The 144,179-nt window shown below is 36.5% G+C and overlaps 6 protein-coding genes and 1 long non-coding RNA gene across 10 annotated transcripts in view; 2 read left to right on the plus strand and 5 right to left on the minus strand.

Moving 5' to 3' along the window:
• Positions 1-9,465: 9,465 nt before the first annotated feature.
• On the minus strand, positions 9,466-24,072 carry LOC117338405 (kelch-like protein 24). The gene is made up of 2 exons (XM_033899757.1): positions 23,312-24,072; positions 9,466-16,736 (listed from the first exon to the last, which is right to left on the minus strand). Exons 1-2 carry the CDS (start codon positions 23,336-23,338, stop codon positions 14,895-14,897), a joined length of 1,869 nt encoding a protein of 622 aa, XP_033755648.1. The 5' UTR covers positions 23,339-24,072; the 3' UTR covers positions 9,466-14,894.
• Positions 24,073-29,682: 5,610 nt separating this feature from the next.
• Positions 29,683-33,659, minus strand: LOC117338406 (TAR DNA-binding protein 43-like). 2 transcript variants are annotated; one of them, XM_033899759.1, is made up of 4 exons: positions 33,256-33,659; positions 32,483-32,652; positions 32,100-32,237; positions 29,683-31,415 (listed from the first exon to the last, which is right to left on the minus strand). In XM_033899759.1, exons 1-4 carry the CDS (start codon positions 33,629-33,631, stop codon positions 30,645-30,647), a joined length of 1,455 nt encoding a protein of 484 aa, XP_033755650.1. In that variant the 5' UTR covers positions 33,632-33,659; the 3' UTR covers positions 29,683-30,644. The 2 variants fall into 2 exon arrangements, with proteins under 2 accessions (XP_033755650.1, XP_033755649.1); XM_033899758.1 differs by having other exon boundaries at positions 32,088-32,237; positions 33,256-33,658.
• A 4,459-nt stretch (positions 33,660-38,118) lies between these two features.
• On the minus strand, positions 38,119-46,167 carry LOC117338407 (coactosin-like protein). The gene is made up of 4 exons (XM_033899761.1): positions 46,009-46,167; positions 45,302-45,384; positions 40,842-40,999; positions 38,119-39,883 (listed from the first exon to the last, which is right to left on the minus strand). The coding sequence occupies exons 1-4, from the start codon at positions 46,071-46,073 to the stop codon at positions 39,776-39,778; spliced, it is 414 nt and encodes a 137-aa protein (XP_033755652.1). The 5' UTR covers positions 46,074-46,167; the 3' UTR covers positions 38,119-39,775.
• A 1,373-nt stretch (positions 46,168-47,540) lies between these two features.
• Positions 47,541-75,624, minus strand: LOC117338556. The gene is made up of 9 exons (XM_033899915.1): positions 75,359-75,624; positions 72,504-72,717; positions 71,215-71,346; positions 69,290-69,416; positions 67,690-67,744; positions 63,371-63,584; positions 61,435-61,566; positions 49,502-49,628; positions 47,541-47,660 (listed from the first exon to the last, which is right to left on the minus strand). Exons 1-9 carry the CDS (start codon positions 75,395-75,397, stop codon positions 47,603-47,605), a joined length of 1,098 nt encoding a protein of 365 aa, XP_033755806.1. The 5' UTR covers positions 75,398-75,624; the 3' UTR covers positions 47,541-47,602.
• Positions 75,625-81,049: 5,425 nt separating this feature from the next.
• Positions 81,050-99,736, minus strand: LOC117338408. 3 transcript variants are annotated; one of them, XM_033899762.1, is made up of 3 exons: positions 99,584-99,736; positions 83,696-84,902; positions 81,050-82,530 (listed from the first exon to the last, which is right to left on the minus strand). In XM_033899762.1, exons 1-3 carry the CDS (start codon positions 99,626-99,628, stop codon positions 81,680-81,682), a joined length of 2,103 nt encoding a protein of 700 aa, XP_033755653.1. In that variant the 5' UTR covers positions 99,629-99,736; the 3' UTR covers positions 81,050-81,679. The 3 variants fall into 3 exon arrangements, with proteins under 3 accessions (XP_033755653.1, XP_033755655.1, XP_033755654.1); XM_033899764.1 differs by lacking the exon at positions 99,584-99,736 and adding an exon at positions 98,932-99,052; XM_033899763.1 differs by lacking the exon at positions 99,584-99,736 and adding an exon at positions 87,711-87,811.
• A 64-nt stretch (positions 99,737-99,800) lies between these two features.
• Positions 99,801-101,702, plus strand: LOC117338409. The gene is made up of 2 exons (XR_004535005.1): positions 99,801-100,023; positions 101,508-101,702. It is a non-coding gene; the product is annotated as an uncharacterized LOC117338409 (long non-coding RNA).
• A 7,527-nt stretch (positions 101,703-109,229) lies between these two features.
• The window catches only part of LOC117338100 (protein fantom-like), a 38,613-nt gene continuing 3,663 nt past the window's right edge, over positions 109,230-144,179 (plus strand). Inside the window, 37 exon segments of the mRNA XM_033899299.1 lie at positions 109,230-109,323; positions 109,980-110,124; positions 110,376-110,517; positions 110,792-110,865; positions 111,207-111,304; positions 111,977-112,054; positions 112,288-112,370; positions 112,861-112,938; positions 114,079-114,151; positions 114,400-114,470; positions 115,381-115,486; positions 115,607-115,753; positions 118,251-118,324; positions 118,503-118,642; positions 118,760-118,866; positions 119,434-119,551; positions 119,731-119,849; positions 120,211-120,312; positions 120,680-120,751; positions 121,031-121,108; positions 121,446-121,561; positions 121,802-121,871; positions 126,628-126,757; positions 127,562-127,659; positions 127,865-128,024; positions 128,321-128,475; positions 129,058-129,267; positions 129,544-129,738; positions 129,741-129,749; positions 130,085-130,217; positions 130,679-130,711; positions 132,127-132,300; positions 134,298-134,351; positions 142,640-142,668; positions 143,012-143,057; positions 143,382-143,575; positions 144,005-144,179. The exon segment at positions 144,005-144,179 is cut by the window's right edge and continues 15 nt beyond it. Of these exon segments, the coding sequence (XP_033755190.1) occupies positions 110,070-110,124; positions 110,376-110,517; positions 110,792-110,865; positions 111,207-111,304; positions 111,977-112,054; positions 112,288-112,370; positions 112,861-112,938; positions 114,079-114,151; positions 114,400-114,470; positions 115,381-115,486; positions 115,607-115,753; positions 118,251-118,324; positions 118,503-118,642; positions 118,760-118,866; positions 119,434-119,551; positions 119,731-119,849; positions 120,211-120,312; positions 120,680-120,751; positions 121,031-121,108; positions 121,446-121,561; positions 121,802-121,871; positions 126,628-126,757; positions 127,562-127,659; positions 127,865-128,024; positions 128,321-128,475; positions 129,058-129,267; positions 129,544-129,738; positions 129,741-129,749; positions 130,085-130,217; positions 130,679-130,711; positions 132,127-132,300; positions 134,298-134,351; positions 142,640-142,668; positions 143,012-143,057; positions 143,382-143,575; positions 144,005-144,179 (3,796 nt within the window). The 5' untranslated portion in view covers positions 109,230-109,323; positions 109,980-110,069.

Here is a 144,179-nt window from a genome sequence, read left to right on the forward strand (position 1 = left end):
TGATCTGTAGTTCTGCATATTGCATCTTAGGACCAATAGGAAAACAACATGGCCGACAGGCAGCCATCTTGTATTTTGACAATTGAAGTTTGTTATCGCTATTTTACAGAAGGTACTGAAGGGATCTTTCTCAAATTTCATATGTAGGTTCCCCTTGGTCCCTGGTGTTGCATTTTGGGACCAATCCAAAAACAACAGACAGCCATTATTGCTAAATCTTAAATTTTATATATAGGTTCCCCTTGTTTGAAAAGTACTAGAGGGCTGTTTCTGAATTTACACAGATTAGTAAGACTTAGAGGAAGGGAAAAGTAGAGAAAAGATCAATCTGACATGGAACCTATAAAGATCATTCAATGGTGGGCGCCAAGATCCCTCTGGTTTGATTAACAATTTTGTAAAGAATATTCCAAGCATGAAAATATTTCCAAACTTTGATATAGTAAATTGATCCATTTTTTTAGATTTATATTTACAAATACTATGCTGAACCTATACTCGATCTTATTACACTACAAATGCCTGCTATAGTAAGTTAACTAGACTATAATCCTTCGTAACCAGCCGACTTAGAAAAATTGTCACATGTAGCCCAGTATCATCATCAATAAAATCCGTGCTAGCTATTGATACAGATCTTTATAGCATCAAAGAAAATCAGCAAATTTGAATTTTTTTTCTTGTAAATTTTTAAAGAACAGTCATTATACCTTTAAAGACTGGAAATGGTCATTGTAGTACTTGGGCATGTTACATTGTATATGGATCTATACTCATCCAATTTTATATCAATTTAAGGTGTTTGCTTTTTTAATTATCCTTTTTTATAATAAAGATATATAGGCATCAGTTTACTCTATGAGTATTGACATAAAGTATTAAATATAAATGTATCGATCTAGTCTGGCATGATTGATGTTAGGAGGAATACAGGTAAGACTAGAACTGTATCTATATTGTCCTGTTCTATTGTGTATATAACATTGATATATTGTATATAGGCATAAGTATCATATTAAAATAAATTAGTGAAAATCAGTCTGGTTGTCTGTTCATTAGTCCACAGTAGTCTTACAGGTGGTACATTGTATATGTAGGATAAGAGACCAGGGCCCAGTTGTTCAAAAGGTGATTAGCTTAATCACTTGATTAGTGAAAATTTCATTTCTCATTTGTAGCAAAACTTTCGAGTATATCGTCTTTAAATTATGCCAGTTGGAAGAGAATTAAGAATTACAGAATTTTATTAAGTTTTGTCAAGTTCTGCCAGAAATTATTATATCGGGATTTGAAAAATGTTGTTAAAACATGATTAGCCTAATCACCTTTTGAACAACTAGGCCCCGGTTTTCTGTTTAATTAGTCCACCAGTGGTATCTATAGGATAAGAGACTTTTCTGTCATTTCCCCTAGAAAGCAATCGACTTACAAATACAATTTGGAACATTAAAAGTATTGTCGGTTAAATGTCTGTAACAAAGTTACATGTACTAAAGGGTGTACCATCGGAGATTAGTGATCTGTTACATAATTTTCTATTGTACAGTCAGATTATTGAGTGCAAGAGTCTTTACTTTTACATCAGTAACAAACAAAATACAGCAATAACAAGAGGCTCAGTGGGCCTGTATATTACCCCCGTTATTCAGCTTGTCAGTTGAAAACTATTGCATGATAATATATCTAGTTCTCATCATTAGCTGGTACATGTCAAATATCATAACCCTGGGATTTTTAGCCCACCATCATCAGATGGTGGGCTATTCAAATCGCCCTGCGTCCGTGGTCCGTCGTCCGTCCGTCCCTCCGTCCGTCCCTCCGTCCGTCCCTCCGTCCGTCCGTCCGTCCGTCCCTCCGTCCGTAAACAATTCTTGTTATCGCTAATCCTTAGAAAGTACTGAAGGGATCTTTCTCGAATTTCATATGTAGGTTCCCCTTGGTGTCTAGTTATGCATATTGCATTTTGAGACCAATCGGAAAACAACATGGCCGACAGGCAGCCATCTTGGATTTTGACAATTGAAGTTTGTTATCGCTATTTCTCAGAAAGTACTGAAGGGATCTTTCTCAAATTTCTTATGTATGTTTCCCTTGGTGCCTAGTTATGCATATTGCATTTTGAGACCAATCGGAAAACAACATGGCCGACAGGCAGCCATCTTGGATTTTGACAATTGAAGTTTGTTATCGCTATTTCTCAAAAAGTACTGAAGAGATCTTTCTGAAATTTCATATGTAGGTTTCCCTTGGTGCCTAGTTATGCATATTGCATTTTGAGACCAATCGGAAAACAACATGGCCGACAGGCAGCCATCTTGGATTTTGACAATTGAAGTTTGTTATCGCTATTTCTCAAAAAGTACTGAAGGGATCTTTCTGAAATTTCATATGTAGGTTCCCCTTGATAGCTTGTTATGCATATTGCATTTTGAGACCAATCGGAAAACAACATGGCCGACAGGCAGCCATCTTGGATTTTGACAATTGAAGATTGTTATCGCTATTTCTCAGAAAGTACTGAAGGGATCTTTCTGAAATTTCATATGTATGTTCCCCTTGGTGTCTAGTTATGCATATTGCATTTTGAGACCAATCAAAAAACAACATGGCCGAGAGGCAGCCATCTTGGATTTTGACAATTGAAGTTTGTTATCACTATTTCTCAGAAAGTAATGAAGGGATCTTTCTGAAATTTCATATGTATGTTTCCCTTGGTGCCTAGTTATGCATATTGCATTTGGAGACCAATCAGAAAACAACTTGGCCGACAGGCAGCCATCTTGGATTTTGACAATTGAAGTTTGTTATCGCTATTTCTCAAAAAGTACTGAAGGGATCTTTCTGAAATTTCATATGTATGTTCCCCTTGGTGCCTAGTTATGCATATTGCATTTTGAGACCAATCGGAAAACAACATGGCCGACAGGCAGCCATCTTGGATTTTGACAATTGAAGTTTGTTATCGCTATTTCTCAGAATGTACTGAATGGATCTTTCTGAAATTTCATATGTAGGTTTCTCTTGGTGCCTAGTTATGCATATTGCGTTTTGAGACCAATCAGAAAACAGCATGGTCGACAGGAAGCCATCTTGGATTTTGACAATTGAAGTTTGTTATCACTATTTCTGAGAAAGTACTGAATGGATCTTTCTGAAATTTCATATGTAAGTTTCCCTTGGTGCCTAGTTATGCATGTTGCATTTTGAGACCAATCTGAAAATAATGGCCGACAGGCAGCCATCTTGGATTTTGACAATTGAAGTTTGTTATCGCTTTTTCTGAGAAAGTACTGAAGGGATCTTTCTCAAATTTCAAATAAGTAGGTTCCCCTTGGTCCCTTGTATTGCATTTTTCGACCAGTCTGTCCTGAAAACAACCTGGCAAACAAACAGCCATTATCGTTAAATCTCAAATTTCTTATATAGCTAGGATTCCCTTGTTTGAAAAGTACTGGAGGGATGTCTCAATTTGCACAGATTAGTAAAATGAAGGGAAAAGTAGAGAAAAGATCAATCTGACATGGAACCTATGAAGATCATTCAATGGTGGGCGCCAAGATCCCTCTGGGATCTCTTGTAATGTTCAGACATTAAAATCCCAGGGTTATGATATTTGACATGTACCAGCTAATGATGAGAACTAGATATTTATCCACTGCAAGCTCAAAGATTAATTTGAAGTTTCAAAGAGCTTAACACATTTGAACCCAGTAATCTTGAAATTAGGTCAAGGTCAGTCTTTTGAACATACTTGGTAGACCTGCATCCCAGCATGCTACTGGCCTAGTATGACCTGGCTGATCCTCTTGATTATTGAAAAGATTAAAGACGGTCAACAGACAGATGAGGCACCACTTGAGACTCACTGCATACTTTTGAGCTGGTGATTTAAAAATAAAAACATGATAACCAAGTTGTACTACATCTCTTTATTGTAAGCTCAACAAAACATCAACAATGTAACAACAATAAGTCTAACTTCAACAAACATTGAGTTTACTTGCCAAAAAAATCTACAAAATCTGGCCCTCAGCATAGTACAAAGCTATACTTCCCAAAACAATTTTACAATATCTGGCTTTCAGCAACACTGTTATCCAGTAAAACCTTAGTCTTGCAGTCTTTCCCTTAGCCTAGCGTATATAAATATTGCCCTCGGCCTTGTAACATCTTGCCCTCTCAGTATCACTGTGTGTTATAGTAGACTTGCCCTCTTCCTAGTAAACATCTTGCCCTCTCAGTATTACTGTGTTATAGTGTAGATATTGCCCTCAGCCAGGTATCAATCTTGCCCTTGCAGAAGTACATGTATATATGTATCTTGCCTTAGCCTACATCTCGCTTACAAGACTATACAGCCTACAGGAATAGTATTTGAGGGAAAAAAAATCTCAATTTCAGCTATTTATCTACAAAACTGATCAAGAGAGTTTCAATTTCTAAAAAGCAGCAATGTAAAAATGAGGCAACAAAATACTATGATTATAAGTTGACCTAGATAAAATATTTTGAAAGAATGTCTATATGCATCCAGTCATTTCAAAATATTTATTGATCAAATTAAACATACACTGCATTTGTACCTCACAGTTACAGCCCTTAACCATTAAATCTAATAATTTCATTTAAAACATTGTAGCTCCAGACACAAGTCAGCAATCATCTGATCGCATTCATTAAAACATTGTAGTTCTAGACACATCAGCTATATGTAACACATTCTAAATCTTCTATTGTTAACTAACTTCATATTTAGTGTCAAATGTTATATCTACAATATTTTCTATGCACATTGCTAATGTCCATTGAGGATTTGATTAAGAAAGTTTTCAAATGCATCAAAAACAAAGTTAATTTGTGAAATTTTTGTCCTTGGATTTGAACCCAGGAACCCCAAACTGTAAATGGGTGCTCTTATGGAATTTGAAAGGGAAAGCAAATACATATAAATGTAACAGTACATGTATTGGGGAAGGGGCCCTGTCTGATTAACTACTGTCATCGTCACTGTTACCAGGAGAGTAAAGAACCCTTTTATATGACAGTGATAAGACCCTTTTATATGACAGTGATAAGACCCTTTTATATGACAGTGATAAGACCCGTTTATATGACAGTGATAAGACCCTTTTATATGACAGTGATAAGACCCTTTTATACGACAGTGATAAGACCCTTTTATATGACAGTGATAAGACCCTTTTATATGACAGTGATAAGACCCTTTTATATGACAGTGATACAGTTTAAGACCCTTTTAGGAACAAATGAACAATAGCAGTACTACAGGTAAATACAATGTCAGTGTGTTCAGAAGGAGTGGCTACTAAAATACAGAAAACACATTGTAGTTATCACAACAACAACGATCACTACAAGTTAACTTCTATCACAATTAATATACATCATCATAAGTTAAAGATACATTAAAATACATAACTTAATTAAAGTTAATAATTAATTAATTAATTAATTACTTAATATGGACATCACTTGATTAAAACTACATCAACATCACATGTTATCCCATTGATTAGCACTACACACATTTATTTTACACAGATAGACTAAGCCCTAGTTTCATCAACATTCCCAACGGAAATCTCTTGATCCGACATTTCCATAGGAAAGCATTTTTGCATTTAAAGAGAAAAATCTTAATTAGAGAACGTTCCTTTAATTTTCTAATGCTTTCCTATGAAAATTTCATGTTTAGAGATATCAAGTTTAGAGATCTCCTTCAGTTAATTAGGAGCGTTGATGAAATTTGAGAAAGGATTATGATTAATCCTATACACTTATCACAGATCTGTATCTTGTCATGACCAGAGAAGAATTAGAGTTTTATGTACAAATTGAGGAATTCACCAATTATACGGATATATGAGGTGTGAAATCTGAATTTCATATCTTTATTTATTATACTTAAAATAAAATTATGCATAAGCAGTGTTCTTATTAAGATACATATGTTATAATAATATCTTTTATTTTTACAAGGTTACATATTAAGACATGGTCTATAGTTTACGATTACACCCTGAAGTATTGTCAGTATGTCATACACATAAAATATGTCAATACGAGGTATTGAACGTAAATTGCAGATTCATTAAGGAGTCCTGATCTGATCGTGTATGAGAAAGAAGAATGAACAGTAATGGTCACAATGAGACGTGAAATTTTGGGTAAAAAACACTATGTGGCTTAAAATAAATGTTAGGATGGAGTAGTTATGTCTGTAAGAAACAATAAGCACAAGAAGATGAGGAATTTGGAATGAATGAGGTGGGGTATGAGATAGAATTAGGGGACAGGGAGAGATTGTGGTCAGGGTTAGGCTACATAACATGGAGTTAGGGGACAGGGAGAGATTGTGGTCAGGGTTAGGCTACATAACATGGAGTTAGGGGACAGGGAGAGATTGTGGTCAGGGTTAGGCTACATAACATGGAGTTAGGGGACAGGGAGAGATTGTGGTCAGGGTTAGGCTACATAACATGGAGTTAGGGGACAGGGAGAGATTGTGGTCAGGGTTAGGCTACATAACATGGAGTTAGGGGACAGGGAGAGATTGTGGTCAGGGTAGGAGGTGGAGTTAGGGGACAGGGAGAGATTGTGGGGAGGGTTAGGCTACATAACATGGAGTTAGGGGACAGGGAGAGATTGTGGTGAGGGTTAGGCTACATAACATGGAGTTAGGGGACAGGGAGAGATTGTGGGGAGGGTTAGGCTACATAACATGGAGTTAGGGGACAGGGGGAGATTGTGGTCAGGGTTAGGCTACATAACATGGAGTTAGGGGACAGGGAGAGATTGTGGTCAGGGTTAGGCTACATAACATGGAGTTAGGGGACAGGGAGAGATTGTGGTCAGGGTTAGGCTACATAACATGGAGTTAGGGGACAGGGAGAGATTGTGGTCAGGGTTAGGCTACATAACATGGAGTTAGGGGACAGGGAGAGATTGTGGTCAGGGTTAGGCTACATAACATGGAGTTAGGGGACAGGGAGAGATTGTGGTGAGGGTTAGGCTACATAACATGGAGTTAGGGGACAGGGAGAGATTGTGGGCAGGGTTAGGCTACATAACATGGAGTTAGGGGACAGGGAGAGATTGTGGTCAGGGTTAGGCTACATAACATGGAGTTAGGGGACAGGGGGAGATTGTGGTCAGGGTTAGGCTACATAACATGGAGTTAGGGGACAGGGAGAGATTGTGGTCAGGGTTAGGCTACATAACATGGAGTTAGGCGACATGGAGAGATTGTGGTGAGGGTTAGGCTACATAACATGGAGTTAGGGGACAGGGAGAGATTGTGGGGAGGGTTAGGCTACATAACATGGAGTTAGGGGACAGGGAGAGATTGTGGTCAGGGTTAGGCTACATAACATGGAGTTAGGGGACAGGGAGAGATTGTGGTCAGGGTTAGGCTACATAACATGGAGTTAGGGGACAGGGAGAGATTGTGGTCAGGGTAGGAGGTGGAGTTAGGGGACAGGGAGAGATTGTGGGGAGGGTTAGGCTACATAACATGGAGTTAGGGGACAGGGAGAGATTGTGGTCAGGGTTAGGCTACATAACATGGAGTTAGGGGACAGGGAGAGATTGTGGTGAGGGTTAGGCTACATAACATGGAGTAAGGGGACAGGGAGAGATTGTGGTGAGGGTTAGGCTACATAACATGGAGTTAGGGGACAGGGAGAGATTGTGGGGAGGGTTAGGCTACATAACATGGAGTTAGGGGACAGGGGGAGATTGTGGTCAGGGTTAGGCTACATAACATGGAGTTAGGGGACAGGGAGAGATTGTGGTCAGGGTTAGGCTACATAACATGGAGTTAGGGGACAGGGAGAGATTGTGGTCAGGGTTAGGCTACATAACATGGAGTTAGGGGACAGGGAGAGATTGTGGTCAGGGTTAGGCTACATAACATGGAGTTAGGGGACAGGGAGAGATTGTGGTCAGGGTTAGGCTACATAACATGGAGTTAGGGGACAGGGAGAGATTGTGGTCAGGGTTAGGCTACATAACATGGAGTTAGGGGACAGGGAGAGATTGTAGTCAGAGTTAGGCTACATAACATGGAGTTAGGGGACAGGGAGAGATTGTGGTGAGGGTTAGGCTACATAACATGGAGTTAGGGGACAGGGAGAGATTGTGGGCAGGGTTAGGCTACATAACATGGAGTTAGGGGACAGGGAGAGATTGTGGTCAGGGTTAGGCTACATAACATGGAGTTAGGGGACAGGGGGAGATTGTGGTCAGGGTTAGGCTACATAACATGGAGTTAGGGGACAGGGAGAGATTGTGGTCAGGGTTAGGCTACATAACATGGAGTTAGGGGACATGGAGAGATTGTGGTGAGGGTTAGGCTACATAACATGGAGTTAGGGGACAGGGAGAGATTGTGGGGAGGGTTAGGCTACATAACATGGAGTAAGGGGACAGGGAGAGATTGTGGGGAGGGTTAGGCTACATAACATGGAGTTAGGGGACAGGGAGAGATTGTGGTCAGGGTTAGGCTACATAACATGGAGTTAGGGGACATGGAGAGATTGTGGTGAGGGTTAGGCTACATAACATGGAGTTAGGGGACAGGGAGAGATTGTGGGGAGGGTTAGGCTACATAACATGGAGTTAGGGGACAGGGAGAGATTGTGGTCAGAGTTAGGCTACATAACATGGAGTTAGGGGACAGGGAGAGATTGTGGTCAGGGTTAGGCTACATTACATGGAGTTAGGGGACAGGGAGAGATTGTGGGGAGGGTTAGGCTACATAACATGGAGTAAGGGGACAGGGAGAGATTGTGGTGAGGGTTAGGCTACATAACATGGAGTTAGGGGACAGGGAGAGATTGTGGGGAGGGTTAGGCTACATAACATGGAGTTAGGGGACAGGGAGAGATTGTGGTCAGGGTTAGGCTACATAACATGGAGTTAGGGGACAGGGAGAGATTGTGGTCAGGGTTAGGCTACATAACATGGAGTTAGGGGACAGGGAGAGATTGTGGGGAGGGTTAGGCTACATAACATGGAGTAAGGGGACAGGGAGAGATTGTGGTGAGGGTTAGGCTACATAACATGGAGTTAGGGGACAGGGAGAGATTGTGGGGAGGGTTAGGCTACATAACATGGAGTTAGGGGACAGGGAGAGATTGTGGGCAGGGTTAGGCTACATAACATGGAGTTAGGGGACAGGGAGAGATTGTGGTCAGGGTTAGGCTACATAACATGGAGTTAGGGGACAGGGGGAGATTGTGGTCAGGGTTAGGCTACATAACATGGAGTTAGGGGACAGGGAGAGATTGTGGTCAGGGTTAGGCTACATAACATGGAGTTAGGGGACATGGAGAGATTGTGGTGAGGGTTAGGCTACATAACATGGAGTTAGGGGACAGGGAGAGATTGTGGGGAGGGTTAGGCTACATAACATGGAGTAAGGGGACAGGGAGAGATTGTGGGGAGGGTTAGGCTACATAACATGGAGTAAGGGGACAGGGAGAGATTGTGGTCAGGGTTAGGCTACATAACATGGAGTAAGGGGACAGGGAGAGATTGTGGGCAGGGTTAGGCTACATAACATGGAGTAAGGGGACAGGGAGAGATTGTGGTGAGGGTTAGGCTACATAACATGGAGTTAGGGGACAGGGAGAGATTGTGGGGAGGGTTAGGCTACATAACATGGAGTTAGGGGACAGGGAGAGATTGTGGTCAGGGTTAGGCTACATAACATGGAGTTAGGGGACAGGGAGAGATTGTGGTCAGGGTTAGGCTACATAACATGGAGTTAGGGGACAGGGAGAGATTGTGGGGAGGGTTAGGCTACATAACATGGAGTAAGGGGACAGGGAGAGATTGTGGGGAGGGTTAGGCTACATAACATGGAGTTAGGGGACAGGGAGAGATTGTGGTCAGGGTTAGGCTACATAACATGGAGTTAGGGGACAGGGAGAGATTGTGGTCAGGGTTAGGCTACATTACATGGAGTTAGGGGACAGGGAGAGATTGTGGGGAGGGTTAGGCTACATAACATGGAGTTAGGGGACAGGGAGAGATTGTGGGGAGGGTTAGGCTACATAACATGGAGTTAGGGGACAGGGAGAGATTGTGGGGAGGGTTAGGCTACATAACATGGAGTAAGGGGACAGGGAGAGATTGTGGTCAGGGTTAGGCTACATAACATGGAGTTAGGGGACAGGGAGAGATTGTAGTCAGAGTTAGGCTACATAACATGGAGTTAGGGGACAGGGAGAGATTGTGGTCAGGGTTAGGCTACATAACATGGAGTTAGGGGACAGGGAGAGATTGTGGTCAGGGTTAGGCTACATAACATGGAGTTAGGGGACAGGGAGGGATTGTGGTGAGGGTTAGGCTACATAACATGGAGTTAGGGGACAGGGAGAGATTGTGGTCAGGGTTAGGCTACATAACATGGAGTTAGGGGACAGGGAGAGATTGTGGGGAGGGTTAGGCTACATAACATGGAGTTAGGGGACAGGGAGAGATTGTAGTCAGAGTTAGGCTACATAACATGGAGTTAGGGGACAGGGAGAGATTGTGGTCAGGGTTAGGCTACATAACATGGAGTTAGGGGACAGGGAGAGATTGTGGTCAGGGTTAGGCTACATAACATGGAGTTAGGGGACAGGGAGGGATTGTGGTGAGGGTTAGGCTACATAACATGGAGTTAGGGGACAGGGAGAGATTGTGGTCAGGGTTAGGCTACATAACATGGAGTTAGGGGACAGGGAGAGATTGTGGTCAGGGTTAGGCTACATAACATGGAGTTAGGGGACAGGGAGAGATTGTAGTCAGAGTTAGGCTACATAACATGGAGTTAGGGGACAGGGAGAGATTGTGGTCAGGGTTAGGCTACATAACATGGAGTTAGGGGACAGGGAGAGATTGTGGTGAGGGTTAGGCTACATAACATGGAGTTAGGGGACAGGGAGAGATTGTGGTCAGGGTTAGGCTACATAACATGGAGTTAGGGGACAGGGAGAGATTGTGGTCAGGGTTAGGCTACATAACATGGAGTTAGGGGACAGGGAGAGATTGTGGTCAGGGTTAGGCTACATAACATGGAGTTAGGGGACAGGGAGAGATTGTGGTCAGGGTTAGGCTACATAACATGGAGTTAGGGGACAGGGAGAGATTGTGGTCAGGGTTAGGCTACATAACATAGCAGGTTTTGTAGAAGGTTGAGATACAGTACTCTAGTTAACTGTAGGTGACCTGACCAGGTACTACACCTTGGAGGCCCTCCAGCCACATATAAATTCTGTGTTATCTGTCACAGAGTCACCACCTGTATGACTGGACTAGTCTTTACGTCAGGTCTGTGAAACACAATCTGTGCTTGCTGTTCAGATTAAGACGGAAAACAAATCTACAATTTAATACACTGCATGACATCTTTCCCTGTCTAAATTTAAATAAACTTTTACCATGATCATAATGTATACAATTTTAGAAACTAAACTACCAGGCTTTAATACTATCTCCTGTTTTAATGCACATGTACTAGCCTCTACCTGATACCAATAAATGTATCCTAATGTACAAATCTATACTACCTTTGCATAATTTATAAGTTATAAAAAAAGACTCAAATACTTAGGTTGTTAATTGGAAAAATGTCAAAATGACTGATATAGCCTAAAGGCTTATCAGATATAAAAACAGTAATTATACACACTAAAATCTTCTATTGGCACAAAGTTGTGATAAGTTAGTCCTGTTACCGACAGTCTCTTATACAGGTAAAACAGAAAATCTGTTACCGACAGTCCCTTATACAGGTAATACAGAAAATCTGTTACCGACAGTCCCTTATACAGGTAAAACAGAAAATCTGTTACTGACAGTCCCTTATACAGGTAATACAGAAAATCTGTTACTGACAGTCCCTTATACAGGTAATACAGACAATCTGTTACCGACAGTCCCTTATACAGGTAATACAGAAAATCTGTTACTGACAGTCCCTTATACAGGTAATACAGACAATCTGTTACCGACAGTCCCTTATACAGGTAATACAGAAAATCTGTTACCGACAGTCCCTTATACAGGTAATACAGACAATCTGTTACCGACAGTCCCTTATACAGGTAATACAGAAAATCTGTTACCGACAGTCCCTTATACAGGTAATACAGAAAATCTGTTACCGACAGTCCCTTATACAGGTAATATAGAAAATCTGTTACCGACAGTCTCTTATACAGGTAATACAGAAAATCTGTTACCGACAGTCCCTTATACAGGTAATATAGAAAATCTGTTACCGACAGTCCCTTATACAGGTAATACAGAAAATCTGTTACTGACAGCCCCTTATACAGGTAATACAGAAAATCTAACAACTTGTTCAGCTGTATATGTTATTCTAGTGTACATGTTAGGTCTACAAAATCCTGAAAAAGTCATACAAAGACCTATTAATTATTTTGTAGATCATATATTAACGTTGCATATTGTTTGATAATTCCTTCTTAAAACATTCATGACATTGAATGAATTATAAGCCCAGGGGTCCAACAATTTTTACTCAAAGAGATAAACTTTTTACATGCAATGAAATCCTAAAATGGTTATTATTACCATTTGTCACTGAATTGCAATAGACAGAATTTGGACTGGTTTTCACAAACCATGGGCTTATTGGTGGAAAATATGGTACAATTATGTATACATGTAATTAGGTTCTGACTAACACAGTTATTGTACGTATGAGTTGACATCACTGCGACAAGTGATGACACAATTACACATTTACCTTGTACACTGAAATTGCACAGCCTTAAAAAGTTAAAGTTTATCTACATCATCAGTATGGTGGGATAATACTTTCATTTTATGTAATTTTATATACATAATTTTTGTGTAAACTTAACAATAGACCATAAATAAAAATACCACATAAAACTATTGTCATGTATACATTAGAAATACACTGTACAGGTAAATATGCAAATTAACATCCTTTACAGAAATACAGAAATACGAATGATCAGTTTGGGAGATGAAAGTTGTATTAGTGTTGCGCTGATAATCGAAAATAAGTAAAAAAAAAAAAAAAAAAAAAAAAAAGGAAAAAGAAAAGAAAACTAATCATCAATGACCATTTTCAATAGGCAATTAATCCTAAATTTCTGAAAGTGTTTGTAAATCTTCGGCTTTGCATATTTTTGTAATGTTACCAAACCAAGATCTTTAATATTTTACAGATCAATATGTTTTCAAGTAATCAAGGAAATTGAATACATGTATATTAACATGTACAACTGTAACATGTTAAATGCTTTGTTTGTGTTCAATATTAAAAATATTGATAACAAAGGCTAAGACGTGTAATAAATGTTTTGAGATGTAAATATATTTTCTACAAAAGGGTAATTCTGTGCTAAATTTAGAAAACCAATAATATAAATATAATTATAATCAATCGATTTTGAGTTTCCGATTATCGATTCTGAAAGTAAAACTGGTTCCCATCACTACCTTGTATAATACTCTAGATCTACACATCTGTAGATAGGTTGAGGACATCCACTAGCATCTAATTTGATTTGTGACTCTACAACTCCTTTACCTTCATCACTGTAGCTATAGGAGACAAGACAATAAGATCTATGGAAGTCTATGGAAGTCACATATCACTAATTCGTCCCATCAGGATATAAACATGTATACCTATCTTTAATTACCTGTATCAGTATTGTCGTACATGAGGATGATGGCGTCAACTTTGTATACATTGTAGATTAGACAATAACAAAGAACAACACATGACTACCTGGTATGGAAAACAGGGCACTTAAAGAAATGATAAATCTTGGTCCCTGTGATCTTGATTGAAATGGCAATCTAATTCATCTCCAGAGTTGCAAATAATCTTCTTAATATATATTGATATACACTGTACATCACAGAAGCATACAAGACGTTAGACATTTGAATATTATACAGATAATATGAACGTCACAAAATATAGACATGGATATTCAAATATTATACAGACAATATTAACGTCACAAAATATACACAGCTCACAACAATGCAAACAAGACATCAGACAATAACATTTTATAAAACAAATTATGCAAATATCAGAACAAATATCTTTATAGAACACCATTTTAGGCCAAGAGACCAAATAATTTGCAGAAACTTGTATGATGTATGTCCAGTGATCATGATGTACCATAAAACTTTGGGAGATTCTTGGACAAACTGTCTAAATACATTTATTATAGTGACTTTATATTAATTAATTACACAGCCACTCTAATGACAATGGAATGTAACATTTAAATGGTGGCAGTGACCACATTACCCTGCATACATCATACACAGTATAATACCATAAGGATGCTTTATATTATAAATATCAAATAACAATACAGAAAATATAAATAGTTTAAAATGTGTATTCTTGGAAACTTTTGCCTCAGGGAATTTTCACCCTATGAGTATGACATAAAATTATGTTTTTATGTTTTTGACCAATTAACCATATGTGAAGTATTTCAGTAGGTAGAAGTGGAACTTTTTCTCTTCTGATTCTGTGAAAATAGCAAATTAACAAAGGCAAAAGTTTCCCAGTATACAGTATAACTTTGTAAGATCTGATGAACAGAAGCTTACATGTGACCAGACCAAGTTTTATGCATAGGAATGAATATGATTTAGCAAGTGTCAACTTCATTAATATGTAATTAATTAGATATTAACATATAATCATTGTAAATTATTACAGATTTCATTGCACTGCAATCTCTTAAAATTGAACAAAACAAAGTTATTCAATATGACTAACACCATGTTATAAAATAACAAGCTACATTTCCTTGACAAAGATGCACTATATATTCTATCACATTTGTCTAAACACATATCTCATTGTTGAGATAGTCACGACGTATCACAGTCTTGACACACCCAAAACACCAGCGAGCAGACGGCATCTCTAGATTTTCCATTGACTCGATTTCCAGAATTTTCTTACTCAGGTCGATCACCTTGACGTTCTTCAAGATATTATTGTCGGGTGTCTTGCCTCCCACTAGTAAAATCTTGCCTCTGTACTGAATGACTTCAAAGTGATGTTGGCTGAAGTTTGGAAGTCGAAACCTGAGTTTGCCCAAAGTCTGAATAGAAGCTTCTGAAGAAGTAGAAGAGCATGGTTCAGTATCAGAAACACTTGTATCGGAGTTGGAAGAATCCAGCCGGCCACGAGGAGATGATGCATGAAGAAGATTATTCATGTGTGTTGGGTCCTTGAACTGAAGTACTCGTCCATCTGGAGCCAACACGTACACATTTGTATCCAAGGACACAGTCCGAGTCAGTCTACAGGTGAAGGGGAGGTCACCGATGATGGTACATGTCCTCATTCGGGAGTCAAAGCACTGGACAGAGTTAGAGTCTTTGTCCGACTCTGTGATGCCACCGAATACAAACACCTTCTCTCCAATGACTGAGGCAGAGGTAGACCTCACACCTAGGACTAAGTCACCAGCATTGGTCCACTTCTCTGTCTGAAGACTGAACTCTTCGATACTTGTAATTGCTGGAGCACGTCCATCCCGGCCTCCGATCACAAAGATAGAGTCAGTGACTGCTACCATGACATGGCCACAGCGGCCATTACACAGAGAGGCACACACTTCCCACTGATTTTTGTGTGTTTTGTACTCTGCCATACCCTGGAGTTTCAGCCATCCTCCAGATATAAACAACCTGTCTGCATACGTGCAGGCAGCAAACTCATAACCAGGGTCATATGGGAGAGAGGGAAGATAGAACCATTTGTGCTGCTGAAAACTGAAACACAGAACTTCCTTAGTGGTTTGGTAGCGAGGTGTTGTAGATAGAAGCCCTCCTATCACCACCAACACATCATCCTTTGACCCGTTCTGTCGACAGCTCGCCTGAGGTGATGTGAAGTCTTGGCGACGAGAAACACATGTGTGGTACCTCAGTGCATCTAACAGAGATCGCATACATCTGGAATCAGTCTTGATATAGGGATTTTTGTCCATGAGATTAAAGAGGTAGTCGCTGGAGACTAGGGGGAGGTGTAGACTTGCCAAGATCTCATGCAGCTTCTCCTGCCTGGCCTCTGTACTGTGGTCAATCCACTGCATAGCCACATCACACACAAACTCCTCACTGGGGGAGTTTAGGTCATCACTACTGATGATACTGACAAGTTCATCTGCATCTAGATTAGGAAAATCTTCTGTTGTAGATATCACCGGGAAATTTTCTAAAATGGTTATCCACACTTTGTCTGCTAGTTTCATCCTGTTGTGTGCTTTAGCAATCTTCCATATTCCTATACAATTTTCATAGGATGCTTGGGCAAGTAGAAACTCCTCACAACGCTCTTGTAGACACGGAATCTGCATCAGAGAAGCTGCTTGGAAAACTTTTTCTACATTAAGTTCACAAACAACATTTTCACCAGTGTATATGTACTGTAAGACACTATCAAAGATGTCCTGGTCTATGTCATGTAGTGTCACAAGGTTGTCCAGGTTCTCACGCATGTCATGTGAAAACATAGCCTCGAAGTAGGGCGAAACAGCACCGAGGACGACTTTGTGGCACAGGAAGCGTCGCTCTCCGACCTCCACTGTCACGTCCGAGTGCTGACCACTTGCTAGCATGGCCTCCATGCCAGAAGATAAGATGGACAGGTATTTCAGTTTGCCTTCCATTACCTGTAAAAGGATAAAAGTCATCTTGTTAGCTTGGTCTAGTGATAAACATGTATAGAATGTACATTATGATCAACATAATTAAGAATAATTATTAAGTTAAAATTATGTGAAATACTTTTGAAAATACACTGATGATGACAATGAGGGTTCAACAGATATATAGTATATGATAAGAGTGTAAGTCGGGATATACATGGATGTCTATATAACCTAGGGAGGATGAGGATGAGGAAAATTTAAAACGCCTATGCCAAACACCCCCCCCCCCCCCCCCCCCCCCCCCCCCCCCCCCCCATCGAAAATCTTATCCCCGAAAGATTGCAAAATTTGCTATAATCATTTCATTTTCCGAAATTTTGGCCCCCAGACCCCTTGCCAAAGTATGTATGTACTTACACTGGCTATATGGGAACAAGGTAACAAACCACACTCCAACTGTAGAGATAGTCACATGGATACAAATACCAACAATGACCCAAAATGGCAACTAACGAGAGATTTTAAATAAACTAAAAAGTATTTTTCAACACATAAGTACATTTAAAATCAAAATTGACAGACAAATAATCTATTGAGTTATATAAATGCACTGCAGACTCTTCAATAAAACTCTTTCATCTATTTTATCACCATGCAAAGTCAATTAGCAACACCTCATGCTATTGAATATCTATGTCAATTTGTTGGGTGTCACTCCGTTTCATAGACCATGACTGGACACATTTCGTTGAAATAGTGATATTCAGTCAAGCTTGTCTAAAAGTCTGATCATTAAACACAGTGTAAGCAATCATTTGGTTTGGTCTGATTTGTTTAATGTCCTATCAACAGCTTAGGTCATCTAAGGACAGCCTCCTGTGCGTGCAATATATGCATGTGTGTGGTGGTTGCGTATGTATGTTTTGGGAGGCTGCGGTATGTTTGTGTGAAGCCTCCTTCAGGCTTGTGATAGTCAGGAACTTTTGCCGATTTATAGTGCTACTTCACCGAGGCATACTGCCGAAGACACCCAGCAGGACACCTCATCCGGTCACATTTTACTGACAATGGGTGAACCAGTCGTCCCACTCCTAATATGCTGAGTGCCAATGCAAGTATAGGAGTAGAAACTTTTTTAAAGGCTCTGGTATGTCTCGGCCAGGGGACACTTCTGAACCCAAATCCAAATCCTTAAGCTTCATCACAGGGGCGAATGCTCAACTCGAGGCCAAAAGTGAGGCATTGTCAAGGGAGACATTAGGTAAAAGAGAGTTGTTCAGAAAGAAGAGAAAAGATCAGATCCAAAATTTAGTCGCCCCTTACGATCACGCAATGGGGGCAGCAGGTACAATTCTGACGCCCTATAGCTACCTGCAGGGCAAGTAAGCAAACAAATCAACTGACATTTTCCCTTTAACATAAATCAGCCACAACTAATATCTGTGGTATATATAGATCTGCGTCATACAGTAGATCTGTGTCATACAGTAGATCTGTGTCATACAGTAGATCTGTGTCATATAGTAGATCTGTGTCATACAGTAGATCTGTGTCATACAGTATATATCTGTGTCATACAGTAGATCTGTGTTATACATGTGTCATACAGTAGATCTGTCATACAGTAGATATTTCATACAGTATATATCTGTGTCATACAGTAGATCTGTGTCATACAGTATATATCTGTGTCACACAGTAGATCTGTGTCATACAGATCTGTGTCATACAGTAGATCTGTGTCATACAGTATATATCTGTGTCATACAGTAGATCTGTCATACAGTAGATCTGTGTCATACATTACAGTATATATATGTGTCATACAGTAGATCTGTCATACAGTAGATCTGTGTCATACAGTAGATCTGTGTCATACAGTAGATATCTGTGTCATACAGTAGATATCTGCGTCATACAGTAGATCTGTGTCATACAGTATATATCTGTGTCATACAGTAGATATGTGTCATACAGTAGATCTGTGTCATACAGTATATATCTGTGTCATACAGGAGATGTGTCATACAGCTGTATATCTGTGTCATACAGTAGATATCTGTCATACAGTAGATCTGTGTCATACAGTACTAGTATATATGTGTCATACAGTATATATCTGTGTCATACAGTAAATCTGTGTCATACAGTAGATCTGTGTCATACAGTATATATGTCATACAGTAGATCTGTGTCATACAGTATATATCTGTGTCATACAGTAGATATCTGTGTCACACAGTAGATCTGTCATACAGTAGATCTGTGTCATACAGTAGATCTGTGTCATACAGTATATCTGTGTCATACAGTATATATGTGTCATACAGTAGATCTGTGTCACACAGTATATATCTGTGTCATACAGTAGATATCTGTGTCACACAGTAGATCTGTCATACAGTATATATCTGTGTCATACAGTAGATGTGTCATACAGTAGATCTGTCATACAGTAGATCTGTGTTATACAGTAGATCTGTGTCATACAGTAGATATCTGTGTCATACAGTATATATATCTGTGTTATACAGTAGATCTGTGTCATACAGTATATATCTGTGTCATACAGTATATATCTGTGTTATACAGTAGATCTGTCATACAGTATATATCTGTGTCATGCACACAGTATATATCTGTGTCATGCACACAGTATATATCTGTGTCATACAGTATATATCTGTGTCATACAGTAGATATCTGTGTCATACAGTAGATATCTGTGTCATACAGTAGATCTGTCACACAGTATATATCTGTCATACAGTAGATATGTGTCATACAGTAAATCTGTGTCATACAGTAGATCTGTCATACAGTAGATATCTGTGTCATACAGTTTATATCCGTGTCATACAGTAGATCTGTGTAATACAGTAGATATCTGTGTCATACAGTAGATATCTGTGTCATACAGTAGATCTGTGTCATACAGTAGATATATGTGTCATACAGTATATATCTGTGTCATACAGTATATCTGTCATACAGTAGATATGTGTCATACAGTAGATCTGTGTCATACAGTAGATATGTGTCATACAGTAGATCTGTGTCATACAGTAGATCTGTGTCATACAGTATATATCTGTCATACAGTAGTATATCTGTGTCATACAGTAGATCTGTCATACAGTAGACCTGTGTCATACAGTAGATATATGTGTCATACAGTAGATATGTGTCATACAGTAGATATCTGTGTCATACAGTAGATCTGTGTCATACAGTACTAGTATATATCTGTGTCATACAGTAGATATCAGTGTCATACAGTAGATCTGTGTCATACAGTACTAGTATATATCTGTGTCATACAGTAGATATGTGTCATACAGTAGACCTGTGTCATACAGTAGATATCTGTGTCATACAGTAGATCTGTGTCATACAGTAAATATCTGTGTCATACAGTAGATCTGTGTCATACAGTAGATATCTGTGTCATACAGTAAATCTGTATCAAAAAGTAGATCTATTTCATGGAGTTTATCGGTGTCAAAAATCAACAGATTTATATATGGCCTATAATGAATCATTAACAGTGTGATGTAAATAATTTCTATAAAGTTACCCGAGTCATGAACATTATATCCTTTCCAAAACTTCATTGTAATTAAGGGGATATAACTTTGGTTAAAAATCAGTCTGCAACCTCAAAAATTGAGACTTTGTAATTGTTGTATTTAAAGTAGTTTCACCAAATATGTGATTGTAGATTGTGTGAAGTCTGCAGAGAGACAGATACAATGTATCGTCTTCAATAACAGGTTCAGAAAAACTCATGAAAATGCTGTCTGATGGATGAAAACCTGGTGAAATATTGCAAAAGCTGTCGGTTTTGATGTCCAGATTTATTAAGAGCCCAGGTCGCATTCTGCACATTGTACTTGTATTCAGCCATCATAATTTACCATTAAATCCTGTATTAAGATTGGTCACCATTCATCAGTTACACCGACATCAGGCATACCATGCATACTCAAGTGCCTCAATTTTGTCTGCATAAATTATGCAGCAGCAGTTTTGCTATTACTTTACTATTATTTTTTGGGGGAAAAAATCAGATGATCTCATGACTTATGTTCTGATTTGCATGCATGCTGCCTTCAAATTGTGCGGAGTCTCACAATTTGAACATTAATTACAAACAAACTACGCAGTAGCAGTTTTACTACAATAAATGTATATTATTTTTTTTTTTAAATCAAATAATCATGTGACCGACGTTCTGATTTGTGCACCTCACGATGACATGAAACTAAAAGCAAATTACTTGGTATACATAATATATAGTCATGGGTGAAATTCACTTCTACATGGTTGTTCTTTATATATCTATTACTTTAGATGAAATATTTATTAATTTCAGCCATATTTTATGTCCATTAAAAGCGGGTTTTATGGCAGTATCCGTATCGGTAAGGACATATACATAGACAATGAATCTTTCAATATAGATCATGATAAATCATGAATACTCTGAGTCTTCATTAATTAATCATATTTTATCTTCTCCAATTTAAAATTATATTTATTAATCATTATATATAGGACAGCTTGAACCAGAATCAATTTCAATTTGAGGTGATTGAGTATATGGTGTAATTACAAGTAACAAATTATATCCTGACCGTGCTTGGGCTCGAACCAATGTAGCAACACTAAACGAAGATGGACTCCAACAGGTTCACACAAATTTCCACCAGCCAGAGCTAGTATGGAAAACAACACTCTACGTATACTTTCATCTTTATCCTCAGACAACCCCAGTTCTTTACAATACTCCCAATGATGCCCTCCTCGAGTGTCTCAGCTTTGCATTTGGTTAGACACAAAGACACATACAACAGCACCAGATTTGAAATAGTGAAGCTTATGAGTAACAAAAAATATCCAATCTTCATTGGGACTTGAAGTAGTGACCTATCACTGTAAGTTTACATGTACATATGGAAGATGACCTATATGCACTATCAGTATCACCACTAGGCTAAAAGGACATTCCTATTGTCTCTTAACATTTTAAATCTGATCTCCCATTTATTCATTGGTATCATTTAAACATTCCCCGATTAAAAGTTATTCAATGAACAGAAAGAACAGCTAGATGTGACAATTGCATCCACATTTATCTCGCCACCAGTATATCTATATTGGCTGATCGAAATCTCAATAGTCATAAATAAATACAAAATTGTAGATTGTATATAATACTGGTATACTCTATTTTATAGGAAGACTAATGAAAAATATTCTGCCCACATGGGGCTCGAATTAGTGACCTCTCACTCTCTTCAGGTTGGAGAAAACTGCCATTTTCAGCTATATAGCTGATTTCAGCTACTCTAGCTAAACATAGCTACTAGCGATAGCTGGATTCGGCTACTTCAAAACAATTTACCTGTTGACGTGTCAAATACACAAAGTCGCACGTGCACCGCAAAATGATCCGGCAGCCACCCTACCAGACACAGTATTTAAACAACTTTCATGAATATGAATAAAATTTTTTAAAAAAACCGACATCGTTATGTTCGTGAAAGTTGTTTAAATACTGTGTCTGGTAGGGTGGCATACCCGATCATTTTGCGGCGCACATGCGACTTTGTGTATTTGACACGTCAACAGAAATCAGCTATATAGCTGAAAATGGCAGATTTCCCCAACCTGCTGTTAGCATGCATGTGCACCCTACCATTAGGTTAAAGGTAAATTTCTGCTAGTGTGAACTAGGGACATATGCATACTGAGTATGACTATGTCCCCATCTGATTTTGTACTATATATACTAGGTGACCTCATTATTATATACTATATCCATTTTTACACTACTCCCTCATTCAAAAAGTTTTTAACTCCAAAGACAACTGCAAGTAAGTCTTACTGAGGCACCAAACTACATGTATACCAAAAATATGTAATATATGAAAAATATCTTGCCAATGTCCAGGCTCAAACTAGTGACCTCTCACTACTGATGCAGAAATCCTACCACTAGTATAGGTTAAAGGGAAATTCCTGCAAGTCTGTCCAGCTAGTAGGCCAGTAAGATGACCTATAATATATTTTACATTATAGGCCTTCAGAACTCGAGGTAATTCATTTAAAGTTTGGCAAGCTCTGATCATGTACACTAATATTTGACAAGCTAAGCACACAGGCCTATATGTTATGTAATACCGCTGCTCTTTTGCGTTACTTGAGCGTGTATCAGAGCATTGATCAGATTAAATTGAACCCATGTTTTTCATTGAACCTAATTTGTTTTGTGAACTACCCTCACCTGCTGGTCATGGATCAGTAACCACCCCACGGCGCATAAAGTACGCTATATAGTTCCAAGTTGTTTAATATTTTGGCTACAAGATATGTGTTATTTACAGTTAACGTGTTTTGCACCTTACCCGAGATATTGATAACAGAGGTTCGTAAGTGATCAGGCAAATATATATATTTATTATAATCACAAAAGATTGCGCAACAAAAACACTTAAATCACAGGTCAGTCAGCTGTTCGTTCTTTGTCGTCGTCAACAAATTCAATGAGTACAGACCTGGGTTATATTTTTCTCCACTACGTCGTTACCTACCTGTACGTTTGATCGTTGAGGTTCCATCCATACAAATACTCCGCCTATAGCTGGCTGTCACAATCCAAGTCTTTTATGTCATCTCGCGGATTTCAATTAAATTTTAATGAGGAAGGAACTCCGCACATTTCCGTACGTTTCCAAAACATCACCAGTGTCTAACAAACGCTTGAATAAGATATACTACAACAAAACACAGCAGAGATCATGACTAAGTCTACTGTGGCGGGAAAAATAACTTGAAACCGTTGACATAATATTTACGGAGTGCCGTTTTACTTTTTTATTCCAATTTAGTGGTATCACTTAGTCCTTTTAGTGATGTCAGATAATCATTAGGGATATCACCTATTTAAATGTTGACTTGCGGCAGGTTTTAATTGTACATAGTGATATACAGGGTCGCTGGTTCGATCCCCGGTGGAGGCACACTACTCTTTCCTGTTACAGACTAAAAGCTCACTAGATGGAAGTAAAAAGTAAAGCGGTGCCCATAGGCCTACAATATATCTCATTGTCATTCAATAACCTGACAGCTAAGTTTGATTTGTATCCAACAAGGCATTTCAAATACATCAATACGATGTTTTAGGAAACTACAAAATACATCAAGTCCGCGCTAACAGGCATGTAAAAGCTGTTAATGCGGCCACTATCACTTAATTAGCTGACGGAGCATGCTTCTTTAGCTCAGGAGGTAGAGCTGTGGCTTATCACTGCGCCGGAGACCCGGGTTCGATTCTTGTCTGGGCACTCGACAGTAATGTGGTTTTCCTGTTCTTTCACAGACACATTAATTTATAATGCACAGCGTAAAATAAAATGAAGGAAAAGAAATAATAGGTAAGGTCCTTTCTGGAGAAATTATATTTATAGTCTGTATATTGTGTAGATTTCTACGCAAATCTATACATGCAGTATCTACCTATACTATCTATCAGACTGCCTTAGTATGAAAGGCCGTTTGTTATGTCAAAAACGAGATCAACTGACGCGCTTTAGGACTTTTAACGCGTTAATGATAGTTTGTCCTCTACACTTCCAACCAAATCCTTCAAAAACTAGGTAGTTAGACCACATCTTATTTGGTTTCATATGCAATTTTGAAATTGAAAAGTTAAAACGTGGCACTTTAATTGCCTGCAAGGAAGATGACTGAACTTAACATGCTCCATGTTTTCTCATTCATTATATATCTGCTCCCCCACTCCCTCTTCTTTTCTCAAATATTAAATGATGTAAACATTTAAATGTTGTTGTATTCGTTCTTTTCCTATGGTGACAGCACCTAAGAAACGAATATTCAAGGACCAGGAGAAGGATAATCAAGGCACAGGATGTGATGGACAATTGTACAAGCAGTGAGCTTAGAATAGCGATCAGTAATAACTTCTGTCGTCGGCGTAAAGATCACATACATTTTGTGATAATATGCTTATCAAAACCTACCTGTTTGTCTTTCCATAGATTGAATATACACCGGGTGATACCGGAAGTTACGAATCCGACGGGGAGTATCTACCCGAAGGGGGTAAGGACATGGCTGGGGTATGTTTTATAGTGATACATGGCATTTTAACATACTCTCTGAAATATGATGATGCCCACGGAATTCTACGCTACTCCTTTATACATATCAGAAATTCGTTAATCTCATAACCTTGCCGTGTTTGATTGATGCTCAATATTATGCAGCTGCTCTACTGTCAAACGACGAATTTGCTATGATTTTTGTCAAAAATACCCAATAATCGCGATCAAAACACGATGGACAGAGTTTTGGTATTAAACATTGACTACAATAAACTATTAGTAATCAACAATTTGTTTGGATTACAGCTATAAAGTACCTTAATTGGCTAATTATAATGACACGAAAAAATTCCGACGGGGAAAATCTCTCTCCAATATCTGAATCCGACGGGGAATATCAGTACACAAAGTCGCGACTATGTGATACTTAAGCATTGAGCTTCTTTCATTTGGAAGTTAAGGGCTGATGAATGCCAACTGCACAAAGGCAGCAAGAAGCGCTAGCGCACTTCATTAAATTTGCCTTTGCCGGAAAGATGGCATCGCCCGATTCCTCCGAAAATGCGTTATTGCAATTTTTGTACTCAAATTGAAAACGAATATCATTTCCTTATGGAATGTCTCTTATACTCAGAAATTAGGTCATTTTTTTTTTTTTTGTATAGGAAATATTATGTTAGACCTAATGTGTTTAAATTTATATATGTTATGACATCAGAGAACTGTACAAGCATTCAAAACCTGGCCATGTATATTTACAAAGCAAATGAAATACTGTTTAAGAGACATATGAAATTACGTGTACCGGTTTATTATCATTCGCTTACTTTATGGTAATACTGTTTTTCATGTTTTAACATTCCTCGTAAATACTGCGACGAAATGTTTCATTTATCAGTGTATCAGTGTTATTGGCTGAAATCGTATGCAAGTAGTATTATATCTATAACTGTTCCTACTGAGTATTAATCCTAGTCATTGTTTAGCCTATCAATAACAAAGGATTCATTGGCAGCAGGTCATATGATAGTACTTTTTTACGACCAGCTGGGATGGGGAACCCAGTCCGTCTCCGAGGCGAAGGTTATCTTTTATCAAATTAATTAATAACAGCTTGTTATTCAATTAATTTGCAACAGTTATGTTTGAAGAATTTAAGTAATATTTTTATTGTACCCGCATATACAATATTGTCTAATAACTGGGCTACTGTAATTATGTATAGCTATTCCTCAACCGACTTACTTCAAATGATTCATATAAAAAGAAATGAAGGGTCAAATCAAGGTATTGTAATTGGCGTTTGCTCGACATTCATAGTTTTCACAGGTCTTTGAATCCAGCATCAGTTCGCTTTGATATTTTGCACATAAAAAAAAAAGATTTTCAAATTCAGGCTATTCCCAATACCTTGTCAAATAAGTATTTTACAATGCTGCAACTTGCAGGTGATTACATTATTGTACTAGTCTATTATCTTATCATTTGTTAGAATCGCGTCACTTGATAAATATACTTTTGGGTGATAATGAATAATCTTGTACATTATAAATAAAATTAGCGCATTATTGTTAAACTAATAAAATTACTTGGTATTTTTTTTTTTACAATATTTAGTCCAGATTTGTTAATTATCATGCAAACCACAACGACTCGATACCCTTGATACGACCTTGTAGAATGGAGTGCACACCCGGGTTTGTTTATTTGATACATTGTTGAATGGAGTTCACACCCGGGTTTGTTTATTTGAAACATTGTTGAATGGAGTTCACACCCGGGTTTGTTTATTTGATACATTGTTGAATGGAGTTCACACCCGGGTTTGTTTGATACATTACAACCTAGTAGACTGGAGTCGAGAGCCGGATAGAATTAATCGTTACAACCTACCGGGTTTGAGGTCACCCCTACGTGTTTATTTGATACAACCTAGCTGGGTTATGTCGACACCTGGTTGGGTTTTTGGGTTTTATTGATAGAACTTAGAGGATTTCATTTAGACATCCGTTGGTTTTGATTTAACTTATCGAGCTAGAAAAGACACTCGGATGGCTTTCATAGATCCTAAGTGGGCGGAGGCTACACCAGGATGGGTTTAATCGATACAACCCATTTCCACGTGTCGAAACGCCAGTGGGTTCGTTTGATACAACCTAGTGGACAGAAGTCGACACCCTAATGGGTTTAATCGAAATAACATACGTGTTGATTCTATTTAACAACATGACGTCATGGCAGCGTAGTCTTCCACTTGATGCATTATATATTAGGTTTAAAGAGGAAGCCATGATGAGTTCTATGGATACAATAAAGTGGATGTTAAGACTACACCTACATAGTATTTACTGCATAAATGTTGGCGACTAGTAGATTAAATTTCGGACAATTTGTAGGTTCACCATTAATATGGTATTGCCGTTACGATGGGTAACTGGGTTTATTTTGTAACCAAGTTTCCTATTTGAATTGAATATGGCTAAATTGCTCAAGAGTTGAAGAAAACGCCTTTAACTGGTTAAGTGATACGCTGTGATGAGTTTAGCTTATAAAACAAAGTTTAAACCATCAGTATAGCATGTTGTTAACAAGTTAATGACGACAAAGGTAGGTTTCTATCTTGTCGGCACCGGTTTTCCATGAAATATGTGATCTATGAGAGCGGTTTTACCATCTATTCCCATTCAGCGATATCGTCCTGTCCAAGTTTGAAGTGATATCACCAAAAGGGAATAGTAATACTGCGCCAAATACATGTCAGACTGACGACAACTGACAAATTCGTCCTAATGTCGACACGTTTACATGTCTATAATGAAATGAAGTCGACAGTCAATAATCTGGTACTGTCGACACCACCAGGTCAACATAAAGAATTTTTGTTTTCATCACTGGTGGTGAACCATCTGTGTTAATTGTTTCAATTTTACACTTTAGTCCAACGTCAGAAGTAATAAGACACCATTTCAATGTCGAAGTCGTTACTTGAGTTGACAACACGCACTCGATGTCAAGAGGTTTATGGTCAGTGCAATAGGGTCAAGAATCTGAATAGAGTTGAGGCATCAGTCAGAATTCTTCATTTTAATGTCTTTTGACAGAAAGATGTCTCGTTTTGGAATGCTAGTCCGAGTTTCCTCTGGCCCCGACAACAGACTTGCACATGTCTCGTCAGGGCCAGAGGTAAATTGGGATAACATTCCAACAATATCAATCGGTCAAAAGTCTGTTTCAATGCAGTCATTGTTGTCAGATATATGTAGACATTTCTACGTACATATGCAATTAAAAGAATCCGTCTTAATGTCTAGTCTTTGTTGCGAATTATAGTGTCGCTTATCTCAGTTCAAATGTCAACACTCCGGCACATAAATACCCCTCCCTCGCCTCAATCACTCAAAATTAACCCCAACCCAGTAACACAAACATTCGTTCAGCGTCACCGTCTGCTCACAATTTCAAAAAAAACTCAGCAACCACTGTTTCAACAATGTCGATTTGACACATAATTCAGAAGCCTGCACCCTCAGATTCCACTTCGCCAGCTAATTCTTTACAGACTCGAGAGCTCATTTTCAACGTCAACACACCGCGTAGTTTGTATGTCGACATCACAAAATAGTTCAACTGACAACATAATGGTAAATCTCTCTCAGCTCGCTGTTAGTACCGTCTGTTTCAGAGTAAACATGCCTTGTTTCAATACTCCTCTCACGGGTTCAAGAAATCATTCTTTGTTCATTAATACCTCTACTATAATATATATGCTGTTTACACTCGCTCAATAGTAGCGTTGTTACCTGCACACATTACTTTTACCAATATTTAAGGTATATGCATCCTCTCGACCAGTTTTGGGACATTTCGTGACAGGAACGGATAATTACTGCCCAATCACGCAGGTATACCTTCATCACTCGATTGAACAAAACGACAGATGGCCGTATGCATCACCTACTAACGTCAACATGCACAATAAACTTAACCTCGCATCTCAACCCATGCTTATTTGTTTTAAACCGAGTTCGCATTGCTTTTGATTTCACCTTCAAGAATTCATATCATTGTTCTGCCAGCAGTTAAATATTACCAACATTTTCATTCATCTGTGGTCTCGCGATCAGTACCAAGGGGGACAACTCCCAATATAAAGCTTTGATATAAGAAATCGGTCTTCCGTCCACAAGGGGCCAGGACTTTAGTTTACAATACAATCGGTTCCCTTCAACCTAGGTTGCTCTAAACCAAATTTGGTTTTAATGTTATATGGTTATTTATTTATTTTTTTAAAGATTTACCTCTACTTCCTATTCTCCCCAATGACCTTCCATTTTTGCCATCATCTAAACCAGTATACATACTGCTGGACAACATAATACATTATACCAACCAAGTTGGACAAGAAGTATTATAAAGAGAGGACAGACGGAATTCCTTATACCTATCATTTTTGACATGAGGTATTATAAAGAGACTACAGATGGACGACAATGCTGTGTCACAACGTAAACTTAGTACTTACTAGTCCGTTTGACCAGACGAGTTAAAATATTTCACACCGATAAGTACTCTCCTTTGCAGGTACTAAGTTATCATCATCTCTTTTCTAAAATAGTCTATAATCACTAATCAGGTGTACTCATCCTTTCCTGCTACCATGGTACATCAGGTATAAAATCACCCGTTCTCGCTGCAGCAGGTACATACCAAGACTTGTCTTATGTCTCTTCTCTCTTGAGCAGATCATACACCATCTTATGAGCAGGTACACTCTGATAGCATACTGACGAGACCCGATCTCTCCCAGTAGTGAAAGTACACACAACAAAACACATCTCATTACTCACCAACAAGGTATAATATATCCACATGCATACAACATACATGTACGATCACAAGACTCACAACAGGAACTACGACTAAAAATACACTTTTGTAAAATTATTCTTTCCTGCCACAAAAAGTTTTCAGTCTCTGCTCTTCTCGCGAAATAGTCATTCGGATTCTTTCCTCACTTCAAAATCCAATCTCTTGTATAAAGATTAACAGTAATTTCAAACATACTGCACAAAACAATACTAAAATAAAATGCACAAATTTTGTACATTTAAAAAGCAAAAAACTGTTCTATGGCCAGTCTATCACCCTTCCTTGAAACTGGCTCATACTATTGTTTACACACAAGGAAAGATAAGCGTCTGTTGCAGACAATAATTGATAAAACATACGACTCCACTCCATCAGCTCAGAAAAGTTCTTGTACCACATGCTGTTGGTCACGTCTCTCTCTCAAGGTTCTCAAGTCATCCTCTTTTCAATGCGGCTCAGCTCTCTCTGTAGATTAATCCTGTGCAAATATTTCTTTCTCTATGCTCACAAATTGCTGATTGAGGTTATCACCCGTACCCTCTCAACCCAAAATACCCACAAGCTCTCGACCCCAAAATGATATCATGATCCTTCAGCTCTCAAACTAGAAATGAAAATAGTCACTCGAACACTCAATTCAACAAAGAAAAAGCATTCTCAATGCTTCCCCTCATGCTCATGATCACAGGAATCTTTACCTAAGATTGTTGGGAAATAATTGCCTCATGTGATATGAATTTGATTCTTTTTCAACATATTTCCCAGAAATGTAAAAATTAGGAATTTTGGACAGGTACTTATGAAATGAATAGAATGAAGATGGAATCTGTAATGATGACAATAGTGTGAGTATTGTGAACCCCCACCCCAATCTAAACAGTATCAATCCTAACCCCCCCCCCCCCCCACCCTTTTCATTGTTATTGCCCCGTTAGTTCCACCTGTTTTGCCCACTCCAGTTGCTGCTGTAACCCCCGCTGTTTCCACCACTGCCACCACCACTGCTGCTGGCAGAGCCACTCCCACTGTTTCCACCTTCAAACTGTGATCCTGATCCTCCTCCTCCAGACCCAGACCCTGCTCCCCAGCTGCTAAATGACCTCTGGTTATTTCCACTGTCAGGACGTGGCGTATTATTAAAGGGCTGCCCCATTGATGGCTCTGCGTTCCCACTATTATTCTGTCCTCCCATCCCCAGTGGTCCCCAGCCCCCTTGTCCACTCAACACTGCCTGCGCAGCTGCCATCATATTTAGGAAATTCATGCCCATGTTGTCGTTTCCTTCGCCACCTCCAGGATTTCCTTGTGGTCGGTTGCCTCTCTGACCCCATCCTTGGCCTCCTCCACCTCCCTGGGGCATCCCCATTCCCATACCCATACCTCCCATACCCATTTGACCCCGCCCAAAGTCATTGCCACGGAAACCTCCCTGACGATCCCCACCCATCTTGCTGTTGGTCTTTGGTGCAGCGCTGCTTAAGTGGACACTACAACCACAGATGATGTGGTCTTCTCCACAGAGACTCTGAGCCACCAGTGCATCCTGGAAAGTCACAAAGGCAAAAGATCGGAAGGGTCGTGGGATGAAAACATCGGTTACTTCGCCAAACTTTGAGAAATATGTCCTCAAGTCATCCACTGTGATCTTTTCTGAGCAACGAGCAACAAATATTTTACTGTTCAAAGCCCTCTGTGCAGTTTCCTGTAAATATAACAAAAGACATTTCAGAAATCTTTTAATTAGCGAACTACCCATACTCTGATCAGAATCATTATCTCCAAATTTACAACCATTGATGTAGTAAAATAATAACTTTATTTAGTTTTTTAAGTGCTAATTGAGTTCCTCATGCAAACATACAATCACAAACTTTTAAAAGACAACACAATAGCACTATAAAGTCATTGCCTCTGTGTGTACAGACTGCAAAATAAAATGGACAACTGTAGTAAATACACAAAATTATAAGAGACATCAGTATAATCATGTTTACTTCCTTTGGTTAACACCAGGGGTGTACAACTTCATCTATTGTGGAGCACTAATCCAGCGAAGATTTTGAAAAAAATGTATTTCTAAACATATCTTTCTTTGCAAGGAGACGTAAATTTTAATAAGCCCATTTAAATCTATAAGCTCCAATTGTTGGACTAGTGGTGAATGTGTATACTCCTGGAAAGTTAAAACTAGGCCCCAGTTACATGAACCTTTTTGGATTTACAGAGGAAGGAAACTGTTAAGGAACATTTCCAATTAACATTTTGCCTTTCAAAGAAAAACACTTTTAGCCAAAGAATTTCCAAATTTGACATTATTCTTAAATATCAAGTAAATGAACATTCAATTAACTGGGGCGAGATAATCTCTTCTTACACTAGCACTGACGTTGGAGTTAGGGATGTTGACATCACACCATCGACCCATGATCATGTGGCGCTGCTGTAAACACTTCAACTGGTCCTTGTAGCCACTAAAGCGGATGAATCCAAACCCTTTGGAATTCCCTTTGGCATCACGTTTCACCTGAAATAAAGCAAGGTTATCAATGATTATTCAACTCACCTCTACCTTAAACCATGAGAATAAATTTAGCAGTTTGTATGGTCTTCACTTTAGGTGAATGATTAATAAAAAGAAGTCTACAGAAAACAACATGCAAAAGTTCTAATAAATCGTGAATTTCACAACTGGCTTATTGAAATTTATTGAGCTTTGTATAATTTGTTATCAGAGCAAATGGATTGTCAGCAAAATACGGCATTAAGTACCTGGGCAAGAACAACTTCACCAATATTGTCAGTAAAGTATGCTTTGACATCTTCCTCGGTCGCTTTCCATGGCAGGCCAAGAACAATCAGGTCACTACAGACGTTTCTGGTCTCCATTCGCTTTGTCTTTATGACCGGGTTTTCCATGTCATCTCCCTTTCTTTTGTTATCTGTATTGAACATAACATAAGATAATATTAGGATTACAAATGTTTTGATTTTGTTGTGGATAGTGTATATTTAAAAACTCCTAAGTTTTGATCATCAAATTACAGTGAAAGAATGCATGCATAGCATTATAGGTCTTTCATTGATTGTGCTCCCCTTTGCAGCAATATGAAGCTAATTCAATTTCCTACCAGTGCAGAGACTGCCCTATTACCAATAAGTAACTAAAGTATAGAATAGGAATACAACATTCAAAATACACGACAGACTCTATTTTTATTTTGTCTAGAAACTTACTACTATGCGAATTTCTATTAAATGAGTTATTGTTTATATGGAAGCCACTTTTACGCGTCCATTTTGTATAACACTAGGACGACCCGGTGCAATTTTTACAATGATTTTGCTGAAAATCTCATTGAAATTTTGACTTATATTTTATTGGAAGAAGAAGAAATGCTCCCATTAGATTAATGACCGGTTTAACCCGAACTAAAAGGTAAATAATTTGTCAATACAGACTTGTGCATACAGTACATTTACTACACAAGTCCTTCCCGACGACCCCTTCCCGAAACATCATAATAATAACATTTTCCACCTACCACCCAAGCTTTGAATATGATGAATTTGATTTTCCGTCTCTTGAATTTCTGACTGGGACGAGTTTGGCCTTGGGAAGACAACAATATATGTATCGTTTCCCCATGCCGAGTCTGGTGGGTGAAGCTTTCCATCAATCAGACGGACTCCACGGAAATTGCCTGTGGCCGGATTCCTGAATTTGAGACCGCATGCTCCAGGAAATTGAGCCGCTAGTGTTGATAAAAGCAGTGTTCCGTCTTCCTCACTAGGTATCTCAACAGCTTCATCGGTTTCATTTTCTGATACGCTGATGTAATCGCTCATTGCAGTAGTATCTTCCATTTTGAAGCAAAATTCGTCAGTAGCGTCGGGTACGGTAACAATGGCGTCGGACATTTATTCTTGTAAAGAAACACGCCAATGACGCCGATGTGATGTAGTCAGCGCCACCTATACTATTGGGGGCCGTCTCAAACGTGTAAAACGATACGCCTCAAGAGTCGAGTCTACATACGAATTTTCTGACGATCACTAGTTCTACGTAGATAAGGCAGCTTGAAAGGCGATATTAACATCAGAACCCTTCGGATTAGTCTACATTATGAATAAAATTGTAACAGCGAATAGTCCGTGATGTAAAATAACCGCTTCTTCTGATTAGAATACTGATATAAAACGACCTTTGACGACCCTTTGAAGTACAATTTTTCAAATAATGGATATATGCAACAATGCAGAAGGTACTTATATGAAAAAAGCTATAAAGACTTACCCACACAAATACTTTTATGCAGGTAAACAATAATAAAGGACATATAGTCTGTGTTACAAGATACAAGAAGCTTTATACCACGCCGAAAGCACATGGACAATACATCAAATACACAGAAAACATCAGAAAATTATCTTTGAGAAACAAAGACTGACATACAAATGTATCACAGTGTTAAGAAATGACACAAGTGAATTTCTCAGACACAGTTACTAGAGGTAAAGTTAAAACACTATCAGAGCAAAAGTGTAATATACATGTACATAAATGTATATACTAATATAGCAAAAGGTAAAAAAAAAACATCCAGATTATACACCATTACAGTGTGAGTTAAAAAGAAACTTACTGGAGAAACTATGAAAATTATAAAAAAAAAAACAAAAAAAAAACATGGTAAAATAGTAAAGAGTTTTAGTAAAGCATAAAAATATTAAACAGCGTTCATAACAAAGCAACATAGCAACAAAAAATGGGAAGCACTACATGCGAATCTGAGGGCGTTAGGTCGATTTAGTCCACAAAGACGCCGTGTTAAAATGTGTATACTTTTTCGATATTAAAAAAGTCATTGTTATGGAGAACACATTGGGTTGTAACTGATAAACAGATGGTTGTAGTTCTTCTAAAAGTATCGATATATCTAAAACCACGGACAGGAATCCATCCGAAAACTTACCAGATTGGCTAATCAGGGGATTTTCAGTTTTCACCTGTAGTATCAAAAATTTTCGGTTGTTTTTCGAAAATACTGAAATTTTAGAGGTTGCTAAAACTTGCTGTACTGACAAAGCGGGACAGGCGAGACACTTAATCACATTCAATTCCTGTTAAATCTAGCCTATGACTTTTACACGAAAATTTTCTCTATGCATTTAAAATTTCTAGCAACATGAAAAATTACATTTTCATAGTCAATTCATAATATTATGTTATGTATCTTACTGCGTATTTTATGTTATAACTTTATGTAACAAATGTCATAACCGCATATTTTGTTTGTTTTCAATAAGGGCCTGAGGGGCGGGACCCAATAGAGGAAACAGAGGTTAATCATTAAAATCGCTCCTTGTCCCGAACCACTGACTTGATTTTGATAAAATTGGTGTGGAGCAGGGGAGATCCAATAGGGAAAATATAGAAAAGTAAAAAATAATATACAAATACAATTCCTCTTCTTATGACAGGATTTAGTCAACATTGATTTGAATCATTGTTGGGAGGTGCAGCTCAAAAAGTAGGGAAATATTTGTCAATATAACTGATATGAGAGTATTTTGTCATGGTTATGGAATTATCCAGGTGGTCGATACAGGACCTCTGGTCCTCTTGTTGACGATGGACGTAATACATCATCCTGGTGTTAAGACAGCGCCAAATCGATGACCCATTCCTTCGTGTTCTCTGCTGTTTATCATTATCAAAACATGTACCAGCAGTAAGATTTAAAATGACCTTTAGGATGTTTACGGTAAAACGTTTTGGTCAACATTAAGATCTTTATTATGATATCTATAATTATTTACTATTTCTGTCTACGCTACGAAGACAGACGTAACCTGTCGTCATTTTGATTATGTGACTTCCATCGGATTTGACCTAGATTTGCATGCCGGGTGTCGTCGTGACCTAGATTTGCATGTCGGATGTTGTCCTCACCTAGATTTGCATGCCGGATGTCGTCGTGACCTAGATTTGTATGGCGGGTGTCGTCGTGACCTAGATTTGTATGGTGGGTGTCGTCGTGACCTAGATTTGTATGACGGGTGTCGTCGTGACCTTGATTAGCATGTCGGATGTCGTCGTGACCTAGATTTGTATGGCGGGTGTCGTCGTGACCTAGATTTGTATGGCGGGTGTCGTCGTGACCTAGATTTGTATGACGGGTGTCGTCGTGACCTAGATTTGTATGACGGATGTCGTCAATGAAGCAGCTAGAAGACGCTCCCCCTTCCAGAACACATGGGGTCGTATTCATCAAACCGTACTCATGCTCAAATATACATTTTATGCTCAGATTTAAATACTTTTGATTATAAAACTGAGATTTGATTTAATATTTTTTAAGGATTTGAAGGAATTTCCGAAAGACTTCAGGTGAGATATCATTGTTGATGTTTAGGTTTAATTTTAAACTGTTTTTTTCCTTTTCATGATTTAAACGAGTTTAAAGAAAGTTGGTTTGAACACAGAATTCATGTTTGAACACGAGAATGATTTTTTTTCAAAGGTCTCTATCCAGATCTGTATTACGTTCATATGTTGCCATGGTTTTGTCGATGTTGAGTTAAATACTACAGATTTCGGCTCCGTCTACATGTCGCTATTCTTTGTTGTTTAACAAAGTGAAAACTGAGGGAATATATTGTCGGTAGTATAAACAGTGTTACACATTTAGTTTAAAACTGCTTGTGGTTGATTCATATCTATATAAAGTTTTATAAAGATGTTTAAAGTTTTAGCCATGGGAAATTTCACACTGAGATTTGTTCACCTTTTATTTGGCATTGATCTGGACGTCAGGATCATGTTGAAAAAATCTTAAGAACTATATTCCCTGCGGATGATACCGATATGTTTCGAATGCCACACACAAATTTTAAAGGTTTGAAATATTGTACTGTTAATGCGCTAATTTGCACTTTTGAATGGCCAATGTTGGCGTCATAGCAACCTCTTTTCAGTGCTCTGCGCACCTCATGCGGATGATACATGTTATATTTCTGTATAGCAATCATTCTTTCGAGTCAGAATGTCCCAGGTTAAATCTAGTTTTGTTTTGAAAATCATTCTCTATATTTCCTCTGTTAGACCATGTCCCTATTGTCCTGCAGGTAGGGCATAACAACCTGCTGCCCCCATTGAATGATATACGACTTTTTGGGTCTTATCTATTCTCTGTTTTAATTTCCTTTCCCTAATGTCTATCTTGTCTTGTCTGCCTTGTTTTGGTCTTTAGTTGAGTTTTTACGCCTGTGAGGGAAACTTTGTGTTCTGTCCATTGGCCGAGACATTCTACTCGTGCATATTTAACGATCGTCATTTTGGGAGTGGGAAGGCTGGTTTGTCCACAGGGGCATGTCTAGTCCTTTATCATATATAAGTATTTCTGGCTATTTTTTTTAATAAAAGACTAGACATGCCCCTGTGGTTTGTCTGTTGTCAGTATGAAACCGTGAAGGGCGTCCTGTTGGATGTACCCTAGATGCTGATAGGCCGTTAGCACTGCCAACACAGCCCAAACCCGCCCCAAATGAATCAGAACTACTGTTTATACCATTTGATTCCTTTTGGCCCTGTCATTTTGCCAAAAGGAGCTCCACATCCTCCATTTTTCAGATTTTATTTTCACTCAGTCACGTGTTTTATGCAAGAGGTCATATGATTACACGTCAATAACTACGACCAGAGAAATAAAGATAAACTAAAAATAGATGTACATATTATACACATGACCATATATGATGTTAGTATACTTGTATCATTACCGGGCTCGTAAACTACAAATCTTCGCGTCAATTCTTACAAAGGAACATATTGTACTTCTAATCTCCTATTTCCGCGTTACACTGCAGTCATAATCTTTCCTCCTTTCCACAGTAAGTGGCGTGTGAGAGGCTTTGAATCTTCATATCTTTATGAATAGTGTTCGTCACCGAAAATGTCTTTGTAGAATGAAGTATAAATCAGGATGTTCTCGTCAAGGTTACCCCCCCCCCCCCCCCCCCCCCCCCCCCTTCATTCTACTTCCCCAGCTGGCATTATCCCTCTACTGCCTCGTGAAAGGAGCACATAGTCCGGTCATATGATAATGAATCTTCTTCGTCCAGCAATTTTTTTTGTCGACCGATGTGACCAGTTGCGTATCTAACGCATTCTACCACATTTCAGGAGCAAAACGGCTTTAATTCCATTGCTTGTGCCTTATTGAGCTGTTCGCGTCCCAGACATTCAGTATTTTGGTTGTAAAAACAAGACAAGAGATTGAAGGAAGGCGGGGTATTCATGTCATTAAACACCAATTTAAGCCATTGAGGCTTCTGTATCCTCACAAAGCCAGCGAATAAAATTGTTTAAAAATACGAATGTGAGATAAAGATAACAATGCTAATTGTTTATTTATTTTTTATTAACATTTATTTAACACGAAACAAACATTGAGATATTAGTTGTCGCACGTCACTACTCCACGAACTGTCCGTTTTAGATGTCGTTACAGATATGTTTGTCTCGGCCTTCATCCCCCTCCAACAATGGCATGACTCTGGATTTCTCCTTTACTATCATCTTTATTAAATGTGTTAACTGTCGTGACATTATAGTATAAAACTTTTTTTATAAAAAATATAAGTTATTCGAACATATAGGAGGTTTTACTTTAAGAAGAAAAAAAAGAAATATGAAGTAAATGATGAATACAGAAAAAATGTTTTGTGATTGAAAATCTCCAATGACTGAGAGAGGCTACATGCTATTGAACCTTTTGTCAATTACTACAATGCAAATATAACATACTTGATTAAAGAATGAAATACAATAAACTCACCAAAGCAGAGCGAGACCGATTGACTAGACAATATGAGATCGGACATGAACTGGTTTACACATGCTAGAGACAGTAAGATAGATACATACATCTATATACCGGTATCGCAGATTGTCTATTTTTATCAGATGGATCCAGGAGAGATCTACACATTTGAACTTCGTTGTATCATTTATCTCTGAATCTGAAGTCCTTTTTCTAACATCACCTTATAGAATCAGGGCTTTCACACAAAATGGTGTATTCTAGATATTTGTTTGAAGTCATGTGGAGAGAAAGATGCGAATGGCATCAACGCTACAGATTAATATATTAATTTGGGATTAGTGGCGAAGTATGATATAGTAAAGTACTCATTTATAATCGAGGAATATGGTACAAATTCACATGGTAAGCACGTGCCAATGATTGTAGGATTGGGTTTGTGTGTACCTGTGGTAACCAACACATAATGGAAATGCTGCCAGAACCAGTAGTACCAGTCTGAAATGTATATTATATACAATATTTTGCCTGTAAACATGATATGTGAATGCAATCCATGTTTTTAGCCGCTCCATTAATACATTAGGCGTTTTTTTTATTGTGGTTTGTATTGATTTCGTCACTTATTACTCTTTGACTTGATCCTGGCCCCAGTTTTCATCAATATTCCTCAACTTAATTTTAATAATCAAAAAACATTATTGGGTTTGATAAAAAAAATAATCTTATTTTAGGAATTTTCCCTAATTCTGCAATGCTTTCCCCTGGAAAATATTAGGTTAAGGAATATTTGCGATTAGGAAAATGGAGCCTGGAGTGTCAACCAACCGTGACAGGACCAAGTCCGTTAAGACCCAGAAAGTAACTTTGACAGCCATTCTGTATTGGTGTCACCTCGTTTGAAAGCACGGTTCAAGAAGCCCCTGATGCTATCAAGCAATGCCAATGTAGTATTGTAATATCATAAATCATGTTAAAAACATGCCTCTTTATATTGAACACTTTAGAGAGCAGATAATGTTAGTGTAGTTACAGCGAGGCACCATATCCCCGCTGAACAACAAAGATCACTAATAGATATATAATTCATTAAAATGTTTGAGACCAATTGCAAAAGTTGAACATTTCATCAAACATATAAATAAAGTGTCTATAAATAGTGTGGCAACTTGTCCTTTAAATGGAATGTTATCTAACTTTGGAATGATAATTAAATAAAAATGTTTATTAAGCATCTTTAACATCCAGTGCCATAGTTAGCGCCTCCCGCCTTTATAACTTCCTCCCTGATCTTTTCCACCTTCAGGTCGGATTTGTCGTTGGCCAGTATTTCTATAGCGAAACTCTGTAAAATACGAAAACATATTAAAAGCTCAGCAACAGCAGCGCAACAGAGATGAAATGCGTGTATACTTTTGGGATTTTATATCATTTTTGATCAATTAATTTATTCTCACCGCTCACCATTCATTGATGTTTTGGATAAAGAATACTGGTAATGATGGAGGGATTTATTGTGAGTTTGAAGTGACCATAGTCTCGAATCACTGTAATGTACTAAAAATAATCACCATCCGGTTTACATTTTCAGAACGTCATATCACATGAATTGACCTAGATTTAAACGATGGGTGAAGCGGAAGTCGCTCCTCTTTCCGGAACACTTCTCTATATTCAAATTTATATTTTGATAACTGTTTCCCCTCTTTTTTTATTGACTTTAAGTCAAAATAGTGGTTTTGTTGTCGCGTCATTTTTGTTTTGTTATATTGATCTGTTGAATACTTGAAAATATAAATCCTATGGTAATTAAGTTAGTGGGCTGACCTTCACCTTGGATATTTGTAAATACATGTATAGAAAATAAAATAATTAAGTTAGTGGGTTGGCCTTCACCTTGGATATTCGTAAATGTATAGAAAATGAAATAATTAAGTTAGTGGGCTGACCTTCACCTTGGATATTTGTAAATACATGTATAGAAAATAAAATAATTAAGTTAGTGGGATGGCCTTCACCTTGGATACTTGTAAATGCATGTATAGAAAATGAAATAATTAAGTTAGTGGGTTGGCCTTCACCTTGGATATTTGTAAATACATGTATAGAAAATGAAATAATTAAGTTAGTGGGCTGACCTTCACCTTGGATATTTGTAAATATAGAGACTATGATAATTAAGTTAGTGGGTTGGCCCTCACCTTGGCTACTTGTAGATATAGAGACTATGATAATTAAGTAAGTGGGTTGGCCCTCACATTGGCTACTTGAAGATATAAAGATTATACTAGACTGACCCTTACCTGGAATACTTCTTTTACTTGAGCCTTGTCCGTGCCGACCTTTGCCCTCTTCAGAGGCCCAACGTTTGACCCTATAAAGGTGACTAGAGCGAACTTCTTTCGTTTGCTCATTTCGTCTCCGGTCTCAATTCTGAGAAAGGCAAATCCTCTCTCGTCATCTGTAATAGAAGGTAATGTTCAGTTAAAATCAACACTAATCGTGGTACGTGAAAATTAATTAATTAAAGTAGCCCCACCTCCTACCCACAAACACACTACTCCCCATTAAAGTAGCCCCACCTCCTACCCACAAACACACTACTCCCCATTAAAGTAGCTCCACCTCCTACCCACAAACACACTACTCCCCATTAAAGTAGCCCCACCACCTACCCACAAACACACTACTCCCCATTAAAGTAGCCCCACCTCCTACCCACAAACACACTACTCCCCATTAAAGTAGCCCCACCTCCTACCCACAAACACACTACTCCCCATTAAAGTAGCCCCACCACCTACCCACAAACACACTACTCCCCATTAAAGTAGCCCCACCTCCTACCCACAAACACACTACTCCCCATTAAAGTAGCCCCACCTCCTACCCATACATACACTACTCCCCATTAAAGTAGCCCTACCTCCTACCCATACATACACTACTCCCCATTAAAGTAGCCCCACCTCCTACCCACAAACACACTACTCCCCATTAAAGTAGCCCTACCTCCTACCCATAAATACACTACTCCCCATTAAAGTAGCCCTACCTCCTACCCATAAACACACTACTCCCCATTAAAGTAGCCCCACCTCCTACCCACAAACACACTACTCCCCATTAAAGTAGCCCCACCTCCTACCCACAAACACACTACTCCTCATTAAAGTAGCCCCACCTCCTACCCACAAACACACTACTCCCCATTAAAGTAGCCCCACCTCCTACCCACAAACACACTACTCCCCATTAAAGTAGCCCTACCTCCTACCCACAAACACACTACTCCCCATTAAAGTAGCCCCACCTCCTACCCACAAACACACTACTCCCCATTAAAGTAGCCCCACCTCCTACCCACAAACACACTACTCCCCATTAAAGTAGCCCCACCCCCTACCCACAAACACACTACTCCCCATTAAAGTAGCCCCACCTCCTACCAATAAACACACTACTCCCCATTAAACCCTACCTCCTACCCACAAACACACTACTACCCATTAAAGTAGCCCCACCTCCTACCCACAAACACACTACTCCCCATTAAAGTAGTCCCACCTCCTACCCACAAACACACTACTCCCCATTAAAGTAGCCCCACCTCCTACCCACAAACACACTACTCCCCATTAAAGTAGCCCTACCTCCTACCCATACATACACTACTCCCCCATTAAAGTAGTCCCACCTCCTACCCACAAACACACTACTCCCCATTAAAGTAGCCCCACCTCCTACCCATACATCCAGGGATAACGTTAACTAAGTTCGAATGCTTGGAATTTCGAGGATGTTCAATTCGCGGAAGTTTGGAGATATAAAATAGTCTACCTACGATCTGTTCTATATATTTATTTCATCTAAGCCAAAATCGATTTTAATCGTGACTTGGCGAAATTGCCTTCTTTAAGTTTTTGAATTAGAATCCATTTCCTTTTAAAAGATTTTATATCTGACCCCATTCAATCACGTTTAAGGTCATTCGATTAAGGTTATGAAGAGGCAAAAGTTATCCGTAGACTTTGTAATGGAGGTCAGACTAATTTCCATGGTTGAGCAACAATTTATAGTCACCAATAATCAATTCTTCTCACTAAAAAAACTAGCTTGAAATAAAAATAACTTATCTTTATGAAATGTACAAATATACAAACTTTCCTAATGAAAAAAAAGTTAGCTAAACTATACAAAATCGACAATTCGTTCTACTTAAGGAGTTAACAGTCCCAATTTCCGGTCTTTGAAGGAGTTACTCCTAGCGATTTCCGGTCTGGCAAGTGTTTGGCAAATGTTTGTGCGCAGAGATAAAAACTTGCGGAAGTCAGCACTAATTCATTTGGGTGAATGTAGTAAATATAAAATGGGAAAGCAATGACCATAATTTGACCAAAGCCATCCTAAAATTATCTTACTTATATTTCCCTACTATTATTTGGTCGATTACGTTGATAACCGACAGTTCTCGGACTCATTTACTGCAAATTAACTCAAGTAAGTGTGCCGAATCAGCAAAATAAAAGGCACAAAACACTACATATGTAAATAATACATTTATGAATGCTACATATTATATGAAGATTACAACCTGTCGATATGGCAAGCCAAGTGGTCACTTGTTCATACTGTTAATCAAAAATTTAATCCAATCATGTATCTTATTTATATAAGATATATATTTTATGAAATGTATCATTGTAGAATATTTCGTAAATGATCTCATAAACTTTAAACATTATAACTATTTTCTGATCAAATGAATATGTAAAATAACTTTAAATATCTTAAATCATTCAACATTATCATCGTTGCTCCATGAATGAATGACTTGCCATACGTCCGACCTAAATGCATACGTAAGTGCACAATTAGACTCTTTATACGGAACGCTGCTGGTGAAATTACATATTGATTGACTTTATCTGGAATTTATATTTATAAATTGATATTTAGACATGCCCTGAACACGTGTTATTTATACATGTAATATACTACTGATAGACATTTCATATATTTTTTGTAATTTTCCGTCAGCAAGGTGTCACGATTTCATATGACTAAGTGAAACATTCAATGCATTCTTGACGTCCAATGCATATTTTTCTGTTTGATAAAACAGTACATGTATGTAAATGAGCATCACCACACCTCTGCTCACAAACTGACAACATGAACATCACAGAGTGTACACAACGCACTATACATCATTCGTCAACATTACACCGATATTGTCATTTATCATCGCAGGTACTTTTTCTTTCCTTTCTATTTATTTTTTTACGCTAAGCTTTAATATTCTCTTCACCTGACCTTACCCCATTAACTCCAGCTAATTAATATGTTGTCTCTTAGACTCACGAAACCATACAGTTGCCAATGTTTCTTTCCTTTATCTATTATTTCTGATTAAAAAAAACCCAATCCTTTTTAACAGAAGAACAAGAGAATACCCGAAATCCACATACACTGTATCTTAAACAGTTATTTCTGTTGGACTGATGGGATTTTTGAAATAAGTCATGGTAAATGAAAAATCCTCTGATAATTAAATTTTGTTAACAAGTGTTCACTAAACCATATATCCGTTCCATATAGTGTTCAATAGTGAGGATCACTTTTATACGTGTGTATACCCGTTCAAAGGTAATTGCATCCAGATGTCATAGGTCAAAGATTAGAGTGGATATCGATTTTGATTGAGGAAGGGGGCCGTCACGAAAGACAATTAAATACAGGGCGAGACATGATCCTTACCGAGCAGTTTAAAGCTAATGTGCTGACGTCATCAAACGCTGTTAGGTATTACTAAGCTCAATAAAATTTCAAAACCACCCTCTAAACGACCCCTCATTGGTGACCCCGGGGTCACCGTAACGTATGTCTTCCTGTCTGCTTCAGTCCATTTCCTAATAAGGCTATCATTACGTATACATGCGTGTGTAGTAAACTGCACTTTAACGACACGGGATGCTATTCGGGTCTCGTGACTTGGGGTCAAGGTTATTACGTACATCAATTACAGAGGAAGATTTACTACAATAGCTAATACACTGTTCTGTATTGGAGAGCAGTATATGTGTCGAATGCGGACATATTTCATTCAAAACGGAGTGTATGATACCATGGGGACTTGGCAGGAATTCCCAACCCACGCTCTATACATGTATCTATTATAGTATGTCTGATTCCTGCGATTGCGGAAATATAATATCATCATGCACATCCTTTAGTGAAAAAGTCCTTAGAGAATTTAAAAAAATTAATTTAGATTGTAAGTTTTAAAATTAAAATGGAATGAGTTTGATGTCCGTATTTCCTTTAGTAACGGGTTTAGAGAGATACAATTACAGTTTATTTTAAAGGGACTATATTACCTTGGATTTCAACTCCAAAACTCGTTTTTGTCAATCATGATTTCTTACCCAAATGTCACACACGGCTTATTTAATATGATTCTCTGGTTCACCAACACAATAAAATGATATGCCAGAGTGATATGGAATTGATATCGAACGACACTGATTACGATTGATAGTATTATTTATAATAGATTGTATTATCTATGGAATGAATTATATCGATAATCTGTGTGAGGTGTACCTACATGGCTAATTGAGTTAACAAGTTTAATAGGAAGCGATGACTGCAGCACATTGATACTTCAACTGTACAGTCTTCTAATCACACTCAAGTATTACATTTAAAATCTCCCAAAGATTTATCATTCAAAATGGTAAGATATTTCTTAAAGTATTACCTGAAAATTTGTTTAAGAATTCGCCATAATCCTCCCCAGATGAATCAACGACGATTTGGTTTCCTTCATACTTTAGAACTGTCCTGTGGATTATCAACGAATGATGGAGATATAAAGTACACAGGTCATATCACATTACATCGTGAATAAATTAATTAACATAAAATGGCTAATTAACGTGCTAATAAACATAATGAAATAATACAAACTTATATTACATAAACATATTGAAACAGAAGATACATAAAACAATTACGTCAATGTAACGAGGTCACTTAACACAAGAGTGAATTTTAATATGAGCCCAAGGGGTAAGTATAGAATCGATTACAAATAGATCGAAATATTTCCATACAGTAAATTGAATAACAGTTGTTTATTATACCGATTAAAAATAAAAATAAAAATAAAAACAATAAATACGATTTATACTACATTGTCAGTCATTAACACAATTAGAAAGTAGGGCAATTAGAAACTTTAAAGTTAATTATAGAACGAAAAAAAATATTTTCAGTTACACTGAAAAGGAACAGTAAGGCATTCTTAAAACAAATTAAAGATTTCGGATAATTGAAACGGGAAGAACAAAATCACACAAGGAAATTCGATGTGTTTTCGCAACCGGAAACACAGCAGACGCCTCAATGTAAACCTGGCGTAATGTTAGAAATGTAAATTTAGTAAGAAATATCAATGTAGCTCACCAATTTGTCTCGCTTTTGTCATTTCGTACATCATTGTACACGTCATATGCAGCTGATTTATCCATTTGTGAGGTTTTTAGGGTTGTAATTTTTTTTCTTCCTATCGATATTTTACACGTCCACTCGACTCTGATGGGCGTTCCTCAATGGCAGTTACAACGAAGTACGGTGACATTAAATTTTACATGTCTTAAGAGGGGCCATCTCAAAACGCAATGATTTGAACGTATATCGGGTGTAGCATTGTTGAGTGGCTTGTCAGGTGAAGCTATTTTGAGATATTTACTTGTGGCGAAATTGTCTTATATACTATATATAGCTAGCTTTATCATTTCAACATTATTTAGTAGTCAATCAAATTAATTGGGTGTTGAAATGTTGCATACGTTTTGAGCCTAAATCTATATATAGTTCATATTATCAGACACAAGAAAACAAGAAGATAAAGAAAGTAATAATTACCTCCATCTTAATTAAGCATTTGTTATAACTGTTTTAAAACAAGCGTTCCGAGTGGTTCAGACATGTTACCGTTACATAACACAAATTATTATATGACTGGCGCTGATTCTCAATCATGATTGGCCGAGCCAAGTCATGTGAAGAGTCCGTGAACGTGTTACAAACCTCGGTCTATAAATAAATAAACAATAATAATAATAAAAAAAGTCTAGACCGCGATCTATAATTTAATCTTGTTTGTAACAGGCATTTTCATTGGCTTAGAAATTTGTCATCAGTCCATAACGTAAAAAAATGACGTCGCCGTTTATTACGTCCTTTTTTATTGGCGAACGGAGCAGCGTAATGATTTGTAAGAGAAAAGAGTCAATAAAGTGAATTTTTCAGGGTATAGATTAAACAACAAGGAGTAACTTGGATATAGTTTGCTGTTTTTGTATGAGGAATATTTTTTTTAATGTTATTCAGTTAAAACAAAAAACCGGAGTGTACTCTTATCATAAAGCGCTTATTTAGTGTACGCTCCTTTTGTGTGTGTGTGTTATACCTAGATAACATAAAAATGTATTCAAGTTAATCCTTAAAAAAATAAAAGTGCTACACATAGCTAACTGAAAATAGGAATAGGGGATATCCATTAATCAGTAGCCAATCAAAGCGCGGGTGATGACGTAATGTTTACATGACGACAGAGTCGTACGCTTTGCAACTTTTGATCAGGGAGAAATCGATCGAATTCTTAGTGATAAAGACTCAAGAAATACCGAAAAATCAACGGAAACTGTTGCACGCATTTCCCGCTCATACAGTATTTACTTTAAATTTAATAGGTATTTTGTTATTAGTCTAGCACTATTATAAATGCACCGTGATATGCAATATAGTAGCCCGAGTTTCCTCTGGCCCTGACACACCAGGGCCAGAGGAAACTTGGCCTAGCAATTTAGTTGCCTAAGCATTGACAGCACAGAAATAACACAATAATGTCTATTAATGTTAACAAAATAATCATCCATGGCCAGGCTCTCCTACTGTGGTATGTTACCTAGGCTATAGTGAACGACGAAGTGTTAACCAATCAAATGCTTTATTTCAGAATTTTTCAGTGTTTTGACAAATTGCGTGTGATGTATCAAGTGGAGGATTCACCCTCCACATACTCGCACACCTGGAAATCAAATATCCGATCTCTGTAAATATAAAGAAAACATTTCATTTACTAAGTTATGAACATTAATTAACACATCGGTACATGTAATCTGAGATGTAAACATGCCAGTTTGGTTAGCATGTTAACTTCATAAGGGATTCTTTACATGATATGCATTTTCATATAAATATGCTATTAATGTAATGTATACAAAATGCAGAAGTAAGCAAAAAATGGGCCTTTCGGAAAAAATATTTTATGGCAACTCCTTTATAAATTCTGTAATAAGACTTTGTAATCAGTATAAGTAACTTTATAATCAGTATAAGTAACTTTATAATCAGTATAAGTAACTTTGTAATCAGTATTAGTAACTTTATAATCAGTATAAGTAACTTTGTAATCAGTATAAGTAACTTTATAATCAGTATAAGTAACTTTGTAATCAGTATAAGTAACTTTATAATCAGTATAAGTAACCTTGTAATCAGTATAAGTAACTTTGTAATCAGTATAAGTAACTTTGTAATCAGTATAAGTAAATTTGTCGTCAGTATAAGTAACTTTGTAATCAGTATAAGTAACTTTGTAATCAGTATAAGTAACTTTATAATCAGTATAAGTAACTTTGTCGTCAGTATAAGTAACTTTGTAATCAGTATAAGTAACTTTGTAATCAGTATAAGTAACTTTGTAATCAGTATAAGTAACTTTGTAATCAGTATCAGTAACTTTATAATCAGTATAAGTAACCTTGTAATCAGTATAAGTAACTTTGTAATCAGTATAAGTAACTTTGTAATCAGTATAAGTAACTTTGTAATCAGTATAAGTAACTTTATAATCAGTATAAGTAACTTTGTCATCTGTATAAGTAACTTTATAATCAGTATAAGTAACTTTGTAATCAGTATAAGTAACTTTGTAATCAGTATAAGTAACTTTGTAATCAGTATAAGTAACTTTGTCGTCAGTATAAGTAACTTTGTAATCAGTATAAGTAACTTTATAATCAGTATAAGTAACTTTGTCGTCAGTATAAGTAACTTTGTAATCAGTATAAGTACTTTAATAGTAACTTTGTAATCGGTATCAGTAACTTTGTAATCAGTATAAGTAACTTTGTAATCAGTATAAGTAACTTTGTTATCCGTATAAGTTAATTTATAATCAGTATAAGTAACTTTATAATCAGTATAAGTAACTTTATAATCAGTATAAGTAACTTTGTAATCAGTATAAGTAACTTTATAATCAGTATAAGTAACTTTGTAATCAGTATAAGTTATATGTACTTTATAATCAGTATAAGTAACTTTGTAATCAGTATAAGTAACTTTGTTATCAGTATAAGTAACTTTGTAATCAGTATAACTGATGCAAACAAACACTGTATCGATAATACTGTAAATCAGCTGTCGATTTATAACTCATATTATTAAGTTCTAAATTTTTTAATCTATTTGTTGATTTTTTCTACTCTAAATAGTTTGAAACTGATAACAATAGGCGAAATGAGCGGGAAATGTTGAATTGGATATGACTTTACTATATGTATTCAATAAATAGGTTTTGCTGACAGGGGCTCGATCGGTATCGGAATACCGAGACGTTGGTACAAAAGATGAACACCAGTTTTAAAATGCAGGTATTATTAACTGATGTATATACGGGTATCATTAATCGATAATTTTTCAATTAACGTAAATAAACATGAAACCGAATCTCTGTGATATTTTGTTTTCTACACGACTGGGAAATAATTCTATCACCCACTGTATGATATTTACCATCCTATACAAAAGTTTGATTTCACATCAATGACGTGACATCTTGTTAGAAATGATGCCAGGAGAATTGTCAGAATAGTGTCATACATACTCATGGCCGTTGTCATGGATACTGATCCATCCCCGGATGTTTTTGTTGTCTTGGTTTGAAGTATAGGTTAAAGCATCGTCATAATGATTCAGAAATCCAGTGTCTTCACAGTGTTGTCTTATGCGACCTGATAAATCAATACCATGCTGAAGTAATATTACCCCAATTTAATAATTGTAAGTAGAGAATAAGTCCGAATGATTCTGACTATATATTCATACTGACATCCGCTTCCTACAGTATCTTATATAGGGGTAGATAGTAATGTCAGAATCATTCGGGCTAGTAGAGTGGAGGGCTCACAATATCTACCACTCCCCCCCCCCCCCCCCCCCCCATCACCATTTCGCTCCTGTCAATTTTACTTGCGAAGAGTGATTTAGATATAATTTTATAACCCCATGTGTTTTATGACGATAATTATTTAACACTGATAATGCAGCTAGAGACTTGAAATTATTGAAAATAATAATTTTCGTGATAATTTGAGGGAACCACTTCCAGACATATTTTATTGCCAAACAGTAAAAGAATAGGGTACAGCATACATGTGCATCCCCATTGATAAGGCACTTCACTTAACAACAAGGGTATCGCTCTGAACACTCTTCACCATTACAACGTTTACTTTGTATAACTCTTTTAAAGGGAAAGGCCATTTCACTTTTGTACGAATCTAGTGGATCTAGTGAAAACTTGTATTGAGAATATTAAGCTGCAATACTATTATTATGTTATTGTTTACCTGTTTATAACATAAACTCTCTTATTAATACTCATGGTAGTTAATTACAATTTTCAATAAATGACAAGCTATTTTTAGAAACGTTATTAACGGAAGTTAGGAGTGAGGCAATACATATTGTATCTCATGCATCATTTAGGGATAAGACAATATATCATGCACCATTAAGGGATAAGACAATATCTCATGCATCATTTAGGGATAAGACAATATCTCATGCACCATTTAGGGGTAAGACAAAATCTCATGCATCATTTAGGGATAAGACAATATCTCATGCATCATTAATTAAGGGATAAGATATTATTTCATGCATCATTAAGGGTTAAGACATTATATCTCACGCATCATTTAGGGGTACGACAATATATCGTGTATCATTTAGGGGTAAGACAATATATCGTGTATCATTTAGGGATAAGACAATATATCCTGCATCATTTACGGGTACGACAATATATCGTGTATCATTTAGGGGTAAGACAATATATCGTGTATCATTTAGGGGTACGACAATATATCATGCATCATTTAGGGGTACGACAAAATATCGTATATCATTTAGGGATAAGACAATATATCATGCATCATTTAGGGGTACGACAATATATCGTGTATCATTTAGGGGTAAGGCAATATATCGTGTATCATTTAGGGGTACGACAATATATCGTGTATCATTTAGGGGTACGACAATATATCGTGTATCATTTAGGGGTACGACAATATATCGTGTATCATTTAGGGGTAAGACAATATATCGTGTATCATTTAGGGGTACGACAATATATCGTGTATCATTTAGGGGTACGACAATATATCGTGTATCATTTAGGGATAAGACAATATATCATGCATCATTTAGGGGTAAAACAATATATCGTGTATCATTTAGGGGTACGACAATATATCGTGTATCATTTAGGGGTACGACAATATATCGTGTATCATTTAGGGATAAGACAATATATCATGCATCATTTAGGGGTAAAACAATATATCGTGTATCATTTAGGGGTAAGACAATATATCGTGTATCATTTAGGGATAAGACAATATATCCTGCATCATTTACGGGTACGACAATATATCGTGTATCATTTAGGGGTACGACAATATATCGTGTATCATTTAGGGGTACGACAATATATCGTGTATCATTTAGGGGTACGAAAATATATCATGCATCATTTAGGGGTAAGACAATATATCATGCATCATTTAGGGATAAGACAATATATCGTGCATCATTTAGGGGTAAGACAATATATCGTGCATCATTTAGGGGTACGACAATATATCGTACATCATTTAAGGGTAAGACAATATATCGTGTATCATTTAGGGATAAGACAATATATCATGTATTATTTAGAGGTACGACAATATCTCTTCATTTAGGGGTTAAGACAATATATCATGCATATTTTATGTTTATGTCGTGTGAAAAGCATAACGGACAAAATGGGTGGAAGAGGGGGAAAATCTATTTTTAATGTAAAAAATAGAAATGTTTCTTCAAAAATTACACCTAAAATTCAAAAGGAGATTGATGATATCATGCATGACCACACTGTACATGTAATGTAATACGCGAATAAGTAATATATAAAGCGACTGAAAAAATACTGTGTATACATCCTCAGGAGTATATTTTCTGGACTTTTTTTTCTCGGTTTCTTGGTATTTTAATGTTAAACGAAGACAAAAAATATAATATAATCCCTACTGTAAGTTAGACTATTTTTTTTGGAACGTCACAGTTAATGCAAATAAATTGGGTTTTTTCTACCAAATTTATTGTGCTAGTTTTAAGTAAAGTTAATTGCGATTGAAAAATAAAAAAAAGTAAGATAATTTTGAGCAATGTGTTGATGTTGCGGTTTTGAGTAATGTGTTATGCGGTTATCAGATGATCACAAACTGCGCTTTCAAATTGTATTAATCGAAATAAAAAGATTCCATGCTAAATAAAGTCTATATAGAAAATTAAGAAATACAAAAATGTATAGGAAAAAATAAATAAAAGCAACTACCAGTAGCTGATTGGTGTTGTTCATTAACTTCTCTTTTTTGCTTAGGTATCAACACGCAATCTTTGTTTGCGATCCTCTTCAAAGCCAGAAATGAACACAACAACAACTCCCAACGCTGTGATGTAATATTTTGCGTTTATAAAATGAAAGCATGATTCATATCTGAATATTAATTGCAATTTTTGCATTTTTAGACCAATCATAGAGCGTATTGATAACCCAGTTGATTAATCTTTATCAGATATCAGTTTCGAAATTAAGGTAAATTAAAGTAAGGCAGGGGACGTCCTTAAAGAGATATCCATTTTTTCTCGCTTTTCCGTTTCACTCTCTTCCATTACGATCTTGTCATTAGCGTCTACAACTAATTGTTTTTGTAGATTTATCTTGTTATTACCCCACAATGAATTTCGATTGATAATGAAATTTGGCTAATTTCTGACCCAGTAACTGAGAGTATAATCTGGGTGGTAAATCAATGCGTGATGTATATATTGTGATTATTGGTACCACCGATATCTGAACAGTTCACCTGGAATTAGACATGTAGAAACATGGATAGATATATATGCAAGATGTTCTATATCATAAAATGACAGTCAGCAGAATAAGTTTGCGTTAACGCACTGTATGGACTTTTTTTATCCAAAGCATTCAAAATAACAACCGCAAGTGATATTACGAAAATTTATATGAAGCCGCTTACTCTTTACTCTCGACCGCTGAATATTTTAGTTACGGTTTTCAATATATGCACTGGTTATATTGATGTTTAATACATTCGTCGTTTTTTTTTTATCATAATGCATTTATGTTTAAGTTTCAATAAACACGTCAGTCTCATCTCAATTTAACTTGTAATGATATGAAGAGCGCCAAGGTAGTGTGCCCAAATCTGGTAGGAATGCTGATGATCCTCTGTTCGTGTTCAATATCACTTCAAACCACTTTTACATTTTAAGTTCTATAATAACAGTATGTCTGATAGCACGTACATAAATATGTGTGGTCAAAATAAGTCAGAAATATGTATGAAGTCATGAAATATTGCCTGCCTACGATATTTAGCGGTCGAGAGCGGCTTCATCTCAATTTTCTTTACTCAACCGCTTTATACAGTATATTACTCCACCGTACACTACATTACATAATCACAAGTGTTCGGTGGGATGACTAAGCAAGAGGATATTAGGGAAATCAGGATAAAATGTAAAATAGTGATTGAGAGGTACATCTGAGTATCTAACCAGACCATTGTGTATCTGATAGGGGAGAATACTAAAGGAATCGATGTTTGAATTGAATAGTTATGTGTTATCTCTGGTTTACAATGCTAGGTAAACCCACGTTATATGGTTAGGGAGTAGTAAAAACCGTGGTATATAGTTTCACCCAGATTTGAACCTATCGTGGGGGAAAGATAACTTTACTTATATGGGGATTTTTTTCTGTTTACTTTAGATTCCTAAAATGAACTGCGATAAGAAAATTGTAAAACTTAAATCGCTCTTAAATACATGAAAAGGAGGAGTTTGACCCCAATAGGTAAAATATATATCACCAGTCTCTGACAACTAAATTATCTACCTGAGAAATATATTATATAAGTTAAGTCTCTCTTCTTCGACGTTTTTGTGGAATGGTAAATGCCATAAGATTAAATAAGATGTTATTATTCAAAACAATATATAGCGTGTAGATTTAGGTCTAAAAATGATTGATTGACATGCATCCATCCATTCGCTTAAGTTGAGTGGGAAGAATAGTTCAATCAGCAAGCATATCAAATCTGATTCTTAAGTTAATTATAGATTTTAACAAACTTTCCAACTATGGGAAAGAATATAAATTTGAATTAACAGCCACAATTTGTTTTGGAAAATATTTTGAAAGCATGGAGTATTTTGAATAACTCTCCTCATATGAGTTTTCCTAAACAATATTCTATCCTCTATGATAAAAGAAAGGTATCCAAGTGAATAATAAGCTTGTGTTCCATCCTAACTGGTTTACTTGATAAAGAAGTTTCAAAGATTTTTAACTGTATTGCTGCTCCAGTTTTTATTCCTACTGGAACTAGAAAATGGAACCCGGAGTTCGACTTTGATAAGAAAGAGTGGTCAAAATATCTAAATTACCCTTTAAAGCTACAAAAAATTCCAAGTTGCAATTGTTTTTTGGTTAGAATCATCCATCACATTTTGGTATTCAATAAAACTCTAGCCCATTATGTACTTTTTATTATGTAGAAAATGAAAATGTTGCTTATTGTCTATGGGAGTGTAAAAAGGCCCAAGCATTAATTATTCCTTTTGATTTGGAATAGTCTCAGAACATTGTAGCTAAGTTGATAAGGAAATATTGATCATTATCAAACATTATATCAATAAAACTAGATGCCTTAACAAATCCCTAGCAAAAGGTTCAATGGTATATTAAAACTAGTAAAAATAAAGATGTCGAAAAGCAAGTTCGTACAGACTGGAGAAAATGGAAACCAATTTTAGAAATGTAAGATACATGTGTGTTTTATTATGAAACTCATATACTATATATCATGTTATTTTTTATAATTTCACCGCCTATATATTAATGACTTCGCTGGATCAGCTATTTCTAATATAAAATCTTACTAGTAGAAGGCAAGACTCGCAACAAAAAATATCTAGAGGAATATCAAAGTGATCGACCTGAGTAAGTAAAATCTGGAAATCGAGTCGATGGAAAATCTAGAGATGCCGTCTGCTCGCTGGTGTTTTGGGTGTGTCAAGACTGTAATACGTCGTGACTATCTCAACAATGAGATATGTGTTTAGACAAATGTGATAGAATATATAGTGCATCTTTGTCACGGAAATGTAGCTTGTTATTTTATAACATGGTGTTAGTCATATTGAATAACTTTGTTTTGTTCAATTTTAAGACATTGCAGTGCAATGGAATCTGTAATAATTTACAATGATTATTATATGTTAATATTTAATTAATTACATATTAATGAAGTTGACATTTTTGCTAAATCATATTCATTCTTATGCATAAAACTTGGTCTGGTCACATGTAAGCTTCTGTTCATCAGATCTTACAAAGTCATACTGTATACTGGGAAACTTTTGCCTTTGTTTCGCTATTTTCACAGAATCAGAAGAGAGTAAATTTCACAAATAAAAGGTTCACTTCTATCTACTGAAATACTTCACATATGGTTAATTGGTCAAAAACATAATTTTATGTCATACTCATAGGGTGAAAATTCCCTGAGGCAAAAGTTTCCAAGAATACACATTTCAAACTGTTTATTTTGTCTGTGTTGTTATTTGATATTTATAATATAAAGTATCCTTATGGTATTATACTGTGTATGATGTATGCAGGGTAATGTGGTCACTGCCACTATTTAAATGTTACATTCCATTGTCATTAGAGTGGCTGTGTAATTAAGGTCACTATATAATAAATGTATTTAGACAGTTTGTCCGAGAATCTCCCAAAGTGGTATGGTACATCACTGGACATCATGCATATAGAGTTTCGGCAAATTATTTGGTCTCTTGGCCTAAAATGGTGTTCTATGAAATATTTGTTCTGATATTTGCATAATTTGTTTCATAAAATGTTATTGTCTGATGTCGTGTTTGCACTGTTGTAAGTTATATATTTTGTGACGTTAATATTGTCTGTATAATATTTGAATGTCTAATATCTTGTATGCTTCTGTAATGTACAGTGTATATCAATATACAATGATAATGTATATTAAGAAGATTATTTGCAACTCTGGAGATGAATTAGATTGCCATTTCAATCAAGATCACAGGGACCAAGATTTATCATTTCTTTAAGTGTCCTGTTTTCCATACCAGGTAGTCATGTGTGGTGTTCTTTGTTATTGTCTTATCTACAATGTATACAATGTTGACGCCATTCCTCATGTACGACAATACTGATACAGGTAAATAAAGATAGGTATACATGTATATGTTTATATCCCGAACGATTACGAATTGAACATTGATGATTTTAACACCACAGTAATCCCCAGAAAATTGACAAAGCACACTCAGGGTGGTGGTATTGTTCTGTTAGTTCGTAAAAACATCAGTAATTACATATCTGTTGGTAACCCAATCTTTAATACTATAGTACCGGTGTGTTTGCATAAACAACTTGTTGGTAAAGATATGGATATCATGCTTATTTTCGCATATATCCCACCTACTTCTTCACAATACTATGTATACTATAATTGTGATGTGTTTGCCGAATTAGAAAATTTAATTTTGGATTTATTAGGTTCAAAACATGTTATGTTGTTGGGCGACTTTAACAGTCGAACAAGAAATCAAGATGATTTTATATGCTATGATTTCGTTCATAATGGAATCCGTAATAATTTTGAATCTATATTTGATTATGTAGTTGATATAAGTGATGAAGAGTTACCACCACGAAACAATCCTGATACAGGTATTAATGAATACGGAAACAGACTAATCAAGTTATGTAAGTCAACTGGTGTTAGAATTAGAAACGGTAGAGAAACTGATGGTAATTCATTTAACGATTTTACATTTTGTGACCATAACGGTATGAGTGTTATTGACTATCTTTTAATGCCTTCTACCTTATTTGCAACTGTGAAAAAATTTATTGTTTCAAATTTTACAGAATTTTCTGACCATGCCCCTTTGCATGTTCAACTATTTTCCAAACGTTTAAGTGAATCAGATAATACAGGCGAGTCTAATTCTAATACCAGATCTAAATATATATGGAATGACGATTTTAAAGATCAGTTTCTGGAATCTGTAAATGTCAATGTGGACAAACTCAAAAATAGTATTTTGATAGCTGATGAATTGAATCAAGAAAATATTGATGCCAGTGTTGAACGATTTACCAATGAATTACAATGTATTATGGAACCCTTTTTTTTATGAAAAAGACAGTGTCTGCTTCCTGTAGGAAGTATGTAGACAATAGGTCTGTGTATCCAAATGATCAAACAATTGAAGATAAGCTCTGGTTCAACGGCGAAATAAAATTATTGCGTAAACAATATTTATCTGCTCTACACACGTTCAATAAGAATAAGAATGCAGCAACGCATGCGGCTTTAGTTAACAAAAAAAAGACGATATAAAATTTTGGAAAAAAGATTGAAAAACAATACATGCTGTACGAAGGCGATATGTTAGAATACTTGCGAAAACACAACCCAAAATATTTTTACAAAAAATTCAGCAAAAGCAAACGTAAAAACTCGCCGCAGATGCCGATAAATCAATTGTTTGATCACTTCCAGGCCATAGCTAACAATGTTGATCGCACTGGTAATTCTCTCTCGATGATGATGTACTTTTAGTTGATTATCCTGTAATATATGAAGATTTAGATTCAGTTATTACCCGAGAAGAAATTGTAACAGCTATCAATAACCTCAAACGTGGGAAGTCGCATGGTAACGACTGTCTGTTAAATGAAGGTTTTATTGACGGTAAGCAAATGTTTCTTCCCACGTTGCAAATTTTGTTCAATAATATTTTAAATTCTGGATGTTTTCCGTCTGAATGGTCAAAAGCTGTAGTGGTACCGGTACATAAGAAAGGTGATCGTTCAGATCCCAATAATTTCCGTGGCATCAGTCTTATAAGTTGTCTGTGCAAATTGTTTACCTCTATTCTAAACAAGAGATTGATGGATATTTGTATAACTTACGATCTTTTAACGGATGCACAATTTGGTTTCCGACCAGGGGTTAGTACTATCGATGCTATATTTGCGTTGCAAACTATAATTACAAAAACGCTTTCAAAGAAAAAACGCCTTTATTGCTGTTTTGTTGATTTTCGGAAAGCATTCGACTATGTAGACAGAGTAAGCATGTGGTATATCATTTCTAAATTTGGTATGTCACGTTCGCATAACTCGATTGGTAAATATGGTAAGCATTTTGTGGTGTTTCTATGTGGTATGTATGTAGGGTTTGTATTTAGTGGTGCGCTACCTATAAGTCGGACCTCTCTGTCAGGTAAGTGTTTTCGATAAGGCGCGAGAGATACCAGATGATGGACGATCGGTAAGACACGCTATGGACGGAGGATCGTTCGAGGTATTGGAGACGTTGTTATATTTGTCTCATATGAGTGAAAGCACAGAAAGCTGACTGTGGTAAGTGTTTGCCCTTTTTGGTTTATATTGCCCATGTATTTATCCGATTGGATTATAGTATTTACCTGTATGAGACCGGTCAAGCATTTATAGTTGTCATGTATTTAGTGTAAAGTAAGCGTATGCGTTTTCTATAGGTATGGAGGCCCATATGTGATAGACTGTAGTTATTTATTGTACGCTGTGGACCCGCATGTTTACCTAACTGGTAATTCGCATAAGTATGCTATATTATTCAGTAATTATAGTAATATTTAAGTAATGTTATTTAATTATCATGAATTCATATATAAATTCTTTATCTGGAAACCCCAGTTTGTTAGGAGTGTAAATGTATGGAAGCGCGTAAGTGAAATAAATATCTAGCTCTTGTATACGCGAAGAGACTTGTAAACTACCTGGAAGATTACGGATTTCTACAAACTATGTCCTATTTTTTGTATTTACCAGCTTTCTACCGTGGATTATCAAGGGAACTGGGTGAGATGGACCAGCCAACACAGTAACAGCTTTGACCATGACAGGGTCATCTACATGTGATATTCAGTGGCGGTATAACCCAGCCTTGTTTCCCGGTGGTGCAGTTGACTCATATAAGTCAGTGGTCAACAGTTCGACCTACATGTGTACCTGTGTGGTTTCCATGTGGCAGTGATGATGATTTCGATATCGGCTGATTGTTGTGTTAACACTGAAGTGTTATGAGATACTGAAGTATCTACATGTACGCTCATAGCTGGTAACTCATGTGACGTGATAAGTACAGAGGACCAGAGGAGTTGATTGGAAGGGAAGAGGACAGAACTTTTCAAAAGACTGTATATATCTTTATGTGTAGTGTGAGTGCGAGTGTGTGTGTATTTTGTCTATATAATAGTCTTATAAATACTGTAAATAAATATGTATATACTGTACAGAATGCTTTATTGTGTTATCAATACTGAGTATGGCTGTGCCGCTCTGACCACAGTTACAGGGTATACGGGGTAATTTCTTAAAAACAGTGAAATCTCTATATAATACAGTAAAATCATGTGTCTTGCTAAACGGGAAATGCTCAGATTTCTTCTCAAATGAGGTCGGTTTATTTCAAGGGGAAATTTTATCACCATTACTTTTTTCCCTGTTCATTAATGATTTTGAAAACTACTTTATTGAAAACGAGGCCCCAAGTTACGATTTCGGAGAACTGAGTCTCTTTCTCCTGTTGTATGCAGATGATCTTGTACTGATTTCCGAATCAGTCGAGGGATTGCAAAGCCTTTTAGATAATTTAAGGTCTTACTCAGATAAATGGAAAATGACAGTTAATACAGATAAAACAAAAATCGTAGTTTTTTCGGAAGGGCGGTAAAGTCAAAGATAACGAAACATGGACATATAACGGTATAAATATCTCAGTGGTAGACCAGTTCTGTTATTTAGGATTTCTTCTTAAGTTTGATAATAAATTTAACTTGATGTCTAAGCATTTAGCCGAACAAGGTCGTAAAGCTCTTTTTGCCCTACGTTCAAAGTGTAATAATTTGAACTTAAATGTAAAAACTATGTTGCATTTGTTTGATACTTATATTAGCAGTATTCTTTGCTATGCCTGTGAAGTATGGAGTACTCATAATGCTTTGGAAGTTGAAAAGGTACATTTAGAATTTTGTAAAAACTTACTGTGCGTTAAAAAAATCTACCTGTAACGCTATGATTTATATCGAACTTGGGCGACTCCCACTGAAGAATATGCAACTTAATAGAATGTTAAAATTTTGGTTTAAATTGTTGAATTCTGATAATTGTATACTAAGAGAGGCTTACAACTTGCTCTACATGGAAATTGAGAAAGTTAATCCAAAACAGAATTGGCTCTTGCATGTGAAGCACAAATTATTTGAACTTGGATTTGGATATATATGGTTACGTCAGTTACCTTCTGATATTGTTTATATGCCTATTATAAAAGAAAGAATTAATGACCAGGCCTCTCAGACATTGTTTAACTCATTACATATGTCGAGTAAATGTGATCTATACAAACATATGGTTAAACACTGCAATTCTACCTCACCAAATCATTACCAAGTCAATTGAGAAAAATGATAACAAAATTGAGACTTTCAGCACACAATCTAGCTATAGAATCAGGAAGGTATAGGAATATTCCCAGGTGTCATAGGTATTGCATTAACTGTAATTCTTTAGAAGTTGAGGATGAATTTCATTTTTTACTCGTATGTCAAAAATATTCAACTCTTAGACGAAAATATATAAAGAAATATTTTTGGAAAAAACCTTCAGTCTTCAAAGTAATAGAATTACTGAACACAAATAGTCATAAAGAATTGAATTTGCTAGGAAGATTTATCAAAGAAGCTTTTAGTTGCAGAATTGTGTAAATATACTCGGTTTGTGTAGGTGTTGAGTTTTGATGTAACACGTTATTGCATAATAGTGTACTAATAATTGTTGAACCTCCCGGTGTCCGTCTGTCGTGTTTACCAAATGGTATTATCTCATACTTTTTTTCCATGTCTCTCTGACTGAATGTTATAAAAGTTCTCCTAGAATCCTTATTCTGTAACAGTGTATTATAATTAGTATCAATTCTGTGATTGGGCGCAGCCCTTGTAAGATTAAGTGGAATACAATGTATTTTTTGCTGATGTTGCCAGTAGACAATATGGTTGATTAATATTCCTCATAATATAGTACATATGTTGGTTAATCTGTTTCCGTATTTAACTATAATAAGTCAATTACGTTTTGTAATTTTATTATAATACATGTTGTATTCATATATATATATATATATGCATGTATATTAATTTATGTACTGATGGGTCATAGACCTTAAGTCAATAAATGAATTGAATATCCTGATCGGACGAATTAGTGACACGTGCCTTCCATAGATCGTATTGTGTTATTGTACACAACGTTCACCTCACAAAATGAGTTATGTTTCCAGTATCTACATAGTCAATACTTACCTAGCATCTTACAACATTGAAAAGCCCAACGTCTGTCCTCATGTCCGTTGTCATGGTAACTTTTAACGCCATTGATGAACTCATCCCCAGGACATTCAAAGTCAAACGGGTCGTCAAAATCGTTTACATAGCCTGGAGGAATTATAACAATTGATATATCAACACGATGTAAACTATGGTTTATTGTTTTCTAAATACACATAATTGAACAAAAATACAATGGTCAATCGTAAACACATTGTTGCTATATATTGTTAGGAAGAATACTATAGAATTTTACTGGTAAGATTAAAAACACTAATACAAGTTTTAATAATTTCCTGGTGTATTTTTAAAATGCGGAACTTGTGTATTAATAACGTGTCGCATAATCGATTGTCGTTTTTCTGTTACACTCTCTGTACACTCTCTGTACACTCTCTGCCTGGTACTGACCAAAGGTTGGTGTTTTTTTCTAATGGTACTCCGGCTTTCCTCCACCTCCAAAACCGGGCACGTCTTTAAATGACACTGGTCGTTAATAGGACATTAAACAAAATAAACCGCACTTTTACGTTGACGAATCAGTCGTGAGGGTCAATAAGTTGCGTCTGTGAGCGCAACGATACTTTTTACGAGCTCGAATCCCGTAGAACATTGTTTTTTTTTCTTCGTTATCAACGTAGTAACTCTTTGTGGTGTTTATGTGTGCATTTCTTTTATCGTTTTCTTTCTCCATTTTCCTTTCTATATTTTGCTTTGTTTCTGGTTTTGTTTTCCCTCAATTATTTCATTATTGCTCTAAATTGTGAATTTCATGACATCAGGGTGTCCTATTTCTCTCTGGGGAGAGGGTGAAGTTTACTTTATATGTAATTCGTTTATAAAGGATAAATACATTTTATTGAACTCTTTGTTTGTGGTTGCGTTTAATGTATACCTTTTAGAATTATTAGTATGAGATGGCAATTTTACGGCATGCCTATATTTTCATAGCTGGTCGATTTCCCTTGCTGGAAATGCTTGAGATGTTTTATTTGCAGTCGTGGACTCAGGAGTAAAAGTTCGTGTCTTTGGAAAGGGTGACGTTTATTATAGTCTATACAAGAAAATGCCACTTAGGGTTACATTGTCTTTGCTTATGTTCAATAAGAAATCATTCAAATTTGATTAGATTCATAACCCGGACAAAATTGTAAAAAAAACAACCCTGAAAATGTGTTACAATGAGAAGCTCTAGTCTGTCATATCCTCAGGGACCGAGGGAAAGGCAGTCTGTCATATCCTCAGGGACCGAGGGAAAGGCAGTCTGTCATATCCTCAGGGACCGAGGGAAATGCAGTCTGTCATATCCTCAGGGACCGAGGGAAAGGCAGTCTGTCATATCCTCAGGGACCGAGGGAAAGGCAGTCTGTCATATCCTCAGGGACCGAGGGAAATGCAGTCTGTCATATCCTCAGGGACCGAGGGAAAGGCTTGCATTGCCTGTTATATGCCAGCATTTGAATGCGAGAACAGTAACACAAGAACTTTCATAAAATCATGCTTCGTTATAGGTTGCAACATACGGCAAATACAAAAATAGGATAATACAATAACAGACCTCATACAGAACACGACTGAGAAGACACCCGTTATATCAGTCGTCGGTCTTTTTTAAGTTATCAGCTTCTGGACCTCTTTAAAGTTGACTCTCCACCTTCCTGTGGAGCTCCTTGATTTCTTTTCTTAAAAAATTCCTTGGACATTGATCTTATGTTGTAAAGTATATATATACATTTTTGTTGCACCTATTCATTGCCTCGCATGCATATGGTTGGCTTTAAACTATGCACACAATATACATTGACTCGCTGAAGCCTGTCGAGGGTATCAGTGGTGGTATGATTTCCCAATAATTTCTTTTTACAGTTTGACTGATTAGCAACTACAGTGTACTTTGATCAAAATTGCGTACCTGTCCATTGGCAGTCATACACAGGTGCGATACCAGTATAGCATCCCATGGACCATACTCTGTCCTCGTGGTGGTTGTTATGGTGACTAGAAATATGACGTAGCGTACTATTTCCTTCGCATGAAAAGTCCATTGGTTGGTCGTAGTCATTGACTGTGCTGACAAGAAACGCTGACGTCACAGATAGAACAGCAACCAGGAAACAAACCAAAATCTGCACAAAATTGCAATTAGAGTTCTCATCAATCAAATATTTATTTTAGCAATAACTTGCATATCATTTTTATGTTAAGAGCATATAACACACACAAAAAAAAAACGAAGTGCAAACTAAATAAATCTCGAAGCATTTCACCCTGAGAATACACTCTAGTTTTTCTGGTTTTTGTTGTGTTTTGTTATGCCCCCGCCATGAGATGGGTGACACCCATGTCCGTCCCGTCCCGTCCCGTCCCGTCCCGTCCCGATGCAATGTAACTAGCTAATCTCAGGAACTGCTGATGTGATCCTCACTAAACTGTGTTTTGGGGTGTCATGTGGCAGCGGGGCATTTATGTCTTGCAGACATCTTATAAGACGAGTGACATATTAAGTCATTTAACAAGTTAGATTCCATATTATATTAACACAAATGGAAGGAAGGCTATTTTTATGTATCAAACATGTGGTGTGTTTTCTGTATGGCGTCATTTATTGATGTAAGTAGCCTTATTCCATTGTGTATTACGATATGTATGATATGGTAGACTAGGTCAGGTAATACGAGGCACGCACTTAAAGGTAGGTAACTCCAAAGCCGCGCATGTTAGTGACTTCTGAAACACCTTTTGAACAATATCATTGTAAATATTGATGGCCTAAAAAATGTTTTCCAGTGTTTTTGGATATGGTACTTTACAATCCTAATTTATTAATAAAGGTACTGATTTGCCAATTAATTAATTTTGTAATGTGTATACCTATTGCATTACTATTATTTTATCAAGCACACATCAAATATTCTAAAAAATGAAAACCTTAATACAGCGTACTTCAAATTAAAAACAAAACATTTAAAAAGTAAAATGAACATAAACTATAACGACATAGATTTCAAAATACGGGATTAAAAATAAAAAGTTAAAATTGCAATAAATATTTTCTATCCGATATTCGAATCATTTGACTCAGAAGCCGACAGTATGACATGCACCTTACAGAGATTACAGCGGTACGTTTAGTTTACCTTCATGGCAACCATGCTGAAGCACTAGGAGTTCAACGACAGGTGTATGATAATCAGAGTCGGACAAACCTATTTATGTGCAATACAAGGAAGTCAGATAAGATATCCAGTCGTATGGTAATATGTCTAGAAATGACGCATTAACTAGCTTTATAACGTACCATCATTGGACAATATGTAACTTTCAAAGTATGACCTTGATAGGTAATGTTAAGTGTAATTATGTCCTCAAATGAATTGTTTTGCTCGTTTTTTCTATCATTTAATCCCACGAACGGAGTGAGGACTTCTTTGCTTTTCCTCTGTTTCTTATCAGATCCCTAAGACCAAGTGGAGGACTTGTATTTGTTTGTCAATTTTTATTCTTATTAAGTCTGCAAAAGAAGTTCGGTACTTGAAAGTATGTTTATTCTCAAAATAAAATTTTCTTCAGAAACTGCTATCCATTGTCGGATATCCACGGTTGATTGCCTCCGACGATGATCCTGTTCGAACAATATTGAAACTTTGCATTGGTATCCACGATAGTTTCTAAATGTGCAAAATGCAATTTCAATGACATATTTTAACATAGCCGCCATTCACTGGCTTCTGATTGTCTAATATGATATGGGACTACAAGATCCACATTGTTTCCGCAGAGAAGCCTCTGTTAGGTCGACATTAAGGTGTTATCCGAATCTGATGAAATTTGGTATGTGGCTTATGACACTATCCCAGTTCCAATTTTTGGTTTTGACAAAATTTCACACCATTTTCCATTCTGTGATATTTAGATTTGGTCTGTAGGTATTTTGTGACACTACAATTCAACAATACCACTATTATTAGTTCTGACAAAATGACCGTTATTTACTTGGTTCACGTTATATCAACAAACAAAAAGTTAGGAACGTCCATATGTTTTCATTATCTCTTATTCACATGAAGTTAGAGACATGCTACAACCCTCCCACTCCAGACGTTTATCACGACATTGACAATGATAAGTATAAGTAAAACATAACTCGGTTTAGTTCTTGACTGTATAAGTCTAAAGTACAATACACAATATAAGTCTATATATAGTACAATACACAATAGTACAATACATAATAAAAGTCTATTTTTAGTACAACACACAATACAATACATGTCTGTAGTAAAATACATAATACAATACAATATACGTCTATATCACAATACACAACACAACATACGTATATATAACAATACACAACACAATATACGTCTATATCACAATAAACTTCCCAATATACGTCTATATCACAATACACAACACAATATACGTCTATATCACAATACACAACACAATATACGTATATATAACAATACACAACACAACATACGTATATATAACAATACAGAACACAATATACGTCTATATCACAATACACAACACAACATACGTATATATAACAATACACAACACAATATACGTCTATATAACAATACACAACACAATAAACGTCTATATCACAATACACAACACAATATACGTCTATATCACAATACACAACACAATATACTTATATATCACAATAAACTTCACAATATACTTATATATCACAATAAACTTCACAATTAACGTCTATATCACAATACACAACACAATATACGTCTATATCACAATACACAACACAATAAACGTCTATATCACAATACACAACACAATATACGTCTATATCACAATACACAACACAATATACGTCTATATCACAATACACAACACAACACAATAAACGTCTATATCACAATACACAACACAATAAACGTCTATATCACAATACACAACACAACACAATAAACGTCTATATCACAATACACAACACAATATACGTCTATATCACAATACACAACACAATATACGTCTATATCACAATACACAACACAATATACGTCTATATCACAATACACAACACAACATACGTCTATATCACAATGCACAACACAATATACGTCTTTATCACAATACACAACACAATATACGTCTATATCACAATACACAACACAACATACGTCTATATCACAATACACAACACAATAAACGTCTATATCACAATACACAACACAACATACGTCTATATCACAATACACAACACAATATACGTCTATGTCACAATACACAACACAATAAACGTCTATATCACAATACACAATACAATATACGTCTATATAACAATACACAACACAATATACGTCTATATCACAATACACAACACAACATACGTCTATATCACAATACACAACACAATATACTTATAAATCACAGTATTTATAGGTACTCGTAACCATAGATAATCACACCGGTAATATACAGGTAAATTATTTGTCGATAATCCTTTTTAACCCGCCCTCTCCCTATGCTTATCTCGAAATTTTGATAATAAATTGATACAACCCATCCGGAAAGGCGAACTCTTCACATCATTGTGATGTTGTGGCGGATGAACAGAAGCACATGGTCTAGCATATCCTTGTTAAATAATCAATAAACACTTTACTCTGGTAGTGTCAGTAGTACTAGTCATCTTCGAACCCTTGGCAGATATAGTCGTCAGTTCAGGCCCTCTAGCGGAGATTCGAAATTACCACCGTTTACGCATGAAATTTCCGACCAATCAAAACAAGCATTACCGATGTACTTCATCGGTGATGTCTACAAACATGGAGGCTTGTGTCATTTTGATGAGATATGTGATCAATAATTTCTATTAATTGATCGAACACTGGGAATGTTTCCCAGAGATTGAACGTATCTGTATTTAGGTGAAATTCCATGACATAGTCGACGAGATAGCTCTACTGGGCGCCAAAGTTTTTGTTTACTGCGAAACCAAGCCTGAATGTAAAACGTGATTTGATTGGATGCCCTGGGATTCCAGGGCGCGACGGTTTAAACACGACTATATCTCCCAAGGATTCGTGGAGCAAAACGTAATCAGAAGCCTTGGCTAGCGAAGATGTAGTACTAGTAGATTATACATAAAAGTAAAAGTAACTGTCGATACAAACAAAAACAAAAACCTAAACAAATCAGTTACATATATTTAATTGTTTTCATGTTTTAACAAGATAACACAGTTATGTATCATCCGGTGGTTCCATCTTGCACATAATCGCATACTTCGAAGTCAAATATTCTATCCCTGTGAATGAGAACAAAAAGTTTTAGGCAACTTAATTATTAATATTCAACGTATCATGGAGTTAGCATGTCCACTTCCTAGAGAAAATTTTGACAAATGCATAGCCTTTGTACCTTCATCCAATAAACTTGTTTTCTGTCCGGAGTTATATTCCCACCATTATATACATAGCAACATTTGGTTGCACTTTAAACTAACCTTCATTTTCGCCCTTTGCCTAAACGGCAATAAGTGAGTAAAATAAATGGCGTCGATAGTTTACCCTATAAAGTACACAGTGATTCAGCAAATCAAAAACCCTTCATATCTGTCAGTATATTGTTTATAGGAGTGTTATAACGCTTACAGCATGTTTTACCCATATATATTTATATTAAACATAGTAACTTATGAAACAGTTACAATGATACGTTAATGGGGTCAGAGAGCCATGTAGTCTAAGGTTTGTACAAAACACACAAATTAGGTACCATAGAAAGTCTTCAGGACTGACTCGTCGATACCAAGGGCCTAAAGTTTTGATAGAAAACGGAGGTAACTAAGACTATTTGGTTTTTAAAAAATCAAGTACATGTACTTTGAATCACTCATATTTCGCGTGGGATTGATTTTCGCGTTAATACGCGAGAAGAGACAATCGCAAATTTAAATTCTTCGCGAATATTTATAACACCTTTGCAGGTCGACCAAGCTATTGTTTACCGATATAGGAGTCTTGCTTAGTCCATGACTATAATAGTTAATCGTTCGCGAAATAATGTATTCGCGAATATGTCCGAAGAAGTAAAATCGCGAAATAAAGTACTCGCAAAATCTAAGTGATTTACAGTATATTCTGAACAGTGTCATTATTAAAATTGTAAAGAAAACTTGACATGCAGTTAAACAAGAGGCCCATGGGCCTTAACGGTCATTTAACTCTAACATTGTACTATCGTAGTACACATACTTGGTAGCAAGTATAGTGGTATTGTTGACCACGGCGGCCATCATGAATTTCTGACCCTAGCGAAAAATAACACTTGGTACAGGACTATCGGAGTATCATTTTAAGCAAGTTTGAACTAAATGTCACAGATAGAGCTTGAGAAGAAATTTGAGAAAGATGTAATCCAGGAAACCATGATTGTGCGATCATGTTACAAAATGTCTGCCATAGCTGCCATGGCAAAGTTCTTACGAGGTCGAAAAAATAACAACACTTTGTTGGCTCCCCTTCCATAACATCCCTTCAAATTTTCAGTTAATGGCACCAGTGGAACTGGAAAAGAAATTAAAATGTAGTTTTTCAAGATGGCTGCCATCTTGGATTTCGGACCTACCCGAAAAGTAACATCAATTGGACCAGGACCATCTCAGAATCATTTCAGGTAATTTAGAGCCGAATCCCACGGAAAGAAGAAGCTTGAAAAGTGAAAAGTTTACGGATGGCGGACGGCGCAAGGAGTACGGCGAACGATGACGGACGAAGGACGATGATCGGTAGAGATCATCCTGACCCTTCGGGTCATGACCTGAAAATGACCATACCAGTGTCATACTTACTCATGTCCGTTGTTGTGGATACTGATCCAGCCATGGAAGAGCTGGTTAGTCTTGGTTGTCGTGTAGTTTAAGTCACCGTCGTAATCGTTTAAAAACCCAGTATCCTCGCAGTCGCGTCTTATGCGACCTGAATTAAATCAATTGTGAATAGGGACAGTTTTCAACAATAGACACATTATGTAATAGCACATTTCGGTATAAATTCTGGATCACACAGTTGTCCCGTTCCTCTAAGACTCACCAGTGATGCTAAGGTCCCCGCGCGGCGACACCTAGGAGGGACTAAAGAAACTAAAATAGATCGAATGAAGCTCAGAAATATTGAGAGGGGATCTTAAGGCTCACAACACTGGCCTAGTGGGGAATGTCTCGTTACAATGAACTTACTGGTAAGATTTAGGTTATATTTAAGCTTGTATGATAAAACATACGTGTGCAGTTCCATTTGTAATTACATAGACCTTTGGTCAATCATGTGTGTTAATAGACATCCAGACCTGCTACTGAATATAGACAGTAGGTAATGAACAAGTGACTTCGACTTCATTCTTCTGGTCACAATAACGCTGAACACAATAATTTCAAACTTGTTCAATGTATGTATATGTTTAATGCGAACATGGCTTTTCTGTTAGTAAAAGTAACTGCTGGATTGATCAAGAGTGCTTTTTTGTAACATACCTTCAGCTTATCAACACCGATATCCGAACTTGCTCAAAGTAAATACAATACAAGTATAACTGTAAAATTTCCTCAAAATCTGTTTGTAAATGCTACCGGGAGATTACAACGAGTGTGACGGACAAACGGACAGACAGATCAGAAATACATGGTTAAGTCCCTGGTAACTCGTAAAGGGACGTAGAAATATAGCCATCCAAACTGACCAAATGCGAAGAAAGAAGTCGTTGTAGTTTGCATTGTTTCATGCTTTCAAACGTCTCTGTAGGTTAAATATTGATAAGAAAATATAATTGTCAACATGTCATTGGTTATTTACAGGTGCTCCTTTCGTACCGAAAGGTATAACATATAATTGTCAACATGTCATTGGTTATTTACAGGTGCTCCTTTCGTACCGAGTCATAACAACATGTTATGATAGAGGATGTTACGGTTCCTGGTATATATCAAACTCCAGGGGAGCACTATAAAAGTACTTAAATATACACATAAAACAATTAGATTAACCTCTAACCTATTAAAATACTTTGTTTGTTGTACATATTGTTCATAATATACAAAATATCACTTTAAAGACATGTTGGGACCTTGTTATCGTCTGTCGTTATTGTATTAGAATTTATGGGGAAACACTGTTAACGAAATAGACCTAAAAGACGAAATAATCAGGACAAAATTCAATATAGTATCTACTTTCATTGTTGTACATAAAAGACGCACCATGCTGTACAAGGTTCGGGATTTTGTTTCGCTCCATTGGAGTCTGCTATGTGCCAGGACCATCCATTTCTAAAACATGTTTCGTGTTGTAAAGCATTATTTTTGCATCAAAACCACTAAAAATATAAACTTTCCGACAAAATGCCCGACAGACTTGTGTATTACAAATTAGTATATTTAGCTTTACACCTCTTCTGCATACAGACACATAATGAATATTCACTCATTGTATACAGGACACTGTAATCAAGGTCAAGCACATATTAAAACTTTTTTTTTAAATTACAGTAATTGCATCTTATATAAACTTACTCAACATACCAATAGTAGGGAAGATATCAATAGTAAGGAAGGTATCTGTGAGTAATGTTAACGTATCAATATTAAGGAAGGTATCTATGAGTAATGTTAACGTATCAATAGTAAGGAAGATATCTATGAGTAATGTTAACGTATCAATAGTAAGGAAGGTATATGTGAGTAATATTAACATTTTATCAGTATGATAACATGATATTTACCTCTCATCTTACAACACTGAAAAGCCCAGCGTCTGTCCTTAGGACCGTGGTCATGGATACTTCTCAAGCCGTTGATAAAGTCATCTCCAGGACATTGAAAATCAAACGGTCGGTCGTAATCGTTCACGTAGCCTGAAGGAATTATAACAGCGGGTCAATAGATGGGATAAACGTACAAAAACGTAAGTCTACAGTACCTCAACACATGGCTGACTGATGTCGGAATCAATATACATGTACAGCGAACGAAACTGCGCGCATGCCATTTTAATCATCAACATGAAAATCCAAATATTTGAAAATGATTAAACATCATATATATTGGGACTTCCATTAAAATTTAGGGACAGAAAATGACCTTCCTACCAAGATCCCATTATAATGTTTCCAGTTAAAGGGTTTTACGGCCGCTATTACGGTCTCGCAGCCCTTCAGCTGACGAGAACAGATATGAAATTGAGTTGAATTGGGTATAGTATGGAGTGAAAGGAGAGAGTGGGATGGAACAGAGGGGAGTTGTCTATCGAACTGATTGTGTTATTGTTTTTTTAAGCGACTCCAAGATTCGAAAGCGTCCACTAGTGTTAACAATAATAATTAGGATTACCACAGTTCATGCAATGAGCCAATTCATTTCGTATGATTTTTGACAATTATTTAAAGCATTAAGTAGTTTTGTGGTAATGTTTAATTGTATTTTCAGTAAAATACTGTAAACGTTATTTTTAAGTGGTTTTTAGTGGTGTTCTTATTTCCCCTTTTTTCGCACTGGAAGCATTTCGATGATTAAAATATGAATATATATGCTATACCATATACAATGCTTAAAGATTCCTATAGCAAATGATTCAAGTACACCAATTAATTAAATCTCTATTCTCGAGATTTGATGATTTGGTCAGATGAGGGTACACCAAAGGATATATATTTACAGTATGTATTATATTTACATATGGATTTTATTGTTGTTAGTATAGGTCAAAGCATGTGAAGTTCAGAATGTAAGTATTGCAGAAAATAGACAAACATAGTTTGTACAACAATAACGTTTGACTTGTGAACAATCATATTGGGATGCAATGACCTCCAAATTCATAGCAACATTCATCAATGTTTTCAAAGAACGCTTCAATTAAACCGTTACCTAGGCAATGATGATACAGGATAGTTTGCGCTACTAAGAAGTGCCCTGATGATGTCAGCGTACCTTCCCTTTTAAATGGTTTTATTTAGAAATAAATTAACTTTAATTAAACTCAGTCAAACTCGTAAACTCCATAACTACGTGCCTGTCCATTGGCAGTCATAGACCATTTCTATTCCAGTATAGCAGCCCAATGACCATACCCTGTCCTCACGTGAGTTGGCATGGTGACTAAAAATATGACGTAATGTACTGTTGTCTTTGCATGAGAAGTCCATTGGGCCGTGGTAGTCATTGGCTGTGCTGATAAGTAACGCTGATGTCACAGTCAGGCCAGCAAACAAAATATAAACCAAAACCTAAAAAAGAGTTCATGGAAATTATCAGTAATCGACAGGGAAAAGTAAAAGTACAAAATTGACAGAGATAAAGGAAGGTTAAAAATGAGCATACTCCATCTCTATAGAACAATTGAAATACTAATTCAACAAATTTCTGGTTCTCTTGAAATCAATTATCTATTAGATGTATCGAATATATATATATAGATATATATATCATATAGCTACTAAAATTTTGATTGCGAGATCATGGGTTTTCGCCGCGTGGAACAATCTTAATATGTCGCTTTCCTTTATGCAAGAGTTAGAATATCGCTTACCACGACGTCGATAGACATGTTGTCGTCTTTCTTACAAGAAACGTAAATGTCTCTATCTTGACGTCGCGATGTAATACGCAGGCGTCTGCACCTGGGACAATCACTCAATCTCCCTGTGACTCAGAGATGCCCAAATAAACGGGATATTGTTGTTTCATGTACACTATATTGCTTGGCTACATGACGTTGCGAATGCCCCTGCAGTATTTCATTGTATAATCGCTTCGGATAGAAATGTTGTGTAACTGATCTGTATTGTTGCAATATTAGATTTGTAATTATGTACTAGCACGAATCGTGCAATAGTACCCCGGATGCACACTTTCTAGAAAATTCTGCTGAAAGCATGAAGCGTCGAGCGGGGTTACAATGGACTGGGTTTTAAATGAACATTTTCACGGTGGACGGAGTTAGCTTAGTGTGAAATTTAAATGAATTTTGACCACGTGTCTAAAAGTTATATTGGAAAAACCGAACTTGCGTTTCTTTTCTTCACTAGTGTATTTTATAGTCTATACGGTTCAATGTAAAAACATGTTGTTAATATTGTATACTCCATACGGTTCTTTGTATAGAATGTTCTTTATGTTTGAACTTCATACGGTTCCATGTATAAAATGTGTTGTTTATTTTATGTTTTATACTCCATATGGTTCAATACATGAATATGTGTTATACTCCATACGGTTCAATGCATAAATATGTGTTATACTCCATACGGTTCACAACATAAATATGCTCTTCATGTTTTATATTCAATACGGTTCAATACATAAATACAATTTGTATGTTCTTTATGCACGGGTCCTAGCCTAGTCTGTTCAATAAATAAATATGTTCTATACGTTTTATACTCCATACGGTTTAATACATAAATATGTTCTATACTCCATACGGTTTAATACATAAATATGCTCTATACGTTTTATACTCCATACGGTTCAATAAATAAATATGTTCTATACGTTTTATACTCCATACGGTTCAATAAATAAATATGTTCTATACGTTTTATACTCCATACGGTTTAATACATAAATATGTTCTATACTCCATACGGTTTAATACATAAATATGCTCTATACGTTTTATACTCCATACAGTTCAATACATAAATATGTTCTATACGTTTATACTCCATACGGTTCAATACATAAATATGTTCTATACGTTTTATACTCCATACGGTTCAATACATAAATATGTTCTATATGTTTCATACTCCATACGGTTCAATATATAAATATGTTCTATATGTTTCATACTCCATACGGTTCAATACATAAATATGTTCTATATGTTTCATACTCCATACGGTTCAATACATAAATATGTTCTATATGTTTCATACTCCATACGGTTCAATAAATAAATATGTTCTATATGTTTCATACTCCATACGGTTCAATACATAAATATGTTCTATATGTTTCATACTCCATACGGTTCAATACATAAATATGTTCTATATGTTTCATACTCCATACGGTTCAATACATAAATATGTTCTATATGTTTCATACTCCATACGGTTCGATAAATAAATATGTTCTATATGTTTCATACTCCATACGGTTCAATACATAAATATGTTCTATATGTTTTATACTCCATACGGTTCAATACATAAATATGTTCTATATGTTTTATACTCCATACGGTTTAATACATAAATATGTTCTATATGTTTCATACTCCATACGGTTTAATACATAAATATGTTCTATACGTTTTATACTCCATACGGTTCAATACATAAATATGTTCTATATGTTTCATACTCCATACGGTTCAATACATAAATATGTTCTATATGTTTCATACTCCATACGGTTCAATAAATAAATATGTTCTATATGTTTCATACTCCATACGGTTCAATACATAAATATGTTCTATATGTTTTATACTCCATACGGTTTAATACATAAATATGTTCTATATGTTTCATAATCCATACGGTTTAATACATAAATATGTTCTATACGTTTTATACTCCATACGGTTCAATACATAAATATGTTCTATATGTTTCATACTCCATACGGTTCAATACATAAATATGTTCTATATGTTTTATACTCCATACGGTTCAATACATAAATATGTTCTATATGTTTCATACTCCATACGGTTTAATACATAAATATGTTCTATACGTTTTATACTCCATACGGTTCAATACATAAATATGCTCTATATGCATATTTTCTTTTATGCGTTATACTCCATCTAGTTGCATATATAAATAAGTTGTAACTCTCCAGTAGACTATCAACTCTGACAGCAGGACATGAAATAACCAAATATTTTGTTTGAAATTCAAAGTAATAGCTTACCTTCATGATGATGAATGCTCCTTTGGTTTCTAGCGGCATGTGTACGAGACTTTACCAAATCTATTTATACACCATTCCAGTTAGTACAGATGAGTCAGCAATATGGAGGATGACGTATCGAGAACTCATTTTATCCATAAATAAATGACATCCATGTTAGATGGAAACCTTTTAATTAATAATTTACAGATGAAGGATCAGAGTCAGTGTTATAGACGGACGATATTAGTTACCTTACTTGTATTTACATTATATATCATCATTATGCACAAAAGAAAAAAAATGGTCGGAGATTTAGTGCACGGCCATATGTTTTCACTATCTAGTATTCACATGCATTTAGAAACAACCTACAAGATAGAAGTCATAAACCGTCTATCAGTAGTTCATGTCACCAGAGTTCTTTAGTTCTAATTTCCCATTTTTAATTTTCTGTATCATACAATTCAGTTGTAATCCCCTATTAGTAAAGTAAAGATCGAGGTAAGTGGTTGATGATGAAGTGTCCTTGATTTCAAGATCTACAGGTGCATCCGATCGGCATGGTAAATACAGTTTTTTGTTTGTTATTGAAAGACAAGACGTCACCAATATCTGATAAACTCGTTAATATAATCTGCTTTGAATTAAAACAGCTTATCCACATAGGTAGGACAAAAGGTCTGTTGAAAGATCTTGTCACCAAACTCGACAAATATGTTGTCATTCGTTGTCCCGATTTCATCTTTGGTGCATTCCCTCTGTGTTTTATTCGAATGTTTAACGCAGAAAGATCCAGTAATGTTCATAACCTTGTACTTTCCTCGGAAAAGATTGCTCTCATAACCAGAGAACGAAGACGTTCCTTTCGTTTGGAATGGGGGAATGGTAAATGTAAAAATTTATGTGTTAAGGAAAAATAAAATGTTTTGATAGAAGAGACAGTTTTGAATTCGAAGATATTATTAAAGATTGGTCAAAAGCTCTTTAGAGTTCCTCAATATCCACATTATATTAATTGCGCTTCTGGAGTAAACAGTATAGCAATACGAGTTCCGCCCTCACTTAATAAATACATATGTACAAATGTATATGGTATAGTATATGGAAACATTTGAGCAACATCTAAAGCCAGTTTATAAGGAGTCTATTTCGTAATCCAACATAAACGAGGTAGGTCCGTATCATCTTAGCAAGTAATTTGAAAGGTTGCAGTTCGCAATTATTTCATCATTCACGAAGTCAATAAATTCCATATAAACAAGGAAGACCCCAATTGCATCAGTGTACGTTAATTTGAATAAAAAAGATGCAATATTGAAGAATAATTCGTCAGTATATCGTCTTCTATGAAATACAAGAATCAATTATAGTCGAGGTATGGCCGTATTATCTCATTAGCCAGTATTTTAAAAGGTTGTAATTCGCCAATATTTCGTCTTTTATGAATTTTAAGGTTCCAATATAGACAAGGTGCGTTATTTTGAAATCAAAGTACTGAAGGTACTGAGGGAGGCGATGGCCAGATGCAAAAGGTGACATATGAAATACAGCAACATGATTGTTGATATACATTCAAAAATGAACCATTTCCACTTAAGTGTTTCAAACTGGATATGCTAGATTCCACAGTCCTGATGGATGTAATGGTTTAAACTGCCCTGATGTACATAATGGTTTAAACTATCTTTAAGTTTCAAATAAAATTCTACTTAAGTAGTTAAACATTTCTACTTAAGTGTTTAAAGTCAACTTCCACTTAAGTAGTTCAACATTTCTAATAAAAGCGTTTACGGCCAACTTAGCTTAAGAAGTTCAACATAAATTTTAGACTTATTTTTTTAAAGCCAACGTCCACTTGAATAGTTAACATTTCTACTTGATTAATTAAAGCTAATTTCACTTAAGAACCATTAAGTAATTAACATTCAAACTTAAGTATTTCCAACCAACTCATATTTAAGTAGCCTAACATTCATACATACGGCTAGTGTTTCAAACCAACTCCTTCTTAAGTACAATGTAGGTAACATTCATACTTAAGTATTTCAAACCAACTCCTACTTTTAAAAGTCGTTAACATTCATACTTAAGTGTTTCAAATCGATCTGATGTACATTGTGGTCCTGAGATACATAATGGCTTTAACCGTATTATTAAGTTTCAAACCAACTTCTACCGAAGCAGTTTATTATTTCTACTTATGTGGCGAAACGCCATGTCTACTTAAGCATTTCAAATTTTCTACTTAAGTGGCAAATGTCAATTTTACTCAAGTTGTTCAAAGTTGGCACTTTTGTGTTAAAAAACCAACTTCTAGTTAGGCAGTTAAAAGTTTCTACTGAAGTATCTCTAATCAATTTGTAATTAAATGATTTAAGATACATATGTCCATCTGTAAGTGTTTGAAACCAGAATAAATTCCTTCAAAGGACCTGATACAGGTTACATTGATTTTTGCCCACGAGCCAATTTAATAATTACCAGGTGAAATTTGTAGTACTATATGAGACAACCCGTGAAATATGTTTTAAAAATTCAAAATGTCCCAGGGGCCTGTTCCATGACCATTTTAATATCACCCTACATGGGAGTGTGACCGGGTTCCATTTGAAGTCAAAATAACACACATTTAACTTTTTTGGCTTCAAAAAGTTATCATTTTCTTTAGAGTGATATTTACTGCAAATCAGAGATGCATTTATGCAACAACAAAAAATGTATCTAAAACATTATACAATCTTAAACCCCCAAAATACCTACATTTTTAAACCAATTCTAAGCCATGTTCACTTTTTACGGTATTGGTACAACTACTTCCGGTTCTTGTACACCTTAAATACTTGTCCATTATTTGGACCATCGTGTTAAATGTCTATGGTGAAATTTTTTAGAAAAATTGAAACCCGGTAAAGTTGTCATATATACAACAATCTGCAGGAAGGTACTTTTCAAAATATCCCTGCAGGTTGGGCGTAAGAATTGTACCTGTTGCCCCCATTGCATGATCGTAAGAGGCGACTAAATTTCGGATCTTTTCTTTTCTCTTCTTTCTTAGCAACTTTCTTCTTCCTAATGTCTCTATTGACAATGCCTCACTTTTGGCATAGTTGAGCGTTCGCCCCTGTGAGGAAGGCTTTGGGTTCTGTCTCCTGGCCGAGACATACCAGAGTCTTTAAAATGGTAGTTGCTATTCCTGCTTAGCGCTCAGCATATTAGGAGTGGGACGACTGGTTCGCCAGTTGTCAGTATAATGTGACCGTGTGGGGTGTCCTGCTGTGTGTTTTCGGCAGTTGCTTCAGCGAGGTAGCACTATAAATCGGCAAAAGTTCCTGCCTATCACAAGGAGACATAACACAGACATACCGCAGCCTCCTAAAACACACATAAGCACTCACCACACACATGCTCTGAACATCTCCCTTGTGCCAATACACCTTGGTGTTAATCATATAACACGCGGGGAAACAATGCACCATAACACAGTGTTTACAAAAACATTTTTGGCGACAAAGCGAGTAAAAGCCTAGATGGAACTTACATTTACCTCAACAAAAGTTCGCAACTTGTCTTTCAGAGGTCATCATATTGTGGACAGAAAAAAACAAATTACCTCAAGTTTATGTCCATTGTTTTACCAGATTGCTATGTCTTGGACACTATTGGACCTTACTTCGCGTCAATCACCAAATTCATCATTGATAATGTTGAATTTTTGAAGGCTTGGTTTGCCAATCATGACAAGGTCATAGTTGATCGTGAGTTCAGGGATGTCCTTGATATTCTTGCTGAGATGGGGTATGATGCAAAGATGCCATCCTTTCTGCCTGCTGGAAAATCCCAAGTTCATACATTCCAGGCAAATGAAGACATAACGTGTACTATAACTCGTTGGAGTATGAATTAGATGAACAATGGAAATACCAAACCTAATTCTTTCAAAGAAAAAATAGAGCTATGGAATAATAATAATGATGATGTATATTGTATAATGAACTAACTATAAAAGGATTGTAAATCTTGTACATATTGTTATATTTATAATGTCAGCATAGATGAATATAAATGTATAATATATGTCCCATCTCAACAATCTTACACGTTTTACAGTTTTGTACGATACTCTTGACACACTTTTCCGCTGTATGTTAGTTCGAATTTTCTGACGATCTTACTATGTAGACAAACCGCCGCAGGGCAGCTTAAAGACGATATTAACATCAGAACCCTTCGGATTACGCTGTATGTCTACATACGTTACAGGGTTGGCTACCGACCGACAAACATTTAGATGTTCCCAAACGTTTTCGAGAGTTGGCTTAATACACTTGCCAGTGGTGGACAAAGCCCTATCTTTTCACCCTTCTTAGTAGTGCCTGTGACATACAGACATGTATGATAGTGCCGACGACGTTGTTAATAGCAGTCTATATCTCCAAGACAAGGAAACACTAATCACGAGGTTCATATGATCCGTCAGAATATTAACATCAGAACACTAAAATACTCTGATTAGTTTTAACTTATATGCGTTTGGTTGTAATGCGAACTGTACTACATTCCTTGCAGTTATACTTGTCCTCATCCGTACGGTAATATAAGCATCTTGCAGTTATCTCCCTTCCAACAGTATTTGCAATAAATTGATTAATGCTAAAATCGATGCAGGAGAATATAGCATAAAGATTTTATAGACAATATTCTAATCGTTTATTTAAAATAGTCCTCGAAATGCTCACAACTCACAACATTATCAGCATACTTCAATAAATTTTCGTGCACATCAACTTTCAATGATGTACTACAATGACGTGTCTCATACTTGGAACTCCGCGAAGCGTTTTAGTAACAGCGATTACCACCAGACGTCTCAAATTCCGTACTTCCGCTGGAGATAAATGTATACTGAATATACTTTTTTTCGTGTAATAGCACTTAATTTGTAATCTTAATGTTTTTCATAAATGCATATATAGTCCAACTATATCATGTAGTGATTACAATATGGCGGGTGTAAATGCCTCTATACTTTTACGGAGTTTAAGAATCCAATATCAACATAAAGGTCCATATCTTTCTGAAAAAAATGCAATATTGAAGAACAATTCACTAGTATTTCCTCTTTTGAAAATATGGATGCATATAAAGGGTTTCAAGGTAACCAAGCAGTTCTAGCTCCTAGTGAACACAACACATTAATAGTGTTTGCAGACGAGGTAATTTGTAACACAAACCTGCCATCTTGATAGTAAATTTGACATTTGGATAAAAAAAACAGACTTGTGTTTCTATTTATTTTTTGAAAAATACGATAAATCCACTCTTTACGTAAATCCGACGTATCATGTTATCGTTTTATCCAGTTTACTTATTGTTTTTCCAAGGAATCCGTCTTTATCGGTCTGTTATCAACTCTTATATATACATCTGTATCCTTGTTCTTGTATCCCCCCCCCCCTGTATTATGTTCTTTTCTAGTTACTGTGCATGCTTAAATATACTACGTGATTGTTAATGAGAGAGGTACGTATGGGTCATAAAATCACATTCCATCTATTCTTCGGCATGCCTCTATCTAATTCACGTTTTTTGTTAATCTAGTAAAACATTCATGCAGTTACACAATCGTCAAATGTGTCATTAACGATTTTCAAAACACATGGCTTACCTTAATTACATTTTCTCTTTACAGGTAAAACATAAATCATCAGGTTATCATCAGACAAACTTTATTTTTATAATGCCCAGAGTTATAATTAAATGATGAAAACAGTGTCTTAAACAATCATAGGAATATGTTCGTAAATGTTGACCTCAGTAGCCCGAATAATGTATACAGATGTAAGTGCTTATAACAGCACATTCTTTTAACGTTGATATTCGTGGAAACAAAACTTTGCAGAAGTTAATATCCAAAGAAGCTGCAATTAATACTAAAATGCCAATCGTGAAAACGAAAAATTTGCACATCACTTCGACTACTTCTTACCACCAATCTTTCTAGTAAAGTGTAATGTCCGCCAAATCCATTCTTCCGCTCTGGTTATATTACAATTTAATGTACACTCTACATAATTTCTGTAAAATGCTGGACCTACGCTTAAAGCCACAACATAATGATATTAACTTTACAACTGCTGTCATTCCCAAATCCTACCTTGCCACCTTTACATTGAACTTTCCTAGGAAATTCTTACCTTGCTGTCTCTACATTGAACTTTCCTAGGAAATTCTTACCTTATCGCCTCAACATTTAACTTTCTCCGGAATGTCTTACCTTACGGCTACAATATTGAACTTGACCATGAAATTCTTTCCTTGCCGCTTCTAAACTCAACTTTCTCATGTATTGCTTAACATCTCTAAGAGCTTTACAGCCGCGTTATCAGTATCCTTGATTTTTAAGGATTCCTCAAAACACTGTTGTGCCTCTGGGAACTTCTTAGCTAGCATTAGACAGTAGCCCAGCCAGTTGTAATATACATACTGCACGTTACTATCGTCTCGAGACTCTTTGACCAAGGTGCTAAATGTTTCCACTAACTGGTCTATCTTCTCACCCAACTTATGTTTACATATTATAAGTAGTAAGTAAGAGTACAGGAAACAGTTACAAGTAATGCGACCGCCCCCTACGACTAGCTCGTTTTGAATAACATCTGGAACTATGACATGCTCATCTCCTGTAATATCTAACGGGAGTGCCATGAACTCCGAGACTTTCTCTGCGCGTGAGAAGCCTTTGTCACAAGCGGATAATTCGTAGGCGCGGTCATTCTCATGGTTTTCTATCCAAACTGACGAATGGCGTCTTCTATCAAGATCGATTACATGATTAGCCTTAGCAATAAGGTCGCTGATGATCTCAACAGACTCATTTGGCTTCTCAAGGTAAAGATACAAAGTAGCCATCTTGAGCTTTGCAGACGACATGTCAGCATTGGTGCCTTCCTTCAGCAAGTCTTCAATACAGACGATATCGGCGGAACGCTTGTCTCCGACGTTTGGTATGTATCTACATTGGTGACAGGCCATCAGCAATGACAAGTAGGCCTTCAACACCCTCTTGATATTGTCGTCCAGCAATGGGCTCGACCGCTTCTCTAAGTTCAAAAGTATGGCGCTGAAGACATCCAGTTTAAATGGCTTGGACGTCTTGACAGCATGCTCGAATAGCCGACGCATTTCAAAGTCTGAAATAAGCAACTTAATAAATTAGACGATTCGGTGAATTACAGATGATCAACGTGAACAAATTCATGAATATCACTTATCTTTTTATGCGATATCAGAAGCTCAATACAGGTAATTCCATACCACATATAAGAAGTTCCAGTGACAAGTAGAGCAGGGGATCAGGCCTTAACCATTTTTCTTTGATGTAGGTCAACCGTCAAAATGTAAGTCAAAAGGACCTACTTTTGAAACATGACACACTGCCTCACCTAGGTCGACCTATCGTCCAACTATTACGTTCCAGTGACAAAAAGAACCGAAAATAGACCCAGGACAAACTTTTTTCTTTTATGTAGCTTTAAATATAGATCAGTGACCTACTTTTGGTACATGACACATCCTTCATCTAGATGAACATATGTTCCAAGTATCAAGTTTCATTGATAAGTAGGCTGTGGTAAAGATCCTGACAAGGCAATGTGTGAAAGGATGGACAGACACAACGCTTTTCTATATGTCGGCCATTTTGTTTCCTTGATCAGACTCAAATAAAATGGAATCAACATATGAAGTTTGAAACAAGGGGAACCTACATAGGAAATCTAAGACAGATCAAAGAAGAGCGTTTTGTGAATTAGAAAAAGTACTTATAAACTTCAACTACCAGCCATTTTGTTTCAAAATCGATCGAGCACAACTATGGACAGAGGGAAACCTTTATATTAAGTTCGAGAGAAATCTTTCCAGTACTTCTCAAGAAATAGCGATAACAAACTATCGAAATCAAAGATGGCTCCCTGACAATATGTCAGGTTATTGTTCCTTCTTTACCCACTGTAATTACTAGTTTCAGTACATATTTGCTATTACACACAGTATAATTTCTACAAAGAATTCACTATCTGAAGTTATAATGTACGCTTTATCCAACTAATACACCAAATCTGCATATAAATGGGCAATTCTTAAGTATTCCAGTAAACACAAAGGAGGGTCAAATTATTTGTTCATAAGTTGAGCAGAGATTAATTGATGAATCATTCAATGAGCGAAAATGAAAGGTATTACTGGTGTAACAGTCGTCAGGTGCCGCTGTTTAAAACACTCAAAGAATGAATTAAGAAGAATTTATCACAAGTTATAATACCATTTCCTATTTCAGGATGACTTCATTTTACTTACATGTGTGATGAACTTCTTGGAAAAATGCAAAATCTAATCTTCTTTCCTCTTCATGATCTGTAATACACATCTGGGGAAATGAGTGTTGAATATTGCGAAACTGAGGCTCTTGCTGACTAAACGGCTCCAGCTCCAGGAAGTATTTATATCCTGTTTGATCTATAGTTTGGAGGAAATTCAACAGATTTGATTGATCAGTTGCTGTCATATTCATGAACATGTCGTAACGCTTGACGAAGAAATTAGGACAGGAACGATTTCTTGTAACGTCCATTAACTTTTTCAAAACCAAACTCATACATCTGATAACATTCACCTCGACCCAGGTGTCTTGTGGGTAATCTTGTACAAGCCAGAAGAGGCAATGTTTCACCACCGTCTCGTTCAAGACTGACTTGAGGGAGGATGGCAGTTTTTGATCTATGATGGTCAGCCAGTAGCCGTAGATGTTTATCTGCGTTTGGTTCAAGGATCTAACGAGTTCTCTCTCAGGAACAGCAAAGGACAGCATGAACACAGTCTCGCCGTCCTTGTCATCATCAGATGGTATCACATAACATCCCTTCCTCACCATCCTGTCCACCACCTCCTGCGAAGGCCATCCGCTCCTGCGGGGTCTCTGAACCATACTAAAGGACGCCGGTGGCCATGTCGAGCAAGGCAGACACGGCACCAGTGGACCGTCGCCGACCCCGTTGATGGCCCCGGCTACAGTGCCCCCTGGAAAAAGTCCTAGCTCCTGATCATTTACATGCAGTAGGCGTTTGTGGGACATGTACCAATTATCACCCTCCTGTATACACAGAGAATAAACAGGATGGTGACGGGACAGTCCGTAAGTGACTAGTTTGAGTCTGTTATGAGTTGCTTTCCCGGGTACCTCCGAAAGTGAAAACGAGTTGGGACGTTGAGAATCATACATGGTACACAAAACCATTAATTTTTGGCATGTTCTAATGTATGATGTTTTGCTGAATGTGGTTCGGAAGCCTTCTCCTCCTGGCCCACATTCGTGTACTTCAACGCCTTCCACCATCTTTCGTTGGCTTTCCCGCGCCTCCCGAAGCTTGTTCCTCAAATCAAATTCTCGTCTAGACCCGAATGTTTTGCCTAGGTTGAGGGAAATTGCTAGAGGTAGTAGGATGTCGGTACCGTCACTCTCATCACGACCTATCTCTTGTTCTGACATTGTAGAGTCATGGTAACCCTGTAAAACACAACAATACATTTTTCTATGTTACGTTTTCATCAACATCAACAAACTGGAGAATTGAAATTCACTTGGACCTAGTATAATGATAACATTAGTTACGAAGAATTTTCAACAGAAATATTTAAACATGGAATGGAAAAATATTACCTAACGTTAGATACACTGCACATGCTCAAAAGGTGTATGGGTTGACCAAAGACATATAACCGTGTAAAAAGATATATATAAACTATACAATTGCGAAATGAAAATTTCTCCCATACTTTAGAGGTTATTCTCCCATACTTAACACGTGGATTTCCGGTTTCGGTATGGAAACGATAACTCCGTCATTTACAGGGTAGGGAAAAAGACATCTCACATGCGCTATAACGCCGCGCATAATAGCGTAACGTCATCATTTTATGTAGCGTAATCACGTCGCAAATTGATAACGTCATCACTTTTGACGCACATTTCAAGGACGATGAAAAGGTTTCATAACACTTTATCTTTTTTTTAAGTATGCAAGAAAAATACATGGATGGGCCCTCGTGTAAGAACTTGGTTGGCCAGCACTCGGTAAGCCTGGTGCTGACTGGCCAAACTCTTACACTCGGATTGCGGTATCCCTGTCCACGGAACAGACCCATGTAAGATCCTATTAATTAACATCTGTTAATCACCGTTTAATTTTGGATGTAAAACCGCATGTGCGTGAGGAAATCGGACTAAGTGAAAGGCTGTGGTGCTCAACTACCCATACAAATTGTTGGTAGGAAGGAGATTTTCTTTATCTGAATAGACATTTTTACAGGGTAGATTGATATGTATAAAGTTTCTAAAAAAGTGACTCATACGTTTAAGAAGAGTTAAATTTATAAACAAAGATGTATACTATAGCCATAGATCAGTGAAAATAGTCTTTATGATTAATAAATACCAGACAAACAACTTCAGGGGGTAGCAATAATATGTACACAATTCAAATGAAATCGGCCAATTTGTTTAGCTGTCCGAATAAGAATAATCAATGGGAAAATAACGCCGAATGAACAAATAGTGCTTTCCTTGTATTTATGATATTCATAATGTAGACCTGCGGTATCTCGGACGCAAACACACATACACCCCCACCCTCACAACGACACACACACACACACTCCACACTCACACCCCCACCCTCACAATCACACACATACACCCCCACCCTCACAATCACACACACATACACCCCCACCCTCACAACGACACACACTCCACACTCACACCCCCACAATCACACACACAACCTAACACACCCTCACAACTACACACACACAATATCACAAGCATAGTGAATCAGGTGCATCATCGCACCCTGCTCAAAGTTCGTTTGAGGAAGGTTGTGGCGTAGAAAGAAAGAAAGAAAGAAAGAAAGAAAGAAAAGGAAACGAACAGGGAAAAACAACATCGAACATACACAAGTGTTTACATATATTGCTTCCAGTCGTCTATAGCTATGTCGTATGGTAAAACAATATTAACAAAACATCCACAATAACAGAAGAAAATAAAGTACAGAAAGTGCAGACCGAGCAGAAAAGGAAGACAATACGGGAAATAAAGAATACGCTAGGTGCAACAGTTAAAATGATGACTTAAATATTACTAAGCAATGACGACTTCACTATCTCGCTATGTGATGTCATATACATGCCATCATAAGTTTGATATTAAATTAAATGTTCCTTAGGCAGAAGACGAGAGACAAGCCATGATTCTATACAGTAAATAAACAAATCATTGGATAATTCGTCCCTATCATGTAATTGACTTCGTGATTAATCGCCACTTATCACATTTAACAAGATACAAGAGGCATACCATCCAACAACCTCAGGGGATTACACAAAACACGGTTTTGAAATTAATTCTCAACGTTGAAAAGGGATTCTTTCTAATGGAGCATTCGATTAGAGGATTACAATGCTGCACTGTACGGATAGACCATAAACAAATTTCTTGTCGCTTATCATTTAACTGAAGACGAACTCGTATGTCGATTGTAGCACACACGTGTGCCTAGCTGTAGCCTAGTTGAAGAAATATGTACGCTAACTTTGATATAAACAAACCGAAAACAGAAAGTACACTAAAGTTGTTTCAGTTAATGACATATGATATGACTCATAACACGGTGATGTGCTAAAACTGTGTTTCGTTTTCTCTATTTTTTGAGGATTTTTCATGTGAGAACACACCTAAGCATCTTCGCTAGCCAAGGCTTCTGATTACGTTACACTAAACGTAATCAGAAGCCTTGGCTAGCGAAGATGACACCTAAGAGGAAAACATAATACTGGACTGGGAGGTCTTAGAAAGTATACATAATTGATGCTGTCCAACACAAGATAAGATATACTTCGCGATGCCTATCGCTGGACGCAGCATGGGAGTCGTATTTCCACTTATGTCCAATAACGAAAAATTTATATATCTCAATTGACCAATAGAAGAAAATTCGATAAGCCGATATATATGTATGCGTAAACGAATGAGCCTTATATTTGTGAAATATTTCGGAACATTTTCATAACCTTTCTTTTTGGATCAAAAGCGCATTGCTTTGATTATACATTTTGAAAATTTAACAAATATCAGCGTAAACAGATATGGATCAAAATCATAGTTAACTTTCCCATTGGCGTAATTATTGCATCGAATCTAAAAATAGACTTCAGGGTTGTTTTCTAAAAACATTTCGGACAATGTCAGTTGAACATATATACAGATAGATATTCTATTATCGCCATAATCTTAATCTGAAATAAAATTACAAACCCGAGGTAACATCGAGAGGACAAGCAAACCCCTGGTCAGACACCCCTGGTCAAAGCCACCACACACACACACAAACCACACCGGTTCCTACCAGATTCTTGAAACGCATGCGCATATACATATTCTAAAAATAGCATTCAAGGAATACATCTACATACCGAAAGGTAACTATATATATATAGCTTCAGGCATTATGGCGTCATTTTTATTGTTAGGATCATTCGGCTCGGACAAGCCTCCAATATAATACCACGGATTATAGCCTGGTTTATTCAATACTTATAATTGGTACATGTGCTGGTCAACATCGGTGGTCGGCGACTGACCACCCTGGATTACACATGTGTGTTGGTCTTCACACATTGACAGGGGCTTATATATAGGTGACAGATACTGCGACACTGGAACAGGTTTTAGTGAACGGTGCCCTTTTCCGACAAAAGAACATCATTAAAATGAAAAGTAAAAATCTGAAATTTTAGAGTTGTAAAAGCATAACATTCGACCGAAATTATTGATTTCTCCCTTATTATACGTCCAATTAAGCGTATGTTTCTTATGTCTCTTTAACGCTGTGTACAGGTAGATGGACATAAATTGTGTACATACAATGTACCTGAAGATTCACCCACAAGTTGAGTTTACACATGTTGTACGAGTACAGCTTACAGTATAAAGTGATTGTATCAAAATAGTGGGAAGAATATTTTTTCGTAAAAAGAGCTAGGTCACAATTAATGGTCTAGCTATATTTTCTTATGCTTATTATTAAAGATATTTTTTGATGTTCACAAATAGAACATTTAATCTGGGCGGGACACGAAAACGTGATTTGGCTGCATTTCGATACATGTATTTATGATCGACTTAAAATGTCAAGTAGAGGATACTTGACCTCATTTTTGTAGTCACACCGTCTGACGAATGTTTCTGCAACCATTCATATAACTTAGTTTTTCACTTTCGTATCAACGAGTGAAACCCTGATTTAAGAATGAACGGGGTACAGATGCGCGCACGACAATGCAATTTGCATTCCTCGGTCATTCATCGTATCTAGAGGAATTCAAATTGCATGTGTAATTTTAATTTGATTTGGCCCTCGCAAGGAGTACTACAGGAACAATACCGGTATGTGCCGCTAGACCAACCATTCAACTTAGTATGGCAAGAAACATTGTCATCTATCTATGAATAAAACAAAATCTTACATATTAAATTCTATAATAGTATATAGATTAGTTAATTTCTGGATCAACATTGCTCTTTGAATAAATGATAACTTTTACTAATCTGACTTGCCATACAGCCATTCAACAGTTGTACTGACATAGGTCTTTACATAAAATTTGCAGTTGCATTCCCTGATAATTTTATCATGATATGTTAAATATGTGTAATGAGATATAAGATAAACCAACAAACGAGTGATCACTATATATATATACTACTGGAGTATAGGATGGAGCGTTAGTCGTTAACATGCCTAATCAGTTTATTTCCATTAACTGTAAATGCACATTTATTAATTCAAGTTTACCTTAGTATATCATTTCATTATGATCCAAACATTTTATCAGGGCAGCAACAAAAACATTTCCACTAATTTTAATCGATTTGAATATCGACAAATCAGAAGACATGGCGATCTTATTTGATTCAAATCAACGCAAAAAAAAAACATCACACGCATGCAGAGTTTAAATTTTGATTGATTGCTCTTATGAAGAGAATTGAACGTCTTTTCCGAAGTATAATCTTGACTCAATTGTTATAATTAACATATACCATTGAATAGTGTTCGTCGTGATGACCAGTATAAAGATATTCTTTTTTTAACAGAAACTGGTTTAACAAAGGTGTTAAAAAATTTTGCGATTTATTAGATCAAGAGAATAAGTTTCTATCTTTCATAAAATTTAAACAGAAATTTGATATAGAATCAGAAAACTTCTTGCTTTATCAGAGTATATGTCAGTCCATCAAACAAAGATGTAAGGATCTGGATCTATTCCTAATGGCAGAAAATATAATAGAAAGACCACTGGTACCAAGTCATATTTACATTTTATTTAAGAAATAATTAACGATGATTCGTGTATTATTGCAGGATATACAATGAGGACGAGGATATTTATAACCAATGTTTCAGGATTGAACCATTTTCATAGCTGCTATTTTCTCTCTTTTTTCCCAATAAAAAACAAATAAACTATGTTTTGAAGGTGAAGGGGTGATCGATTTTTAAAACCGATTGTTTTGAAATGTAGAATATGCTCTATTTCTTGAATCATTATACATACAAATGCATGTATGAGCGAAGTAGCCACACACACACACACACACACACACACACACACACACACACACACACACACACACACACACACACACACACAATTGGTCTATAGGCCTAAATTTAGGTCATGCATAGTCGGACCAAAGGTTGGAATCCGCTTTGGCGTTGAGGATGATTAGCGATTTGAATGCAAAAGTTTACGCACGCGGCGCCAGGCGCACGGTGCACGACGGCGTACGAAACACGATGGCTATAGGTCTGCCTGACCCATCTGGTCAGATGCCCTGATTAACCGAACAATTGTGAAATAAAAGCCGTTGTTTGTTCTTTTTGTTACACTTAATAGAAGTCGAGTGATGAAACTGGTAATGGATTTTTATTTTATCACTAAATACAACGATAATAATAATAACTAATAATGAAATATTTTATTTAAGTGTCACACATATTTTACAACAATTATTCATAGAATATAACAAATACGTTTGCATAATATGCCCAGCGATATTAGACTTACGAGATACTAAAATTCTATAATTATACATAGAAAACATGAAAGATGATTAACGCAATAATTGATGACCATATACAGTGTCCGAGGATGGGACAAGTGCAAGAGTGGTTTGGTTAATCCCTGCCGACAGGTTGCACAACCCCCATCCTCGTGACAAAACTGAGAAAATCCTTTTGATTAACGATATCATAAAATACATATGTATATAATATATAAAAAGGTTGTTCTGTTATCCAGTGGTGAAATATCCCATGATAATCCTTTCATTAAAGATCAAGAATAAACTTTGAACAGAATCCGGTCATATTCACGGATTTTTTGAAGAAAAAAATCGTTGTTGGACAACCATCCTATATCGCATTTAACTTAAATTAGAAGAATTTCTTTCTAATGATACAAATAACGCCATCGCTCTGTTCTGTACATTAATAATAGAACGACGTTCAGATTGACCACAAATGGCACTGCAGTAAAATAAGATATATACTATATAAATATACAGTGGAACTTCGTTAACTCGAACTCGGATAACTCGAATACCCCGCTTAACTCGAAGTACCTCGCCGGTCCCGGCCGAATTCTCTCTTTATCTTAGTAAAAAAAACTCGGAAAATTCGAATTCGGATAACTCGAAAAACTCGGATAATACGAAGTAAACATTTGGTCCCAACAATAAAAATCCTACTTGAAATGTTCGAATAACACGAAGTATAATTTTCGTCGATCGGTGGCAAACGCCGACATTTTTTAAGAGCTAAATTCCGTTTGTAATACTGAACATATCGGCACTACTAACCTACATGCTATTATAAGTGTTTCATAAATTCATAAAAGAAATTGTCGGTTGAATCTTATAACAACAAGTCTTGGTGATAAAAAGTACTGCTTTACTTACATCAGGTAATTTGTAGTAAGCTATATAAGAGACTCGTATAAATTACTAAATACGGCGTACGACATACCACCTGCGGACATAAACTTATCTGTCATGGCACCCAGAGATCTACTCGCTAATTTAGCTAGTTCTTTTACGACAATCGTCTAGCAACTTTGTTATTCGACTGATTAAAATGAATTATATATCCATGCGAAATTAAGTGATCGAGCATCTTATCTCTTTTTTTCAATAACTGTAGGTATTAGAATTCACAAGGAAGATGACAAACTTTGAAGTTTTCCATTTCAGTCACAGGTCACAATTATATCTAATTTAATATATCAACAGAGTATCTCATCCCGTGAATGATATCATGAATATTCGTTTTTTGATGATGATTGTGAATTTCTCTGGAAATCCACAATAACAGTAAAGATATTGATATTTTCAGTGAGAGTTATCTCCCCTCAAACACATAGATTCAAAATGATGCTTCAACACTCATAACATAACATAAGATAGCATCACAGTGATAAGACATATTTAAATATAACTATAAAATATTAAGTTTTCTCTTTCAAATCCCCTTTCCAACAATGCCTCTTGGTAATTAAGTATTGAGAAAAATAAAAGTCAGAACCAGTTAGTTGCTTGTGTGGGATGTGTTCACCAAAACCGTGAACCAGATTTCATTTAGAACAAAGCTGAAACATTTCCCGTGGCAAATTATAATAGAAAACCAATATGATTGGATCGATTTGAAATAGCATTGCTTATATAATGGACGATGACCACAAGTAGTAATTGTATATATAATGGACGATGACCACAAGTAGTAATTGTATTATGCAGCGATTGATTTGTTTTGTTCAAGAATGAGGTGTGCAAGGAACGGAAGAGAACCAGTAAAAGAATCACAGGCATATGAAAACTTAACCAGGGCAAAACACAGCCAAGCCAATGTCCGTCACTTTATTATGTTCAAGGGGAAATAAACAAAAGCAGAACCACAAACGGGCCGTCGCTTGTTACTTTGGATTCGAGTAAAAAATAGACGAAATCAGAACCACAAATAGACCGTTGCTTTTTACTTTGGATTACAGAAAAAACTAGATAACAGCAAAGTCACAAACAGACCCATTCACGTTACTTTGTAATCCAGGGAAAACAGATAGAGACAGCGCCACGAAATGCCGATTTTCGTTACTTTAGGTTACAAGGGAAATTGGAAAGGCAGACTAAGAAGGAGTCACAAACAGGCCGCTTCTCATAACTTTGTGTTCCAGGGGAACCAGACAAAAGGCAAAACCACAAACAGACATATTGTCGTCACTTAATGTTCCAGGGGAACTTGCCAAACGCAGAACCACAAAAAGGCCGGTTCTCGTTACGTTGTGTCCCAGGGGAACCTGACAGAGCCAGAACCAAAAACAGGTATATTCTCGCCACTTTGTGTTTCAGGGGATCTTGACAAAGCCAGAACCAAAAACAGGCATATTCTCGTAACTTTGTGTTTCAGGGGAACTTGACAACGGCAGAACCAAAAACAGGCAAATTCTCGTTACTTTATGTTCCTGGGGAACTTAACAAACGCTGAACCACAAACAGTCTGGTTCTCGTTACTTTGTGTCCCAGGGGAACTTGACAAAGCCAGAACCACAAACAGGCATAATCTCGTTACTTTGTGTTCCAGGGGAACCAGATAAAAGGCAAAACCACAAATAGACATATTCTCGTCACTTAATGTCCCAGGGGAACTTGAAAAAGCCAGAACCACAAACAGACATATTCTCGTCACTTTGTGTTCAAGGGGAACTTAACATACGCTGAACCACAAACAGGCCGGTTCTCGTTACTTTGCGTTCTGGAAAAAAATAGAAAACGTCAGAACCATAAACAGGCTGATTCTCGTCACTTTGTGTTTCAATGAAACTATGCAAAGGCGGAACCACAATTTGGTTTGGTTTATTTTGTTTAACGTCCTATCAACAGCCAGGGTCATTTAAGGACGTGCCAGGTTTGGAGGTGAAGGAAAGCCGGACTACCCGGAGAAAAAACACAGGTCTACGGTCAGTACCTGGCAACTGCCCCACGTAGGTTTCGAACTCGCAACCCAGAGGTGGAGGGCTAGTGATAAAGTGGCGGGACATCTTAACCACTCGGACACAGTGGCCCCTTCGAAACCACAAACAAACCGATTCTCATTATTGTTTGGTCTAGAGAAATAAAAACAATGTACTCAGGAACACGAGGAAACTTTAAAAATTTGATGCTGCATATATCAGAAACGACGTAACAAAACATCATTTTTGGGGGAAAAAAGAAGATTATTATACAGAACAATTTATCTTCCAAAAGCAGAAAGAGAGCTTCAATCTAGACTTTTATCAACGAGTCAACTACTGCAAAAATATGATCAATGTTAAGTTGGGACATTTCGTACATTGGTACTGCATGTATATGATGAACATTTTATGTAGAATTTGAAGGATGTCAAATATATTTTTTCTCCTGAATACAGATTCATCTTACATCGCGTAATTTAGATATATGGATAGAGGCATGTATCAGCATCCATTACATTACTAATTCCATAATGTTTTCGTCCTCGTCAAATAGTGTATAGCCAGTGGATGTTACATTCGTGACTGTCATATAGAATTTATTAAATGAATTCGATAATTTCATATGCCACAAGTCTACATAAGCAAAAACTTAAAGTAATCGATAAGAGAAATTATAAGGAAAATTTACAAGAAACAACTTGGACGGTTTGTTTCGACCTACAGAGAAAATCGTTTGATGTCATATACCTATTATGACGTGATAAATGACATTACGATAGTGTTGTTACACATTTATCTTATGGTATTGATGGCATAGCGGTATGACATGTTAATACGGGCAAGTCACATGTTGTTTGTATATGATGCATCTCGATCTCGACAGCATTAAAGATTATTGATCAATTCTCAAAAGCATACATTGGATAAGTCATATCAGTAAGCATAAAGAAAACTAAGAGTGACACTTAGGCTACACTTCAATTTCTATAAAATGAATCATGCTTAAAGTAATAATTGCAAAAGATTCCGAAACTGTTTATTTAGGACCACTGGAAGAATAGGTAGGTTGTTGTGATATCGAGATTCACCAACCGAGTTTTTGAGAGATCACGAACCCGATACAGAACACAGAAACGTATACGTGTTTTACACGTTTTCATCCTAAGTACTATCTATTATTGTGGAGAAACTATCTATCCCAGACATAAAACAACGTGCAATGCTTACTACAGAAAATCTGGGTATACCATTGGAATTAAGAAGATCGAGCCCAGCAACTATATGATCCTTAAAAGAACAGAACCTATAAGTACAGTGCTGAGCTTAAAATAAGCGAGACTTTTCAAGCTAGTACTTAATTTGTTCAGTGTTTAATCATACGAAATACTGTATATTTTACATGCACATTTTTACATTGTTCCAGGCACAAAACGCAATTCGCATTTAGCCGTCACTTCAAACATAGATCGATTCAATCTGGATTAAAAGTATACTCCCCCATATACTAGTATGGAACGAAATGAATTGCCTGTTCAATGGCTTTTCACGGGCCAGCATTCCCCAGACTTTTGATGATCGAAAGTACATTCAAGGACTTTTTTCAGACTTTGTAGCCTGCTTAGTGAACGTTCCTTTGTAGCTATGTAATGTACATAACATATACAAAAGATACATTTCTATGGCATTGTTGCATTGTTAACTGGAGTATGAGTCCCATGATCGATACATATAGACATAGTGTCGAGAAAATAAATAAGAGGTATATAGCATTACATTGTCCATCCTAGAGACATGCCGAAAAAACAAGTGCTGAAGATGAACAAATTAAGATTTGGGCCCAAATACAAAAGACAAAAGCGAAAGTGATCGATATAAAATTTAAACAAAATGACTTTAGACACAGTATCATCACTACTATATCACATGTGTTATACGATGGGTGAACCAGAGGCCCGTTTTAAGTCTCGATTGCATGTCAACCTTGTTTCCGTTCCTTGATAGGAACATCCCTAACCTTCCTCCTTATCAAATATCATCTTGTTTCAATTATCACGAATTACGTCATAAAGTTTGCCTGATGTCTGCTAACAGACTAATAACTTCCAGCACAATTAAGATTTCGGGAGATGAGGAAGATCATGATATGGGGAAATATTGTGTTTATCAATCAAAGTTTCTGGCTCATTTAAGTATGGTTTTTCGTTTTTACTATCAATATTTTCATTGAAGATCGTGACGTTGTTTCGACCAAGATTTGTATGGCAAGTAACGCCCAATGTCCAATTACGATCTCTCATTGATAAATATATATAATCTGTATCCGTCTCTCTCATAATCTGGCCAGGGACAAACCTTGACATAGTCAAACTTCTATTTAAATATCGACATCATCCAACAGGCGATTATCATACGTATCCAGTAAAACTCACAGTCACAGAAAAACACCGAACATAACACATTTTTCACAATTGCATATCAACACTATCAACTAATGATTAAACTGAATAACCCTATATTATATATATATATATATATATAAGCATATACAAAACAAATCAACTTACATCCCGTACTTCTTCTTCATTTTCCCAGACTTTAAAAATAGTGGGCATGCTCAGACACTTGTTAAACATGGACACATACAAAACGTCAGTGGTCGTATAAAACGTGATTATTTTCCCATTGACATTGTAATGTAGGAGAAAAGGGTTTTACGACGAACGTCATTTTGCTGTAGAGAGTTGAAACAATGGACATTTTGCGACGTACATCATTCTGTTGTAGAGAGTTACAAAAACGTATATTTTGCGAAGTGCGTCCTTTTTGTACAGACAACGTGAAAAAGTATGAAACGCGTCCAAATGGTACTTCTTTGTCCTGTGTAACTACAACATTGGTTACACCACACTATACCATAATATGTCTCATATTCCATATGAAAAACCACAACATTTCTTGCTAAAACAGTCGTGAATGTACCGACAGATTCCATTTCATTTTGTTTTATTTTGGATTTTTTTTTCATGTTATCCTCTAACTTTAACTCTCTTTGTCAAATATCAAAGTGTATATGTATGTATTTACCTTTGGATATGTATTAATACACGACCCCAATACGCCAGTCTCTTTGTTGATACTTTGCAACCTTTTCGAAAACGTAAAACTGAATTTGAAAATCATGTTGAAGGTATCTGATAATCTCATATATCATAAGCCATTTACTGGGTCCGACCGGACTGACAATCTCTCATCATCGGGTTGGCTTATCCACCATTTTCTCTTTCTATTAGAATTAACACAATTCATCGTGTTAAGATATTTTATTAAAGCATGTGATATTGCTTCAGAGCCATTTCTTTCATTCATTCATTCATTCATTCATTCATTCATTTATTCAATCGTGTTATTGCAGTGAAAAATATTTCAGATTTGGTTTCGAGACAACCCCTCAAACTCTGATATCCGGATGAGACCACTATTTAGGTGCCTGCTCTGTTATATCAACGTAATTCACGTTGGTACAGGAAGACACCATTAACTTAATTTGTCGTTGTAGGATGTCGTTGAATATTTGATTCTTCGAGAAAGTACAAATTATTTAGGAGAATCATCCTCATCCATCGTTCATTAAAGTGGTGAATTGTATGATCATATATGTTGTGACTGTAAAATCCAAACTGCTTTATTTTCATTGCAGTGCATTATGGGAATCTATAAACATTTTCCTAACACTGAGGTCATTTGTGTTCACTTGTGGCAAGTGCGTCAGTTCTATATTTATTCAAGGGTATTCCCATGTTACTTTATATATAAACATTTTATTAATAAAACCTCTGCAATACTCTGGAATTCTATATATAATCACTGGAAAGTCCTTTTTAAAACATATTCTATAAATAAATCAGTATATCTAAAGTATCCATATATAGCGATTTAATTCGGCGCATATAAATGATTATTAAACTATAAAAGAAATGAAAAAGTAGAATGAATTAAGATGTGAAAAAATAGGAAACTTGGCTATACCACCATTGTGTAAGTGCCACTCATTTTGTCTAATCCAAATTTTCCTCTTGTGTGCGAAAATAAATATGGCCATATACATGATTTTTATTTGAATTTGTCATCAAATAAGAATAAACTCAGATCTCATTAGCCTCGACATAAAAAGACGCCCGGAACAAAACAGTATTCATAATGTATACCTTATATGGTTATATAATTTATATACTAGTTGTTACAATGTATAATTTGTATAGTTATAATTTTTCCTTATATAGTTATAACGTATACCTTATACAGTTATAATGTATACTGTATATATAGTTACAATGTACACTGCATATATAGTTACAATGTACACCTTAATTATATAGTTATAATGTATACATCATATAGTTATAATGTATACCTTATATAGTTAAGATATATATTGACATAGTTGTGAAACGATATAATCACATGGATGTATTTAATCACGTGTGACTGATGTAATACATGATTTCATAACGTGCATGTCACATGACAAATTCACATGGGTCGGTTGATAGGTATTTCCTTGAAGTGATATTCTGTCATATGTATTTTTGTCCTTATCATGTAAGAAAGTAGACATAAAGTTCTTTTGGTAGATACATGTAGTAGGACACTCGATGGCGCAGAGAATGATGAAAACACTACATAAACATACATATTACTTTCAAAAGTATACCAGAGCACAAAAGAGGAATAAAGTGTTACTTTAAAAGACACCATCCATTCCATACAATCTGATAAACCAAATTTGGGATGACTTTGGCAATGGATGATCTTGATACTGACAATTCATTCCTGGTCGATGAATCTAAGAGATATATAAGTCCGCCATGATGGACAGATATGTAATCATCGAAAATCGTTTGGATGGAATCACGTTGAGTAGAAAACCATAGAAAGCTATGAGGAAAAAAACTTATTATATATTATGCAGTTAATTATTGGTCACAGGACTGATTCAGTAAAACAATATACAGCATCAACTTAAGCCTCTTATTGAAATTCTAACTAGGATACCAACTCATCGAAATGTTCAGATAAAGAATTTCGAGAGGTGTTGATATGACAATATCTTAGTAAATTTTATGGTTTCTTTTCACATACAATCTTTCAATTCCTCAATAATCCAAACAGCTTTACATATTTGTCTTCAGATACCCAACATAATTATATGTACCTGACATACATATAGTGTGCGTATATGTTGACCCTTTCGGGCTTGGGCTTGTTTTATTATTGATGTTTTCCTCCTAATATTTCTTCCAAATTATACGAGAGTAAATAGGTAAAAGAGCACGAAATGGTAATTTCTAGACATTTTGTATTCAATGTTCCCTGGTGTACAATATTAAAAAGTATACGGAAGGTCAGTCGTATAGTAACAGAGAAACGTCACAAACAAACACCCCGGAGAAATTCAGTATAGTTACCGTCACTCCAGTAAAGTATCAATATGGAATTCCCTGAATCCGCAAGTGTCTCTTCCAGGAAGCATGCTATTTCAATTTGTGGGATTTTCATTCTCTATTTTTATCATGCTTCCCATCATGCAAAGCAATCTCATTAAAGTTTTAGGCAATGCAGTCTGACTTAAAATGACAAATGAATTATATAGAATCTAGAATCTAATAAACAGGTTAATAGAATATTAAAAAAGGCAAATATCAAAACTTTCGTGGAAAATAAAATATTGAAAAAATGAAGGCAGTATACATAGTACCATTTGAAATTTCATATCTATGCAAATACATGTATGCATAAAAATGCTTCACTTTTATCTTCCCGGCATGATTAAAGTAAACTGACATTTTTATGTAATTGTTATATTTCATATTATTTCTTTATCAAAACATATACTTACAAATCGTAAATATATGCTCTAAACTGCGGAAAACAAGAAAATCTTATTCATATTTACGTGTTGACCGGCATTTATCGAAACAAAGAGATAACAAAGCCATGTGTGAAGTCGAATTATAGGTGAGAATAACTACAGCTAATACCAAGCAAGTCGTGGCCGAACGAATTAAGAATACCTAGATTATTGATTGTGTTTGGATGGTACCTGCCATTGAAACTTACCCTGGTTACAAAGTCCGTGGATTCAAAATATTCAGGAGAATTCATGTCTGTCCGCCATTAAAATAAAGCCACGTGGGTTTAAACGATATGAATAACAATTTATTTTTTATCATTACTAATTTTTCTTTCACGATGAATCATCTCAGTTTTTTTTATTATTTTTTTACGTATGACTTCATTTCTCATTCGAACAACATAAATGATTATGCAGTTAATCTATCTATTTTATTTATTTAATTTCATTATATTTTACTAATAAAATGTTTAACCAATCAGATCGCATTATACATAGGTTTGGAAATTCCAAAGTGTACGCAAATTATTTTCTGTGTAACCCCAGTTTAAATTTGCAGATCTTTCGTTTGTTGACTGGCGACCGATCTAAACAAGTCTGTTCTTGTTCCGTTGGAAGAGGACACAGATTTTACAGTGACATGCAGGTGAAGTTCACATATAATAATATATTACACAACTGAACACAATTGTCTATTTGTTGTAACCAAAAGTAGGTCACACGACCAACGGGAATGTGTCACCCAAACATCCGATACGTAACTGAATGAAAGGCCTACCATATTATTTATACAATACAAAGTAAATGATATACACGTTGTATCTTTATATAATATATATTCAATTCATATGATACAAATATTATTTCAAATATGTAAAGACATCACCAATAGAGGAATATATCCTTAGCGTCATATATTTCTCTTGTGAGTAATTAAATGCATGCCTGGTATTTATATTGAGAAAGATCAAAGATCAAAAGAATCTTGCAATCAATCTAATTTCGTCTGATTTTTTAAGAAAATCGCTAAATGTTGATTATTACATAAAAGATGTGGTAACGAGAATAAAATGGAAAATATACTACCGTTGTAAATTACTTGTTACCGGGTACTCAAGATCTGAATCTAAAATGAAAGCGTCTCAGTTCGTTATATCTACAACAATACCATAACTTAATGATTGTTTACGTTCATACAACAGTAATCAAGGCACATATACCAATGTAATGCAACAACCGTAATACTAATTGGTGTATAAGTAACATATCCACTAACAGAATAGAAGTGAATGTGTCGTAACCTAAATCAAAATATGAAAAAACTTAATAACAATGGATATATACGTCGTAACCGATATAAAACCAAAAGACATTACACATCAAAAAACTTAATAACAATGGATATATACCATGTATGTCGTTACTGATATAAATTCATAAAAGAGTTGACACATCTAAAAAGTTAATTACAATGGATATACATGTATACGTCGTTACCGATATAAAAATATAATAGAGTTTACCTATCCAAAAATCCAAAAAGTTAATTACAATGGATATATACGTCGTTACCAAAACGTTATTGAGTCTACGCATACAAAACCTGAAATGTATGGATAAACACGTCATTTCCGATATAAAAACATAATGGAGGCTACACATCAAAAACCTAATTAATTAAAATGGACCCAAATACTTTATACGCCATTACCAATATCCGATCATAGACAAATTATTATCATTATAATAATCATTATCAAATTAATATATACATTATTATTTCAATACAACTCAATTATCAAAAAAGTTACATTCGATATATACATTCATCCGTATAAACTACGTCAATATCAATATAGAATATATTTATAGTACGTACAAAGAGTGCACCATCAAAGAATACAGATTCAGTCACGAGACTTTTACTTGCCTTTTAATGTCAATAGACAGCGGTCATTGGTTTCTTACTGTACCATCCACGTCATCAAACCCTCAAACTAAACGTCACCTAGAAAGAAAGGTTATTATAGATCAATTGTAAGAAAAAATGGATTGTATAGGGCATGCATATTTCTCATCATTAATGACTGGACAGTCATCTTATTAAAATTTAATGTTACATTGGCACAGTGACATTCAAGCAGGACATCCCATGGCATTTCGGTGATTTCAGTGATGTTCCTACAGCAATTCGGCAGCAGGGTGATACCGCACGGCAAGTAAAACAGTTCAGGAGTCGTGGTCGAGCCTTGTTTCAATTCCTGAAATCATGCAGTTTAAACCATTTTAAAACATTCGTTTCTGAAATAAACGCCTTTAATGCAATGCGTGTGTGCCTGAATCAATTGAACCACCAGCCATTATTTTTCAAATAGCATGAGCATGGTTTCGTCTAGCAAGTGACCCAAGACATTGGCTACTCCAAGTGCAACAACACAGTGCTAAACGTTTACTTAGTCTAGAATCTCAAGCAGACCGTGAGTACAATGCTTCATAGCAGTAATATCTACATATTAGTAATATCTACATATTAGTAATATCTACATATCAGTAATATATACATATCAGTAATATCTACATAACAATAATATCTACATATCATTAATATCTACATATCAATAATATCTACATATCACTAATATCTACATATCAGTAAAATCTACATATCAATAATATCTTCATATCAGTAATATCTACATATCAGTAATATCTACATATCAGTAATATCTACATATCATTAATATCTACATATCATTAATATCAACATATCAGTAATATCTACGGATATTAGTAGCAGCATGACAGCAGTGCGATATAATATTCAGCTTCTCATATGTATTGAGTATTTCCAAGTTATCATTTAAGAACGTTAATCATGATTGAATTATTTTCAGATTATATATGTATTTACGTTTTCCAAAGTTTCAGCAGACATAGATAAAGTAATAGACAGTAATCTTAACATTCACCAGAAGCAATCAAGCCGAAATATTCACCAGATGCAACTCAAAGATATGATGTTGGGAACCAATAACATGATGGACCACTGATGTGGGGAAACCAATGGCGTGATGGACCGCTGAGTTGGGAACTAATGAAATTTTGGACTGGTGACGTCAGGAACCAATGGGGTGATGACCGGTGACGTCAGGAACCAATGGCGTAATGGACCGGTGAGGTCAGGAACCAATGGCGTAATTGACCGGTGACGTCAGGATCCAATGGCGTGATGGACCAGCGACGTCAGGAACTGATGGCGTGATGAATCAGTAACGTATACCCTCGCGGTATTTTACCCAATATATATTGCCATAATTACCTTCCTGTGTGTCACTATTTCACATATTAATAAGGTGTTATTGTAAAAGCTGAAACAGAAAAGGGTACAATAAATATGCTGTTCTTGTTTAGGCTTCAAATTACACTTGAATTGAACCATAAAAACTACCATAGTTCTTTCTTCGTGCATGTTTTATAAATCCACATGAATATATATCAATGCACGTGAAATATACACTTTACTAAATGTTCGATATCCAATCGATTTTATCAATTACATCACCAATACACAAATGACCGTTCAACCTTAGCAAACGGGTCTCCTTGTTATTGTTATTTTGTAGCGCTTTAGTAACCCTCACTGTAAGAGAAAGCTCGCACTTCCCAAGAACTAATTGGTATATACATATTTTATAACACAATTAACGGGCTACTATTATTTAAGGTCTCTACATACTTTCAATAAACATAAGCAGCATACTTCACTTACCTTTTATCGAGACTTATCGGACACGCCGTTAGATAATACACAGTTGTAATTATATTTCAAATATATTATGGTTCGTTACAGGTAATCAATTGGCCGGTAATGTAAACAAGATACATTGTATCCATAGCCAAGACGCAGGTAACGTCTAATCTTGCTTCGGATAGATACAAGTAGGTTGACTTTCTATGAATTGGCTCGATTGAGTCGCTTTGTCTAGCTTAGATCAGTTACCTAAAATAGCATACATGTATATGTATTTTTAGGTCCAGTCAAAATGGAATCGAACATGAACTAAATGAACGTTTGCTTATAAGTTAAGTTATTACAGTATAAAATTATGTACTTATTGTCAAAGTATGCCGAACAGATGTTGTTGATTGATAAAATAAGTCTCTATTACAATATTTACATTTATTTACATTATCTACATAAACAAACAGAAATTCCATACCAACCTTTGAAAGGATCGATAGTGTTTTCCCATAATCCTGTGTGGTTTTTATCTCACCTTCCTGTTGTTTATAATCAGACAAAGAATAAGGAAAAATTAAAGAAAAAAAAAAAAAAAACAATTTTAAAAATACCAACCAGTTTCTGTTTTACATAAACTATATTCCCTAAATTGTTTCTTAATGTTACTAACATTTGACTTCGTGGAAATTTTCAAAAAACGGTCGCCTACATCAGTTCTAAAAATATATCATTACTCAATTCTCGTTCTATCGTAAGCTTGAACGAGATTTTGAAAACTGACGATCATCACTGATGCTAGCTTAAATTTGTCGTGTCCATCTAATAAAGAAACGAAAAATAGTAAATGTTACAGTAACTTTCAATGACCAATAACGCGTTTGTTATGGCTAATAATAAAGACGCCATAATTACAGTTCTAAAAATAGACAACTAAAAATAGCGTAGGGTATTTCCAAGATTAATGTATTCTAATAATAGAGTTGCAAATTAATAATGCCTCTGACGGCATGGGTGGAAATCTAAAATCTGAAATCTAAGGCGGGATGTAGGTGTATGATCACAAAAACAATTTTTGTTCTTAAAAACCAAATGTAAATCATAATTAAAAACTAAACATTAGTTTTCTATTGAATTATACATTGAAGCTCTTTGTTACTGTGGCTTATGTTGTTTTCCAAGGCCTTGTTTCAATAAACCATTTAAAACATGTGGAAAACAACAGATCTAGGACAAAAACAAAATAGAATTCCGATATAATAATAAAACCATTGTTCTTACTAAAAAATCAACAGAACGAGGACAAAAACAACAGAGAATACCGACATAATTTGGTTTATTTTTGTTTAACGTCCTTTTAACAGCCTTATAAGGATCGACGTGCCTGGTTTTGGAGATGGAGGAAAGCCAGAGGAAACCCACCGGCCTACCAACAGAAGACATTTATCTCACTCCAAATAGATAGAACTTGGGCAAAATAACAGAGAATATCGACATTATAACGAAACCATTGTTTTCACTCAAAATAAAACGAAGGCAAAATATTAACAAAGAACAAAGGTTTGCTTGGAGACTCTCCAACAAGGTCAAGGTAAACGTCTTCTGCTTCATTAACAACACCCGCCATACAGACAGACAGACAGACAGATTCTTTATTTCCTCTTTACAGAGATTTTGAACAATACATAAATACAATACCTTAGTTACGAAATGCAATACATAAATTATTTGAATCAAATCATCATTTATTATAGCATGTGTCAAAAAATCAATTAAAAAGTCAAAAGATGAATATGCGAGTATAGACCAGAATACCATGCACTTCGTATTATCGATTAGGCAAGTAGTACATCATTGATTACAACATCATCACATGGCATAGCATACAAATGGTGAAATAAAATACCTATCAACTGGCAACAACATCAACAATGATCCACACAAATAAGTACTTAATTATTATGTAGAGAGAGTGCACATGTATACATCACAGAAGTCACCCAAGACTTAGATTGGTGTCATATAGTGATTCAGTGACGTATATATCTAAATCGAGAATTTCATGAAACTGTCACTATTTCTAATAGACTATCATCACGGTGAGAAATATTTCATTCAGACTGACGAGACAAGAAGACAGTAGGAATCCCAACCTTAGTATATTTTAGAACTTCTAATTCCTGTCCTGTGTATATTCCCTCCTAGCGTCCGGCGGATCAACACAAGTTTCCTTTCGTTTGACTTATAACGTAACGGTACTATATACGAATTAAACATGGTACACACAATGTATATACCGGCACGTCCCTAAAACCACTCTACTCATAGAGACAACAAATTCTAAATGAAATTCAAAATCATCTTATTCCAGACGTAAACCCCATTTTAAAAAGAAAATTTTCACTGTGGAATACTTACGTACATTAGTGATTGGCTGAGTCATATCTAAAAATAGGTCACGTATGACATACATAAAGTATATATGTACGTAATAAATACAGCAATGGTATGCGAATGGAAACCGAAACTTGAACGTATTGTGAATTACAGCCAGTCTAGAACACCATTAATCAATGGTCAAGGTACACATAGGTAACATCCATGTACGTAATTAATAATCAAAACTATCCTCGTACCTTACTTAACTTTAACTTAGCTTAGTATATTCTGAACGCAGGCATTATTGCCTCTATATTCAGATCGCAGTTTATATGATATTCAAACAAAGATGTATTAGTATTTATGTTGTGACGTCACTTCAAAATTTGTCCAGACGGTTTTGAAAACCGATTAAATTTGGGGCTTGAGGTACATATCCTGGTAAAGAGTTTCAGTAAATTCTTTGAGTGAACGATTACTATAGTAGCTCCCTATATACATGATTGTATTCTAGTTGTAAATTCACTTCATTGTCAACTAGATATAGTTGTTTGGAAATGGAGGTATATAGCTATCTTGCCCGAGTTTCGTGTGGTTGAAACTTATTGAAATATTTTTAACAGGATCAGAACCAGTGTGTATAAATTATCATGCTTTTTATTTCGTTCTGGAGCTCCTTTACAAACTTTAATTAATTAAAATAAAGAGACAAAGAATACCGACACATCAACGAAACCATAATTCAAAACTTCAAGACTCTGAAAAGAGACTAAGACCAGGAGTTCCTGTAGGCTAAGCGTCTTATGCTTCATCGACGACACACGTGATACAAATATATGTCAAAAACTGGTCACATCACGATCTCAAATGAGAGTAAGGGTGGTGACAACGGACCACTAGGGATATCATCAACAAGCATCAGGCACGTCCGACTTCAAAGGAAGTAGAATATTTACAAATGAGATCATGATGTCGACCATTCAACTTCATCAACCTGCATATCAAGGATTCGATTTCAACTTTTTTAGAAATCTGCTAGAACTGTATGCTATATTTTTTTTTTTTTTTTTTTTTTTTTTTTTATATTGAAAATAAAAAAATTATAAAAAAAAAAAGAACTGTATGCTATAGGAATGCAGTGCCTGCCAAATTACATATGGTATTACATATAATAGATTAGGTCGTTGTAATACAGAAAAAACATATTTATAAATCACTTTATGATAACTTAAACTATCATTAGTAACGATACCTGTATGCTAGGGGACATCGCATAAATCCAGAATCATTGTATAGAATATAAATCATGTTGATTAATTATGACACAGACAAGAGCTAATGATAAAATCCCTTGGTGATATCAACTTTTCTAATGACATGTAGGAGGAACAAAATGGTTTCCGTGGTATTACCTTAATATGGGATAAACTAGATTGTTGTACTACAATTAAAAAATATTCATAATTCTCTTGATAATACTAGATTCAACTTATCTAGAATTCTGATAACTATGTACACATATTCTTTTTATCTTCCGAGTCGATCGAAGGGAGGTAACTCTGATAGATCAAAAAGTTGAAATCACGAGAAACATTATGCGATAACTTAAATACTTTTTTTCTGGAAATCTATAAAGCGTTTATAATTAAATACTTATTGAAAATAGAAAGCATTCCATGCATTTTAATATAATTTGGATATTTGCAATAATAAGATAGGTTTATGTCCGGTTCGACGACTGTATGTCTCGTGATGTGTCGTTGAGTGGCGTTTTCCCATAGCATTTTCTGCATTGCGCCTACTCCATGTTATATAGTTTTATCATGTTTCTCTTACTCTTCTGAAGGCTCGTGTTGGTAGATGTAGTCTATCCAGTCTCTGTCTGTAATTAGGTTTACTCATGCCCGGGGACGCTTTCCTTTGTACTCCCTTTATCGATGTGCTTCAGGTATGGTGTCCTTACAGGGCTCGCGTGGTCAAGTTGTGAACGCACTAGGCATTTTTATAATGGGAAAAATATCTTTGTCCATACATTGGAATGTATAGGAATGTTCTCCTAATAAGTGCAAATATTGTGTCCGCTATGTTGTTATCAGAGGATACATTGTGCATTAGTATAGTGTCTATGATAACTCCGATATTCTTTTCCTGTGTGATTGTCTGCACTTGAAGAGATGATAGCTATATAGGCTGGTCAGAGGGTTTACTTCCTCGGGATGTCTCATTACCCAATTACATGTGTTTGCACTTGTCGGGATGCGTTTCAAGTAGCTATGTATTATCGCTCCACTTACACAATGTATTATATATAGGTCTTTCTGTGGATCAGCACCATCTTCCCCGGTTTTTTTTTTTATTATTATTTTATTTTAAAATCTTTGTCATCTGCATGTACTCAAGTGTAGGTACATCTCTGATCCGAGAAGAGTTCCTTGGGGATTCCCGATATATGACATCGCGGCCCATTCGGAGTCCACGCCATTTACTGATAGTTTTTTTATTCTGACCTTTTAAAAATGTTATTATCCAAGAAATTATATCCTCTGAAAAATCATACGAATAGTTTACTTATTAGCCGATTATGCGGAGCGGTGTCAAATGTTTTCATTGTACCTTGCACTCCTTATATCTAAAACTTTTTAAAGTTTCGAGGATGTTGACCTCCCAGATATGAAGCCGGACTGTCTGTGAGAGAAATAAATGTTATTTATCATGAACTTTGTGCGATGTGTTCTCTTCAATTGATGTTAACTCACAGACTGGTAGTTTCCCTCTGCGCATTTCTCGCCCTTCTTAAAGATGGCACAAACTCTGTTTTTTCATTCGTCTGGTAGAGTTCCGGTGGCCAGGGATTGGTTGAAAAAATTCGTCAGTGGGATTGCTATTCTGGAGCAATGTTGTTTTTTTTTGTGAAACATTTGGATGAGTTCATCCAGTCCTGGGGACTTATCTGGTTTGATTGCTTTAATAACTGTAGTACATCCTAGGAAACAAAGCCATTGCTGAAAAACGCACAATGTATGTCTACTTTATCTTTTATAATTATGGGGAATTAATTTATTTCTGAGATGAAGTGTTTGTACATTATGACATCGATAATGGTAATTTCGTCTTTCTTGACGTCGTTCGGCCTTTCAGAAGTTCAGTTTAATACTTCTCAAAGATTAATTTACATTTGAATATCTTATAAAATTGACCACGTAATGAATTATCTACATCATTAAAACAAGTGATTTTCCCGACGCGCCGAGTACAGTAATTATGTACAGGTAGGAAATAATTATAGAATAATAAAATACTTTTAATCTAATTAAGTACTATATATATAGCGAGTTACTTTATGAATTTGGTACGAACGCAAAACCCTTAACTTAGACAATCCAGGAAAATGACCGTATTAAATATTGAACCATAATCAAAAATCAAAACGTAAATAAGCCCATTATATAGTAATAATTCAAGTGATGTCACTCTTTGTTTAGTCCCTCCCATTAATTGGTGATCTGGCTTTGATCGCAGATCATCTTTGGGATTTTAATATAAGCTTTTATTACAGGGCAAATGCTAGTATAAATAATAGTTTTTGATCCATCAAAACATTTTATTGAAATTTTACTCTCGTCGTGTTAGCTATTATATTCATGATTTTTACAATAATTGCATACAAAAAATGGACTTTGCTCCGATGGCAGTGATTGATTTCGACAAACATGAGAGTACCCGTCGGTGCCTCTCTCGGCAATTCACATCCGGCGGTCTGCGCAAGACAGGAAGTCGGACATTGAAAAATAGCTTTCTTGACGACAAATTTAATTTCTTGTGTGACAGGTAGGTTATATCCCTACTTTTCCCCATATTTTCTGTTACCTGCGCTCAAATATCCGTTAATTGTATTCTAATGTTTGCTCATATTAGAAAAGTGGGTTGAAACAAACCATGAATATTGAATTAAGCGAAGGAGAATGTCGAGGAATCGTTGTTTACAATTGAATTGCTAGTCCGAATAAGTCGAGTAGTGTATTTTGGTTGCTGTTAAAAAGCAAATAGTTTTCTCAACGGTAATAACTTTGTCATATTTATTACCACTTGATATGTATTCGTATCATGTCTTCAAAAATGCATTGAACAAATCAATATGTCGATGATATTTGTGAAGCGCCACATTTGAATGTATTTTGCTACACGTTGCGACATGTCACTATGTTATTTATCTTTGTGCTATCTCTGAATCTCACTCTAATGTTAAGGATTTGTTGCCACTCGGAGATTAATGACAGTATTTTTGACAATTAATTAATTTTGGGCATCATTCCAACACCATTTATCAATATTTTGAAGTGACAAATCTAAATCTAATAGCTCTATTATTAGAAACATTGTTTTTCAAAGTTTCCGACTCATTTTGGTAATTTTTGTATTAACTTTATTTCTTTAGTAAATTCCGAAAAATAAATCAGTCTAATTTGACATCCACCCATTGACAGGTCACGGGAAGGAAGTATCAACAATGAGTGTTACTTGTTGATGATGAGCAAGTGAAACCAGTGTTAAGTGGCAGATTTAAACTGACAGATATGGACATGATTCCAGTGAGAGACCCTGGAGGGGGCAAACACAACGGTGATGCCGGTAAGTACCGTATTCCAAATTCCCTTTTCTGCACTGCTGATTGAATCTGGGTGACTGCATCATTTATGCTGTATGACTGCTGTGTCTATGATCAGATCACTCATTGCCTTATAATTGTATGTCATTCTGAGTGACCAGTCTATTGAAATGAATAATTGAATTTGTAGTGTTAATTTTGATGGTTATTTGAACATTATGGGTTTTCTTTGCTTGATATGTCTTGAATATAACATGTTACATGTTTTATTTAGGGGTAGAGCAGAAGGCTGCACAGCAAAGAAGGATGGTATCACGTTGGGACCGTGATAGTTTGGAAGACAAATACCTCCGTATGTATGAGGAGAATCTCATCCTCAAGAAACATGCTCGTAAGCAGGAGGACAAGATTAAAAGGTGATCACAAAAAAAAAGAAAAACCAAGAACACTTAAAAGTCAGCCCATAATTATATATAGCCTTTTAGTGTCACATCTATTCATTCTTATGTGCCAGCTCCAACTATTTCTCTTCTCTTAACAAGCAGCAGATCATAATGTTCTTTTAAAATTTGCATAAGTAACAGTCAGGTTCCTTTTTTGGCATTAGGTTATCGTCAATAGTTCCCGAGGATTTTCATGAAACCCTTGCTAGGTTGGTCATAGGGCTAAATTTCAACTTCTTTATTTTAGGATGGCAACAAAGCTACTGCGTTTAGTTAATGACAAAAAGAAGACCAATGAAGTGGATGGAGGGGAAACAAGAGGTAACAACACAATCCATTTATATTACAATGTCAGTTTTATTCATTTAATGACCCCAAATGATTAATTTGTTAAGATATATTGACAAGCCATACTGTTGATGATCTACATAATTCAGCTTGCATGGTGTTGTTCTCTAATTGAGGATATAAAATGAATTGTGTGGTTAGTGTCTCCAATTACCTTTGTGTTGAAAATCTTTAATTGAGATAGATTAACTAGATAAAGATGTGAAAAGCTATCAGAAATTATTCAATCCAGAAAATGTGTGTTTTCTTTTTTAATTTGATATATAAAAATACCTCATCATTGATCATTAAAGTTTTCTCATGATCATTTCAAGGTAAAAAAGTTAAAGATGTGGAAATGGAGGAGAAGATGGAAGAACTAACTGAGAAAATTCGCAACATGGAGAAACAGAATGTACAGCTGAAAGAAAAGGTATGCTACCATAGAAAAACAATTGTTTAGGTTGATTGTAAAAGGAAAAGGTATGCTGGGAAAAATTAAAGGCTAGCATAAAGAAATGACAGATGGAATGGTAGTATGGAGGAAGATAGTATGGAGGAACAAAGTATGGATAGAGGAAGATTGGGACAGAATCGGGATGTGTTTGCTTTTATTGTAATACATGATAAAATTTACTTTAACAAAAGCAAAGTTTGCTATTTATAACTAATATTTGGTCCCAGCCTTCAGTCCTTTCATTGCTATAAACTTTATACTAATGTATTTCCATTTGTTCTGCATTGTCACAGTATAATACCAAACAACAGGGAAGTTATCAGACTATAGTTCTCTCATAATTCCCATAGAGGTAGTGGTATATGAAGAGCAATGTTCATGACGTCGTCACTAAATGATTAATTTTGTCTAACGTCGCTACTAATATTAAGTGTATTTTTGACGTCCCAAAATTTGCGCTACCAGAGTAAAATATTAATGATCAATTCAACAATGTAACTTGCCACAATTCATGACGTTATGTTATACAGTCAGAGGTGCATATCCTCATGAATGACATGTGTTATTAAAAGTGTCTGCAATCCTGTGAATATCGTAGGACTGTAACTTTCCTCAGAAGGTAGTTGAATGCTTTATTGTCTTTTGTAGTTGATGTTGTCCAAACAGCAATTGGCAACCAACAAAAGGTCCACACCGTACAACCATGTGGGTTCAAGGATTAGTACTGTAAGTATTTTGATATGATATACTGGTTATATTTTCAGCAACTAAAAAGACAACATTTTAGACTGGAGAACTCTAGGAGTGTCAGTGTTCTTAATGTTACTCTTAGTGTCTTGAAGAACATACACTAATAAAGTTGAGTTAATTTCAAGTGGATCTGCATTCTGTTAAAAATAGTTATTTTCATTTCTGTTTTTTTTTTTCTTGGTACAATTAACTCATGGTTGTTTTTGCAGGGAATTGCTCGTACTCAGCCTCAGCCGGACTCAAGGCTGACCAAGAACATGAGAGTAACAGGCCCTATGGACTCACCACCAGGGTAAGTGGACAAAATTGAGTCATCATCCTAGTATGTAGATTGTACAACTGTGAGTTCTATTGAGTACAATCTTGTTGAGTGAATGGTAAACACGTACTAATTACTAATGAATTGTCCATTCCTACGTCCCTTCCTACAGTTTTCTGTATAAAAGGTGTTTTGGAAAAAAGAAAATGTCAGCAAGTGACTGTAATGTTCATTGCCAATCATCCTAAGATTGCATATTTTCATCCTGTGAAGTTAAAAGTTAAGGATATACCTGAGGACTTTTCATCTTTTTGTACACCGGTTCTGCCTGCTTTTTATGTTCAGGTCAAGTTTTGAAAATGAATTTAGTTTGAAGATATGCATTGTATTTTGAAAATTCTAATTACAAATATAATGTTCTTCTGTTATTTGTCTCAGACAGTCACACAATGGACACAATGCAGTTATTTCAGTTTGTGATATCTATGAAATTTATTTTTCACTTAATGATAACTGTTTTCAGGAGGATGATGGGCAGTCCCACTCAGCCAAGATACGGCCACAGTTTACTGGAGAATGCCAGGGCGGACCTCCATTACAAGTATGCCATTTCTCTTCTAATTGTAGATACATGTATATAGAGGATATCTAACAGTGTTTTCAGTAATACCAAATATATTTCACGAGTGGGGCTAATATTTTGATATTTTTCACGAGTGCGCAGCACGAGTGAAAAATATCTAAATATTAGCCACACGAGTGAAATATATTTGGTTTTACTGAAGACACTGTTAGATATTCTGTTTATTACATTTTTTATCAACGAAAAACCTACCCCGTATGCTAACTAGGCCTACAGCGATAATTTGTAAACAAAAAATGTAGTTCCTCCTGTCCAGGTGCTGAGATATATGTCGGGCTTTCTGATTGGTCAATTATTTTGGTATTTTCTAATCATTAATATGATTGGTCAAATCAGCAAAAGTGATATTTTTCACTAGTGATAAATATGATATTTTTCACTAGTGAAAAATATCACTTTTATAGAATGAATAATTTTTGATATTTCACTGGTAGAAATGTAATAAATATGTATATATCGATTGATACATTTCATTTGAAAAAAGGACCAATATTATCATGACTTCAGAAATAAACATGTCCTTATAAAGAAATAAAGAGATTTGTATCTAACTATAATAATACAGAAGTTAGTTAGTTAGTTAAAATGCTGAACGGCCCATCAACACTATGAAGGTCATCAGGGCCAAAACAAGTGATTAAAAATACGAGCAAAAAGGGCAAGAGACAAAATGACATAAATCAACGAAACATGTAAAAATGTAGATATATATTGGTACACTCACGATAAGTTTAAAATCAAAAAGTGGCTATGGTTAGTCAAATCTTGTGATAAAGACCAATTACTTTCAGATAGTTCAAAATTTTGTATATACTAACAGACTCGAACAGAGTCTTCAGACTTGCCATGCTGTTGTAAAAACTCTCTCTTGCAAGTTGTAGATCAATGCAATCCAATAGAAAGTGTTTGACAGTAAATTGTTCATTGCACACGATGCACTGGGGCTGGTCCTCACGCTTCAATAGGTAGGAATGTAATACAGAAGTAGTTTAATTTGTATAAAATTTTACTAGAAAGATAAGATATATGTTAGATGTATTATTGGTGAGGATTTATAATCCAATGTAAGTTAACAAGTTAGAGTGTTTATCTTTGAAGGGATGACCAAATCGCACAACTGCAGGAACAATTGGAAATGTATGAGATAGAGGTGGAGAATATGAGGCAGCAAGTAAGTTTATCAGAGATGGTCCTCCCCAGTTCATTGAAAAGATAAAAAAGAAAACTTCTGAGACCTTGTTAGTGGGTAGTCCCAATTGAAACCATTGAATAAAACAGGTCAGTTATCTGATCAAAATTCAGTTTGGGTTTTAACTGTTTTCTGAATTGTTGAAGCGATGAATTTTCAAAGTTATTTATATTTAGGCTATTAAAGGCTTTGTTTGACCAACAGTTAACTCCTTGCTTTGTTACTTGTAGTTGAAACTGAAGGAAGCAGAGCACGACGAAGACCTAGTCAAGATAAAACAACAGATTACAGCGGAACAAAGGTGAGAGAGAACTTGTGTGATATTACATTAGATATCACGAAACTTACCTGCTGTATCACTGCCGTCAGCCGTATACCGCCTCCACAGAATGTCATTTAGACAGTGGATTCTTTTCCTCTACAATATCAAACAAGTAATGGAAGACTTGGTTTGCAAAAAATCTAGATTCACTAGTTGCTAGTATTTACTGTATCTATCCTAAAATTAAACACCCTCCCTCTGTGTAAATGTTGGGAAAAGCTTATTGTGAACCACTATTATCATACTGTTTTAAAATTGATGACTGTGAAAATGAGGAGGGTGGGGGTGCCTATTTGTGGGCATATAAATACGGAAGGTAAAACAAGAAGTGACAATTGAACTATGCTAAATCTTTGATAAATAGAAATTGGGATTTAAATCAATTTCACCATAAAAATATTCAGATGGTACAGTGGTTACACAACTGCTTTTCATCTAGCTTTATTAGCTTCCATCCAGACAAAAAGTGTGATTAATATACATGGATTAAATTGATATAAGTTGTAAACATGTTTCACATTTGTTGTAAAATAAATAAATGTGTTAATTGATATGCATTTAACTTATGATTACACACACATTTATCTTGTGTACATATCTGAATTTGAATTGCTTCAAAATGGCAGTATGTTTATCTGCATGTACAAGAAAATGTCCGGCAACTTATTGACTTCATTAATGCCTTGCATAAATAATGAGACATGTTACTTTTGTTCTTCAAGCCCTAACACCACTTCCATTGAAAAAAATTACAGGATAATAAGTGTAGTTTTAAGTATATAAATACCCAATAAACTATTTAGATAACACTTGACCAGCATTACTCATTCATAAATGTATGTATGTCATTGGACCAAATAAATTACCCGTTTTTTCTTTCCTTATACAGAGTGACAGTTCAAGAAAATATTGACCTGATACGCTTACAGCGTGAAGTAAAAGAAAAGTCCACAAAATTCTTTACACTACAAGAAAAATATGTCCTTCTAGAACAGGTAAATATTCTCAAGTTCAAGAAATCTTGGATTTTAATTCACCTAATTCATAAGAGTATAGACATGCACCAAAAGCCTACTACTGACTTTAATATTATGTAATGACCAATACTTTGACAGAACATGCAGACAATGAAACACAGCCATGACAGTATGTTGATGGAGATGGAGAGGCTCAACATGCAAGTCAAGGAGGAGCAGAACCGGGTACTCACACTACAGAACGAACTCAAGTTTGGTACAACTAACAACAGGAAGCTGATAGAGGTAATCTGATTCACATACACAACAGGAAACTGATAGAGGTAATCTGATTCACATACACAACAGGAAGCTGATAGAGGTAATCTGATTCACATACACACACAACAGGAAGCTGATAGAGGTAATCTGATTCACATACACACACAACAGGAAGCTGATAGAGGTAATCTGATTCACATACACACACAACAGGAAGCTGATAGAGGTAATCTGATTCACATACACAACAGGAAGCTGATAGAGGTAATCCGATTCACATACACACAAAAGGAAGCTGATAGAGGTAATCTGATTCACATACACACACAACAGGAAGCTGATAGAGGTAATCTGATTCACATACACACACAACAGGAAGCTGATAGAGGTAATCTGATTCACATACACACACAAAAGGAAGCTGATAGAGGTAATCTGATTCACATACACAACAGAAAGTTGATAGAGGTAATCTGATTCACATAGACAACAGGAAGCTGATACAGGTAATCTGATTCACATACACAACAGGAAGCTGATACAGGTAATCTGATTCACATACACAACAGGAAGTTGATAGAGGTAATCTGATTCACATACACAACAGGAAGCTGATAGAGGTAATCTGATTCACATACACAAAAGGAAGCTGATAGAGGTAATATGATTCACATACACACACAACAGGAAGCTGATACAGGTAATCTGATTCACATACACAACAGGAAGCTGATAGAGGTAATCTGATTCACATACACAACAGGAAGCTGATAGAGGTAATCTGATTCACATACACAACAGGAAGCTGATAGAGGTAATCTGATTCACATACACACACAACAGGAAGCTGATACAGGTAATCTGATTCACATACACAACAGGAAGCTGATAGAGGTAATCTGATTCACATACACACACAAAAGGAAGCTGATACAGGTAATCTGATTCACATACACAACAGGAAGCTGATACAGGTAATCTGATTCACATACACAACAGGAAGCTGATAGAGGTAATCTGATTCACATACACAACAGGAAGCTGATACAGGTAATCTGATTCACATACACAACAGGAAGCTGATAGAGGTAATCTGATTCACATACACACACAACAGGAAGCTGATACAGGTAATCTGATTCACATAAACACACAAAAGGAAGCTGATAGAGGTAATCTGATTCACATACACACACAAAAGGAAGCTGATAGAGGTAATCTGATTCACATACACAACAGGAAGTTGATAGAGGTAATCTGATTCACATAAACAACAGGAAGCTGATACAGGTAATCTGATTCACATACACAACAGGAAGCTGATAGAGGTAATCTGATTCACATACACAACAGGAAGCTGATACAGGTAATCTGATTCACATACACAACAGGAAGTTGATAGAGGTAATCTGATTCACATACACAACAGGAAGCTGATAGAGGTAATCTGATTCACATACACAACAGGAAGCTGATAGAGGTAATCTGATTCACATACACAACAGGAAGCTGATAGAGGTAATCTGATTCACATACACAACAGGAAGCTGATAGAGGTAATCTGATTCACATACACAACAGGAAGCTGATAGAGGTAATCTGATTCACATACACACACAACAGGAAGCTGATAGAGGTAATCTGATTCACATACACAACAGGAAGCTGATAGAGGTAATCTGATTCACATACACAACAGGAAGCTGATAGAGGTAATCTGATTCACATACACAACAGGAAGCTGATAGAGGTAATCTGATTCACATAACAACAGGAAGCTGATAGAGGTAATCTGATTCACATACACAACAGGAAGCTGATAGAGGTAATCTGATTCACATACACAACAGGAAGCTGATAGAGGTAATCTGATTCACATACACAACAGGAAGCTGATAGAGGTAATCTGATTCACATACACAACAGGAAGCTGATAGAGGTAATCTGATTCACATACACAACAGGAAGCTGATAGAGGTAATCTGATTCACATAAACAACAGGAAGCTGATACAGGTAATCTGATTCACATACACAACAGGAAGTTGATAGAGGTAATCTGATTCACATGCATACACAACAGCTTGATCTTTGTACATGTCAATCTAATTCTAAATGACCTCATCTGACAAAATAGCCTGGCCCCACTGAAAAACGTCTGATTTTTTTGCAACAAATTATTAAAAATTTAATCTTAGCTAAAAGACAACTTTAACAGACTTCTGTTTATTTCATCATAAAAAGAAGGAAGAAATTTCCCTTAAAAATAAAGAAACAATTATATTTGCTTGGTATGACAAGTGACAGAATTTCTGTAAATATAGGGAATATTTCTATTTCTAGTGATTTCAGTATTAAACTTATTGAATTCAGCTTTTCTTTTAATTCAAACTGATATCAAAGTCTTTGTTAATCTTTTAAATACTGACTACCGCTGCTATATTTCAGACACAGAATGAGCATGTCAAAATGTTATTACATTAATGATTATAATAATGTTAAAACAATCTATATTGTTTCAGTTGAATGAACAGATCATGAGTTTGGAGAAGGAAAACCAGATTCTTAAGGAGGCCAATGAGAAGTTTGTCAGCAGGTACTAAACTCAACCCAGCATGAATATAAAAATGTCTTTTGATAATTAATGAATTTTCTGAGATCAGTGTTATTTTGCTTTAAACTGATCTGCTGATTTGCTTTTCTGATTAGAAAGGAGGGTATACCACTACTTTCATCAAACTCATAGTAATATTTGATTTGTTGCTTTTTTTTAGTGCTTTTGACCTGGACAGAGAAAGAGAGTGGCGACAGAGAGAGAATGCCCTCAAAGTCCAGATAGCCCAACTGGAAGCCACACTGAAAGCCGATCTTGGTGAAAAGGGTGGCATTCTCGACCAGTTGGCCAATGAGAAAGGTAAACATCATATCTCCCTGATAGATCAACATCTATGTTTATAATTTGTACTACCAACCAATTTTCTTTTATTTTGACAGAACAACTATCATACAAACTATTTTTATTTTCTGACAGACCAACATGAAAAGCTCCAGGCTACATTCAGACAGATGCAGATAGAACACTATCAGCAGAAGGAGGAATATGATGATCTCAAACAGAAGATGAAATTCTTCACCAAGGTAGTTATCTTCCCTTAGTATGATGATCTCAAACAGAAGATGAAATTCTTCACCAAGGTAGTTATCTCCCCTTAGTATGATGATCCCAAACAGAAGATGAAATTCTTCATCAAGGTAGTTATCTCCCTCTTTCCCCCTTTAGTATGATGATCTCAAACAGAAGATGAAATTCTTTCTTTCCACATGACATATTGACAGTCAAGCAGCCCAATTTTTAAATTGTGTTTGGTTTAGCATAGGGACCCAAGAAGTTTGTATAATCTAGTTGAATTTGAACATATCCTGATGTGTAAAAGCAATCAGTAAAATGTCTATAGATGTCTGATAATAAATGTTGATGGTGCCAATATTTACAAATGGGATTTAAATGGTAACTAATTCCTAGTCCCTATATACATAGGCCTGTCTGTTTTTTCCTATTTCAATTTTTGAACTCTGCTGATTCAAGTAAGAGCTTTTGAAATGAAGATTTGTTTTTACCCTATTGGTTAAACTTCTGCTTCTGTTAATTATTGGCAAAAACCATTGATGAAGTATAGAATACACATCTACTGTTCTTGTTCACAGGAAAGTGCCATAGACTTCACAGAGATAGAGGAAGCCTTGGTCCTCGTCAAACAAAAGAGACAGCAGGAACTTCCAGAGCCTGACTTTCTACAGAAGGTGGACATGGAAAAGGACAAAGGTAAGCATGTAGATATGGCATGTCAACAGGCATGTCAACAGGCATTACAGCATGAGGCATTATTGTGTGTACTTATTACAAGATGAAGCATAATTGTGTGTAAAGGGTATTGGGTATAGTTTTACTTGTAATATTTATTTCTCAATCCTAATATACTGGCAATTTACTTCTCTACTCAGATGTAAGCCGTTCCCTGCTGATTCTACAGGCCGAATACGCAGAGACAATCCATGAGCTTGAGAAAACACGGAACATGTTGGTGATACAACACAAGATCAACAAAGACTACCAGCAGGAGGTAGGCTGTACTGTTTGTATGGGCTTTCTTTGATTTGTGTCCTTCTCTGCCTGTTGTTCAAGTGTAAAGTTGTCGGTTCCGCCAGATCCATATTAACACAATATCTTACTCTATTGAGCTCTAAACCTTAAAACCATTGAAACATCAAGACCATAAATCAAGGTCAAACCAACTATAATATTAGCCAATACATGTACTTTATATGATGTAATGCGTAGATATCATATTCATATTCAGTCGACATTCACGTCACGTGTACTGGCCATTGATATCAAGATCAATTGATAAAACTTAATTGTCAGAAATATCATTTACCATAATTTTCCTCTCACAATACTGGTTAATTATTTTGTGATTGTAGGTTGAAATTTCTACCAACAAACTTGAAGAAGTGCGGAAGGAGTACGAGATGAAACTGGACGAGTATGCTCGATTATTGGATATCAGGGCTGCTAGGATCAAGGTAAGACAAAAATTAATTCAATAGGGCATAAAAGTAAAATTATTAGGCATGGGAGCTGTTGGGATGATGGTAATTTAGATAAAATAGTGCAGAAGATAAAACTTACTGAAAGTATTAGGGTCAAGGTTACACAGTTGGGGAAAAAAATATACATTAGTTATCTATAGATTTCATTATGAGTACATGTAATTATAAAACTTTAGGTTTAAGTTACACTGAAGTCAAGGAAAGACAATGAGTAACTGGTTAATACCTAATGTCACACCTGCTGGGTAATCAGACATGATAAAAGTATTTTGGTGTAAATGTCTGTTATTATTCAAATGATTTCTGATAGACATGGTAGTAACCAAATCTTTTTTTACAGAAACTTGAAGCACAGTTACGTGACGTTGCCTATGGAACCAAGCAGTTTAAGATAGCGCCACCTGTTGATGAGGTAATCATGGAATCATTTCCTGGTCTATATCAGAAAGACTTCCAATTTATACTCTATGCGTACAGTTGATATGGGACAAATGAAACAGAATTATGTTAGAAAATTTGAATCAACAGACATTCTAGTTTTCTGACAAAGCAATAATTATAAAAAACAAAAATAGTACAAATTTAAATTGAATAATTTCTATTTGAGAATAAAAGATAATTAAATTGATAATGAATTGAACAAATGTTGAAAAAGACTAAGTGTTATAAATGATATTATCCATACACACAGGAGGATACAATTGCAAACTTCGATGAGACCATTCACTTAGAACGTGGACAGAATTTATTTGAAATTCACATACAAAAGGTGAGTATGTTCAATATAAGAAAGTGAAAACAGCTTCCTGAAAAACAATGTATTAACAATAAGATCTTTCTTGAATTGATGAATGAATCATAGTAAAATCATGTTCAGTTAATTGGTGTCAGGTAAAAGCACTTGACCAACAAGTGTAGAGTTATAGATTATTTATTAGATAAATATAAAATCTTATTAGATGTATAAACAACCAAGGTATCTTCTTCAGTAGATAACTTAAAGGAGCATTTTAAAGTCTTGTCAGTAGTAGATAATAATATATAATCACATATTAAATACAATTTATGGAAAACATACCAACATGCTGTGTACACTAACTCTACAGGTTTCCCTGTCGGACGAGGGTGTCAAACATATTGGAGATGAGGAACCATCCGTCTTCTGCACTTGGGAGTTCTTTGAGTTTGAGATCCAGAGTACTCCTGTACTCAAAGGCTCTAGGTAGGCTCACAGATTCTATATAGGGTACAAGGCTCAAGCTAGGTGTGCAGTTCAATTCACAGATCAATTTAATTTAATGCTGAAAATATATTGATTTATTGATTGTTCACCACACATATTTAGTTTTCGATGGTCACTAAAGCTCTCTGTAGTGCATATAGTCATGATTAGTCTGAAGTAATTATTTTGCCTGATGCTGGACTTTGTAAAGTTCCATTATTCCGTTGTTTTGTTTTACAGGCCAGAGTTTGACTTTACATCTCAATACATTGTGAAGGTAGACGACTTCTTCTTACACTTCCTACAGAAGGTAAGTTTGGCTTTGCCAAGGTTTGTGTATATCCTTGTATTATCCTTGTACCTAACTTATATGTTGCCTTTTTGTTTGCGTGACTGATATATTGTAATGCCCCTACTGTGATCTTGTATGCTTGTTGTGTTGTACCGTTGTCTTGGCCATTTGAATACACAGTTGATTCTTGTCTTATTGTATACAATGTCATTGTATGTGCCTTGTTATTCAGGTCTTTTTTACATGTCTTATTTTGTCTCCTCAGTAATCATTTGCCATGTAGCCTGCTTTATGCATATATTGTAGAATTTTGTTGTTTTCAAACCTCTTCTCTTGTCAAACTGTTGTAGTTGTCTCCCTTAGACCAGACACATATACCTATTGGTTGTATAATAGCCTGTCTGGGCCCTTGTGTCAGTAGTAGCCTGTGTTGCCCCTTGTGTCAGTAGTAGCCTGTCCTGGCCCTTGTGTCAGTAGTAACCTGTCTTGGCCCTTGTGTCAGTAGTAGTCTGTGTTGGCCCTTGTGTCAGTAGTAGTCTGTGTTGGCCCTTGTGTCAGTAGTAGCCTGTCTGGGCCCTTGTGTCAGTAGTAGCCTGTCCTGGCCCTTGTGTCAGTAGTAGTCTGTCTTGGCCCTTGTGTCAGTAGTAGCCTGTCTTGGCCCTTGTGTCAGTAGTAGTCTGTGTTGGCCCTTGTGTCAGTAGTAGCCTGTCTTGGCCCTTGTGTCAGTAGTAGCCTGTCTTGGCCCTTGTGTCAGTAGTAGTCTGTGTTGGCCCTTGTGTCAGTAGTAGCCTGTCTGGGCCCTTGTGTCAGTAGTAGCCTGTCCTGGCCCTTGTGTCAGTAGTAGCCTGTCTGGGCCCTTGTGTCAGTAGTAGCCTGTGTTGTCCCTTGTGTCAGTAGTAGCCTGTGTTGTCCCTTGTGTCAGTAGTAGCCTGTCATGGCCCTTGTGTCAGTAGTAGTCTGTCTTGGCCCTTGTGTCAGTAGTAGCCTGTCTTGGCCCTTGTGTCAGTAGTAGTCTGTGTTGCCCCTTGTGTTAGTAGTAGCCTGTCTTGGCCCTTGTGTCAGTAGTAGCCTGTCATGGCCCTTGTGTCAGTAGTAGTCTGTCTTGGCCCTTGTGTCAGTAGTAGCCTGTCTTGGCCCTTGTGTCAGTAGTAGTCTGTCTTGGCCCTTGTGTCAGTAGTAGCCTGTCTGGGCCCTTGTGTCAGTAGTAGTCTGTCTTGGCCCTTGTGTCAGTAGTAGCCTGTCTGGGCCCTTGTGTCAGTAGTAGCCTGTCTGGGCCCTTGTGTCAGTAGTAGTCTGTCTTGGCCCTTGTGTCAGTAGTAGCCTGTCTTGGCCCTTGTGTCAGTAGTAGCCTATCTTGGCCCTTGTGTCAGTAGTAGCCTGTCTTGGCCCTTGTGTCAGTAGTAGTCTGTGTTGGCCCTTGTGTCAGTAGTAGCCTGTCTGGGCCCTTGTGTCAGTAGTAGCCTGTCTTGGCCCTTGTGTCAGTAGTAGCCTGTCTGGGCCCTTGTGTCAGTAGTAGCCTGTCTGGGCCCTTGTGTCAGTAGTAGCCTGTCTGGGCCCTTGTGTCAGTAGTAGCCTGTCTGGGCCCTTGTGTCAGTAGTAGCCTGTCTTGGCCCTTGTGTCAGTAGTAGCCTGTCTTGGCCCTTGTGTCAGTAGTAGCCTGTCTTGGCCCTTGTGTCAGTAGTAGTCTGTCTTGGCCCTTGTGTCAGTAGTAGTCTGTCTTGGCCCTTGTGTCAGTAGTAGTCTGTCTTGGCCCTTGTGTCAGTAGTAGCCTGTCTTGGCCCTTGTGTCAGTAGTAGCCTGTCTTGGCCCTTGTGTCAGTAGTAGTCTGTGTTGGCCCTTGTGTCAGTAGTAGCCTGTCTGGGCCCTTGTGTCAGTAGTAGCCTGTCCTGGCCCTTGTGTCAGTAGTAGCCTGTCTGGGCCCTTGTGTCAGTAGTAGCCTGTGTTGTCCCTTGTGTCAGTAGTAGCCTGTGTTGTCCCTTGTGTCAGTAGTAGCCTGTCATGGCCCTTGTGTCAGTAGTAGTCTGTCTTGGCCCTTGTGTCAGTAGTAGCCTGTCTTGGCCCTTGTGTCAGTAGTAGGCTGTGTTGCCCCTTGTGTTAGTAGTAGCCTGTCTTGGCCCTTGTGTCAGTAGTAGCCTGTCATGGCCCTTGTGTCAGTAGTAGTCTGTCTTGGCCCTTGTGTCAGTAGTAGCCTGTCTTGGCCCTTGTGTCAGTAGTAGTCTGTCTTGGCCCTTGTGTCAGTAGTAGCCTGTCTGGGCCCTTGTGTCAGTAGTAGTCTGTCTTGGCCCTTGTGTCAGTAGTAGCCTGTCTGGGCCCTTGTGTCAGTAGTAGCCTGTCTGGGCCCTTGTGTCAGTAGTAGTCTGTCTTGGCCCTTGTGTCAGTAGTAGCCTGTCATGGCCCTTGTGTCAGTAGTAGCCTATCTTGGCCCTTGTGTCAGTAGTAGCCTGTCTTGGCCCTTGTGTCAGTAGTAGTCTGTGTTGGCCCTTGTGTCAGTAGTAGCCTGTCTGGGCCCTTGTGTCAGTAGTAGCCTGTCTTGGCCCTTGTGTCAGTAGTAGCCTGTCTGGGCCCTTGTGTCAGTAGTAGCCTGTCTGGGCCCTTGTGTCAGTAGTAGCCTGTCTGGGCCCTTGTGTCAGTAGTAGCCTGTCTGGGCCCTTGTGTCAGTAGTAGCCTGTCTTGGCCCTTGTGTCAGTAGTAGCCTGTCTTGGCCCTTGTGTCAGTAGTAGCCTGTCTTGGCCCTTGTGTCAGTAGTAGTCTGTCTTGGCCCTTGTGTCAGTAGTAGTCTGTCTTGGCCCTTGTGTCAGTAGTAGTCTGTCTTGGCCCTTGTGTCAGTAGTAGCCTGTCTGGGCCCTTGTGTCAGTAGTAGCCTGTGTTGTCCCTTGTGTCAGTAGTAGCCTGTCTTGGCCCTTGTGTCAGTAATAGCCTGTCTTGGCCCTTGTGTCAGTAGTAGCCTGTCTTGGCCCTTGTGTCAGTAGTAGCCTGTGTTGTCCCTTGTGTCAGTAGTAGCCTGTCTTGGCCCTTGTGTCAGTAGTAGCCTGTGTTGCCCCTTGTGTCAGTAGTAACCTGTCTGGGCCCTTGTGTCAGTAGTAGCCTGTCTGGGCCCTTGTGTCAGTAGTAGTCTGTGTTGGCCCTTGTGTCAGTAGTAGCCTGTCTGGGCCCTTGTGTCAGTAGTAGTCTGTGTTGGCCCTTGTGTCAGTAGTAGCCTGTCTTGGCCCTTGTGTCAGTAGTAGCCTGTCTTGGCCCTTGTGTCAGTAATAGCCTGTGTTGCCCCTTGTGTCAGTAGTAGCCTGTCTTGGTCCTTGTGTCAGTAGTAGCCTGTCTTGGCCCTTGTGTCAGTAGTAGCCTGTCTTGGCCCTTGTGTCAGTAGTAGCCTGTCTGGGCCCTTGTGTCAGTAGTAGCCTGTGTTGGCCCTTGTGTCAGTAGTAGCCTGTCTGGGCCCTTGTGTCAGTAGTAGCCTGTCTGGGCCCTTGTGTCAGTAGTAGCCTGTCTTGGCCCTTGTGTCAGTAGTAGCCTGTCTTGGCCCTTGTGTTAGTAGTAGCCTGTCTGGGCCCTTGTGTCAGTAGTAGCCTGTGTTGGCCCTTGTGTCAGTAGTAGTCTGTCTGGGCCCTTGTGTCAGTAGTAGCCTGTCTTGGCCCTTGTGTCAGTAGTAGCCTGTGTTGCCCCTTGTGTCAGTAGTAGCCTGTCATGGCCCTTGTGTCAGTAGTAGTCTGTCATGGCCCTTGTGTCAGTAGTAGTCTGTCTGGGCCCTTGTGTCAGTAGTAGCCTGTCTTGGCCCTTGTGTCAGTAGTAGCCTGTGTTGCCCCTTGTGTCAGTAGTAGCCTGTCATGGCCCTTGTGTCAGTAGTAGTCTGTCATGGCCCTTGTGTCAGTAGTAGCCTGTCTGGGCCCTTGTGTCAGTAGTAGCCTGTCTGGGCCCTTGTGTCAGTATAGCCTGTCTGGGCCCTTGTGTCAGTAGTAGTCTGTGTTGGCCCTTGTGTCAGTAGTAGCCTGTCTGGGCCCTTGTGTCAGTAGTAGTCTGTGTTGGCCCTTGTGTCAGTAGTAGCCTGTCTGGGCCCTTGTGTCAGTAATAGCCTGTGTTGGCCCTTGTGTCAGTAGTAGCCTGTCTGGGCCCTTGTGTCAGTAGTAGTCTGTGTTGGCCCTTGTGTCAGTAGTAGCCTGTCTGGGCCCTTGTGTCAGTAGTAGCCTGTCTGGGCCCTTGTGTCAGTAATAGCCTGTCTTGGCCCTTGTGTCAGTAGTAGTCTGTGTTGGCCCTTGTGTCAGTAGTAGCCTGTCTGGGCCCTTGTGTCAGTAGTAGTCTGTGTTGGCCCTTGTGTCAGTAGTAGTCTGTGTTGGCCCTTGTGTCAGTAGTAGTCTGTCTGGGCCCTTGTGTCAGTAGTAGCCTGTCTGGGCCCTTGTGTCAGTAGTAGCCTGTGTTGGCCCTTGTGTCAGTAGTAGCCTGTCTGGGCCCTTGTGTCAGTAGTAGTCTGTCTTGGCCCTTGTGTCAGTAGTAGTCTGTCTGGGCCCTTGTGTCAGTAGTAGCCTGTCTTGGCCCTTGTGTCAGTAGTAGTCTGTGTTGGCCCTTGTGTCAGTAGTAGCCTGTCTTGGCCCTTGTGTCAGTAGTAGTCTGTCTTGGCCCTTGTGTCAGTAATAGCCTGTGTTGTCCCTTGTGTCAGTAGTAGCCTGTCATGGCCCTTGTGTCAGTAGTAGTAACAAAGCTGTGATATATTCCTACTTTTTGTAACAGTTTTATTTGTGTATATATCAGTACCACATGGCTGTGATATGTAGTGGTTGTGTTGTAGGATTCCTGTACATTGGAGCTTCACCAGTCATTTGGTCAGGAATACAGGACAATTGCAGCTTGTCAGCTGGTGTTCAAAGAGATTTTTAACAAGACGCATGGAAGGATCCATGGAACTGCAACTCTTACAGGTAGGTACTTACTACATGTGGATACTCGCTGTCAGGCTGTATTTCCCCCTGTAGAAATATATTTTGTATAGAACTATACTTCCCACTTCAGGAGTTAACTTCCCTCTTCATGAATCTATACTTCCCTCTTCATGAATCTATACTTCCCTCTACATGAATCTATACTTCCCTCTACATGAATCTATACTTCCCTCTACAGGATTATACTTCACTCTACAGGATTATACTTCCCTCTACATGAATCTATTCTTCCCTCTACAGGAATCTGTACTTTCCACTACATGAAGCTATACTTTCCTCTACAGGATTAAACTTCCCTCTACATGAATCTATACTTCCCTCTACAGGATTATACTTCCCTCTACATAAATCTACACTTCCCTCTACAGGAATCTGTACTTCCCTCTACAGGATTATACTTCCCTTACCAGGATTATACTTCCCTCTACATGACTATACTTTCCTCTACAAGAGTATACTTCCCTCTACAGGAATCTATACTTCCCTCTAAAGGAATCTATACTTTCCTCTACAAGAGTATACTTCCCTCTACAGGAATCTATACTTCCCTCTAAAGGAATATATACTTCCCTCTAAAGGATTATACTTCCCTCTACAGGAATCTTTGCTTCCCTCTACATGACTATATTTCCCTCTACAAGAAACTGTACTTCTCTCTACTGTTACAGGACTACAGTGCATATCAAACCTTTGTTTTTCTATAGTAACATCTTCACCCACATAACACACACAACATATTGATAGCAGTGACCAGTATATCGTGTGAGTAATGTATGTTTACAGGTGTTGATAGCAGTGGAGGCACTGGTATTGGTTTTGGGAGTGTGGAGTACTGGGTAAGGCTGCGGGTACCAATGGACCAGGCCCTCCGCTTGTACAAGGTACTGTCTTATAGCTGAAACATTCATATTTCAGTCATGTTCAAATTAAAATTCTTCAGAAATACTTTAGCAAATAGTCAATGGTAAAGCAATGGAAATGTTCAATAGTTTATAAGAAGTATTCAAATTAAAACCCTTGAGCCATATAAAAAAATAGTCAGTGTTTTTACAGAAACTGTCAGTGTGTAATACTTTATGTGTTTAGGAGCGAACCAAAGCCTTGGGGTATGTGACCTCTAACGAGAAGGCTGCCACTGAGGCCTTACAGGCACTGGATGAGACAGCTGCCAAGAGGCCTGCAGATAATGTCAACGAACTTCATGTGAAAATCATACGATGTTCTAATCTCAAACCAAGGCGAGAGAGTAAGTGTTCATCACTAAAAATTCAAAATTTGAGACTAAGGCATTGTATAACTGTAACAGAGGAGGTAGGATTTAGGTACTTCTGCCTGTCCTACTGATGAGCCAGGTTAACTGCTGCAGCAATATACCTGAGGAATTAGTATGTTAAGGACTTCATCTTCCATTGTACTGATGTTAATTAAAATCCAACTGAAGGTAGATTTAAAAAGAAAAAAAAAACATTAATGAAGGTGTTAACTATTTAACAGTAGAGTAAAATTGAAGTTCCTATCTAATGAGATTTTCTATTTGTTCAGACGTCCAGCCATCGCCATATTGTATCTACCAGTTCTTTGACTTCAATGACCATGATACAGTGATTCTTACCAGTACAAACAACCCTGAGTACAATGATCACATGACTTATCCTGTACCGATGACCAAGGAACTGGACCACTACCTCAAAACCTATGTGAGTGACATAACCTAATTCTGCCACAAAATATTTCATACTAAAACCTGAACAATAAGTTTGATTTGATCAGTTGATGATTCTGAGTAAAGATTTGTCTGTCTTGATCAATTAATGAACCTGAAGATATTAAGCCATAGATTTTTGCATGCAGACATAACTTGAAAAACCCGCCTGGAATTTCTGCAATCTTATTTTATTGATGATACAGATATACAGTTATTCAGAAACTCGTGTCTCATGATACTGACAACATTTGTAGCTAAAGCTGTCAGCACTAATAGCCAGTCATGATCTAACATCAGTACATTGTTGCTTGGATGAAGGATAATTAAACTTTACTTACTCTTTACATTTCCTTTGTCTCTCTATTATAGTGTTGGATATTTAATTTGTAACACAATGTGTAGACAATGAATTTCATCTGGCCCTGAAAATAAGTCACAGATTTTATTAGTAAACCACAATGTAATCCAGGTAATATTTCCAACTTTTATGGCATGTTGAAAAATAAGGCACATATTGTAATTAGCTGATAGATTATGGTGTGTGGTTAATGAAGACGTTTGATATAATTTGTAGCAACTGAAGGTGTTTGCGTTTGACGATACTGACCCTGAGCAGGCGGCATACCTAGGAATCGCAGATGTACCCCTCATTCCATTAGCACATAACAAGTCCATCCAAGGTATCTTTGAGCTCAAAGGAGCAAACGGCAAGATCAATGGAACAGTAGAAATGGAACTGAGATGGCAGTACACATATATCATGTCAAAGGGTGTTCGTATACAGGTAATGTACATTCCTATTGTTATGGCAATTACACTGTATAAACAAACTTATGTTCAATTATAAAAGTTCATATCTTTGATAATATGTGGTGACATTTAATATCACTAAAAATCAAATTAAATGAAGATGAATGCAAAAATTAATTTGCAAACCTTCCAATTTTTTCTTTTTTTTTCTTGAGGGTCTTAATAAATACAATTTTCCAGTAATGTAACATTCACATTATCTAGATTTGTCATCTGAAAGCTGTTGGTTGAAAGATGATTTATTTTACAGGACCCACCTGTGATTGAGCAAGTTCCACCACCATACGCTTCACCACAGCAGGAACATTCAGACTCAGATAGACAGTCCATCGCAGAATCTGACATCACACCTGTCAAACAGAAGTCCAGAGTGGCAGCCAAGTTCCCTGATCCGACAGCAACTTCTACACGCCTATGCCAGCTCCACCGGAACCCCGTGAGGGAGAACCTGCCAAGGTCAGGGTTATACTGAACCTACACTTTATGTGTCTTATATGTCAGTGTAAGAGAACCTCCTAGTCTGAATGTGAGGTAACAATATACAAATATCCTGTCATGTTGGGATAGCACACTTATCGAAGGCATTATTTGTTTTCTTATATAATTTTGTTGATTTGATTATTTGTTTGTGGGAAAGTTTTCTCTGTGTCATGTTATAGGGTAACACACTTATTGAATGTTTTGCTAGTTTTCTTACATAATTTTGTTGATTTTATTTTTTGTTTGTGAGGAAGTTTTCTCTAAGCGACTTGTGCAATTTAATTTTTCGTTTTAAATTTGTGTTAACATAGAAAATTCCAAAGCGTCGACTCCACAAAGAAGAACCAGCTCAAGAGCCATCACTTGTCAATGATGCTGTGAAAGGGGTGATTTCTGATATTATGCCATCCAGTATGTCTGATTCACTGACTGAAACCTTGCCAGGTAAGTCTGGTATTTTTATAATTAATTGGCATAAACCAGGTTAGTCTGTTTGTATATATCTTGATTCATTTACGAAATCCAGGTAAGTCACTATTTTGATTGAAAGACAGAAATGTGTTTTGTTCCATATGGTAATGGTATATTCCTACAGTATCACCCATAGCTGGCTTTTTATATACTGTGAATTAAACGTCCATAAAACATTGTTGTAATCATGTCATCTTCTTGGCATATTCATTTGTAGTTGGATATCCACGAGACTTGGTTTTAAGGTTTAGTAACAAGGACTTTAGGACACATAACTTTTTGTTGGAAGGGTACCTTAAGTGAGACTGAATTTCCATGAAACACATGACAACAGGAGCATACATATCTTACAAAATGTCTTTAAACTGATGTATACTTTGTTGTTTAGAACAGTTTTACATTTTGTTGATGGTTGCATTACTTCTATTTTCCAGCACAACCAAGCATACACATGCCAGACCACCAAGGTTAGTACCAAGTTGTTGGATGTAATTTAGTGCTAACAATCATTATTTGACAATTCATACTGATTTGTAAATCCATTTTAGTCAACCATATTGCTGATCTTCATATCAGTAGATTGTATTAAGCATTATAGAGATTCATAGGGACAGTACCCATTATTATGGGTATGTGCTTAAACATGAGACATGTCAGTTATATGCTATGAGAAGTATGCTAGTATTAGTACTTATAGAATGTGTGTTGTCATTTTGCCAGTCTAGATTAGTCGAGGGTTATCTACCATTTATTTATGTATGTTCCGTCGTCCACTAGTGTGTGAGCCATGTTCCCTTAAGGTACCTCAAGTTCTATGCCTCAGTGACCTGGACTAAGTTGGTACCGACACAAAGCATGCAGTGCTCTCTGACTGACTTCTGACACCAAACTAGGTATTTGGCTGAGCTAGAACCTTATACATGTAGTGACTTGACATCTGATCTCAGACTAGTGAGAGACTACTAGGAAGGATTTAGTACTGAAACTTTTAGTCTCTAACTAATGTGTAACTATGCTAGTTGACAGATTTAGTGTTAATTTCTGACAACAGATTAGTCAGTATAGTATTGACTAGAACTGTGAAGTCTGACCCAATATATATATATATATATATATATATATATATAAAGTAGATGTTTGATACGTGTGTGCAGCATGTACCTCTTGCTCCAGACTTACATGCAGCTAGCTGATATATACTGACCTGAAGCATGCAGTTTTTTTCTGATTTCTAACAATTGTTAACAAGATGATTATATGTCCCTGACTTTTGACATAAGAAAATTATATACTCTGCTTGTCAATGACCTCTGATCCTGGGCTATCATAAAGTCTGCTGATATATAATATAGTAATGGCTGGAAGCATGTACAATTTTGTATATCCTTGACCTCTGAGCCCAGACTATTAAATAATCTATTGATACATTATGTGTATGTAGTTATGCTACTGGCTGGAAGCATGTATGTCCTTGACCTCTAACCTCAGATTGTTAGTGTGCTGATATAACTAGCTGGATGCATGTATGTCCTTGACCTCTGAACCCAGACTATTAAATAATCTATTGATACATTATGTGTATGTAGTTATGCTACTGGCTGGAAGCATGTATGTCCTTGACCTCTAACCTCAGATTGTTAGTGTGCTGATATATATAACTAGCTGGATGCATGTATGTCCTTGACCTCTGAACCCAGATAGATAGCCTACTGATGTATACAGTACTGGCTGGAAACATGTATGCCCTTGACCTCTGAACCCAGACAGTTAGATAGTTTGCTGATGTATACAGTGCTGGCTGGAAGCATGCAAGTCCATGAACTCTGAACCCAGACTCGTGTGTTTTTGTCTGACTAGTACTGACTAGAGCATGTGCTTGTAGCCTCTCCTAGAGAATTGATAGAGGAGGCCACCCACGAGGAGGAGGAGGAGGATGAAGTTGTAGAGGAAGAGATTATTGAGGAGGAGATGATTGAATCAGATGATGAGAGTGACACAGTCAGTGGTGTTAAACCTCCTCAAAGCTTATTGGCTGATGTTAATGGAATGGTCAAAGGTAACATATATCATCCTCAACCTCCAGCTTGACCTTTGACCTAATTATAAACTATCTATGGGATTTTATTTGGTGTGTTGTAGATAGTATTATAGTTTTCTTTTTCTTCAAATTCACCTGACTTTGTAAATCATCATTTCATTAACAATTATTAGAAAACTTTCACATCTTTTTCTTCTTTCATTCATATACATTCAGACAACTCTCAGTGTACATTCATAATGTAGACTATTTTCTGTGTGTTTTTGGTTTCATCAACACAATGCCCAGGTCACGGTACACAAGGCACTGTGTTTTCAAATTTACAAAGGCATGCACTCTTTCTAGTCTGCAACAAGCTTTCTTTTGCTTGTAATTTAAACAATATTTTATTTTGCTGATTGAAGTACTTCACATCAATCTAATTATACATCTTGAGCAATGATGAAAGCAAAGTAGCAACTTCTTTTGTTTGATGTCTATATCTACTTACAAATAGGATCTGGTAAACCCTACAACTGTGTGTTGTGTGACTTACACTTTCCTGGTATCCTATCACTGAGTGCATGTGTGGATTTAACTTTTCACATCTGTGTGTGCTGTGTGTCACTTATAACAATTTTTTTTCAGGATTTTTCACATTATCTTAATGAGCTGTTTTCTTTCAGATGCCTGGAAATTAATTAAAAATGTGCAGATTAGAATGATTTCCCTTTTGGTTGCTATACATACATTAAATAAGAAAAAAGTGAAACATGTGTACGGTGACTGTGTCTATATCGGGTGTCTTTGTAAAACATCAGTTCTGTATGTGTCTATGTGGGGGTCTTTGTGAAACATCAGTTCTATATGTGTCTATGTGGGGGTCTTTGTGAAACATCAGTTCTGTATGTGTCTACGTGGGGGTCTTTGTAAAACATCTGTTTGTGTCTATGTGGGGGTCTTTGTGAAACATCAGTTCTATATGTGCCTATGTGGGGGTCTTTGTGAAACATCAGTTCTATATGTGTCTATGTGGGGGTCTTTGTGAAACATCAGTTCTGTATGTGTCTATGTGGGGGTCTTTGTGAAACATCAGTTCTGTATGTGTCTACGTGGGGGTCTTTGTAAAACATCAGTTCTGTATGTGCCTATGTGGGGGTCTTTGTGAAACATCAGTTCTATATGTGTCTATGTGGGGGTCTTTATGAAACGTGTATGTGTCTATGTGGGGGTATTTATGTGTCTATGTCATGTGGGGGTCTTTGTGAAACATCTGTATGTGTCTACGTTGGGGTCTTTGTAAAACATCAGTTCTGTATGTGCCTATGTGGGGGTCTTTGTAAAACATCAGTTCTGTATGTGTCTATGTGGGGGTCTTTGTAAAACATCAGTTCTGTATGTGCCTATGTGGGGGTCTTTGTAAAACATCAGTTCTATATGTGTCTATGTGGGGGTCTTTGTAAAACATCAGTTCTGTATGTGTCTATGTGGGGGTCTTTGTAAAACATCTGTTTGTGTCTACGTGGGGGTATTTATGTGTCTATGTCATGTGGGGGTCTTTGTGAAACATCTGTTTGTGTCTATGTGGGGGTCTTTGTGAAACATCTGTATGTGTCTATGTGGGGGTCTTTGTGAAACATCTGTATGTGTCTACGTTGGGGTCTTTGTAAAACATCAGTTCTGTATTAGTCTATGTGGGTTTTTTGTGAAACATCTGTATCCGTCTATGTGGAGTTTATTGGGGAATATCTTGATGACTGTGTTGAGGTCTTTGTGAAATATCTGTACATTTGTATGTGGAATGTATTGTGAAATATTTGTACATGTATGTGTCTTTGGGGGGGGGGGGGGGGGGGGGGGGGGGGGGTTCTTTGTGAAATATCTGTATGTGTCTTTGTTGGCGTCTTTGTGAAACATCTTATTTGCATGTCTATGTGGAGTTTATTTTAAAATATCTGTAGTCCATGTTTGGGTCTTTGTGAAATATCTGCTTGTGTCTATGTAAGGGTAGTACATATTTCATGTTCATGTTCTAGGAATCCAGAAGGGTAAAAAGCCAACCCCAAAGGCTAGGAAAACAATATTCAAGGGTAATAGTATGGCCACTCTGTTAATCCTTAGCATGGTCATTAATACCAACCTGTATGTTTTTGTATCAATTTTCAGCATTTTTGTCTTTTCCTGTATCGTCATGGTAACAAGTCCCATGTTCTGTACTGTAATGTCTGTGTCCAGTCACACCGATGTATGATGGTCGCTATACTAGTTGTTATGGTAATCACATCAAAATATGATGTTTTCTGTATATGCAGTTAATCTTGCATGCAGTTGGATTAGTAGTAAAAAATAAATATTTTAGTTGTAATACAGTATACCCTCGACTTTAACAAGCAATATCTGCCTTTCAAGTCTAAAGCCATCATTTAATCACCATTAATATAGTCTCATGACTATAAAAGTTCTGCTCCCTGGATTTTTGTTGGATCGGCATTTTTCCAGTCTTTGATAAAGGAATGGTTAATCAGTAACCATCACTGAGTTTCTGTAACTGTTATGTAATCTGTTTTAGACATACTTTTAGTTCATTTATAAAATAATCATACCAACCTTGAAGGATTTTTTTTAATAAGGATGTAATTTACATTTAGCCTTCTGCTGAATATCTGAATTAGTCTTTTCAGTCCAATCAATTCTTGCTGAGTTTGAACAGAAAGAATTAGTTTACGATAGTTTAGTTTAGTATAATTGTTTGTGTCAACAGTTGCGGTCAGTTATGGTCAGCCTCCCCAGTGTCCAACATGCATGCGTGTTGTTATTGTGTATTTTTTGGAGGCTGCAGTATGTTTGCGTTTGTCTCCTTTTGATTGTACAAATAGCATCTTTATAGTGCTGCCTCACTGAAGTTTACTGCTGGAGACACCTAGCAAGACCATCTGGAACTATGTAGACTAAAGAGCTGAAATTCCCTCCGTTTATAATGAATTGTTCTGTAGACTGGAACTATCTAGAGCTGAAATTGAAATTCCCTATCTTTTAATGAATCGTTTTGTAGACTGGAACTGTCTAGAGCTGAAATTCCCTCCCTTTTAATGAATCGTTCTGTAGACTGGAACTATCTAGAGCTAACAAAAAACAGAAAATCATTTAACAGGCATGACTAAAATAAGAGGAAACATCACTTTTAGAACTATGTTTAATATGAAAGGCAGTTATTACTTCAACAAAAAATTTTGGACGTTAAGGTTTTGGTCTAGGCGCCAAACTTTATGTGTATTGTGTCATTAACTGGTAATGGTTGATATAATTAGTCTGAAGGTGATGGTGACCTGGGGCTGTACATGTACCTTTGTTACCCTAGTCTGCAAATGATGAGCATGCCTTTACTTGTACATCTGCTAGCTTTATGTTACTACCCTAGAGGTAAATGATTAATAGAATCTTCCCCTAACTAGAGGGTGTGATATAGAAACTCCCAAGAATATCAGGCCTGGAGATTTTCTCTGTCATGTCCTCATGGTAGGCGATGATTATTTTTCTCCCATCATTCTATTTTCTTCCCACAGGATCCAGTTGTTCAAATAAATTGTGTATTGCAATGTAACTCAATATTGACATGACGTGACTGAATTGTCAACATGACGTTATTGTATTATTGTGACGTCATTGTTTTTTTGCCAGTACATGTACATGCAATCTGTCATACTCTTGGGGTTGATAGAGAAATTTAGAACAGGTAAAATGAGAGACAACACTGTGAATGATGGGAGGAAAACATGGTTTCAGCTATACATCTGCTAGCTTGATGTTTGTACTCCAGCCTTTTAAATGATAAATATGTCTTTAGCTACATATATACCCAGTATATATAATCATCTGCTTGCTTTATGTTACCCTAGCCTGAAAATGATAATGATTAAAATGTCTTCGGCTCTACATCTGCTACAGTGTACCGTAGCTTCATCACCCCAGCTAGCTTTCATTTTATTTTATTAGCATGCTTGAGATTTGACATACATGTAATTACACTATCTATGGTTAGTATTTGACATACATGTAATTACACTATCTATGGTTAGTATTTGACATACATGTAATTACACTATCCATGGTTAGTATTTGTTGCTCTCACCAGTTGTCAGGATATTGTTCAGTGATGCAACTCACAACTCAATGTTAACCCTTTAAGCCCTGATGATGCATTAATGCATCACCGTGCCGGGGCCGAATGATGCATTAATGCATCACCGTGCCGGGGCCGAATGATGCATTAATGCATCACCGTGCCGGGGCCGAATGATGCATTAATGCATCACCGTGCCGGGGCCGAATGATGCATTAATGCATCACGGAAGTAGATTTTTTTTTTCTGCATTTTTTTGAAGTGATGATACAGCGATTTAAATAATCATGACTGATTCTTACTTGAATGAGATAATGTTTGGCAATAAATAATGAAATTAACAATACGTAACACAACTTTAGATGTCTAAATTTACGTATAATGTCCAACTTGTTTTAAACTTCTGCTCTCGAGAACTTCCGGTCAGACGGGAGCGAGTAAACAACTGATTCCCGAAAAAATATATAACGAATCTAGTTTTTTGTCCTGTGTAATAAAGCTGGGAATGTTCAGGACAGTTTGCAATATGTATTTATATTGACGTTTTGTACAAATGGTTAACATATTCGTGAATTAAAAACACAGAAACAACGATACGTTTGATTAATTAAATGAACCACTGGTGTATCACGTCAACGGCGCGGCAGTGTCTGCCAACTCGCTAGCTTTTATGATCAAATCTCCACCATCTATCAAAGACACGGTTCCAAAACTACTTGCATGGTTTTATATGTATGTTTCATTGTATTTCTGTTGATACTTTATCGGGAAAACGAGCTAATAATTTGGATTTTTAACACAAACAGAAGACCGAGTATTCTAATTTTAGTAACACAGATCATGATCACATGGAGGTTCACTTTTTGTCAGTTGCGAGTTGCGAGTTGGAAAATGCGAGTTGCGAGTTACAAAATGCGAGTTGCGAGTTGCAAAATGCGAGTTGCGAGTTGCGAGTTGGAAAATGCGAGTTGCGAGTTGGAAAATGCGAGTTGCGAGTGGAAAATGCGAGTTGCGAGTTGGAAAATGCGTGTTGCGAGTTACAAAATGCGTGTTGCGAGTTGGAAAATGCGAGTTGCGAGTTACAAAATGCGAGTTGCGAGTTTGCAAAATGCGAGTTGCGAGTTACAAAATGCGAGTTGCGAGTTGCAAAATGCGAGTTGCGAGTTGCAAAATGCGAGTTGCGAGTTACAAAATGCGAGTTGCGAGTTGCAAAATGCGAGTTGCGAGTTGCAAAATGCGAGTTGCGAGTTGCAAAATGCGAGTTGCGAGTTACAAATGCCATTATTTATGTTTCTTTAAAAAGAGTGTTGGTCTTTAAAACATACATCCCCAGAAAGCATGTGATTGTCATCGTAGGCTTCATTTTATCGCTAAAACTTTGTGCAACCGACATTGTTTTCTTGTGTACTTTCACATATATACGTAGAAAAGCATAGAAATGTTTTTTTAATAATCAGTAGTCATAAAGTCTACTTATATCTGTATTACTTCGGTTACTGAATTCAACATAACGTTACAGTAAAAAAGTCTATCACAGAGTTAGTATCATGGTTGTATCTGTTGTATCATGTCAGGAATTTTGATTTGACATGTAATGAGTCGAAATGACTTCCACAAGCCGGAATTAATTATTGTTAAGTGAAAGTAGAAGTTTCTAATGTATCAGTTAACAAAAGATTGTCACACCTTACCATTGGGTGGGGCGTACAGTAGTTGTACTTATTGTCTCGTTCACTTTCTTTGTAAATCAATTCATTTGAAAGATTACGTGAGCGGGTGTTGACCCAATTAGGTCACAAGCATCCTTTAAGGAAGAGGAACACATGTGTTCATGGCAATCCAAGGTGCTCATTCAGCCTCTCCTTACATTAAAATGACCGCTGTCCTCGACGCTTGACCGGGGGAATCCTTGAGACATCAGTGTATAAAAATCACTCGTCGCACACATTCTTATCGGGAGATTTTTCACGAAGCCGGAAACAACCAAACTACAAAAACGTATACTATACTACACTACACATAAACTACACACATGGCCGTTGTTTACATTCCGTGTATACGTGAACTTGCCTTAGCATATATTTCAATATATTAGCAAACTTTTCTCGTAATAACTGCCGAATATAATCAGACACAGAACTAAATACATGTACTTAATTTTAAAATAAATCAATATTAAATATGCATTAAATGTTGAAAAAAAATCTTTTAGACATGACCACGAAAAATTTAATTGTATTATTCTTTAAAACATAACAACATGTGAATAAAATTAATTTTGTTGATTCGAACCCAGAACCTTCGGGTCACTAAAGCGATGGTTCTACCATATGAGCTATACGGACTTATATCTAGGAGAGGCTCATGTAATCAATTTTAGTCAGTCTGGTTAATGCGAAAATTGAAATATTTCATCACCTACTTTTTTTTCAATTTTAGATACCAGGGCATCGGATGACCACTCTTTAAAAATAGAATTTTAGTTTGTTTTGGCACATAGCTCCGCCCATTTGTTTATTACCAGTTTATAAGTTTTAGCGATAAATGAAGCCTACGATGACAATCACATGCTTTCTGGGGATGTATGTTTTAAAGACCAACACTTTTTTTAAAGAAACATTAATAATGGCATTTTGTAACTCGCAACTCGCATTTTGCAACTCGCAACTCGCATTTTGTAACTCGCAACTCGCATTTTGTAACTCGCAACTCGCATTTTGCAACTCGCAACTCGCATTTTGCAACTCGCAACTCGCATTTTGCAACTCGCAACTCGCATTTTGTAACTCGCAACTCGCATTTTGCAACTCGCAACTCGCATTACTCGCAACTCGCATTTTGTAACTCGCAACTCGCATTTTGCAACTCGCAACTCGCATTTTGTAACTTGCAACTCGCATTTTGCAACTCGCAACTCGCATTTTCCAACTCGCAACTCGCAACTCGAAGAAAAGAAACCCTCGATCACATGACCATATCTTATCCAAGATGGCTCTATAAACACACACATGTGAGTAACGTCGATTGATACGTATTCACGATTTGGTTTATATTTAATTGCGTGATTTTTTAAAAGATTTTGAACTTGGTATTCATATCGTTTTTTACATTCTCGTTACAATCATGGAAAAGTATTATATCTACCAATAAAGTAGCGATCTTTGTTGTCATGTAGTTATTTTGCGTGCTGTCAAAATCTGAAAATGTCTACGGCTTCGATTATTTATATGTACTCTATATGTTATTATTTTATAAAAACGAGTCAGGCACCTGTGGCTCAACACTGCAAATTCGAAATTGACACAAGTGACAAATCCGGAATAAAACAAAATTGCAAGCAACCTCGGAAGGGCCGCCTTGAAAGGCTGTTAGTGTTGTTAAATGAAAGGTTTCCTGTGTCTTTGTATGGCATTGAGTGTGGTCATGAACCAGGCTGTCAGTAAAACTTTATGGTAATGAATTGACTACTTCAAAAGTTCATCAGATACAATATTATCAGCTGATTATGGTATTTTTGCTCCTACATGTACTTGCATTTTTTGAATACACATTTTTTTTTATTAAATTCATACTGAGTTGTACTCATTGTGAATACATGTATATCTCAAACTTCATACAACATCCATAAAGGTGCATATGTAATGCTGTCCCAATCACAATTATAGTGCAAAGATAAAAAATTATTAACACTCAAAATGTATCCACTCATAACAAATAAATCTCATATTATAATGACATTTTCTGGTGTGTTCATAATAAATTAACTGGAGGAAGATGCCATCATGCAGAAGGAACTCTAGCCAGTGTTGTGAAGAAATGTTTACAGGGGACTGGTGTATACCAGGATGACTCTTATTAACATCACTTTGAATGAGAACACCTATGACTGTTGTACAGTAAGGTCTATAGTAATTAAGGTCCAACTGCCATGATCTACCAAGGGATATCATGCAGAAAAGGCCAGATGATATTGTACAAAAAAGGCCCATTGGTATCTGTTGTATGGAAAGACAAAAAAATGTGTCACTGCACTCTCTACTTTTCATATCGAACCTGCCACAGAGGTATAAACAGACTCACAGATTATTAAACAAGAAGATGACAAGTTTGCCAGGGAAATATATCTTGCCTAGAACTAATAACAGGCTACATTTCCCATATTGGTGGTGTAAACAAGGCAGATCAAAACCTGCAGTATTTAATTAATCATAAAAGCTGAACTCTTATCAGGTGTTCCTTCAATGTACCAACAACCTTCCTGGACAGGGCAAGCAATAGTTGTCATTCCTGCAGTTTACATAAAGCATCATATGGGGACTGGTTGATAAATTCACCTCAAGAAAGGATTGTCTGACCCTACCTGGGACAAGTTTGCATCTCGGTCATGGTATCATGTTTGTTACATGTGTTGCACAAAGAGACAGCAGGATAAATCAGTCAATATTTTGCTGAACATTTCATTTTTCTGACAGTATTAATTTGCTTGAACTACTAAGTTGCAAGCAATGAATATCATTTACATTGTACCTCATTATGAAAATTAAAAAATAATGAAAACAAGAAAAACGAATTAAAAGAAAGGAAGAAAAATTGAAGAAAAAAAAAAACAAAAGAAAAAAAGTCTTACGAAAATGCGTTTTTGTAATATTGCATCAAAATATAAAAAAAAATCATGTATTTGAAAACACAACTTGTTAAAAAAAATGAAAAAAAAACCAACAAAAAACAAAGAAAAAGGTTGCCCTTTCATGCTTGCAAGTGACTACCCACCCTTGATGCAAGCGTTTAACACTTAATTCACTGTGTTGTTCATTGTATTGTTTTCATTTTCTTTTCCCCTCGTTTATATTAAATGTTAGAAGAGCACATTCAAACTGTATTTTGCTTCCTAAGTTTTCGTTGCGGCGAGAGTTATCCTTCTTGATGTTGGAACCGCGTCGTCAAAATGGCGGCTAACAACCAAGATCGAGATTTGCTGTTGGTACTGCATGCTACCGCTGACTGTACAGAGCGGTTTCCAAAAACAATATCCAATCGTTAGATTTGTAAATCTCGTTTTTAAAAGTATAATATGATACTTGTTTCCATGACGAATGTACGTTTTGATCGCGCTGCAAAACGAAAGTACACATTCCCAAATTTGGAATCGTGTTCTCCGCTAGAATTATACGCAAGGTAGCTAGGCAAGTCACAAGCCAATTTGTTGTTTTCGACTGTATTTTTCACGCGTATTAAATCTATAAGATATTCTCGATAATCCTGTTTACTTATGTGCGTCTGTATCATCAATTCTGCAATGCATTTCTCTCAAAAACGTGCTTTTAAAAATAAATGTCAAATTGAACGTCAATAATCGTAAATTAATTCAGGCCAGGAAAAGCCACGTGCATATTTTCTTAGGGCCACAATACCCATCATGCAATTTATTCAGTGACGAAAGTGTTAAATATGTTAGTAAGATTTAGTCATGTTATTCAGTAAAACTTGCTTATAATGAATTCCTTTGGATCAGAAGAGATAGTTTTAATGTTATATCCAAAAATTCTTATATGATTTAAAACGAATCAGGTTGAGCCAATTTTGGGATTTTAAATCAAAGCTTGTATATATCAAGCCTATTTATCTTAAGAAAGTTTTACTGTACCAGAAGCAGATTTTTACTAAAAGTATTGTGAAGCACATCTAGGTACTAATTAGTCTACACTACAGGTAATTCAGTATGATATTGTAGTAGTCTGTTAAACAATATATTGCTAGTGGTTCTGATCTATTGCATATCATATCTGTTTCTCTCATTTATCATTGATAGTTTAAATTCCATTTCACATCCTATACACAACTTCATCATATGTAGAATTAAGTTCCCAATAGGTCTGATTATAAATAAGCTTTTTACGCAACTAAACCTTAGTGCTAAAATGTAGACTGTCTAGTACTTTACTTAGAGACTGTTGTTATAGGTACATAACTGAATGTAAGCCTCAGTGTTGTCTCACTAATTCCTGAGTCAACTCATTCATTAAGGTCCTTAAAACTTTAGTCAAAATGTGATTGCAACTAAATTTCACAGTATAACTTTAGAATGTATTGTTTACCTTACCAGGTAAGTTTGCTGGATATGTTCACGCTGATGATCATTTGGGTCAGATTCAAAGAGGCTTATCTTATGGACAGTTCAATGTTTGAACTCAGAATTTATGATCTAACACCTTACACATGATATATATTGAAAACTTACTTTCTCTCTCTCATTTTTAGATACTAGAGAAGACATTCGAAGTCCGAAGGTAAATTTACCACGGTTAATTTTCCAGGACTGCAGGGTTTAATGCTTAATGGACAATTTTCCAGTAATTTTCAATTCAATTACTGCTGTGCATCTTTTAATTTGCTCAAGTTTGAGATAATTCACTTTAAATTTAATTGAGCTTATTATATTTTGCTATTCAGTTTGATTTACTCAATTTTAGAATTTCAAAATACTTACAAGATAATAGCACAGCAAAGATACTTATCTTATTTTTCACCAGTTTAATATTTCGTTTTAGATAAATATTGTCATATATATATTCATTCTGGTGGCATTCAAATGTTTTAACATCCAGTTTAAATATTAATATCATTTTACAGGAACAAACAAAGATGTCAGACACCATGTTTGAAGAGGAGCATTCTGGTATATATATTGATTTTCTGTCGGTTTGTGAAATTTTAAAATGAGTTAATATTGATATAACCACAATGTAATTCTCATTCAAAACTGATTTATGAAAGAACTGACTAAAAGATTTTTTTAAAATGGTGAATTTAAAAAAAAAGGTGAAATTTGGGAGAGTATGTATACATATTAGAATACCTTTGTGTTAAATTTCTTATCCAATGAAGGCATTGATTTGATTTAGCATCGAGAAAGATTCTTCATATCAATTTGGTTTATGGGGGATTATGTACCAGTAGATGACTTATAAATAGACTAAAACATGGTGTTATCATGTTACAGAGGAGATTTCTGAGGAGATAACCGAGGGCAGTCCATCAGGAACTCTCCAGTTCACTGCTGAACCCACACCTATTACAGAGGAGAGCAGTCATGAGTCTGATAACCCCTCAGGAGTCATGGAGTCAGACAGTGAAGGGGTCATCATGGCGCCCAAACCCACCAAACGCAGCCAGAAAAAGGCAGCAGCAAAGAAAGTAAGTACTGAGGTCAAGGTCACCTGAAATAACTTAGTGGAGACAAGTTATCGGGATAGGTTGTGGCAAAGATGGTAGTTCTGGGGGAAATTTGATGTTGTACATGCTGAAATAAATTAAGGGCTTTAATTTTGGAAAATAAATAATTGACCTAAGTCAGCTTTTATAGTGATAAGTATACATTTATGTCCAACAAAATCTTCTGTTTGTTTTGTTAGTTGCTAAGCAATAGATAACAGGATTACTGATGAGGGAGTGATAAGGCCCATTGGGCCTCTTGTTTATAATAAAATATCCTGAAGCTGTTTTATTGTGGCGGTATCTTACCATTTATAGGTAAAGTGTATTAAAGGTTATATATTCAGACATTGATAATTACCGGGTGTTTTGCTGCTTCCTTATAAAGTGTTCACCTCCGATTGCTTTCAGGGTAACTTTGTGACCATCACAATCTCACATCTGTCGATAGAGGAAGGTGCTGATGTTCTGCAGAGGGACAACATTCGTCAGCTATTTGTGGCCTATAACTTCCTGGGTATTGATCCCCAGGAGTTGGAGACACCTTTCTCCCTCCCCAAACCCAAACCAGGACAACAGATTGCAT

The sequence above is a fragment of the Pecten maximus genome, chromosome 11 (genome assembly GCF_902652985.1).
Source record: "Pecten maximus chromosome 11, xPecMax1.1, whole genome shotgun sequence".
Taxonomy (NCBI): Eukaryota; Metazoa; Mollusca; class Bivalvia; order Pectinida; family Pectinidae; genus Pecten; species Pecten maximus.

Coding starts and splice junctions, on each gene's coding strand:
- LOC117338405 (XM_033899757.1), bottom strand. CDS start 23,338: ATGGAACCTCAACGATCAAACGTACAG. Junction 16,737..23,311: donor CTCAACGATCAAACGTACAG/GTAGGTAACGAC, acceptor ATCCTTTTACAG/GTAATGGAAGGCAAACTGAA.
- LOC117338406 (XM_033899758.1), bottom strand. CDS start 33,631: ATGTCCGACGCCATTGTTACCGTACCCGACGCTACTGACGAATTTTGC. Junction 32,238..32,482: donor GTGAAGTTGTTCTTGCCCAG/GTACTTAATGCC, acceptor GCTTTATTTCAG/GTGAAACGTGATGCCAAAGG. Junction 31,416..32,087: donor ACTCCAACGTCAGTGCTAGT/GTAAGAAGAGAT, acceptor TTATATTTACAG/GAAACTGCACAGAGGGCTTT.
- LOC117338407 (XM_033899761.1), bottom strand. CDS start 46,073: ATGGATAAATCAGCTGCATATGACGTGTACAATGATGTACGAAATGAC. Junction 45,385..46,008: donor GACAAAAGCGAGACAAATTG/GTGAGCTACATT, acceptor GATAATCCACAG/GACAGTTCTAAAGTATGAAG. Junction 39,884..40,841: donor AAGTAAAAGAAGTATTCCAG/GTAAGGGTCAGT, acceptor CGTATTTTACAG/AGTTTCGCTATAGAAATACT.
- LOC117338556 (XM_033899915.1), bottom strand. CDS start 75,397: ATGCCGCTAGAAACCAAAGGAGCATTCATCATCATGAAG. Junction 71,347..72,503: donor CTATGACTGCCAATGGACAG/GCACGTAGTTAT, acceptor TAATTCCTTCAG/GCTACGTGAACGATTACGAC. Junction 69,417..71,214: donor TCAGTGTTGTAAGATGAGAG/GTAAATATCATG, acceptor GATTTAATTCAG/GTCGCATAAGACGCGACTGC.
- LOC117338408 (XM_033899762.1), bottom strand. CDS start 99,628: ATGAATTCTCCTGAATATTTTGAATCCACGGACTTTGTAACCAGG. Junction 84,903..99,583: donor CCACGGACTTTGTAACCAGG/GTAAGTTTCAAT, acceptor TGTGTTTTACAG/GGTTACCATGACTCTACAAT. Junction 82,531..83,695: donor CCAAGAAGTTCATCACACAT/GTAAGTAAAATG, acceptor TGCTTATTTCAG/ACTTTGAAATGCGTCGGCTA.